The sequence below is a fragment of the Monocercomonoides exilis genome (assembly GCF_001643675.1).
Source record: "Monocercomonoides exilis strain PA203 chromosome Unknown scaffold23-1346700, whole genome shotgun sequence".
NCBI classification, from domain to species: Eukaryota; Preaxostyla; order Oxymonadida; family Polymastigidae; genus Monocercomonoides; species Monocercomonoides exilis.
In genome coordinates, this window is record NW_027150568.1 from 705824 (window position 1) to 845062 (window position 139239).

The window sequence follows — 139239 nt, forward strand, 5'->3', positions numbered from 1 at the left end:
ATACATTATTCTTTTGATGAATGAATCAAATTTCATTTTTTTGGTGTTATGAAACATAAACTCAGCAAGGCGATCGTCTATATATTTATCTCTCACTCCAGATTTTGGTAAAAAATTCCGAAATCTCGACCATAAGCTCTCTATACTGTTAGTGCAAACTTTTGTGATAGGATCTGCGAAGTGGTACTTATGACACACAGTTTGATGAATATAGTTATACTCCGGCAAACACTTGTAGACTGGCCATTCGTCCGAATAAATTGTTGTTTTCGGTTTGATATTTGATAGGATTAACGGTAATAATGTTCTTTTATTTCTTTTTTCAACTCTTATAATGAAAAATCTGCTCTCTCTTTCATTATCAGCCCTTTCAATTCCTCCAAATAACCAAATTTGAGGCTTCCTCCTTCCTTTATGATATTTCCTTCTTCTCAGCAGGGCTTCATCGATTTCAACAATTCTCCCCTCCCCTCCAATCGCCTCAAAATCTTCAAACAAGAATTTGGCAGAAGATGATCTGCAATGAGAATGCCAAAATGAAACTGTTCTTCTATCAAGATTTAGCAATAAACATGTTTGCGAGATATTTATTTTCAGACAGTAATACAGAAGAATATGCAATAATTTGTTAAGAGGAATTTTGATGTTGAAAAAGGAAGTGTTGTGAAATATGCTTACAGATTTGCCACAATTTGAGCATCGAAACTGTCTTCTTGTTTCAGATCTTTTGTAAACATACATTTTCGATCCGCAATTTGAACAGTTTTCTTCATTCGTGTTAAGGACGTTGTTGATGATCCAGTCGAATGAACATTCGTTGCATGAAAATATTATGTTCAATTCGTTTATCTCTTGTTTTGAACAGGATATGCTCTTCAACATCACTTCATAAATCGATTTCAAATGAGTTTTAATATTTGTATTTCTATAAATACTTATTGAATTAATGAATATTTGCACACAAATAATATTTATTATTAATGGGTTCATGAAATTTTCAGAATATTCAACATTCGCACTTTTTATATATAAACACAGAAATATGTTAGTATTTCATATCCATTTGACGCGCAATAATTGAAAAAAGAAAAAAATTAGTTGATTTCTACTGGTCGTATAATACTCATTTGCCAAAGGAACTTTTCAATGAAAATTTTTGACATTCAATAAAAGATCGCCTTCAATGATAAGAATATTGTTTTTTATTGAATAAAGTTTTCCAGTTTCATTATTGATTATTGGATAACATTCATTCTTTTCAAAAATCCATGAAAAATATCAACTCATCTTTTTCAAATTTTTCTTCTTTTTCGAAAGAACAATTTCTTTAATGAAAGACCATTTTTAAATGATGAATATCAATGTTCAATTCATTGTCTTTTTATTTCGAGTTTTAATCATATTCTTTCCTTCACCTTTTTTTCCTTTATTTCTGAAACCCTCTCTCACAAATCTCACACAAATCTGTCCTTTTCTTTCATTTTTAGAAATATTTTGTTTTCTTGCAAAACGCTGAATACGACATTTTTACATCTATTCCTTGTTTCATTTCATAGAAAAATTCTTTCTTCGTCTTTTAAATAATTCTTTTTTCAATCAATGAAAAGACACTTAAACTTTGTCTTTTGCTTTCTGTTTCGAAATAGAAAGTGTTATCAATCAAATATCGACATAACATTTTATTTGAGTCAGAACCACCTAATTCAAAAATTGTAATCGTAACAGAAATCAATGAAAGGTGAGAATCAAAAGATTATTTGAAATAACAGACAATAATCCAAATCCACCATCACATTCGTTTTTGCCATTGCGTTCTGCAAAAAAACAACTGTGAACAGTGTTTGTTTTTTGATAAAATAGTTTTTTGTATAAATATAATATGCAAAATAAAAAAATTTTTTAAATACATACCATTGTCGCAAAAAAAATGAAAAGAATCAACATTAACAAAAATATCAAATTTCAATAATTTTCAAATTCATTCTCAAACAAAACGATAATCATGAGATAATATTTCAGAAAAAAAATAAAAACAACATTTTTTTAGAGTTTCAACATTATCAACATAAAAAACAACAAAACCCAAATGAGAAATTTGTTGGTTGGAAAAAAAGCTCCTCCCAGTTTCATTGTTTGAAATGGGAAGCAACCAGTTTTCCTTTAAATCCATTTGGATTATGACTTCGTTTCTTTTCAATTCATTTTTCGAATCATTTAAAAACTTTCTCTGGACAGTTGCCATTTTCTTATGTTCATTTATCAACTGCATTTCTTCCTTTTCTTTCTCACACATTTCTTTCATATTTTTCTTTAATTCTTATTCTTTGTTTATTGATGAATCTCCTCTCCCACACGACTCACAAAAGTCCATTCTTTTCTTTAAGTTTTTGAAGTTTCTAATTTGTTTTTATGTTATAATTGTTAAAGCCTTAAATAAGTTTGATTGTAAAATGATTTTTTTCGGAAATGCTTTTTTTTCAAGAAAGACAATTCAATCTTATAATTTGACTTTTTTCTCATTTTCATATTTTTTTATTACTAATTAAAAACCCTCAAAACCGAACCAATTTTTGAACAATCACATTTGCATTTTACTATAATGTTCAGCAAAGATCTTTATCTCCGCAAATGCATAAAACAATAAACTTTTTCGATACTGTTTTGTTTGATAACAAAAGTTAAATTATTTTTGTTGGAATTTTGAATTGTGAAAATTCTGTTTTTATCAAAAAAAACATTTGAAAATGATTATTGTTCCATTTTTTCAATAAACCTGAAACACATTTGATTCAAAAATATATAAAACAAAATTTTTGTTTTATTTGAATTTTCTATCATTTTGATGATGCATTTCATATTATAATTTATTTTACAATTATTGAGCTCTTTTGTTTAAACGTTTCAACAAGAAAACTTTTTTCCATTGCTTATTTTATAACTTGCGTACCTCACCATCAATCTTTGATTTCAATTTCACTGAAAGATCGGGAATGTTTTTGAACATATCCATTCGAAACGATCTTCCAGTGAGAATTGTTTCATTTCTTCCATAATTTTACTAATGACTCCGTTTGAATGCAAGGCAGCTTTAAAGTTGATTCCTGATTTTTCCATTTTGTCAAATAATACAATGCATTTGAAGCACGCTGATCAATCCTGTTCCTTTGTATTTCTGTAATATCTTGAAATTCCTTCAATAAGTCCTGTGTTTTTGTCATTCCTCATTTGAAATTTAGAAAAATAGTTGTCACAAGTTTGAATCCACATTTTTGAAATCACCAATTCATCGTCTTCTTTCTTCTTTTCTGCATTCTCACAATTCTCATAAATAATCTTTTCTTCACATTTTGTGCTTTGAGAGAACCTAAAATAATCAAAATTCTCAATCTCACTCAATAAATGATGTCTCTCGATTCTTTCAAGAAACAAAAGCACAACACTTTTATTCAATTTCTTTTCTTCAATAAATTTCAAATCAAAATCAAAATATTCTTTTCCATAATTTGAAAAACTCCCTTTATTGTTGGATTCTTCGAAAAAATCATTATCTTTTTAAATTCTTTGATTATTTCATCTTAATTGCTTATTTCAATTTTTGCGAATTCTTCTGTTGAGGGAATAACTTCTAAAACCTTTCTAAAATAACAAAATGCACATCTGATTTTAATCCTTTCATTGACAAGGTTTGTATTCAATAATATATTCTTGTTTTGTTTTTTCAGTTTGATAAAATTTATTTGGTAAATATTTTTGTTGATGAGCGTTTTTCAAATTTGAACTATTCTTTTCATGATATTTTGTTTTGAAATTAACAAATTATTCATGTTTTCGTTTCTCAAATTTTCTTATTTTTTTAATTTCCTTTATTTTTTTAAAAAAACAAGCATTGTCACAAGATTGCTTCTTTAAATCTTCTTTTCGTTCTTCTTCAATGGTGTTTCCTGAAACTGATGTTAAAGGCTCTTCTTCATTGAAAATTATTCACAGTTATTTAATTATCACACTTGTTTTTTTCCTTCTTGAGTTTTCGCAGCTGCAAGAACTGAGGTTAAAAAGCCAGCTTTCTGCGGTTCAATACTTTTTTTCATCTAAAAAAATAAATAAATAAAATGTTACCAAATCAAATTATATTTTTTATTGATAAAACGATTACAAAAATAAAAAAACCACAAATTGAAAGAACATCTTTATGACTATTGGATAAAGCTGAAAGTGCTGGGGTTTTGTTTTTCTTTAACGAATAGTATAATTCACCAGGAAAAATGCCTCAGCCGTTTTGGTTCAATTCCTTCAGAGAAAAAGAAGAAAAGACACATCAAAAAATATTAACCTAAATGTATTTGGAACTTCTTTCAAGAAATTTTCCTTAATTCCATAATTAATTTCATTATTCAGAAAAAAATATTCAGCAATAAAAAATACAAAAAATCAAATAACCTGTGGTTATTTTTGAAATCATAACTTTTTTCGGGGAGCTTATTTTTCAAATTATGTTTGAATTTGGAAAAAGATTTTGTATTTGAATGCTGAATTAAACACAAATGTGTAATAGACAAATGTTATTGCTCAAATAAAGATGATGATGTCATTTGTTAGTGTTTTCATTTTTCAGTATTCTTTTTTTTTATGTTCAAGTTAAATTTTTGAACCGAAAATTTTTGAGAGAAAAAATATACTTTCAAAAAAAAATCACACATTTATTTTTCCAATGAAAAATTGTTCATTTCGAATTATCTCTTTATATTTTTTTTCATATTTGAAAGACAAAAAGAATTGCAATCTTTTTTCCACCGCTTTTTCTCGTCAGTCATTTTTATTAAGTTCGGAACATATCTTCTTCCAACATTTTAAAAATTACACATTTTTTCCCTAATCTTGTCTCTTGCAACTTCAAATGTCATTATTTTTAGATTGAAAAATCATCTTCAACAATTGTTCGTTTCATCCAGACAAGAAAGAATAACAGAATATGAAAATGTTGGTGTTGTTGTTGATTGCACTGTCATTCCATTTGATTACCCAGGAGGAAAATTGGAGAATGGAAAAATAATATTATCGTGGAAAACATCATGTGTATAGCGAAAATCGGAGGTGGGTGTCAATCCCAGATTGTTAACAGTCAGCACTGTAAGTTCTGTGTACACAGGTCCAACTCATGACTTAACCATATTTAAGGATCATTATCCAACTTTCCAATATAAACTTGGAGGAGCAAAAATTCTGGCAGATTCAGCATTCATCGGTGCAAAGCCCAACCTAGAAGCAATTATAGCAAAACCTCTTGTTACTCCAGAGTTGGCATCTCTTAGAGTAGTGGTTGAAAGATTTTTTGGAATGTTGAAAAATTTGTTCACAATTTTTCGTCGTCCTTTTGTTTTTGATGAATCAAAAGTTTCTGATCATTTTTTTGTCGCCTGTTGCCTCACAAATTTTCATATACTACATAATCCACTCACAATGAGAGATTCAGAAGCAAACACTCGAATTTCAAATGATATTTTGAGAGAAAATGCCGAAAGGAAAGAAGCAAAAAGAAGAGCGAATGAAAGATACATGACCAAATTGAAGAATTGACTCAATCCTGGAACTTCCATTGAATTCAGCATTTCTATTAATGTCAATGAAATAAGAGTCTCGCCTTTCGATAAATTTTTTTAATGAATAAAAATAATTATTTATGAAAATTTTGAAAACAATTTTCATAAAATCATTTATGTTTATTATGATTATCATGTTTCAGATTTGTTTGATTTACAGAGGCAGCTTGAGAAAGAAAGAAGAATAAATGAAGTTCAGAAAATCGCAAACAAAGGAAACAAAAGAAGAGCAGAAATTTTGGACAAAAGAGGACAAAACCAGATAAGGAAAAACAAATACCAGATTGTTTCCACTCTTAACATCTTCCGATGCAATGGGGCTCTGTAAATCTTTATTCAGATGCTTTTATAAATATTTTATCTTCGCAATCGATATCTTCATCTTCTCCATCATCATCATTATTATTATAATTATCATCATCATCGTCGTTGTCGTCGTTGTCGTCTCCACATTTTGAAACAATTCAATCTTCTGATTTTTCAACCTTGGCAGATTCGTCAATATCAGATTCTTTTCAATCAACATCAACATTATTAATTTCACATCAATTCGTTCACTGAATCCAACTTCTTCAAATCAATAAACCTTCAAATTTCAGATCGGCTCACAAAATGAAAGAAACTTTTTTTAATTTTCATATTCATTTGTTAATCAATCAAAAGAAGAAAGCAATTAGCTGTGTATTTATTCCATTAACTCCATTGAATCAGAATAGACAGTCGATTCAATTCATAGATTTTTTCACTTTTTAAATTATAATTGAAATTATAATTATTATTATTATTATTATTTTTATTATTATTTTTATTATTGTTACAAAGCATCTGCGTCACATGCTTTTTGACGTGAATATTTTTGGGTTGACGTGATGTGACCTGATATATTTTTTATTCAATAATTAAAAAAAATTTGTCTTTCATCAAAAAAGAAAATGCTGGTAATAATTAAATTTTATTCTCAATTTTTTAATTATGTCTTTGGTATTAATTACAATTATTTTTGAATTTTTCAATCGGTTATTTTCTATTAATTGATGAAAAATGGGTTGTATCGCGACCAATTTTTTTATGGAATAAATACCACTGCACTCACGTCACTGCATGTTACTGAAATGATTTAAGTTAATTGTCCATTTTTTCAAATATTTGTGTTTTTAACTTGTAAAAATGTTTTTAAATGGAATTTTCTTCTTGTCTTTCTTCTTGTATTTATTGTTTGTGAATTATTTTAGTTATTTCTATTTTCTTATTTTTTTCACTAAATAATTTATATCTTTGAAGCATGTTCTATTAATAGATGTGGAGCATACTAACGAAACACTTATATTTATTCAAACAATGGTTAAAGTTTAGAGGTTGAAGAAAACATTCGAATGAATGGGAGAGAAGGATCGCATGTGCGAGAATGTGCGTTGTGCTGTGTTGTGTGAGGCTACTGCCACAGGTGGAGTCAGGGGAAAATATACTGGGGCAGAACCTAGAGAAGCATGAAGCTGAGTTAGAGCTGGCAAGGAGATTCGGGAAAGAGGGGTCCAAGGTGGGGGTGCTGCTTAGTGGGCTTGTGCAGGACAAGGAGGTGGTATCAACAAAGCGAAAGAGCAAAGCTGAGAGTGAAGGTGTTGAAGGCATAGATGGAGAAGAAAGTGATGAGGGAGCAAAGGAGATTCACAATGGTAATGAAAGGAAAGAGGGAGGAGGAAGAGAAGGTGAGGAAAAAAAACAAAGCAATGAAAATGAAAGAAGTGATGGAGGATGAGAAGATGGAGAGGAAAAAGAGAAAGAGAGGGGAAGAGAGGAGAAAGTGGAATTTGAAATTAGAAGAAAAATGTAAATGGGAACGAGGATGAAGGAGGAGAATATGTTGGAGAAGGATTCAGGAGGAAGAAGAAGATCTTGCGCACATGTGATTAAGCACGTTTGGAACGGTGATTGTGGATGAAGGGCTAAAGCTAGTGTGGTTATTTCACTGAAACAATGAGTCGGGAAGAGGAGAAAACGAAAATGCAGATGGATGGTTGTGGGGAAATCTGTAGTAGAGGTGATATTTTTAACATAATCTTAAAAATTGAATTTTTATTCATACTCATTTTTGATAGTTCTCTTGTGTCAATGTTTTTCTATGCAACTTATCAAATTATTTTTTTTTCAAAAATCAACTATTATTCATTTAAATGAATTTATTCTGTTTTATTAAATTTTAAAAACAATTTTGTAATCCGAAGAATGAAATTTTTAAAAAAAAATACTAGTTGAACAAAAATAAACAATCAAGTTTTATCCTTGTTAAAAATGTGAAATAATAACTTTTTGAAACAAAAAATTATTCTTTAAAAACTTTAACAAACAAATGGAAGAAACTTGATGAATATTCGAGGTGTTTGCTGTGACTTTTCTTAAAGAGGAAAATAAAATAGAAATGAAGAAATATTTAATTGAGTTTTCTTGAAGTAAATTGATATTTTTTATTTATTTTGAGATATTCATTAATTCTGGAAAGTCATTAATTTTGATTGTGTTTTTTAAAAAATTATAAATTCCACAAAAAAAAAAAAAAAAATGTTACTCAAGAAAAAAAAAAAAAAAAGAAAATCATGTATCGACTGAATGTGAGTTTTAAAAGACAGAAAAGTGTAACTTAAATGAGGCAACAACACCTTAATTGAATTTTTGTATGCTCCTGTGTCCTTAAGCAAAAAATTGCCTTTTGTGTCAAACTTTCAAATGTTTGTATCCCAGAATCTCCAAAATGTCGAAAGCTCTCCGCTCATCAGACATAATTGTTGTGCAATTTTTTGTGAACTTCTATGTTAATGATATGAGTGTTTCTCTTTTTTCTATTTGGTATCACGACAATTAAGTTTCCTCTAGCTTCCCGATTTTCTTTCCTCTCCAAGCCTCAAAAAATCCAAATTTGTTTCTTCTTTCTTCCAAGATGAAATTTTCTTTTCCTCCATATTGCTTCATCAATTTTAACAATTTTTCCTTCTCCTCCAATAGACATCTATTTCTCATTCTTCATATCAGAATATATTTTCCTGATGATATTTCCACAATAGCCAACTGTGTCTTCATCAATTAACAGAAATATTGCAACAGTTTTGTTGGGTATTTTCAATCAATAATACAGGCAAACAAGCAGAGTGATATCCAATCCAATTTTTTTTTTTTTCTTTTTTCTTTTTTTTTTTTTTTTTTTAACCGATGATAATATATTTATGTGTGTGTTTGTATTTTAAATTTGTGACTGCTGAGAATTGTGATATGGACTTCAGTATTTGGATGAACAAATTCAATTAAGTTGTGGTTATTCAATAACAATCTGAATTATTGTTTAATTTTTCAGTTTCATCTTTTTATTTGTGGAGAAAAATCTATCGACAAAACTTTTTTTTTAAAAAGGGAGTGAGTTATTCATTATGGGTTCAGCCGGTTATTAAAGAGAAGTGAACAAATGGATGAAGTGTTTGAACAACAAAACAATAATATTGCTCTGCAAATAATGGAGTGCTGATGTGTTGTTGCACTCGGCAATAGCCTTTGGTTTGTGTTGGCATGCGGTTGTGACATCTGGAAAACGGCACTCGATTTCTGCATCGGCTATCTCACTCGGCCATCTGCATCGGTTCTTGGAATGTGATTACAGTATATGTTATTGGTATTACTCTGGTGCAGCTTCGTCCTTGGCTTGGTTTGTTGATTTCTTGAATTATATTTGTGCCATATTAGCTAAATTTTTCTCTTTATCATTTTGTTTCCTCTTCTATCTCTCGCGTTGTTCCTGGTTGTGTAATGTTATATAAATGTCTTGGTATGGTGTAAACAGGAATGATTTGACCACATCTGTTCAGTGAGGTTATATTTCTTGAGAACAAAAAATTCAAAGCGATGTGAGAATTGACGCTCTGTGCTGGAAAAAGGTGTTGTTGATAGATTTTTCTCCGTGAATTAAAGTTCAAAGTACCTTTATTCTAGAGAAAAACCGTTATCTACAACACCTCTTTATTAAGGGAGTGTTCATAGTTGGGCAAATCTTTCCATTTTCATATTTCAGTGCCTATATCAGTCCTTTCTGTCTCTGGTTCTCCTCTGGTAATTTCTGGTTCATTCCTCTTTACAGTATTATTGTCCTCTGGCTCTTCAACACTCGTTGGAAGTATTATCGCTTGATTAGGCTGTGTCGCTGGAAAAGTTTGCTGCGATGGAAGATTTGGGGAAGGCGCTTGTGTCGTAAAAGGTTCGGCTGTTGTATCCGCGTGATTAAGTGGTTGAAGCGGAGGAAGACCAAACATTATGGAAGTTGTTTGCTGAGTGGCACAGAAGAGAATGCCCTCTATCTGTTTTGAAATGCGGCTCTTCTTAACAACTGTGTTTTCATCTTGTTGGGAGCTGTCTTCCTCTGAGGCAAGGAGCGCGCGGGCCATCCAGCTTACCAGGTTCGCTATGAAGTTTGATCTGCATAGCGTGTGAGCAGTTGTTGATAGGCGTGCGTGCTTGGCGATGCACACCTCTGGGATCCCACTTGACAATAGTTTGGATATCGATGTGTGCTTTAATGAAAATGGTCGTTATTCCTCGGGAACACTTGATTTTAACATCCCCATTCTAACAAGTGTCCTTATTTCCTTTGTGGTAAGCGGTGTATGGTGATTTGTGTTGAGGAGGAATGTATCTCTTTTTTCATTAGATGCTTTTTCTCAATCTCAAAAGGCTCTTGTGGCTCTTGCAAGGCATATTCGCTGATGATTCTCCTCTTGGAATGGAACTGAGATATATTCCATGGATCTGGAAGTCTTATGTCTTGTGGACAGATAAATCGCATCATTTTCGAATATTGAGTTAGCCATTGATATCTGCTCAAGCTCATGGAATCGACATGACGTGAACAGCATAACCAGCAAAATGTTCTTTACCGTCAGGTCAAAAAAAGAAAGATACTCGTTCAGCCCGTGGTTCTCGTAATTTGACAGCACGATGTCTGAGCTCCTCATTTTTGTGTGCGGCTTTCCATGGGTCTGGGAAAATGAGAACGATAAGAATATTGTTCTAATAAAACTCACCTAACTCAAGTCCTTGCCATATACCGTCTTGGAAAAGAGTGAAATCGCTGACCTTGAAGCACATAGGCAGGAATATATTCCATCTTTGTCTCTCAAGAAGAAAAGGCAATAAGACGAATTCATTGTCTATTAATCGAAATATTTCTGGAATTGCCTCAGTTTCAACTCTTCTCATTCTCTGAAAACGTGAGCAAAACCAATGGAGTATGGTGTTCATGTGATCTTGGACATGCTCTCCTTCGTCACGAAAATGATCCTATCTGGGACTCCGCAGAGCCTGAGGCTTTCACACCACCGTTTTTCTCCAACTTCTCTTACCAATTGATTGATGCTACCATGTATCCCCCGGGAGGCAGCGCTGCACCTGTTCTCATCACACCTGCTCCCGGGATAAAAACCGTTTTCGAGTAACTCCAAACGTTATATTGAAACGTCATCTCTTCCAGCAAGTTGCTCCATATCTTGTTCTTCCATCTCTGAATAAGAATGATTGCTCTCGTTATCTCTGCTTTTGTTTTCTTGAGACTCGGAAGAATCAAGGGAATCGGGGGATGAATGAGCGTTGTGTTCATTGTCAAATCTGCCGTGAGACCGTATTGAGTAAACTGACTTCCTGCACCATGCCTAGTCTCCATCCTCTTGTTTCTTTCGTTTGCAAACGCGTATATCTCAGATGTCGCTCCGAGGGCTCTCTCTGCTTCTTTCAGACATTGACTCCTTTTCAAATTATATCTTGTGGCCTCTAACCTGAACGACGTTTCTGTGGTTCCATTTTTCTCCCCTGGAATTTTGATTGCTGTCATCATCAATTTTTTCGACTGACATATCGCCTTGATCTTCCTCAATAAAGGCAGGAGGTTGGTTCCCGCACACCACATGTAGATGTTGAACACCACACTGAAGTTGTCGGAGCGGAGAAGGATCTTGCTCACATGGTTGTGAGTGATTTGTGATGAAAAATTGTTGAGAGCCAATAAACCTGCAAGGAGCTCCTTGAAATTGGATGTTTGGAGCCTTGCGATGTTGCTGAACTGTTTGTAAAAATGAAATCTCTCTCCTCCAATTATCAAGGTTGCTTTGCAAGCCCGTTGGGAAACATCTGTCACGTAAATGGAATCGGGCTTCGAGAAGTCCATCAGCTCTCTGCTGTAATTCTCCTTGAGCCTTTGAATCCAGAAATCCAGCTGTCTTTTTATGGATCTGTTCAAGAACGCCGCTCCTTCACAACTATCTTTCTTTTCCTCCTTGTTCAGAAAATGGTCCATTTTATTCATGAATAAAGAGGGGTCTTTGAACACGAACAATGCAGTGCTGAGCTGTTCTATGAAAGAAGCGAAGTCTCATGTCTTTGCAAAAATGTTCTTCCTCACTATCTTCATCCATTTGAAACATTCCTGAATCAGTTTCATGCGTCTCTGTTGTTCCATTGAGACTGTCAATTTGCTCGTATTCTTCATCCATCTGAGATAGTTGAAGTTCTTCTTGGGGAACAACTCGCTCTTCTCCCTGTTGATGATTAAGCCCAACTGTTGAAACCACTCGACAATATCTTGTGTTGCAAACTTCAGCTTGACTTGATCTGGATCCAGCAATAGGACATCGTCCAAGAAGAAAATGCACCTCACCTTCCATCTTTTTCGTGTGTACTTTGTTGTTATTCTCATTTCCTTCGTGTAAATTCGCAGTGTGTCTTTGAATCCGAAGGGCATGCCTTTGAACCCGTGGTATCTTTCTTCGAACTTGAAGGCTAGGAATGCGGTGAAGTATTTGAGAATTGGAATCAGGAAATAAGTCTGAGAAAGATCTTGCAAAATTGCGAAATCTCCCTTCTGAATCAGCCTCTCTATTGTTCAATTGTCTTCCATTTTGAAATGAATATCTTTCATCGTAGAATTGAGTGGACAGCAATTGAGGATTTTGTGATGTTTCCCTGTTTTCTTTTTTATGAAAAATATGTTGTTCAAGCAACAGACATCTCCTTCTTGTAACTGTGCTAAAATATCTGTCCTGAGTCCTTCTTGAATCCATTCTGAACAAGCCTCTTTCTCTTCTCTGCCACCCAGGAAGCCTCTGCCTTTCTTTTTTTCTTGTTTCAACTTTTCCCTTGCGGATCTCCCCTACCAAATCGGTCTTATCCCCTCTTCTATCCAATTGGTTACTCCAATCTTCTTCCATTCCTCGGTACAGGCTTGGGTGCGGCCCCCTCCTTTCTTCGAAAAAAATTGCTTCTTGAGGAGGAACGAGTTGATCTTCCAGTTCCCGAGCTTGTTGATGTTGCCCTCCACGACCCAATTCTCCTTGTTTTTTGTGACAAGGATGAAGCAGCGCTCACTTGTTTCCGATCTGTTCTGGGCTGCAAAATCGTATTCATCCTCTCCAGCTGCTCTGTGGTCAATAACTTGTCATCCTTTTCTTCCTGAAGTGTTTTAGCAGCCTTGAAACCGAATTTGACTTTGACGCACAAGTGGCGTGCAGCTTTGAGAGCTGCGACTGTTAGCATCATTGCATCTCACTGGATTTTTTGTTCTTTTTCTGTTGAACCGAGTGTTGCCATCAACATCGCTTTCAAAGCAGGTGTCCATAAGGACACAGAGTTATACGTTCCTTCATCGAAAGCATCAGAAAACCAACTTTGAGATTTTGAATGTGAATGGGTTGTTGATGGAAGGAACGGGGGGATAGACAAGGATTCATTATCTCGCAAGGTCTAAAATAGATCTCCTTGATCAACATGAAAAGTGAATCCGAACTGTTCAAATTTTTCACGACGCGGGATTTGGCTGCTTCTAATTGTAGTTGCGTTGGTGAGTGAGATGGGATAGATGAACTTGCTGATGTTGAGGTTGCTTTGGTTGTTGAGGAGATCGCTAACATTGCTGGGAATTGGGATCCTGGGGCATCTGTAGTTGGAATGGAGATGGGAGGCACCATTCCCATACCGCCTGTAGGTCCGCTTTGCTGGAATATCCCTCTCAGTCCCAACGCAAAACCTTCCAACAAAGTTGTCATTTTTCGAATTTTGTGATCGGCTGAGCCCATTATGCAGAGCTCACTCCCTTAATAAAGAGGTGTTGGAGAAAACGGTTTTTCTCTAGAATTAAGGAACTCTGCACTTCAATTGGATTATTATTTTTTTTATTTGCACTTATATTATTATTAAAATTAAACCGACCAACAAATGATATTTATAAATAATTTTTTGGTATATATAGAGCCAACGAAAACTATCAAACCTTTCAATAATTGATTTCTCTTGATTAAAAAAGTTGTATGTTGTGTTTTTTCTTTATGTAAAAATGATATTGAATAAAAAACAAACATCATCATTATCAAAAATTACTCATTTTTCTTTAGTGAAGAAAATAAAATTAAAAATTGAACCATTATAGTTAAAAAATGTTCCAAAAAGTATGCAATCATAGAAAATAATTCTTAAAAACAAGACACAAAAAACGTTGAGCAGTAATTTAATATTTCGCGTAACTCCCTTTAGCTTCAATAACTGCAGACAATCTATCGTTCATTGAAACAATTGTGTTATAAATCATGAATTGAAAACTTATTTTCCAATTTGATGTGAGACTATCTTTAAATTCTGAAATAAATGTTTTTGGGACACTATCTTCAAAAACCCTATTATTTAACATTTTCCACACATTTTCGATGGAATTTTAATCCGGAGAGTATGGTAGCCACGGAACAGTGTGAATTCGATTGTCTTCACTGTATTTTTTCACCAGCTTTGTTTTTTGAAAAGGTACATTATCATGAACGAATCAACAGAAAAAGGGTCACTTGGAATCAGCTTGTGTTTTAAAGTGCACATAACAATTTTCGTATAATCAATTGAATCTATCGTATTTTCTAATGTGAATAAATCGCTTTTGAAATCCATTCCAACTGCGTACCATGCCGTAAGTTTTTGTCGAGGTTTCTGACTCTGATGATCGATGGAAATAGGATCATTCAGTGGAATGCATGTCATCCTTCTGCCATCTGGACCATCAAGGTTGAATTTTTTTTCGTCAGCAAAACAGGTGTGATTCCATTTGTTATCATCCCTTAAATGGCACTCTGCAAAGTCTTTTCTCTGTTGTTTTGTGTAATTAGTTTCAAATGGTTTCTTTTTTCGCAGTGTGTATTTGGATGGAACATTATGCAGCAGTAATCGTGCTGTGGTAAGACCACAAGGGATTCCTGTCACCTTTGGGATATCTCCTACCCTGTGTATCAAATTTTCTTTCAGTGCTTTCTTGGCGATGAATCTGTTTTTTCTTGTTAGAAATGTTGGAAGCCCTTGTTCACATTTGAATATACTTTGTGTCATAAGTTTTTTTGTGTTAATGTATTTTGATACGGATTCTCTCGATGTTTTTGTTATTCCTGCTATTGCATTTCCACTGATTCCTTTTGCATGAAGCCTTTTGATTTCCAGCTGCTTTTTCAGTGATCGTAAAGTTTCATGAAAAAAAATTAAAAATGAAAAAATCGAAGATAAAAAGGAACTAAATCCATATTATTTAACACACATTGAATTCAGAATGCCAAGATTACTAACATTGATTTCTTCCATTATTTTATTAATGTCTTTTTTTCGATGATCAATAAAGAAACCAGTTTGAGGTTTGTTTACTGTTTTGTTTATTGAACAATTAATGAAATGATAATTACAAAATGAAAAGCGAAATGCTTCTTTTGTCTGGTCAACTTAAAAGCAAAATAAGTTTTGAACATTATACGATGTAAGTGAATACAAGTGTCAGAAATTTTCAATTTTTAATTGAGAAAGAAATCCAATTTTTAATGAAAGGATATGTGGGGATTAAGTCCTTCTATTGAGCCTTCATGAGAAATTGGACTGAACAAATGTTTGTTAACCTTTCAAATTTTTATAAAAATTTAAATATTTATTTTAAATTCTACAATGAGAATAAAAAAAACAAAAAAAAAAAAAATCATTTCCATTATATGAATGAATAATATGGGTGATTCTTTTTGAAAAGTCACAAATGTTTAATTTTCAAATAAATCAAAAATTTCATATTTTGCTCAAATTTGTGTTTCAGCTCACAAATCTCCTCAAGAATGTTTGAAATAGCATTTTCAAGAAATAGATTCCATTATAGTTAAGTTTGATATTTGTTGGCAAAATGTTAAGCAAAATATGAAATCTTTAAATTTATTCTGAAATAAAACATTTGTGACTATTTTTGAAAGAATCACCCATATTTAAAGAAAAAAAAAAAGCTGAAGCGGTGCAGAAGCAGTTGAAGGAAGCTATGTTTTTATTGCATTTTACGAAATATTGTTCAAGATTGGAAAGGATTGCTTCTCTTGTGAAGGAGAATTGAGTCAGACTTGAGGAAGAGGTTTTATGTGAAAGTTCAGAAAGAAAACAAAGGAATACACTGTAAAGGCTAAAAAAGCAGGCAGACCTCTTGCAAAAGTTGGGAACCTACCAATTATTTGTGGCGAGAAAGAAAAACTATTCTCAGTTGAAGTTGCAATTGAATCTCGATCTGGGACAAGCCTCTCATTACGAAAAGCGGGCAATCTGGTTTGTGATAATTAATCCATTGGTTCATTTATCTGTGTTTTGATGTGAAATATTATCAATGATGAGGAAGATGATGGAGAAAAAGAAGTAACGAAGAAAAGAAGAAAAGAAGAAAAGAAGAAAAAGAAAAGGATATTGAAGAAGAATTGCCTTCAGAGAAAAAAATAGAAAATTACATCCAGAAAAATGAAAAAAGGAGATGACGAAACAAGTGATGAATTTGACACATTTGAATATTTCTCTGTGACCTGATAAATCACTCAAACCCTCGTCTGTCACTAGGAAAAAAAAAAAAAAAAAAAAAAAAAATTGATATATTTTATTTGAATTTAAAAATACAAATACTAAAACTTCTTAAGACTTTTCAAAGCACTTTGGAGAAGATTTATTGATTGCATCTATAATATTTTGTTGTTTTTTCACTTTTCTCAGTGACTGTCAATGACAAATTGTGACAAAAAAATACCTCAACCGATATTTCGTGTCAAATAAAATTAATATTGGAAACTTGATCACATAAATAAAAATTTTGATTTTTCAAAATAATAAGGATTATTTCATGAATATTATAAAATTAATTATTTGAGTAATTAAGAATTATGAAATCGTTATTAATAACCCTCTTTGACAAAGCATAAATATCTTGCCAGTCATTTTGTCATTTTTTCAATTTTCTTTTGCCACGTCACAGTGACATAATTTTGTTTTTTCTAAAATTCCCATTTATAGTCATGGACAAAACCTGGGGAAGGGACAAAATTCGGGAAAGTCTAACGAAAAACTCAAAAAAGATAAAAAATGTTGAAGTTGTTAATAATGAAAAAAGCAAACAGCTTCCTTTTGCTCTTCAATTGCACTACGTTTTCTTTTTATGAAATGATGAAAATTTTGAATTAATTTAATAAAATGAATGGATCACAAAGCCATAATGTTTGCTTTTTTTTCAATATGTCTTCTTTAACTTCGTTTTCAGAACTTTCAAAGGTTTTAGCCACCGCAGAATTTTGAAGATTTAATTCAAAAGTCGAAAAAATTAATTGTCTTCTTTCAAGAAAAGAGATTTCACACAAAAGAATTATTTCATCTGGCTTAGTTTCTTCTTCAGCTCTATATCGACATATTTCATCTTTGACACAGGGAAGAGATCCACAACATAATGGAAGACCGAATATATTTAATATCGAGGAACAAGAAGAAATAGAAGATTGTGCCAAATCTTTTTTCTTTCAACCGAATGAATAACATTCGAAGACATCATTCAAATTGTTTGATTTTTGTCAAAAATATTCTTTTAACTTTTTTGATGTTGTATTTTCAGGCTGAACACGTCAGGCAAAATAAAAACATAAACAAAGAAGACAACAGTGAATTGACAGAAATTGATGAAAAATGGGAAAGACGATTCATAATAAGGAGCAATGCTTTTCAAATGGGAAAACAAAAATCCATAGACATAAAAAGGTTGCTAGCATCATCAACGACAAACATTACAGTTTGGTTTTCATAACTGGGGGACATAATAAGAACAAAAAAAATTATGCACTGATCTGATATTATATATAGATGAAACAGGTTAAAGTTCATTATAATTGGATGACAGTCACATAATCAAACGATTCGATCTAGAAGACTTAATGCACCACTCACAACAACATCAGCTCCTGGCAACATTGGTCTTCAGAGTTTTTACAGATGGATCTTCTATTTATCCAGTGATGATTTGACCCTCCAAAATTGTTCCAATAGTTTTTGCAGAATAAAAATATCAACGAATTGAAATTGTGGCTAACGGAAGAGGATGGATTACAAAAAAGGATTGTGAAGAAATCATCCTGAAATACACTTAACCTTCTGTTATAAATAGAACTGAACTGCATGGATAGGAAGCATCTGCGCCAATTATAATGGATGTGTATTCATCGAAGCTTTGATGGAGTGTCATTACAAGATTTTATGAACATTATATTGATATTATTATTTTTCCTTCGCACACCACATACTTGACACAACCGCTTGTTCGCTATGTGTTTGCGCAATTCAAAAAAAGACTGTATTCATCTTTTCAGCCTCCAACCGAAAGCGGAATATCGTCATATCGACAAGCTCTTGTGCCAGCATTGGCAGATGCTGTGAGTACTGCGCTTGACCCAAGAACGATTAAACAATCGTTCTTTGCTTGTTGTATAGATCCATTTGATCCTTCCATTATTTAAGACCGACTGCTCAATCATTCTTTAATTGCAAAAATATCTTCAATTAATGCATCGGCCTGTGCTTCAAATGGTGTTTTAAACATGAAAGTTCTAACAAACAATGATTTTGTTCAGGACAACGAACCAAGTGAAGAAGGTTTAAAAAATTTCACTAAATTTGAATGAAATGAGTATATTGTTAATTTTATTTGATTATTCCGAGAAAAAAAAAGCGAATCCACAACCTTGAAAAACAATCTGCAACAGCAAATGTCAGAGAGGAAAGCAAACGACGAAAAATGTGATGGGAAAACAAAATTTAAGAGACCAGAACAAACTCGTGAAGAAGAAATAAATGAATCCTCTTTGTTTTCAGGAGAAAAACGAAAAATAAAACAAGTGTCTGTAACAAAATGGGGAAAACAATATTATTTCTGCTAATGGTGACTTTCCTTTTCTTTCAATTTTGTTTTGCAATGAATAGTCAGAATTTTTTTCAATTTATTCAGAAATATTCACATAGTCTCACATCAGCGAATGGTTTTTTTTCAATCGTGATATTGAATGCTTGTTTCATTCTGCAATCAAGAAAAACTTATATTGGGTCAGAAATTTATCTGTGCCCAAAAAATTAATCGGGATCAAAAATTTCTGGCTCTCCAGAGCACTTTTGGAAAAAATTAAATAATAGAAAATTATTAATATACCATCGGTGGAAAATGCGGTAACTGGTGGAAAATCCGGTTGACCAAGTTATCTGAAAACCAAAAAGAATAGAAAATAAGTTGACTATTTTAAAGATAATGAACAAAACGTCTTTCAAAAGCTCAACCCCTGCACAGCTTGAAAGATAGTCACTGCAATCATCGAAAAAACTACCAAGTTCCGAAGAAATAAAAAAAGACTTTTGTTGATTAAATAAAAGGAAAGAATTTTATTCTTATGTGAAAATTAAAGCAAATTACTATTCCTTCACATATATTAATTCTTGATTGTTAAAAATTGGCTTTCTTTCATTAAAATTCTTATTTATATGATTAATTAAATTTTTGATCAAATGAATAATAATGAAAATGACAAAAAAAATATCTTCCAAAGAACTTCACTGGATAATGGCATCATCAGATTACCGAAATCTTTCATCTCCTTCCCAAAAAGTCTTTGAAATCAAAAAGAAATATGCTGTCACGTGGAAAACAGCTGTGGGATCCAAAGCTATTTCAAATGGAGCATGGGAAAGAGGAATGGCTGATTTGAAAGCAAAACGGCAAGTTGGCAAAGAAGGCAGACCAGAAATTATTACAAAAAAACAATTGGAAACTGTTGAAAATCAGGTTATTGCACTTTTATCCGAAAAAAAAATAATCCGACTAAAGGATATTCAAGCAATGGTCTGAAGAATTAGATTATTTTGTTTAATATTTTAATATATTGTAGATACAAGACATTGTGAATTCAGATAGCGAAAGCGAAGAAATAAGAAATAAAGTCAATTCCAAATATGCGTATGATTTGATAAAAAGAAGTTCAATTTTGAGGACTTCAATTTCCAGGCCGATGGAAATTGCAAAAATTAACGCACAATCTCCAGAAGCAATACATTCGTGGTTCGAAAAGTTATCCTCCATCATCACAGCCAATAGAATTAATGAGACTGATATTTACAATTTTGAAGAATCTTCGGTTCGTGTAGGTGATGGAACAGAAAAACTGGTAGTCTGCCTGAAAAACCAATGCCCTCCTTCCCCATCTTCATTGCCAAAAATGGAAAATGCAACTATTTGTGTGTGCATTTGCGCAGACGGCTCACATCTTCCTCATATACAAATATACCCTCGAAAAAAAAATTCCACAGGAATTCTCTACTTTTTCTTCATTCAATGTATCCTATGAGGGGTCTTCATCTGGATGGATATCTGCTGAATTGTTTCAAAGGATAATGACAAAGAAATGGCTTCAATTAATTGCAAATAAGCAAAAACTCTCATCTTCGAAAAAAGCACTTCTTTTATTGGATAATCACCGAACTCACTTCGATTCAAAAGTGATTACGTTTGCTGAACAAAGAAATATCATCGTTGAATTTTTCCCTTCTAACATGACTCACCTTTTGCAACCTTGCGATATCTGTGTGTTTGCAAGGTTCAAACAAGTTCTTCAAAACTCTTTTGCAAGGCCAACTCAATTTTCAACCTCTTCATGTCGAAAAGCATTGGCAGATGCTTTGCCAGAAGCTTTAACAGCAGCAACAACTCCTTCAGTCATAAGATCTTCATTTTCGAATACAGGAGTTTATCCGGTGTCCGCTACTCCTGTGCTGTCAAGGATATGTGGTTCGCTTTCATCTTCTCGAAAGTTCTCATCAAAGTATACTTCGAATGATATGAAGAAGGATTTATTTGGAGTTTTTTCTCCAAAGGAAAAACGACAACAAAAAGAATAAAGCGATGATAAAAAGACAATTGAAAAGGAGCCGAAAGAAAAGAAGGAAGAAAATTTAGAAATTAGTAAAGAAAAGGAAAATAAACAAAGGATATTGAAGAAATTAGTTGACGTTAAGAAAAAGAGAATTAGATTGAGAAGAGAAAAAATAGATGATGATTATTTGTATGGAAAGGAAATTAGTTATATTTATGATAGGAAAGAGACAAAAAGCATTGAGAACACTTCACAGCTTTGTTCATGCAAAAGGAGAAAAAAAGATGACGAACTCTATTCAGAAAATCACAGCTGAAAAAAAAAGAAAGGATCATTTTTTGCTGCACATAAATCTTGTTGCCAGTTTTCGTTTTTTGAAACTCAGCGCCTAATTCTTCATTATCTCATTTCATTTCAAAGAAAAATAATGAAGTTGTGAATAAATAATGTTTTTTTTTTAATTTAATACAACCAAGTTTCACTCTTACGCTTAAAAAAAACAAAACCCAAATTGTTCAGTGCGAGAGCAAATGAATTTTAAATGTTTTAATGTTCAACAATTCGATTCTGCCAACTACCGGATTTTCCACCAGTTACCGCAATTTCCACCGATGGTATTATAATATACTATTTCTGAAAATATTTTTTCATATTTTTATTTTTGTGAAAAGATCTGGTGTTTTATGTTTTATTTTTTTCGATCAAAGACTTGCTCATATTTTCACGAGCTTTTTGTTCTGAGATTTTTAAGTGTTGTTATTGTTATTGAACATAACTGCTTTATAATTTTGGTTATTTTTTGTTATTAAACACATCGTTTTTTTATAATTTTTTTCCATTTCACAAAATTTCAATAAAATTTAAAAAAAATTGTGAAATAAGAGTTGCCATGTTTTTGTTCATTGAAAAATAGTTATCAAACTGACTGATATGTGTATCACCTAAATTTCGAAATGAAAAAATATGATTTGAAGTTTTAAACACAAATATACGCAAAAACATGTTTTTTTATTAATAATCTCGATCATAAAAAATTAAAGATTTTCTTTTTTTCTGATATCCTTCACTTGTTGATAATTTACACACTCACCCTTTTAAATTTATGAAAAAACTCGTTTGCATGAATAATTTCTTTATTTTTTCGAAATATTGCGAAATGGAAAAAAATTATAAAAAAACGATGTGTTTAATAACAAAAAATAACCAAAATTATAAAGCAGTTATGTTCAACAACAATAACAACACTTAAAAATCTCAGAACAAAAAGCTCGTGAAAATATGAGCAAGTCTTTGATCGAAAAAAATAAAACATAAAACACCAGATCTATTCACTAAAATTTCAAAACTTATAAATATTGGCATAAGCATAGAATAAGCATACCAAATATTTTTTATTCTTTCGATCATTTTTGTAATATATTGCTTTCTAGGTTTATAAATATTATGTTATAAGTCTGCGCTTTGCATCCACTTGATAAAATAAAAAATATAATTTTTTTACAGAATCACATTAAAAATGGGTTTGATCACAAAATTTTTGTCGATCAAATATTTTATGTCTTGGAAAAAACCATTCAAAAAGGAATGCCATACCCTGTATGAAACATTTTCATCTGAAGAATCATCTTGGAAATGGATACAACAATATTTTCCTAATGTTTTTGCATTTTGCCAACACTGCAAAAAAGTCAAATATATCTGTAAAGGAAGGGGACATTCAATATTCTTGAAGTGCCCAAAGTGCAAGAAAAGTGTTTCCTGCTTTAAAAATACAACTATGGAGTCTTCATAATTGCCTATTTCCACTGTGATGATGATTCTTTTGATATTTTGGCTTGAAATCAAAGATTGGCAAATTAGCATGATGCTAAATGTGTCTCAAATGACGATTGGGTACTGGACAAGTGTTGCAAGGTCTACAGCGTTAAATTACTTAAATTACAGAAATGAAAAAATTGGAGGGGCAGGCAAAATAGAAGAAATTGATGAAGCAGCATGGAGGAGACGGAAATACAAAAAAGGTTTTAACATCGAATATATATTTTGTTTTCATTAATATTTATTTATTTGTTGTGAAAATAACTTTTTTTTGAATTAGGAAAGCAGGGAAATTTGATGTGGATATTTGGAGCGGTCGAACGAAAAGGCGAAGAAGAATAAGGAAAAAAATTTGTGGTCATTGTGCCTTATCGAAAAAAAGAGACATTAATCCCTATTATTAAAAATAGAATCAAAGAAGGAACAACAATAATCAGCGACGAGTGGAAAGCATTCTCTTGCTTAGGAGGAATTAGTTACACACACCAAACTGTCAGCCGCAAATGTAACTACGTTGATACTGTTACGAAAGCCAATACGAATTCTACAGAAGGAATGTGGGCACATTTGCGATCATTTCACCCAAGATATGGGTGATTCTTTTTGAAAAGTCACAAATGTTAAATTTTCAAATAAATCAAAAATTTCATATTTTGCTTATATTTTTGTTAGCATGCACCAAACTTCTTTATTATAAAATCTATTTCTGGATAATACCATTTCAAACATTCTTGAGGAGATTCGTGAGTGAAAGCAGATATTTGAGCAAACTATGAAATTTTTGATTTATTTGAAAATTAAACATTTGTGACTTTTCAAAAAAAATCACCCATATGGAGTGAGAGAGCGATTTATTCCTGGAGTGCTTGCGACATTCATTGTTAAAAAATTAGTTTCACTTTCTGACGGAGAATTCATTGAAAAAGTTATCAATTTTCAATCTGAAGATGAATTTGAACTGGAAATCGATGATGACGAAGTTGATGAAAACGAAGAAATTCCTGATATAAATGACATTTCAGGAATTAGAGACGAAGAGGATACCGAAGAAGAACTTTTAAAATCAGAAAGCGAGGATTCAGATCCTTTTGGAGCTGGAACAGGAGAAGATTCCTCGGAATTTGAACCATAAATAATATTTTTTATAAATTTTTTGCGAAAATAATTTTTGATCTTTTTTCACCCACATCGCTTTTCGCAAGATGTTACGAAGTGAATATTAACAGAATCATAAAACGGAACTTCCGTTGTTATTATTTTGTGAATTTTTTTGGTTCGCGTTTTGTATGTTTATGACAAAATATTTTCTGGATTAGCTTATTATTAAATATTCAAAAATTTCTATTATTTTTTTTTTCTCAAAGTGCTCTGGAGAGCCAGAAAATTTAGGACCCAATAAAAAAATGGGGATATGATAAATTTCTGAACCTAAAAACATTGAATGAACGATTATTTCAAAAAAATATTTATTTTTGTCGATTTGTAATAAAAGAAATCAGAAAGTGGAACTAATTGATGGAAAACTCTTCAATTAATTGGACATTCCTAGGTTTTGTCCCTTTCCCGGGTTTTTTCCATGACTATGTTTGATGATATTCTCATTTTTGTTTTTCATCCGAAAGAAATGAAATTAAAGCTTTTAATGGCTGAGACATTTGCATTTTCTTTCTTCAAATTGTTATTTCAAAAATTACCCATAATTTAAACAAATATATGTGGAAAAATTATTTAAATTATGTAAAAAATCAAGTTTTGTTCCAAACTTATTCCACATTCATATAACAATGCACATAACATTATTATGCAAAAAAATATTTGAAACGAAATCCATAATTATTATTAATTTTTATTTTTGGATACAAGCTCGATATTTGAGGAAATAACCAAAGCAAATGAGTGAAAGGCTATAATTAGAATATTGTTTGCATAATAATATTATTTGAACAGGCGAAGAAGTTTCATTGAATTTTCGATGCTTCTTTTATTGATTTCATATTAACTGTTACAATTTGTGTTTATTATTGAAAAAGAATGTGGAAAATTTGTTCTATTAAACTGAAAATTGGATGAAGACACAGTTGCATGAAGATTTGTTGGATTCTCAAAAATTTCAAGTTAAAATTAAAAGAAGAAGAAAAATCACTGTCTGAATGGAAATAGCTTCCTTTCTTTCTTGGTCATTATCTTATTTATTTTCCTCTTCCTCTTTCTCCAATTCTTTTCACTCTTTTCAAACATATCCGTCTCTCTCCTCTAAATTCCGTGTTATTTGTTAACTTTTGTTTATTATCATCGAGTAGTCTGCATTTTCCGTCATCTTCTCCATCCTCGCATCAATCTCAATCATCGCTGCGCAGTCGGCTAGGTTCTGCACAAAAGATTTCTGCTTTTTGATGATTGTGTTGGAAGGAATTTGCGTTCTCTTTAATGGAGTGTGTGCTGTTGTGACAGCGAAGCACGATTGGCTCGACTGAGAAATGGCAAGTACTTCTTATTCACTTTTTGGCTGAGGGATAGGTGAAGTGCGCGAATGCATGGAATGAGAAAGGGCTGTTGAAGGATGAAATAAAAGACATCAAGAGTGGAAGAATAATGAAATTTAGGTTTAAACAAAAAGGTTTGTTATTTTTTGATTGAATTTGTTTTTTTTAACAATTATTTTTCTAAAAAGAAATAGTTTTTCGACTTCATTCAATGCTCATTCATTTTTTATGCATTGGCGTAGTCATTTCCATCTTCTAAACTTCTTTCTCTTCGTCATCTTTGACATTTTCTTCATCAAAGTTAGCACAACACATAATCCAATCCACAACATTCTCCCAATGCAACACTTCATCAAGCAGCATCATCTGCAACTTGGCTTTTGACTCTTCTTTTCAAGCACACTTCTGCTCCCCTGTCACTTCTCTCCTTTCTCCCTGTCTTCCCTCTCTCTGTGATATCTGCCTTTGCAGAATGCACTTGTTCTTCACATACCAGTCCAGCACCACTATTTGATGTGTTTGTGGAGCATGTCTCACTCCAATAAACAGATAAGAAGAACGACAAAATAATATAGCTGCTAATTCCACTTGCCCATACAACACAATGAAACATCCTTGTGCTGTTTGCAGCGGAAAAGATGGCGTTTCGGAAGAAGAAGGAGGAGAAGGAGAAGAAGAGGAGGAGGAGGAGGAGGAGGATGATGATGATGTTGTTGATGATGAAGCACTTGAGGAATGAGAGTGTTTCTGCTGTGCCACCGTTTGTTGACTAACAATTGCTGTCTCAGTTGTTTCTCTGGCTGCATCTGGAAAGCAGATGAATGCCTTCTCAGTGAGGATTACATCGGCATCACACACCTCCGCCAGCAGCCGAAAGACCGACGATAGCAGCACCTCGTCTCTCGTTGCATGGAACAGGAGCATCTTTGTGGTGTTGCATGCTCTCAGCAGTAGAGAGGCAGACTTCTCCTTCACCGTCACTGAACGCACCAGTGCAGACAGTGCTTGAGCAGCCGATGCGAGGACAATAGGAGACGAGTCGTGCATTACAGTGAAGAGGAGCGCTTCGAGCACGCCCCGCGCAACAAGTCCCAGACACTTAGAAGGCGTTGTGAAGGAGAACACTTTGTATCGTATCGATGACAGCTGTGCTGCTGCAATAGAAGAAAATGCCATTTCTTTCTCTCCTTTTTTGTTTAGCTGCAGTCTGCTGTCTTGTTGAGAAGAAGGATGATGCGAAAGAGAAGAAGAAGGAGAAGAAGAAGAGGAGGAAGGAGAGGAAGGAGAGGAAGGAGTGGGAAGATGGAAATGACATCAGTGAAAAGTGTGTCAACTGCTGGTAACACCACAAACACCACAATATAAAGCATGTCGGCTTCCGCTGTGTGCAGTGTGCATAAATCGACATCACTCCAAAAGATTGGCAATGCTGCATTTCCCTCTCGTCCTGATCCATTGCGCTATCTGGATGCACTTTCTGAGCCTGCGAAAGCTGTCAACACATCCACACATTCCCTTTCACATTTTCAGTCTTCTTCTATCTCTCCTGTGTAGCTTTCATCACCGGTGTCTCTAATGTCTCTAATGTCTCTAATGTCTCCAGTGTCGCCTGTGTCGTTGCGCTCTCCTCCGTTTTCTCCTTCGCCTTCATCACCGACATCATCCCTTCCATCCACAGCTCTTCTGGGTTCATAGCATTATTTATATTCCTCCTTTTTCCCCTCTCATTCGTCTCCTTTGTGTTCTTCATCTTCTTCTGCTGTTGCTGCAATTTCTCCATATCTCCTTCTTCAGGCTTGCCTTTTGAATCATCATCTTCTTTTCCCTCTTCTCTTGCCTTCTAGCACTTGTCCATCTTCCTCGACGTTTTCTCAGCCGCAGTGCAGCTGAAAATCTTTTATCTCTCTTTCGTGCTCTTCTCAGATTATCAGTCCCAATTTCTGTTGTTGTTTCGACCAATACTCGTTTCAATGCCCATCTCATCCTTCTCGCCAGTGAAGCTGCCTCCTTGTTTTGTGCTGTTGTGACGAATTACTCAGCAGACTCGCTCTCTTCTCACATCTATGCTAATGAAACTGATAATAGCAATAGAAATTGTGAAGATAATAGAAGCCCTTATGCAAGTGATAATGAAAGTGGATCAAGTGATTCTGCAAATAGCGGAAAAATCAACAATAGCAGTATTGAAAGCAGTGGGAGAGGAATAGGAGTGGGAATGGGGAATGGACAAGACATCTTCTGTTTTCAATCTTCTGGTGCTTCTTTGCAGGCTAGTGCAATTTTGTCTGGAGAACAGCAAGATTCTTGTGAGAATTTGACAATCGAGAAAATATACAAACATGAGAAATAATAATCTTTCATCGACACTCATTTTTAATGAATAGAACGCATTATTAAATTTTTGTTTTTAATTTTTTGATTGACATTTCAGAAAAACATCATTCATGAACATGCAAATCTCTTTATTTTGAACATTAAAAAAAGAGGACTAATGAATTATTCAAAGATGAATGAAGTGAAAAGGCAAAAAAAAAAATAATCAATAAACTATATTCTTATTCAAACACGAACAAACAATGCTCCAATTATTATTAACAAAAAATTTTCCACAAATTCCCCCTTGTTAATGTAACAGCGCAATCCGATGATGCAATCCTCGTATCCATCTTCTTCCATCTTTTCAAGCGCTTTCCTTTTCATCTCTTTTCTTTTCGCTTCTTCCATTTCATCTTTCTCCTTAACTTTAAATCTCCAATAAAACTTCTGAAAAAATGTGAAGCATTCATATGCTATCTTGTCATCCAATGTTGGCTGCCGAATCTCCTCCAAAACAGTATCAACAGCTCCTCCTTTCAACAAGTCTTCATCTTTCACAACTCTTCTTTCTGTTGCTTTTCTTAAAGATAGAGAATATTATACACTAATTTTTCTGTGATTATCATTGGATGCTCGAAGCACTTGAGTAATGCTGCTTCAAAGCCTTATAAATTCTTTGTTCCACATTGCACAAGAGAGAAAATAATGTTCCAAGGTTCGTAGCCATCTCAATATAATAAGCCTTTTTCTCACTTCTTTTCCTATTTTTTCCTATTTATTCTTTCTCTCTCTCTCTCTTCAAATCCACATTTCTTGTCAACTCTTCAAATTCTCTCTTAACTTCTCTCACATAATACATTTCATTCACTATCGCTTATTTACGTTCTTTTTCAAAAGATGGTGTGTGTATCAAAAATTGTCAAACAGACTGGGATCTAAGTCATGTTAAGTTGTGATGCTCCTGATGGTATTGGATGATAACTGTCGTCTTATTGAAAAACATCCTTTTTCTATTAACAATATGAAAATTCATAATAGATAAATTAATTTATTCATTAGTTAATAAAATAAATGGGTGATTATTTTTGAAATAATTATTTTTCAATGTTTTTTTTCGGATGCATGAGAATTACGAAACAACATTCTTAATCAATAAAAACCAAGATGTTAAAACAAAAATCTGTATTTTTACTTCATATTTGCAAAAATAAAAAGTGCTAGTAATTTTCAATTACAATTAATGATCGCAAAATAAATAATACATTTAATCCAATAAAATGATTTTTTATTGATGTTTTTTTCAGCAAGGAGATACTATTTTCAAAGGAGTCATCTCTATCAGAGCACATTGAATTTATATTTTTGAGGTAACTGTTTAGGAAACAGTCTAAGCAAATATTGTCTAACTTTTCGAAAAATTACATTTCAGAATGGTTTTCAAATGTTTTTGCTTCTTTTAAGCAATTTCAATATACAACGAACAAATATGAATTGAAAGATATCTCTTTCTATTTTTTTGTTGTTCAAAAATTGTTATTTATCGAAGTTTCGAGAAATAGTAACAAAAACACATGCATGAACACAAACAGCTTTTTTCATATAAATTGATTTGAAAATAATGAATAAAACTTAACGAGTTTTTCACTAAATTTAATAAAATTTGAGTTTAGAAAAAGTGAGTAATGATTTGAAAGTTATTATTTGAATTGACAAAAATGTAACTTCAAAAGCAATAGCTTTTGTTAAAGATTTATTGTGAATTCGTCGTATCAAAAATTATATAATTTTATGGAAAGATAAAAAGAGTGACGGAAATTTAAAGAAAGAAAAAGAATTTGTTTTATTTGTTCAAGATAAATATTTAACACACATATGTTGTCCTTTCACAAATTTCACACTCATCAACACCTATTTATAAATAAGCTTCCTCAGCGTAATCCTTCTTGTTGATTGCGCATTCTTTATCACTTGAAAGCATTATTTGCTTTCACAATTTTCTCCTCCACCTACCACATCCAAACACCTTCCCTCAGCAACAACCACAACCACCTCTGCCCCCTCATCCTCTCTGCCCGTGCCTTTCTCTCCCTCACCAACTTCACCCTCACAACACCTCAACCATGCATCTTCTCTTTCCCCCTTTTTTCCACCCCAGACAATCTCCTCCCAGATTCCCACTCCCCAGTCTCTGCATCCTTCTCCATCTCCCACTCCTCATTCTCCTCCTTCATCTCCCTCATCCAGCCATTCCTTTTTTCTCCTTCTTCCCTCTCTTCCCCTTCCCCTTCTCCATCTCCTTCCCTTTCTCCTTCTCCTTCATCTTTCTCATCCTCTTCCCCTTCTTCCTCTTCCACCAACACCAACTCCAATTCAATCCCCTCTTTCTCTCTTCACTCATACCTCTCCATCCACTCAACCACCTTCCTCCACCCATAACCCCATTGACGGATCCATCCTCCCAAACGTCAACAGCCCATCCACTTCTCTCACTGCCTTCAACGCCTCTTTTCTTCACCAAACACGCTCTTCTCCTAATGCTGCTGTTGTTCATGTTGGAACTGAATCTCAAAGAGCGAAACCTGGAAGGTTGTCTTCATTCGATGCAAGTAGCCATCGCTTCGAATGGTGTAAATGGAATGATTCAAGAAGCGGAGGTGGTAATGGAGATGCGCTTTATGTTTATTGGGCAAATGCAAACATCACAATCACTTCATGTTTGTTTTTCAATTGTTCAACAAGCGATCATGGAGGAGTTGAATTGTCACAGTTTGTCAAAAATTAATTTTGAAAAATCTAATTTCACAAGTTGTTCTGCTTTGCATGGAGGAGCTGCTTATTTATATTGCAATCAACCTTATTCTGTTTGAACATTCTCAGAAAACAGAGTGATAAATTTCTCAATAACATATTGGCGTGGAACTGGTTGGATTTTTGCTATCAGCATCTTATCTTCAAACGGTCAATTCTTGTTCACTAAATGCAAGCGCATCTCAAATACTGGATGAGATTCAACCGGCTAACTCACATTTCGCTGGCCTCCACAAAATAAACCAAATCAATTTTTGGTTAATGATTGTCAGTTTATCAATAAAAAACTGACTGGTTTTTCGACATATGGAGAAGCTGCAATTTGCTTTTATCCTCCTTATTCCTGGATGAATAGTATAAAATTCATCACATTCTGCTTTTTCGATGGCAACACTGCAACAAATGGTAGCGGGAATGATGTGTTCTTCAGTGGTAATGCTATTACCCAATCCCCATCCCAGCAATGTGGATCAACAACAGAATCAAAAAGAGTGTGGAATGCAGAAACTGTTGATGATGCGATGTTCAACAGTTGGCTTCCAATCATCTCCCAAAATAAAATAGTTGCAAATGGTGGAAGTGATGTCGATGCATGTGGTAAAACACAGCAAAGCCCATGTGCCACAGTGGAGTATGCTCTCGGACGCGTTGCTTCCTTCAGCGATGCCTCCCTCTCTTTTCTCGTCTCCATTTTCACTCCCACAAAAACTCTCACATTTAATGCGGTTGACACTGAAATCACTGGAAAAGATGAATTTTTTCTGATTCTCATATTAATTCTTTCATTTTCCAATTTTCACCATTTTCCATATCATTGAAAAATCTTTATGCTTTCATATCACTTTCAACAAAATCATTTATCAATTCTTTTCTTTCAAAATCCTTAACATCAGCTCAAATAAAAATATTTCTTCGATATTTCTTCGTCTATTTTAGTTTCTGCATCCAACGAAAACAAAGCTCGTTGCTTTATATCATCTATATCTTCTTTTCAAATAGTATTTCTTCAATCATATTCGAAGGTTTTCCACAAATTATAATTTCCTCAACTTACCTATTCAATTGTCAATCTCTTGTTCATCCCATTTATTTGACAGTATTTAACTTCGATTATTTGTTTTCTAACAAATTATGTTCTCCTCATTTTATCATCCTCTCGTTTCCTTGAAGGCATGTGAAGTTGTGAAATCTGAAGAAAGACATCACCAACTATTTTTTCAAAAATAGAATTGTTTAATATTATTATCTTTTCATCTGTGCCTCCTTCATTCACTGAAAAAGGAATGAAAAGCATCCTCCATTTCTTATTGCATGTTAGCTTTCCTTCTTTTCTTGGCTCATCATAACATCTCTTCCATTTTCATTTATTTCAGCTGCTATTCTGTGTTTGAATAATTATTCCTTTCGTCTATCTGAGTAGATACGAAATACAAGGCTTGGCACTGAGTTCGGTGGGGATTCGAATGAAATGAAAAAAACAGTATCATTTTTGTTTATCATTGAAGAAATCGAAGAAGAACGTTTGTATGAAAAGATGGATTTTTCTTTAATAATTTTTTTCTCAAGAATCATGATGAAATGAACATTTGTTCAGTGATTAATCAGCCGAGAAAAAAAGCGAATGAAACAATTTTCAGTTGAGTTTTGCGGAGATGCAGATTGCACAGCAAATACACATCAGAAGGTCGATGATCTGATCCTATGTCAAGTGAGTGAAAATGATATTGAAGGAGTTTAAGAAGAAGATAACAATGAAGTTGAAGATGGTACAGCTTGTGGAAAAGGAAATGACGAAGAAGAAATTAAAGAATCGGAAGTAGATAAAGGAAATGAAGAAGAAGATGAAGAAGAAGAAGATGGTGAAAAAGAAGAATTGGAATTGGTGTAATACAGTCCAAAGGCAGGGGAAGGCTGGATTGTTTAAGAGGATGAATTGGATGGGGACGCAGAAAGCAGTGAAGAAGAACAAGAAACAGAAGAAGAAGAAGAAAAAAAGAAGAAAAGAATGCATTAAAGATAATCTTGCTAGTTTTGATGTTGAGTTTGGTGATAAATCAGACGAGGAAGAAGGAAGAAGGAAGAAGATGAAGATTTCGGAGAAAAAGAACCCATCAAAGAAATACAATCAATATTTCCGTTTCTGCTTTTCCCTTTCCTCTTTCACAGTCCAATCATCAGTTATCAATCCAATTTTCTCCTTTTCCCTCCTCCTCTCTGAATATTCTTCTTCTTCTTTTCCTTCTTCACATTTGAATTGCTCTTCTGCTATTTCTCTGCTCATTTCTTTCTCATCTCCTTTTGATCCATTTTCTTTTTCATATCTCAACTCTCCCAAAAAATCAACATTGCTCATCAAACAGCAAACATTTGAGTATGGATGAGTCAAACGAAGATAATCATCCGAATGGAGACATGAAACAGACTGTGATTGAAGATGACGATGAGAAGGAAGATGATGTTGATGGAGGAGAAAGTGACGATATTCATGATGGTGATGAAAATGCTGAGGAAAATAAAAGCGAAGAAGATGAAGAGGAGGAAGAGGAAGAGGAGGAAGAGGCAGTGCATCTGAAGAGTGCGGAGGCGGAGAAGGCATCTGTACACATGAGCAATCAGAGCCTTCACAAGTGCTCCAAAAGGGAATCTTCGACAGCATCGGCGTGTGGTAGACACTCTCAAACTGTGTGTGTAATCAGATAGAAACAATTGCAATCACAATCACAACTACTCGAATTCAGATTGATATATGAAGAAGAAGAAGAAGAAGAAGAAGAAGAAGAAGAAGAAGAAGAAGAAGGATGCTCATTCATCATATTCCCTCTTTTCAAACAATTCCGAATGTCATTGTTCCAGCCAGAAGACGATTATTTGCCGCTCCTCTCTTTCCTTCCCCTCCTTCTTCCCTCTGTTCTCCCAATGGCTGCAGAAGAGGCAGCGTTTCTTCCCCACAAAATGACTCAAGCAACTTTTCAGTCTTACCAAATGTGTCACATAATTCATCCTCAGTCATTTTCTTTAACTGCTTTTGTATGTTCCTTTGGCTTTTGAGGATACCGAAATGCTTTGTTGTGTGTGCCTTTCCACAATCCCTTATAATCTGTTTCTTCTTCTACTTCTTCCTCCAAATCAATGGAACCACACTCTCTCCCTGACTCCTCATTCATCCCTAATTCATTCATTGACATTTCCACTTGTTCCTCATCTTTTCTCACTCCCTCTGCACTTCCATCTGAAGTGATGCCCAAAGACCCATCTGCTGCTTCTTCTGCTGCTCTCCTGCTCTACAGTTGAACGCCATCGGCTGATGAAGAACTGCACACTTCTGGTTCCACTGAATGCTGCTTGTCTGAATCCGCCTCAGACTCTGCCTTCACAAACCTCAGCCCACTCAGACCAAGCGCCTCCACAACCAGCGGCACCATCGCTTCTTCCAGCTTCCCCTGTTTCTCTTTGATTCTCTCCACAAAATCTCTATGAGCTGTCGGATAACCGCCTTTCTCCTCATTCCCATCACCTCCCTCTCTCCCTCTATCTTTGCCTCCATCTTCTTCTCCCATTTCTTCTCCCTCTTTGTCTCCCTCTTTGCACCCCCTTTCTCCTTCCTCTGCCTCTTCCCGCTCCTCCAGCACAGCCAGAGCAATCGCTGCTGGAGACAGAACCACATCCTCCACACTCAGCCAAACCGCTTCCATTCCCTTCTCCACAATCTCCCCTTCTTCTCACACACTTCAACCCCTCGCCTCATCACTTCATCACTTCCTCGTCCAGCTTCACCACCACACGCCTCGACTGTTGTGATCGCAATATCTGCAGCAACAGGTCAAACAGATCGTAGATCGACGGGAACGTATTCATTCAGCTGACACAAAGATCCACTTGCTCCCCGATATCGTGCCCACTGACGCTGCAAGCGACGGAAGCGGTGCCACCAGCGGAACCGAAAGCATTGCAAAAAGTGCAATAATCCAGGTGCAAGCAACATCTCCACACATCACACCCCAACGCGCAACAACATATCCCCGCAGCGTCTATTGCCACCTCAGAAACGACTGTCTGTGATTTTCATACATCCCAGCAGCCAATGGCACCACAATCCGCAGCCGCCTCTCGATGTCATCCATCACTCCTACAGACGTGTGTGATGCCGCCACCGCGGATGTTTTCAAACTGTCAACTGCAAGTGCTGAAATGTTGTTGATAAGAATTATGGCTTTTTACCTTTTCCCTTCTTCTTCTCTTTGCTTCCTCATATCTTTAATGGAGAACCAGGTTTGCATGCTTCTTCAGATTGCGTTGAATGTTGAAGAAGAAGGAATGGAAGGAACGGATGAAGGATGAATTGTGTACGTTGGAGTTAGAAATAGAAAGAAAAGGAGAAAGAAAGAAAGAAGAAGAGCAGGAGTGAATGAATGAGATGAAAAATCTTCATTTGGGGAAGGGAAATAAAAGATTTCAAAAAGCAGGATGTTATTATTATTATTATTATAATTATTATTATTGATTCTGATTAAAACAGATGTGTTGACACATTAGCTTTCTTATTCACACTTCAAGGAATTTTCCATTTTGTAATGAACAAACTTTGAAGATTACCTGAATAAATCAATGTCAAAACAAATATTGAGAATATTTCAATCTTCAAAAGAAGAACTTTTCTGTTTGAACACACTTCAAAAAAGGTTTTGAAAAAAGATTCATATATTGAGATTTTTCTTTGATATGGATTTTGAAAAAATCAATTATAACGATGAATTGAAATAAATTTCCGAAATCAAAGAACTTTCCTAAAAAAAATAGTGGAACGTAGTAAATTTTCTAAAAAAATCTGTAAAATTGCGAATTAATGAAAACTCAGAGAACACTCAAAATTTTGTTAGCACGATCGTTAAATATTTCCGTCATTCACATAAATGCACAGCATGTTGCATTGTTTGTTGTTTTTGTCAAGTGTTCATATCAATTCGATTCAAACCCACAGAGCAATTCACGAACAAAAATAGTTTCTGATGTTGATAATCTTCAACACAATCATCAACGAACTTCTTTGCATAGCACTCAAAGTTTTTAGTAGCTTTTGTTTTTCCAATATGACAATACAGCGTACACTTCGTCTTTGAAATTGCAACTTCAATTTATAGAAGAAGCAGAAAGTTGAATAAAAAAGCAATCAAAAAAAATTATCAAAAAGAAAAAGAAATGAAAACGGAAGGGATTATAATAATGGATTGAATTTGCTTGTTTAAAGGAAATTTTTCACATGAAAATTTCCATTGTGAAAAAAAAGTAGAAATATATTCAGATTATGGAATCGATAACCTTAATCGCTTCATTTTATCTTCGTGAACAAAAATAATTTTTTACCAATTTATCACATTGATAAATGCAGTTTTCTATTTTGTCTCCTTCAAGAAAAAGCGAGAAGTGTTCCGCTGTTTAGCAATACATGGAAAAAGTTTCATCCAACCAAGTGTCTGAGCTGCTGGAGTTCATGCTGCTGCACACAAACAAGGGGAAAGCTATTTCAGCAAGAATTCAGAAAATGTTTAACGGTTTGTTATAATTTATTATTATTTGACATAATCAATAATCAAACAATTCACATTATTTCATCAGATACAAACAATTTCATTTTAATGAGAATTGCAAGTATTTATAACGACGAACAAAACATCCACACAAAAGTGGCATTACTAAAGAGTGTTTGTCATGAACACTCTCTTTCGCATTTGCGTCAGTTTGGATTCAGCTGTTCAGCAGGCAACTACAACCACGCTAAACAGAACAGCAGCAATCTCTCCTTTGAAATTGGATCTCCACAAAAACCTCCTATTCCACCTTCAAAGAAAAGTTTCTTTTAATTTTTTTTTACAAAATAATTTTCATTTCTTTTTTTTTTTTTTTATAAATAAATGTTTAGAATTATCAAGTGAAGATGAAGCGGTTTTTCAGAAGTTTTTATTGGAAAATTCGACTGAATCGTCTGAAAATATCTGTCGAATTTCTCATTCGAAAAAAAGTCTGCTTTTTTATTTCTAATTTTTGGTACAATTTCTTAATTGATAAAATAAAACAACTTTCCTTTTATCTAAAAACAGAGAAAGATCATTTTGTTTCTTTTGATGACGATTTTACTATCATCAACAGTGATTCGAATATGGAGCAGGACGATGATCCTCTGAAAAACTATTTCATTCCTGAAGAAAATTTGAGTTATGAATTTTCAGAGAGCAATATTTTCCCCTTTACGAATGAAAATGACAATAGCATGGAAGTTGAAAACGAAGGGGCTCATTCATCATCGCGGAGTGAAGTTGGAGAACTTTTTGAACGAACATCAATTATTTGTTCACATGATGATGTCGAGCGTTGTCATGAACTCAATAGAGATATGTTAGATCTGAGAAATGAAGATATTCGAATGGATACTGACTATTGTCATTCTTCAAGCAACCAATTTGACAATCATTTCGATAATACTATTATTGAATCAGCTTCAAATTTTGATGACCATCATGTGAATCAAAATGATCACAATAATCAATTATCAGATGTTCTAAACAATTTATCACTGCACAATTATGGAAACACATGTTGCCTTGCCTCTATCATTCAAATATTTAGAGTTATTGTGACTCATTGTGGCAAGATTCAAAAAAGAAAAGGAAAACTGTCTTCATTTCATACAAAATTGTTCTCAATTGTGTATTACTCATCGAAAAGTGCATCACCAACGCATTCATTTGACAATTGTTCGTGGACGGAGCCTTTTGCAAGAAATTGGGAAAAAAGGCACAGGCTGGAGCAAAGGGCACAACAAGAATTTTATCTCACATTTACAAATATGTTCAGTGATTTAATCTGTGTGCTGCCAGAATTAAATAACTTGATGAACATGAACATAACATTCCCAAGAATTTGCTGTTGTTGTGGTTCCAAAACAATTGGAGCTTTGGAATCAACACCGATTATTAGGCTAAATGGAAGCAACATCGTTCAATCATTCAATGAATCATTCACTATTGGATTTTCTAATTCAAACAACAAGGAAGCATTTTGCTCAAATTGCAAACAAACAACAAATCATTTTTCAAATTTACAAATTCTTTCTTTTCCCAAATTTTTTGCAATTTCTCTGGAAAAAGAAAAAGGAACACATAGCGTGAATTTTTGCATTGACGAAAATATTAGCTTTGTGAAAGAAAATGGAGAAATCAACGCCTTAAAAAAGCATGTTGAAGGAGCTCACAATTATTCACTTATCGCATTGCTTTTTCACACTGAGAAAAATGAAAATGGGCATTTCTTTTGCTTATGCAAACATCACAAATTGTTCAGTAATTCATCTTCAAATCAAAGTTTTTGTTGGATTTATTGCAACGATTCATACGTGTCACACGTTCGCAACAACATTCAAACAATCATTGATGAACAAGCAAGTTGTGGAAACGTCCCAATTCTTTCTGTCTATGCTCAAGTGAACAATAAGGAACGGGACTCTATTGAAATTCCATTTTCCCCAACACTAACGAACAACACATTTATTTCTCGTCAACAGAATTCATATGAGAAAACTTTTTCAACAATCTCAAATGTTTTCACTTCACAAGTGCTCCCCACTTCTTCGTTTCAACAGAATAATCAACAAAGAACATCTGTTGAATTTATTTCCAACATTCCAAACACTTCTAACTTCACTTCACATTATTTCAATTCAAACACTTCATCAAATTCATTCATTGAATCAGAAAAAAACTCCATTTCACATCATTCAAGATCAATAGATGATACAACACAATCATTTTCCAACTCATTATCTGTATCCAAAAATGATAAGCAACACGCAGAATCTATCATTTCAAACTCCTTATGTAAATCACCAAATAAAATAACTCATAGAAATAAGCATCCAACTTCTCATTGTCATCAAGATAAAGAATTTTGTTTTTCTCATCCGTTGAAATCTTATGATCAAGCAAGTTCGAAGCGAGAGACAACTGTGCACAAGCAACCAACCAGACTTATTTCCATGCCAAAAACAAAGCTATACGAAAAATTTAAAGAGTTGAACATAAAAATGTCTATCAGTACATTCTACAAAAAAACGAATCACTTAAAGCGTGCCAAAAGGCGTTCTGATCTCTGTGATCTTTGTCAGAGATATGAATCGCTTCAAAAGAGGAAGGAGTATCTAATCACACAAGGTAAGCAACTTGATGCAAATGAAAATGTCATTATGTCATTAATTGAGAATCATAAGAAAATTGCATCCAATCAACAATCTTACTTTCGTCTTCTGAAAAATAACATATCGAAAGATGAAGCGTTGCTTTTGTTTGACTTTAAAGAAAACTGGAATGTGCCCATTAAGCAAAACAGTATCAGCAAGGACTTCTACAACAAACAGGAAGTGTCTCATCTGTGCATCATTGTTTATCTGAGAAATAAAGAAAATAAGATAGAAAAGCATGTTTTCAATTTTTTGTCAAACGTGATGTCACACGATTATCGTTTTGTAATCGACTGTCTCGATAATGTGTTGAGATTGAGTTTTCTTCAACAAAGAAAGACTTTTCATTTTATGTGTGACACTGGAACACACTTTCGAAATTCTTATCTTCTCCATTATCTCTTATCTGATTCTTCTCGTTTTGCACGTGGAAAGCATTGCACACTTTCATTCTTTTGCGAGAAACACGGAAAGTGTGAATGCGACGGAGAATTCGGTTATTTGACAAGGTGCATCAACGACAACATTGACGGTGAAACAGAGTTGAATAATATTGATGACTTGATTGAGTTTTTTCAGAAATATTCTCAAAATGGAATGTCTCCTGAAACCAATTTGAATGAATCATCTAATTCTATTAGAAGATACTTTTTAAAGTTTGTTTTCTTTTTTTGTATTTATATTGTGTCCCTTTTTTTTGATTGCAATTTCAGATACATTCCAAGCAATATCATACTATGGAAGAAAATGGAAGTTCAGTCATTGAAAACGTATTTGTTTTACGAAAAACGAGGGAAGGAAATTTTTCGCTCTGTCTTTTCACCGAAAAACTCTGAAGGCGAATCAAGAATAGCATATAAGGAGTCGCGATCAAGAGACGAAAGGAAAAGAAAAAACAATGAGTGTTTCAAGTCAAATCCTTCAAAGAACATAATAGGAAATCAAACACAAAATATGCTTAATTATAGAATGAATAATTGTTCAAATTTTTGTGAAAATAGTTTATCTTCAATCTCTGAACCTAATATTTGATTTTTCGCTTTTTTGATGAATCAAACTTTTGTTTTGAAAACAAAAAATTTTTATCCAACAGGAATGTTTATTGCTCAAGCTCTAATCATTATGTTTTTAACATAATTTTTAGGGTACTGCTTTTTTGCATTGATGCAAGGAAGTGGCTAGGCTGATTCCATCCTGGGATTGTGCTGTGACCGGTCCAGCACAATCCCTTGCAGGCTTTGGGGCCAGAATCAGCCTCCCAGGATAAACTTCCTGTTGGAATCATTTTTTGTTTCAAAACAAAAGTTTGATTTATTAGTCTTTTTTTAGTGAATGTCGACATTCACAAAATTTTGAGAGTTCTCATTCATTTGTATTTTTTTTTTCGTTTTTGATTTCAGCGAATATCAAACTTATTTCTTCTTATTGTCCTGTTTTTGAAAAATTCAAATCATGCACAATCAGGCTCTTGAACAAAGAACGAAAAAGAGGAAACAATAATCAACAGCAGAATGTGAAGCCTTCACTTCCATGGACAACAATTGGGCTTGGGCTGAAGCATCTTCCAAACGATTTCTTCAGTCAGATGTTTGTTTATGAGGAATCTGTGATTGATGAGGAAATTGGATTGGACACACTCACGCTGAGTGGGATGCATGAAGAACAGGGTCGAGTGGTTGTGAAAGAGAGGATGAGTTTCAGAAAAGAAATGATTGTGGAGGCAAGTGGCCAGGTGTATGTGAGATGGATTCAATATGTGTTTGAAGAAGTGGAATCAACATCAACTCCACTTCCAACAACGCATTCTTCATTCATGAAGATATTTTCTGGAAAGAAATCGATCAGCGCGTGTTCGTTTGAGGGAGCGTGCTCAGCTGAGAAGGAAATGGCGGAAGTGCCATTCTGTCTGATATCTGTGGAATGAGGGAGATGCTCAATGGGGAATGTGAGCGTTTCGTGGCTTTTATTTTTGAGTGAAGCAGCCATGATTATGCAGGAAGATACTGAAGTGAGTGGATTGACACTCAGAAATATTGATGGAAGAAAAGATTGTTTGAAGATCAATGGAGGTGGTAATGTAAAGATTTAAAAAGTGGAATCAGGAAATGTGAAGAAAAAAAGGGATGGTTCATAAATATTTGTGGAAGAGGACAAGGTTCAAATAACAGAGAAGAAAGTGAATTTTCATTTTCGATTTTGTCATCTTCATTTGAGAACATTTCATGCGTGGATGAGGGTGCAGATGTGATTGATGTTGAGGAGATGGAAGGAAATGTGGAGTTTTCGAACTGTTCATTTGGTGTGTGTTCATCAAAAAGAAAGAAAGTGAAGATGATGTATCTTTTGATGTACAAAAATATTTATATGAAGCAATGCTTGCTTGATGGGAAAACAAATGGAAAAAATTTGAATGAGGAATTTGATTCGTGCAAATGGAATGTGCAACTTGTTGATGTGAAAGAGAGCTCAGGGGAGATAAAGGATACGAGTTTTGTGAACTGCTCCGATGGAGGTTTTTCTGTTTGTGGAGGAAATGAAAATATTGAGAAAGTTGAATCTGAAGATAACAATCCATCAATTGAAGGATATCCATCATTGAGAAGAAACATCATCTGTTCAAATTCAGGAACATTGAATGCGGTAAGTTTGAGAGGTGGAGATGGGGTGAAGGATAATTCTTCTCTTTGGATTCTGAATGATGGATGCAGTATTGAAGGGATTGCTTCAGAGAGAGATTCATCGTTTTTCATTCCTGTTCTGGAGAGTGTGGAAGCAAAAGAAGAAGCAAACAGAATGAAGCTGACATTCAAAGGAATGCTTCTTGTTCCATGCAATCTGTCATTCTCAGTTGTGAAGAAGAAGGGAGAAGAGAAAGAGATTGAAAAACATGATTTTGATTCAAATGGATTCTTATCAGAAAGAGAAGCAGAAGGAAGTGTTGCAAAGGATCTCATCAGCAATTGTGGAAATGAAATCGAGGTGAGTGTTTCAATTTTATTTGGGAATTCAAATGCTCCTTCATCAACAAATTCATTCATTCTGAAAAACAGAAGTGAACCTGAACCAAAAGGAGATGAAAGGACTGTTGAAGGAAATAAAGAAGGAAAATCTTCATGGGCATTGGTTGTGATTTTGATATTTGCAGTGCTGTTTGTTATTGCTTTGATTGGATTTATAATATTTGTTGTTCGATGGAGAAAGCAAAAGAGAAGAACAAAAGAATTGGAGATAATTGTGGAAGACACAGTGAAAAAGGATCCGAAGCTGATTGAGATGATGACGATGGAGATGTCGCCAGAGGAGCAGTGGAGAAGGGCAGAGAGAGAGGCAGAGAAGAAGAATGAAGAGAGGATCCAGAAGAGGATGTGTGTGAAAAGTTTGGGACATTCAGAATCATCAGAACATTTGCTGAGTGAGAGTTGTTCAACGGAATATATTTTGGGTCATGATTCAGATAAGATTCCTTATTGGGAATTAGAGAAAGATGAGGAAGAGGAAACAAGGAAGAGAACTCCATCACCATCCATTTCATCCACTTCGACGACAGATTCGGATTCAACATTTGTTCGAGGTGAGGATTTTCGTCCAACAACTTCATCCAAGTTGAATCATGAAGACACCATAGCGTGGTTGTTTTCTCGTGAAGAGCTGATTACAGATTTGAGGGATTCGTTGTTCATGCCACTTTTCATCAATTAACCAGATAAGAGAGTAGGTGATTGACGCTCTTCAGAAGATATTGATGACAACTGTTCTAATCTTCCTTTTGAAAAATGATCCGATACTTCTCTTTTCGAAATGTTGACGTTCTTCAATATGTGTTGAAAAAAATAGTTGACTTTAGATTATTTTAATTTAGAAAACAATCTTATAAAACAGTGAATTTTCTGTATCACCAAATGATTCTTTTGCGCATATTTTTAAAAAATAATAATAATAAAGATAAATACTTTTTTGTATCTGCCTTCAATGAAAGATAATACCGACAAACAATCATTTTCTCTCTTTAAAATTAAATTAATAAAAAAGCAAAACTAATACATCATTCTAAACAAACTCAAACATTTTCATCCTTTTTGAAACTTCATTTTCATCAAAAACAAATCATGTGATTAATATTTCAATAGCTTTAACGTTTGCATTATATCTCTCAATTTCAGCTTTTTCTTTCAGCAGATTTCATAAAATTTTACAAAAATATTTTTGATAATCAAATGAATGAAAAGGAAAAGATATTGAGAAGAATAAAACTGTAATTTATCAGTAATCTCAATAAAACAATATTTCTGTAAATTGATGCTGTAAAATATGACAAAATATAAAACCGTTTTGGTATCAGGTGATAATAATAAAAAAAAAAGTGAATTGATGATATGGAAAATGAGGCAATACATATAATTTCTTGAAATCAGTCATTTTTTGAAATATGAAATGAGCTTCCGAATAGTTGAAATAAACATTTGAATGATGGAAAAAAGCAAACTTTTATACAACGTAAAATCTATTTATACGTTTTTGATGAAATTTAAAATCCTATTTGTGAAAAAAAAACCAATCAAAATTAATAATTTTAGATTTTTTGAAACAAAAAGAAATAAAGAATAGAAAGTTCACACGTGCAAAATTGGATATTTATACACGTATTGCATGAGAAATTTCAGCACATAATTCAAGAGATATCAAAAAAATATAAATTCTGTTTCCACCATTTCCCAAACTTTATTATGGTTAAAATGATCAATGCCAGAAAGAAATTTGGACGAACTTTTAATGAGTGATTTCAAAGAAAAGAAATAAATGTTTATATTACAAATAGATAATTTTTGTATGTTTGAGACAGTTTTATTGAAAATGTTTTCAAAAAAAAAATACCCCCGAAAAAATTTATGATTTCAAAAATAATCACCCAAATAACAACTCATACCATTCGCTCATAAATATTGTTCAAATTTTGTAAATTAATTTCCACTTCTTTTTGTGTTCCTTCGCTTTCCTTTTTGTTCAACCCAACTATCAGGATTCAAGGCACACTAACAAATATCAATTCTGTTTGAAAATAGATATTCAAAGAAATATAACATTCACAAAGTTCAATCAGCAGTTATTCCTTCCTTGCTTCGTTATTCTTTTTCACCTCATTTATCATCTGTTCAAATCTTTTATAAAACAAATAAGAAAAGATCTAAAACATCTGAACAATTATTCAAAAATATCCTGTGCATTCCCTGAAACATTTTCAGTTGGGTCTGTGCATTCCTCAAAATCAAACAGAAACAATAGGTTCATTGATTTTCCGAATGTTGGAAAAAAAATCCACGTTAAAGAATTTCAAGCACCTTTTGGGACATCTGAATAAGGACAATTCAAAACTAATCTTCTGAATCATACCTTGTCTTTCGTTTCCATAAGAATAAATGAATAAGGATGACCAGCTTTCTATTTTGTTTGCGAAGAACTTTGATTGATGATCTGCGACAGCCAGAGCATGTTTGAGATGCTTGTGTACACTGTTAAGTTGCACGCATGCAAGTTAAAGCACTGCTGAAGAGTAAGGTTTTTTCTTATTAACATTGGAACAAGCAGATATTTTCATTGATTTTCTGCAAAAAAAAAGATGATATTGAAAACTGCACGAAACTTCAATTTGGTAAAATATTACAAAACTTACGACGCTACATCGGCTGCGATATTTTGAATGAAAATATAATATTGCGATATGCAAAAAAAGTGAGCTCATGTGCAATTTAGAAATGGCCCAAAAAGAAAAAGCAGGAGAAGAAGAAGGTTGAAAAGTGAAATCAATGTTTGAAAAAACTTATAAAGGTAATAAAACCATTATCCAATTAATAGATGTAGGTGGGAAAAAAAGATTATTCTCTTCGTCCACGTTCCACAAGAAGCCGTCATTCTACAAAAATCTACGACTTATTGACAAATCTTGCTGAAGACGACCCCAAAGGGTGTTTGTTGAATTTCCTTTGCCACTCCAAAAAAGGAAAACCCTTTCGTGAAGATATTTATACGCTCTTTAACAGTTTGTATTCAATAACATTGCAACTTATTTCATTTTGTTTCATTGGCTTATTTAATCCCACTATATTTTGTAATTCCTTTGAATGAAAAGAAAAAACTTTAAACGTATTAAAGAATTTATCGCTGTTATACGATTCGTCAAAAGCCAACACAAAAGTCTGCATTTTGCACTCAGTTTCTTCTGATTTTTCCTTCCAGGAGCTGCTAAACTCCGGTTGGAAAATTACAAGAGCTGAATACTATAACTCGCGCGAAAGACCAAAACATAGAAATTCAGAAAAACGGTTTGAAATGTCAGAAAAAAGCTTAAAAAATGTTTGATTTTCTGATGTGAATTGTGAAATATATTCGATTTTATCTTTTTTTCTTTCTTTCTTTAAAAGCAAATGATTTCACATTGGCAGAAAGTTGGCTTTTAGCCCATAGTTCTTGTGGTTGTCAAAACGATAGAATTTCAAAAAAAAAAAGTGTGATCCTTTCTTCTTCAATTAAATTTCTTATTGATATAAATTTATTCTGTATTTTATATTGCAGAAAAAAATAAGGAAGATAAAAGCAATGAAGAAAAAAATAAAGAAGATAAAAACAATGAAGAAAAAAATATAGATGATAAAAAAAAATATGATGTTAATAATAAAGAAAAAAATAGAAAATGTCAAAAATTTAACAAAGAAAATATATTCTCCTTCTCAGAATAAAGTATAATAGAGAAAACAGAAAAAAGAATTATATTCTGAGATGTAAAAAGAAGTTGAAAAAAAAATGTCTCATTCTTCTTTCTGCAAAAAGACAAAAAACTTCAAAAAAGCAAAAAAACGTACTGATCTTTGTGAGTTGTGTGTGAGAGGAGATTTTTTAACAAATAAAGAAAAAGAATTGAAGAAAAATATGAAAGAGTTGAAAGAGGAAGAAAAAGAAGAAATAAGATTGATAAATGAACATAAGAAAATGGCACAAAGCCAGAGAGACTTTTTGAATTTTTAAAGAAATAATTTGAAAATGAACGAATGTGTCATATTAATGGATTTTAAAGAAAATTGGTCTCTCCCAATTTCTTTTCATGAAACTGGAAGAAGTTTTTTGATAAGAAACAAATTTCTCATTTATGTTTTGTTGTGTATTGTCTTGATAATTATGGAAAAATGAAAAAATGTTGTTTTAATTTTTTTTCTGAAATTTTATCTCATGATTACCGTTTTGTTTTGGAATGTTTAAATAAATTGTTACGATTTGATATTTTTATGAAGGTTAATAATTTTTGTTTTTTTGCGATAACGGTCCACATTTCCGTAATTCGCATATTTTATTTTCTTTGTTTTCTCCAAATTCATTTTTGTTTAAAAACAAACACTGTTCATTGTCGTTTTTTGCCGAACATCACGGAAAAAACGACTGTGACAGTGAGTTTGGATTGTTAACGAACATTTTAAATCATTATTTAAGAAACAAAGGAATTAACACTATTTATGATTTAATAGATTTTTATTGTTGTTATTTTCATACTTATTTATTTAATACAGATTCCGACAATTCAACTATTTTTTTGTCTGAAAGAAATATTTCTTCTTTTGAATCTACTTCTTCTTCATCAGCATCGGCTTCTTCTTCTTCTTCGCAATTTACAAAATCAATTGAAACAAAATGCAAAACGGAGCATTTCTTTTTAAAGTATTTAACTAAATTTTATATTTATTTATTTATTTATTTATTTATTTTTTTATTTTTTTATTTTTTTATTTATTTTTAAATTTATTTATTTATTTATTTATTTATTTATTTATTTATTTATTTATTTATTTATTTATTTATTTATTTATTTTTTTATTTATTTATTTATTTATTTATTTATTTATTTATTTATTTATTTATTTATTTATTTATTTATTTATTTATTTATTTATTTATTAAAATTTTCAGACACACAGAAATGGAAAATACTATTTGGGGAGAGCTAACTCTCAATGGAATGAAAAATTATTTGCATTTCTCAAATAATGATGGAAAACTTTGTTCGACTGCTCTTAGCACATTTGATGAAAAAGAGATGGATGAAATGATATGTAAAGAAAAAATGGTGGAAGATAAAAGAATTTGAAAGATATTTGAAAGAAAAGAAAATGATTAGAATGAAATTAATGTTGTGGGAAAAAAATCGGAAAAAATGTGAAAAATGTGATTGAAAACAGATAAAGATTAATTGAAAAGAAAAACAATGAAAAGATGAATAATATAAATGATAATTTTTTATCTAATTCTATGTTTATTGACAGATTCGACTGCGTGAAGAACAGCTCAGGTATGTCTCAGGTCTGATCTTTTTCAGAATCATCAATTAATTCAAATTCTTTTTCATATAATTATAATTCAGATTTGAATTCTTTTAATTCTTTATTTTGTAGTCAACCGCTTGAAGACTGTTTCGCAGATTCTGTTTCCGAAAAACGGTATGAAGGTGCTTGTTGTTCTGATTCAATTGAAATAGATGTAAGTGATAATGATGTGATTATTACTGAATTTTAATTCTTCCAATAACATAAATGGATTGTGAAATTATGCAAATAAACTCCAACTGAATCAAACTGATTTTCAAAAATATTTTATATTCGAGAAAAAATAGAAACTCACTTTTGCTTTTTCTATGATTCCTTAATTTTTTTCTAAAAATCAAGGTTGAGAGCTAGACTAATTCAATCCTGTTATTTTCAATTTTTTTAAAAAGAAAATAACTTACAGAGTTTGGGCTCAGAATTAGTTTCCCAGGAAAGTGAGTTATTATTTTTTTCTGATAAAAAACTTAAAAAATGAAAATAATTGGATTCGGAATTAAACCTTTGCGACATATAAAATCTGTGATTTTTGTGTCGGTCGACAATAGTATCTTATGTCGAAGGTTTTTTTTTTTTTTTTTTTTTTTTTTTTTTTTTTTTTTTTTTTTTTTTTTTTTTTTTTTTTTTTATGAATGAATGCTTGCGTTGCTCAATTCGATAAAATAAAAACGAAAAAAATAATAACAAAAAAATTTTTCATTATGAATTGTGATTGTTTTTTCAAAGATCTTGTTATCCATAATTATACAATAAATGTTTCATTGGTATGGGTGTGATCAAAATTGTTAATTGTTTATCAGTCGAATCATGATATATTAAATGCTGTAAACTTCGAATTTCATATATAGTTGTAACATTTATTTGAGGCGGATTGCATGTTTTTTTATTCTCGCAAGTTTCATTTAGGTCTCTGAAAAGATATTCTTTTTTTCAACAATTATTTAACTTTCGTGTTTTTTTAATGAATAATCATTTCTTCTTGTTTGATAATTTTTTTCATTCGCAAATATCACAAGCGGTGGCTGAATGAGCTTAACTTAATGCAAATCTGAAAAAAATAGTTTTTGAAAGTTTGTTCAATTTCTTAGTGTTTTTGAAATTTCATTGTATTGTTTTGGTACATAATTATGTTGATTTTATGAAATAAAGGCAATTTAAAGTTGATGATTGTACAATAATTCATATTTTCAAACAAAGATAAGGATTTCATGTGTTTGAAAGTTGCATAAGTTATTAATGTTTTAACAGCAAATTTTCTAATTTATTACAACTGTGTGATTAGAAAAAATATCTCAGAAGAAACGAAGAGCTGGAAGAAATAGAAAATGACACAGTAAAGAAAGATCCGAAAGCGTTTGAGATGGTGACAATGGACATGTCTCCTGAGGAGCAGTGGAGGAGAGCAGTGGAGGAGAGGAGAGAAGAAGAATGAGGAGAGGATGAAGAAGAGAATATATGATACAAATATTCAGCACTCTGAGTCATCTGAGCATTTATTGAGTGAGAGTGGATCAACAGAATGCATTCTTGGACAAGACTCTGATAAAAATGGAGAATGGGATTCGGAGAAGGTTGAAGATGACAAAGATACAAGGAATAGTTCATCACCATCAGTTTCATCAACAGATACAGAAACCACATTTGTTCGTGGGGAGGATCTATTCCCAACCACCTCATCGATGTCGAATCTGGTGGATGCAATGGCCTGTTCATCGCCTCACGAGAAATTGATTGTCGACTTGAGGGATTCATTGTTCATGCTGCTTCATGGAAGGAATGAGAAGAAGGAGATGGCAATTGGCTCCTTGAAGGAGAGAGAGCAAACAGCTGCCCAGATCCTGTTCTGGGTGGCTAATCTTGCTCTTCACTCCTTTGACGAAATGGAAAATGAGCTTTCCTCTTTGGCCAATCTCAGTCCTCACATTGTGCTGTTCTCAGAGCACATGGTGATCTGCATTGCCCTCCACTCCGACTGCTCCTCAGACTCTGACACTTCCTCCATCTCTTCAGCCTCCACCATTGTCACATCTTCCTCTGATTGCTCGAGAGCGAACAGGAACGGCAGAGGCTCACCTCCACCATCATCGGAGTTTGAAGACGATGACGACAACAGGAAGGATTGCATGCGATGGAAGGCACCAGAACTGTTGATGAACAAGAAGATGAGAGCGACAAATGAATATATCAGATTATCTATATAAATGCTGAAACAATATAGCTTAACGGTTCAAAAGCCGTTTCAAAATAAGAAGCATTAAATACCTAATGGAAGAAATCAAGCAAAAAGAATCCAAGACTGGGAGCGGTAGGAAAAGCACACTGCTCGATACTGTCAGGTTGTGACAAGAACACAACCCCAATACCAGATCCTCGCTCGTACAGGTAAAGCGTGTGCTCGTCCAGTAGTTAATGCTTGGCGCAGCAATGCTCACTTTATTCAATACGAATTTCTGCTGATCAGAAAGAAGATGCAACTCGAGAAAAGACTGCAGTGGAGGCTAATATGGCATAGCAAAGAGTCCAGATGAACAGAGCATTTTATACTTCTCACAAAAGGGATAAGGCTTCGCTATCTTGTACTGATAACATTTCAACTTACAATCCATTATCGTTTGAAGACCTATTCAACCAGCAACACGGACAATTATGAAGTTGAACTTATAAAATGTTCAAAAAGATATTCATCACATTTTTCTTTATATGTTATTTTTTCCTTGCTCTTCCTGAAGTTATTCACTTTGCCTATATTGTTTTTATTCCTCTCACGTGAACGACAAAAGCAAAAAGAAACAACAAAAATTTGTTATCTGTAACTATCAGTGAATGTGTTTAAAATTAGAAAAAAAAATAATAACCTAGAAAAAATGAAGTTGAAAAACAACATTATGAATATCAACGTTTCACAAAATTAACAACGCGTTCAATGTGTCCAGATTTAAAGAGTATCTTCTTTCTCCGATGATTCTTTTTAGGCGAGAAAAAAGACGTTCACAAGAGGATTCGCTAACAGGAGCTACGATTAGAGAGTAACAAATATTTGCATAAATATTTGGTTCTGTTCCGTATTTTCCAATTTCGAAGTAATAAACAAAGGGATTGTCCTGCACAATCGAAGGATGATAATCAATCAGAAAATATGTGAGCAAGGCTATGCACTCGGACAGAAGTTGATCTGTTTGATTAAACAAGACTTTCTTCACATATGTTTCAAATCCGCTTTTTATTCTTGCAAACCAATCCATATGAATTGCCTGCAATATTTGTGACAAGCATTTTTTTCTTTCTTCTGTTATCTGAATATTTGAATCAACAATTTTTCCACTTGAACCTATTTCTTCCACTTCCTCCTGCTCTATTTCTTCCGAACAGCATGATCCAATTTCTGTGTTTTCAATATCCATCCTGTTTGTATCATTTGTTTCGCTGAGATTTGAAGATGCATCAACCAATCGAGTGGGATAAAACGAAGGTGAAATGGATGCTAAACTGGAGGATAGCCTTGTTTCATCAAACTCATCATTTTCTGACTCTTGTTCAGCTTCAACAAGTCCGAAAATCTCTTCAAAATCCTCATTATAAATTTCTTCGCCATCTTTTTCTTCACATGATGAATTCAAGGAACAATTCTCTTCAAGACATTTTATGATGGTTGTAAGAATATTATCGTTTGATGTTTTTGGTCCAAGTGGTGAAATAATTTGTGTCGATAATAGAGGATTGGTGAATAAAGATGTAACTGTGTGAGGTATTGAATTTATTTGTTGTGTTTCCTTTTTGTATTTATTAATTGATAATCGTAATTCGTTAACGCTAAATGGTGACACATTTTGAATTTGATCCCTTTTAAACATTTGTGAAGATGTTAAAACCGTTGTTTCACTTTGAAAGAAAGTTGGCTGACATTGATGACTTGTTGTTTTGGAAGAAAAATTCGAGAATGATTCCAATGAATGATTCGTCGCAAGATAAATATTTTCAGATGAACATATAGATTTTTGTGAGTGTGGCAAATACATTAATGGATTGAAGTGCATCGTTTTTGCTGTGTTATGTTCAGATTGCGACGATGATGATGAAGAGCTTACAATTTTATCGGAGGATGTTTCATGGTGGGAAATGGTATTTTTTGATGAGTATAGATATTTCAAAAATTCCATTTTCTGTGAGAAAGATTTTATGAACATGCCTTGTCTGTATAAAGTCGAACCTTCTGGCGTTAATGAAAATGCAAGAGCAAGAAAATTTCCTCTTGCTCCTGCAAAAAAATAATTGTGTAACAAAACCATGCATTGTATAATGTTCTGATTCCACTTTTCATCTTGAAAAATTTCAAGTTCAGATAGCCATGTGTACTGAGCAAACGCATGAAAAATACATTGAAATACTGACCCAAGCTTTGTTTTATCATCCTCAAAAATGAGGTGCATCGTTTGAAGTGGGAACAGCAGAACTTCGCATTTAATCACATCTGTTATTGTTGATCTATCTAATATATTTAAATCGAGAATAAAATCAGAGTTTTTTCTAATAAAAAAACAAATATTATATAAACAAAGCCAACGTGTTGAGATAAAAACTGGGCACTTGGGTTTCGACATATCCTTTGTTGCACGTTTTCTGTAATTCTTTGAAAATTGGATAATTATTTCTTTCAAATCTTTCAGATATTTGTTTGAGTCAAATAAGTGAATAACAATCAGGTTTATCAAATGGTTGTTGCAGTAAATGAAGAACGGTATTATGTCGTAATCAACTGAATCTGCACTGAATGTTTTCAAAGATTCATGAATGTTTTCAATCGCAATTTTCTGAGATTTTAAGCCATCAGTGCAGAAACATCGAACTACTGATTTTATTTCTTTCATCTCTTTCATAATATTCATTGCAAGTCGCAGTATTGTTCTGAAGTTGCGCAATGTTTTCTAAGTCCCCAAAAAACAGGATGTGCATTTGATTGTAATGGAACAACAGAAATAACGATGTATTTTTTTCCTGCTACAAGTCCTCCATCAAACATCACTGAAACTGAAGTATTTGAAAGAATTTCATTTCTTTCTTCAATCTTTTTCCTTGTTTCTTTTTCGATCATGGATGTAAGTTTTCTTGCAGAAAGAATAGGAAATATTGATGTGTGAGGCAGAGTTGGATTGGCCTGAGATGTTTTTATAACTTCAGTAATAAACGCATTGAACTCATTAGAATATGCCGATAAAAATGCAATGTTGCAATGACTAACAAGATGCAAAAACATCTCAATTAATTTGTTGAACTGAAAATAAGATGTCGATTGGATATTTCGTGGATTGCATTCTTTTGGCAAGGCTTTTTTTTCTAAATATGGTACTATCGTTGTGGAATGCACAAGTGAACAATGATGATCATCAATTCGGTTTGTTCCTTTCCTTGCAGAAAACGTGCAGTTTATTCTACATTTGCAATTTGGGCATAAATAGGAATAATGACCGTCTTTTTTCAAAGAACCATCTGCAAGAACAATGACGTATGCTATCCACAGTTTTCCTTTGGTTTCTTCAAAATGAACTTTTCCAATCTCTTGTCCAGAATTGTTTGGGTGCTTATAATCTGAAAGCAAATAAAAAATATTGTCAAAATCAAGATGAGAAAAATCTAACAGTGAAATCAAACACTGGCAAAAAATGGTTGTTCTCCCTGGAACCAACGATACAAGAGTACATCCATTTTTATTCAACTCATCGATTTTCGCTTTGAATGCATCCATCTTTAAGTTGTATATAAGATTTTGAAATAATGATATTTATTAAGTGAAGTTGAGGTTACAAACAATTGAAGGAGAAGATAAACTGTTTTTCAGTTCAGCTGGTAACTGCCTATATACCGCATTGTATTTTTCATCCATAATAAACTTATTTACTTCCAACGACATGATGATCTTCGACAAAAAATATTCCCCTTGAACCTGATCTGTCGAAAACCATTACAGTTTAATATTTTTATTATAAATTTTTCAATCAAAAATATTTTTATAGAAAAATCAATTTATTTATTAACTTTTCATTCGCAAAAATTTTCAAAATAATCGTTATTTCATTTTTCTATGGGAAATAACAAATTTGAAAATTTAACTGGAATTATTAATTCTGGTGTCTGTCGAGATGTCGAAGATGTTAGATTTTGTCGGTTTGTCGCAAAGGTTTAATTCGGAACATATATAATTATTGTTTGATAATAAATTGATAATCATTCTGAAATAAACAATAAAGAATATGGAAAATATAATTTTCAAATAATGGGTGGAACGAAAGTCCTAAAGGAGAAAATTTTCCCCCATATCATTGGGGCGAAGTTTTTTCTTTCATGAAAAAAACTTTGTTTTGTTCCAAACTTTTTCCCTATCATATCATAAAAAGTCAAACATACCCATGCTTAAATATGAAGAAAATAAAAGAAAATTGATCAAAACATCAAAAATAATTTGGTGGAACAAAATTCATAATGCAAAAAATATCGTCCCATTGAAGAAGATGGCCCATATTGAAAACTGTGAAAAGAAATTTTCTTTACTTTTTGTAACGAATAAATAACAAATTATATCTTTATCATGTGCATTGCTTTTAAATGTTTTTTGCTTAGTTTTTTCGTTGCTGCGTTTGATATTGGAATGGTTCCAAATCCAAGAGATAATCCCGAATTGTGCCTGAATGAAAAACAAAAAGCTGCAATGCTGAAATATTCAAAAACGGAAGAAATACCTTTTATGTGGATATGCGATATGACACATGAAATTACTCCAAGAACGCTTCTTTCAATCACACAAAAAATTGATTTTATTGCTGTTACAAAGAGAATCCGATTTGCTATCGCCGTTGTCGAGGTAATCTGTTTAAAATACATTTGAATTTTTGAAAATGATGAATGTTAATATATTCTTTTTTCAAGAGTTGCGGAGGAAAGAATAATTTTAAGCAGTTTTCTGAAAATATCCATCAAAAATGGCTTCAAAGCACAACTATGGATGAAACTGTTGTGCTCGTAACTATTTCGTTTGCTTATTACAATCTTACAAATATTTTTGAATTTCTTTCTTTCTTCCATGTTTTTCTTCAATTTTAGAGTGAATGAGAAAAAGTGTGACGTAATCATGGGGCGAAAAGTGAGTTGTGTTTTCAAGAGTTTGGTGAAATATAAAGCTGTTAGAAAGGCTCAAAAAAATCTAGGGAAAAGTGATTTAGAAGATGTTTGGCTTTTTATTACGATAAAATAAAAAATAAAAATCTTATTCTCACATTAATTACTGATGAATAATTCTTCTTCTAGGTTGTTGAAGATATTGTTGATTATCTTTCGGTGAGAATGGAAAGGAAGCATAAAAAAACTCTTAACGATATCCTCAATGCAATTTATCTTTTTATATTTTTTGGCTTTGTTGGTGCAAGGTTGGTTGGGTGGTGCTGCCAAAAGTTGAACGCCAGACGAGAAAAGTTAAATGAAAACAGACAATATCTTGTGTGTGTCGTTGATACGTTGTGCAGTTTCAAATTTTTTTTTCCTTGATTTGTTGGTTTATATTAATTTATATGTATTATCCTGAGATGTTGATGCTTTTTTAGAAATTTTTCATTATTTTCAGAAGTGATTTTGGATTTTGCAGTCAAAATCATATTTTCTAATTTTTTATTTTCCATTCATTTTTCTTCAATTTCATTAATATGGATGTATGTATTGATTTATATTTGCTTCAGAACTTTCTTGTGTCAACAGGCGGAGTGAATCGTCCTCTCTTTCCTTCTTACTGTCTCTGCTGCGGAAAGGAGTATCCAACAAAGATGGCAAAGGTGTTGGAAGGATACGTATGCCTTTGTTGTTGTAAGTTAATTAATTTGATACTTTTTCATTTATTTCTGTATTAATTTTCTTTTCTTTTCTTTCCTTTCCTTTCTTTTCTTTTCTTTCCTTTCCTTTCCTTTCCTTTCTTTTCTTTTCTTTTCTTTTCTTTCCTTTCCTTTCCTTTCTTTTCTTTTCTTTTCTTTTCTTTTCTTTCCTTTCCTTTCTTTTCTTTTCTTTTCTTTTCTTTTCTTTTCTTTTCTTTTCCTATTTTTATTTTATTTTATTTTATTTCATTTCATTTTTTCCATCCATCCTCTTCCCTGTTTACACAGAAAATGATGTATTCTTCTCACTTCAACAACGGAGAAGTCCACGATGAAGAGCGATGTGCCCGTATCTCAGGCAAGCTGAGCAGCTACTCAGAAAACAATCCCCACTGCCGCATTCGCTGCTTCAACGAGGAATTCACCCAGATCAGCGTGAATAATCTGCTTGGGAAACAGCTTCTGTTTGACCTGCCTCCGTCTTTCTATTCCAAGTGCGATGTGACTGTATTTCCTGCCTGTGGGCATATGATGCACACCAAATGTTATAAAAAGTGGGAGGGGAATCATCACAAAGGATGTCCCTTTTGCTTGGGAGAGGAAGAACATAAAAATGATTCTAATGGAAGCTCTTCTGCTTCGAATGGAAGAGTGATCGGGAGTTCAATAAGAAGAGAGAATGAAGATGGGAAGGAAGAGGAGAAAGAGAAGGAAAATAATAAAAGCGCGATGTCTTCGATCAAGAAAGATGAGAAGGATGAGGAGGATGTCAGTGGAGTTAGCAGAAGAAAAAGCAGATATGAAAATTCTTCTGTTGGAAATGGAACATCAATGCAATCTTCTGCTTCCGCATCATCTTCATCTTCATCAGCCTTTTCAAATCATCCTCTTGTTGTGAATGGTATAACTGTTCCGCCTGAGTTTATTCGCAACGGTAGACCGAACTTTATAGAGGACAGATGTTTTGTTCCTCCTGCTCCAATTACTCTGGATGAATTGACTCATGCGCTTAACGAGTTTAAATGGTGATAAATTGAATGTGAAATGAGAATACAATTTCACGAGTTTATTTAAGTAAAATGCGTGATTAAAAAAGTTCGTTAAAAAAAATACATAACTCTTTTGTTATTTAATTGCATCACCTTTTTTTTAAAGTTTGTATTTAGTGAATGTTAAACCGAATTTATTTTTGTAATTTTTATTTTTTTTTTTTTTTGAAAAAATATTATTTCAAAAATTCAAGAGTTTTTCAAACAACGTAACTAAAATTTGTTGATCTGTTGTTAAACATATTTAAAAAATAAAACCGTAAATTCCAAATTAGTTGAAAACTAATTAAAAATGTAGATAAAAAGATCGATTAAATGATCAAAGATCATGTAATTCTTTTTGGAAATAAGATAGTTTCTGGGAAAACTAACATTACATCAACGCAAAATGAAAATAACGAGCCGTTCCGCTTTGGCACTGCGTTTTCAATTACATTACTGCAGTGAATATAAGGTCAAATGAAATATTTATCGAATGGAACTGAAAATGATAAATCAATTGCTTCTTTACAGAAATTGAGAAAAGCCGCAATCCTTTAAATCTCACCTCCTTCAAACTGAACCCGAGACCATGATACCCTGGTTAATAGGAGAATAACGAATAGAGAAATACTTATCCACGAAAAGAGAAGATACAGAACTCGTGTCGTCGCTGTCAGATAGAGCAGAGTCCGAATAAGAATCATCGTATTCTTCTTCCAATGATGATATCAGACTTTCATTTTCAGAGTAGTAGCTTTCCGATCCGAAAGAAGAGCCCAATTCATCAAGCAAGTCTTCTCCGTACATGTTTCTGCTGTCCAATGATCCGGTATCCGACAAGGATTCTAGATAATTCTCGTTTTGCTCTATTGTTTTACTAATTTCTTCATTTATTACTTCATTCTGCACGCATTCGGTTGGTTTTTCTTTGTTTTCTTCTTTCTCAAATTCGTTTTCATTATCCTTGAAATTGAAGGAATTTTCTTCTTTATTTCTTTTTGTTGCATTGCATTTATTTTCATAGTTATTTGTTGTGTGATTTATAACGTCGGAACAAACATGAAATGTTTCTATGTTCGCTTTTTCGCTTTCTCTGTTTCTGTTGTTGGCACACTCTTCAGTTTTCGTTGCTTGAAAAGAAAAAGGAAATTGTTGGCAATTTTTTGAATATTCATTTCTTGTCGCAACAATTGATGGTTCATTTGTTTGTTTGCTGCTTTCAAAATCGTCTTGGATTGTTATTTCATAATATTCATTCAATTGACAAGTGCCAATAGAAGAAGATGTTTTTGAAGAAGAAGGATGAAGCTGTTGTTGTTTTTTCTGTAGAAAACATAAAATTAGGTATATTTGGTATTGCACATTGTCAACTGTCGTTTGATTACGTAAAAATGAGACGCAAAATTGAAAAAGAATGGAAATTTCATTTTTCTGAGCAAACTTTGAAGAAGATAGCTTTCCAAACAAAATACAACAAAATCTCCGAAGTCGAGGATGATAAAAAGGAGCAGGAATTGATAATTGTTTTGGAATAAATGAAAACAACATGGAAAACGGTGATTGGAACTTTTCAATAAGTGCTTGATCAACCGAATTTAAGTACAAATGCGTCGAAATGGAAAAAGGGAGTGAGTGCACTCCTCCTTCCTCCTGACAAGCAAAGTTTGAAATGCTTTCCCTCACAGCATGGGCAAACGCATGATGATGAAATGTGCTCATCAAATAATTGTTCTGTTCATTCACAAACCTTTTGAGCTGTTTTAATTTGCATGAATGTTTGAAAAAGTGCCTTCTTTCACCCTGTGTACAACCACTCAAGTTTCTGTTTATTGTGTTGTTATTTAACTCCTCCATAACATATGAAACGTTCGCAGAACCTGAGCAATAGTTGCTTGTAACTTTATCAAAGCAATCTTCATCAACACTTTGAAATTGATCGAAATTATCTTTTTGTTCTTTATCGTTGTAACAACTGCATTTTGGTGAAATAACATTTGAACAAACTTGTGAAGAAGGCACAGAAGATGAGCTTTGAATGGCAAATGAACATGAAGTGGAAGCTGATGAACCGCAAGATCCCTTCACAATTACTCCTCCAAAAACAGTTGAAGCTGGAAATATGAGTGAGGAATTTGAAACTGTTGGTTCAAAATTGTTTGTTTTGCTCTTCATCTTTGAAAAAGAATGATTTTTTGCATTTGATTGTTCGAAACAATCGCGTTCAACATCAGGCGCTGAAAAAACACGTTTCTCCAAATCAATTATTGGCACAAATGGAAAGCAGTGAATTGGGCTCATGAACTTCCATAAAGGGGTTTTACTGATTATCGAGGGACTCCGTCTAAAAGCCTGAATTTCAGCATCTTCGTGCGATTTTTGAAAGTGCAAATTTCTGTTCAAGGAATTTGAAGATTCGCATTGATAAACGCAATCAGATTCAGTGGCATCCAACGCGATATTTGGACAAGTCAACTTTGAGTTTGATCCCAAAAGAGAAGGTTGATAATGTTCGTTAAAATCCTTAAAGTCAGAAGTCTTGATTTCACCTTCTTGATCATCAAAACAATTTTTGAAATCCAAATATCTCTTGTCCTCATTTCCTCCATGCATTTCAATATTCTTGCTCCATTTTTGAAATAATACTCGTGAATTATCATTGTTGTTTGTTAACAAAGTTTGATCACACATAAATAATTGCTGCTTGTCAAATAGTTCTTTTTCATTTTTCTGCTCAATCCTTTCAAAAGTACAGGAATGCACGTTCGATTGGTCTAATTTAGAGTTTGTGATGTCGTGTTTCCAAGTTTCTGTTGACTTCAAAGGGATTTGTTCTATTTCCAAGAAATAATTCTTTGATGCGATCTGGTTGGGACAGGCAAACTGTTTGGCTTTCTGATGGTCGTATGGATTTGAAATATTTCTTGAACTGTTCGTTTCTATCATTGTGCCCATCCTTCCTTTGGACCGCTCGGAAATGGATCTGAGGATCGTTGAAATTCGGATGTTCTTAAACGCAAATGGAAACAAATGATTTTCAAATGATAATATCGCAGCCTGCATAAATTAACAATAGAAAGTTAAGAGAGAGATAAACAGATGTTTGCATTTGAATCAAAGTGAGAATTATTTTCATTCAATTATCAAATTACAAGTTTTTATCAGTTACATAAAGCATAAATTGAATTCGCGAGAAAAACAATATCCATTAAGTTGAATGAGAAAATAGACAAATATTAATTTTGTCATGTTTTAAATATGCTCTCACAAACTCGAAAAAGGAACATATAATAATTCTTTACATTTTATCAAAGCAAACAGAAGAAGAACCTCAAATGAACTAAATTTCAACTCACCAAACCTTTTCGCCCAGAGGAGTCAATGGATATTCAACTGTTCCACAATACAGCTTTCCTTTATGAAAGGTTGGAATAAGAGTAACTTTTGGTGCGAATTGAATGTTTGCCTTACTATACGGATCTTTCAAAAGGATTGAATAGTGACTTTGAAGCAATTTTTCATTCTCTTCAGAAGCCATTTTTGTGATGCAATTTATATCGAAAGAAAGAAGCAAAGTTGATTGAAACAAGTTCGGATTAAGTGGTCTGTAGGTGATTGATTGGCCTGACTCAAATGGAAGATGAATTGAGCGGATATTACGAACGGATCGCAGTGACGTCTGAATGTATGCTGTCTGTGTTTCTGGATACACTTCTGCTCCAACTACAAACGGGATGGAACTGAAACATACAATCAAAAACAGAAATAAAAAATCAAAAAAGGATGAGAAAATTTGAAAATAATACAGGATCGACATTTATTCATAAGAAGAATAAAAAAAGTTTGCATAAAATGAAATTGCATTTATTTATTTTTAAGTATTTTTTGTTTTGATTTATTTGAATTTTCTAGTTGTTTGATGCAAATAGGAAAAGCATACGTTAAGTCTGTCTGTGTCGCAGATCTCTTAATTGGAGAGGCGATCCAAAATTCCTTCCTTCTTTCTTTGCTGAAGAAAACTATATCTGAATTAGTTGACAAAATGGTTGAATAACAAGATATTTCGATCGGCATTGAAGATCGATCGAATTGAGAAAGAAAAAGAGAAAAATTGAATATTTCAAAGATTGCAGACGATTACTCACTTGAAAAGGATACAAACCTTTTAGCAATGAAGACGATTCAAATGCCTATTTGATTTATCACAAATGAAAACAGAAAATATAAATTTGACATGAGAAAATTTGACATGCCATTGTTTTTCTGTGAAGAATGCGTTCTGCGTCAGCGATCGAGTACAGTTCGACAAATCCAGTTGTCTGTGCAGTTCTTTCGCTGGTTGTGTCGAGCAATTTCATCTTTCTGAATGAAAATTGCTCGTGAAATAGCGTCTTCAGTTCGTGTTCTGATCTGGCTGATAACACGATGAAATGGAGAATCGCTTGAAAACAGGTGAATTTATTTGTTGAGCTTGTGCTGTTCTAAAAATTGCATACGAGATTCTAAAACAGTTTCCTCAATCAAAGAGGTGATGCTCATTTCAGATAACTCCAATTATTCTTTCTTTCTATCAAAACTATCGAATTCACGAAACTAGTTTGCAAAAGCGATATCTGTATGACACTTTACTATTAAAATCATTTTAAAAAAAGCAGACGTTGATATATTTTTTGAGATGATCTGAATCAAAAAATGATCTTTTTCACTCATATTGGTTTTGATACTTTTCAAGCCTTAATTATGGTTAGTTTTTAAATGAATTTATTCGTTGACTTTTTGTTGGAAAGCTTTTGAAATTATTTTTTTCGCTAAAATTGAGTTTGTTGATAAATTTTGCTTAATTTTTTCTTTAAGGAAAAATTTTAGATTGAAGATTGAGACTTTTAACAATTATTCAAAGAATTTTTCCTTAATAAGCTCTCGCTAAACAAATAATTCAACTAGAAATTTTCTTTAATAAATGCAAATTGACGTTTTGAATGGAGATTATTTCGTTTTAGTTGCTATTTTTCACTTTTTAGGAAGGATAAGTGAAATTTTCTATTATCATGAAGCAGGAAATCAAAATAAGTCATTTACAAGTGCTTAAAAATAAGCACAACAAAAAGAAACATTGAAAGAATGTTGAATAACTTTATAATTAAAAATTCAGATTTTTGAAATTTGGTGAGAAAATTTGTTATTCAGGTAGTTTCTTTGATTTGAATTTCATCCTTGTTAAATAGAAAAACTTCATTTAAGATTGGCAATCTTTATTATCTGTCATTTATTTGTCCTTCGTCTGACAATTCATAAATTATTCCGTACAATTCTCCCTATCAACCTAACTTTAATAAAAAAAACAAACAAAAATGTCAGATATATTCCTTCTTAAACTTTATTCTCTTTCTCTCTCTCTTCCCTCTCTCTCTCCTCTTTACATATAAAACGGAAGTGAGCAATGAGGACACACAATCTTCTTCGAAGCTCTAAACCAGTTCTGCAAACACGCTCCATGGAAGCATTTCTCACACTCTCTGCATCTCGCCCTTGGCAAAGCATGAGTGACGGTGTCAACAACAGAGAAGCAGATTGGACAAGGCTCACAACCAGCAAAGAATCCCTGGACATTCGAGACAAGCACACACAGTGCATATGACAAGGAAGAGGCAGTGATTGTAGAGGAAGAAGCAGAAGAGGAGAAGAGAAGAGAAGAAGATAACATCTCCCACTTCCTTGCCAGCGCCACTGGGATGCCATCTCTTCGGATGAAGCTTGGGAGAGGAGGGCGAAGAGGGTGGGTGGGAGAGCAGCGGATGTTGACTTGCACTCGAATGGCGCTGTCTGCCTCTGACTCCACAATCAGCGTGAGTTCTCTCGTGCGTGGGCGGATGGTCAGTGTTGTGTTCTCGAAGGAGAGGACAGGGTTGTCTTTCTTTGAGGAGGAGGAAGAAGAAGAGGAGGAGGAGGATTTGGTGGGGCGAGAGAAAGTGGAAGACAAGAAAGAAGGAGGAACAAATGAGGAAGGAGAAGAAGAGTTGAAGATGGCAAGTGTTTCTGTGAAGTCTCGTTGCACAATTGAAGGTGTCACCAAAGTTTCGATTATCTTCTCAACCAGCTGAAGAGGAATTGTGGGTGAGAGACAAGGAACAGACTGCTTGGAATATGAAGAAGGAGAAGAAGAAGGAGAGGCAGAAGAAGAGGGAGAAGGTGAAGGAGAAGGAGAAGAATGGGCTTCTCTTTGATTTGCTCTGGATTCAGTTTTCTTTCCTTGTTTGCTGTTTTTACCTTCTCCTTTCTTCTCTCCTTTGTTTTGCGTTGAATCATTCTCATTTTTCTTTCCTTTTCCTTTTCCTTTTCCTTTTCCTTTTCCACTTCTTTTTGGTTCAATCATTTCAGTAAGCAATCTAATTTCTTCATCAATTTCATCTTCGTTCTCTTTATCTTCCTTTTCTTCTTCATCTTCTTGTTCTTCTATTTCTTCCTCTTCTCCTCTTCTTCCATATTTTCTATTGTGCTTCTTTCCTCTCCATTTCCCTGCCTTCTTCTCCCTTTCTCTCTCTCTTTCTCTCTCTCTTTCTCTCTCTCTTTCTTCCTCTTCGTCAATCTCCTTCAACTCATTCTCTTTCTCTTTCTCCTTCAACATCAACAGAACTTCATCTTCTTCATCATCTTCGCTCCATCTTCTCTCAAGAAAAGAACGAAATCCTTTTGTATTCAATCTCAAGCCAAGAATAAGCAGCACTAATATCAGCTCTAATGGAGGAGGGTTGCCAGATGAAGGCAATAGAGGTGAAGAAGAAGAAGAAGAGGAAGAAGAAGAAGAAGAAGAAGAAGAAAGAGGAGAAAACATAGCAAATGATAACAGTTTGCGTAGAGAAAGCTTCCAACCAGGAGAAATGAGGGTGTATCCATATTCATTGAATTTAGGCACAATAGATGAAGATGCTGCTAATGAAGAAAGGAAAGAAGAAGAGGAGGAAGAAGAAGAAGAGGAAGATGAAGAAGAAGAAGAAGAAGAAGAAATATATTTTGTTGGATAGCTTTTTGCCACAGAAGACACTTGAGAAGCGAGGCGTCGAACGTTCAGAGGAGAAAAGAGGATGGAAAGAAGATCGAAGAAAAGAGGGTATTTTCTGATGAAGAAGGGAGAGAAGAAGGGAGAAGAGGAAGAGGAAGAGGAAGAAAGAGCAGAAATCAACTGAGAAAGAGAAGAAGAACCAGAATCCAACAGAGCATTTTGTATCAAGTGCGAAATAGAGTGAGGGATATGCGCATCAGAATGGGAGAGCAAAAGCAGCCAGAGGAGAAGAAGAGAATAAGAAGGAAGAGAAGAAGAAGAGAGGAATGCAGAGAGAGAAGGATGGAGGCTAAGTCGAAGAGACTCGATTTCTTCGGAGGGAAGAGAGGAAGGATAAGGAGAGTGGGAGAGAGAGAACTGGAGAGAAAGAGAAGAAGAAGAGGAAGAAGAAGAAGTTGATGATTCGCTCTTCTTTTGATTGGATTGGATGGTTGGGGCGGAAGATAATTGGAAAAGACGCAAAAAGAATTCGTTTCCTTCTTTTTCTTTGGAATTTTCGTTGTTTGAAGAAGAAGGAGAAGAAGAGGAAGAGGAAGAAAGAGAAGAAGAAGAAGTATTTTCTTCATTTAATATCTTCCTTTCTTCCTCGCTCATCACACACAAATGCCAGAGGATGTAGCAGCCGATGATGCGAACATGAGGAAGAGTGGAAGAGAGGAGAGAGAGAGAAGACTCAAATATGACATCTACTTCTGTTGAGGGAGAAGAAAGAGAAGAGGAAGAAGAGGAAGAAGAGGAAGAAGGAGAAGAGAAAGAGGAAGAAGAAGAAGAAGAAGAAGAACATATTGAAAGAGAAGAAGGAGGCATAGGAAGAATAAGGGAAGAAAGCGAAGAAACAACAGATTGAATGGCTGCTCTTGTGTTGAACGCACAAAAAGTGGAAGAAGAAAAGAGAGAGAGAAGAAGAGAAAGAGAAGAGAGGAGTTTTGTTCTGAGCGAAAGGGCTACAGAAAGATATTGGTATTTCAGAGGAAGTTGTTCAATATCAATGAATGAAGAATGGTTGTTATTGGAGGAAGAAGAAGAAGAAGAAGAAGAAAGAGAAGAAGAAGAAGAAGAAGTTATTGTTGATGAATCTTCTGTTTTGTTGTTGCTTCGGAGGGAGGAAGGAAGAAGGTAATCAAATGCATTGTATTTCATTATTCTCTTGAAGAAAGAGGAAGAAGAGGAAGAGGAAGAGGAAGAAGAAGATGTTGATGTTGATGTTGATTTTTCAGCATTTTCTTCTGTATTTTGAAGATAATTTGCTATTTTCAATGAATCTTTTGTTTGTTTTTGACTTGCTTTTCCGCTTCCTTCGCTTAAACCTTCTTCTCCTCCTTCTTCTTCTTCTTTCTCCTCTTCTTTCTCCTCTTCTTCTTCTTCTTCCTTCTTTGCATTTTCAGCTTCTATGCTTTCCTTCAATCTCCTTTGAGAAGAAGAGAAGAAAGAGTCGAGAAGAAGAAGAGAACAACGAATGGACAAAGAAAGAAGAAGAGAAAGAGAATTCAGAATGTTCTGTTGAACTGAGATCTCATTGATGTTATTGGTGTTATTAACATTATTGTTATGTTTTGTTGATATAACTTTATCTTTTTCTTTTTCTTTTTCTTTTGTATTTGAAGATGAAGATGAAGAAGAAGAAGATAATGAAGAAGAAGAAGAAGAAGAAGAGCATAAAACATTCTCTTTGTTATTATTATTATTATTGCAATCTTCTTCTTCACAAGGCAAGCAATTTCTGATTGCATCTTCTCTGAAATATGCCAACGGAGTCAAAATAAAAGGTAGCTTTTTCCCTTCTTTTTGCTGTTTCAAAAGAGGGAAAATGAAAAATGATGAATTTTTGAGGGCAAAAATAGAAGAACATTCAACAATACGCCAAATTGACAGAGAAACAACGAAATTCGGGTTTAACAGCATGTTTTGAGTGAAAAGTGACTTTTCTTTGGTTTCTTCTTCTTTTCCTTCTTTTTCCTTTCGTTTTTCTTCCATTTCCTTTGAAATGTCAGCAAAGGAGTGATATTTTGACAGTATTTTGTGAGCAAATGAATGGAATAGCTTGACAAAATGAAGAGAAGACAGAAGAAAGCGAAGAAGAGAGACGAAGAAGGAGATTTGAGAAGAAAATGAAGGAGAAGAAGAAGAAGAAAGAGAAGAAGAAGAAAGAGGAAGAGGAGAGGAAGAAGAAGAAAGAGAAAGAGAAGAAGAAGAAGAAATATAATCAGCAAATGAAGCAATTCTTGCTTGCAGTAAATCGTGTTGAGAAGACAAGAATATTCCAATGGAATTACAAACAGTATTAAGTTGAGGATTAAGATGTTTGATTGAATATCTTGAACGATTTAAAGAAAAGAAAGAAGAGGAGGAAGAAGAGAAAGAGGATGAAGAAGAAGAAGAAGAAGAAGAAGAAGAAGAAAATGAAATTAATTGCTTTGTTAGCCAATTTAGTGTGTTTGTTAAGTCAGAAAACGAAGAATCGTTTGAGATTTCAATGATTTCATTCAATTTTGAAGCAAATATTGTGGAAACATCATCTTTTTGGATAGATTTTTGAATAATTTGTGATTTTTATTCTTCTTTCTTCTCTTCTTCTTTTTCTCTTTTCCCTCCTTCTTTCTTCTCTTCTTCTTCTTTCTTCTCTTCTCCTTCTCTTTCTCTTTCTCTTTCTTTCTCTTCTCTTTCTTCTTCTCTTTCCTTCTCCATTCCCACAGGATATTCAGCAAATGAAGCATTAGCAAGTTTCTGCATAAGATCTTCTTGTGACAGAGAACGAGAAGAATTCACACCCAAAAAGATGGAAGAAGCGTATGTCAATCGGAGAGAAGAGAAGAAGGAGAAGGAAGATGGAGAAGAGGAAGAAGAAGAAGAAGAAGAAGAGAATAATGAAGAAGTGAAAGAAGAAGAAAGAGAAAGAGAAGAAGAATTTGAAGAAGATGATGAAGATGAAGATGAAGGAGAAGAAGTAACTTGATTTGTTTTCTTTTCGTTTTCTTCATGTTCATTTTGAGAAGATATAAGAGAAGGCAAGACCAAAGCGAAGAAGAGGAGAAGAGAAGAAGAAGAAAGAAGAAATTCTCGTGAACGAATAGCTGGATGAAGAGGATGGCAAACAAAGAAGGAAGAGGAAGAAGAAGAAGAAAGAGAAGAAGAAGAAGAAGAAGAAGCTAATAACAATTCGTGAGGACTTATCATTTGACAAGTAGAGGCTAAGGAGAAGAGAAGAGAAGGAGATGATGAAGAAGATGATGATGATGATGATGAATTGTTTCTTTCTCTTCTCTTTCTTCTTCCTTCTCGTTCTCCTTCCTCCTTCTCCTCCTCCTCCTCTTCTTCTTCTTCTTCTTCTTCATTATTCTCCTCTTCTTTCTTTCCATTTATTTCAAAGTTTTGTCCCATCATAATCGTTTGAGTGGTATGCAGATCAGAAATAACAAGAGAAAGGCTTAAGAGAAGAAGAAGAGGAGGACGAAGAAGAAGAGAAAGAGGATGGAGAGAGGAAGAGGAGAAGAAGAAGGATAAAGAATCAAGAAGAGACAGTTTGGAGGAAGAGGAAGAGGAAGGAGAGGAAGAGGAAGAGGAAGAGGAAGAGGAAGAGGAAGAGGAAGAGGAAGAGGAAGAGGAAGAGGAAGAGGAAGAGGAAGAGGAAGAAAGAGAATGAGAAGAAGAAATGGAATTAATTTCTTCTTCTCTTTCTTCTTCTTCTTCTTCTTCTTGTTTCAAAGAAGAAACAAAAGAATAAATAGAGAGGAATATTTTGGAAAGAACAAAGGAATAAGAGAGAGAGAGGAAGAAAGAAGAAGAAGAGGAAGAAGAAGAAGAAGAAGAAGAAAGAGAAGAAGAAGAAGAATTAATCAAACAAGAAGCAGATGAAATTGAAGGAAGAAGAAAGTCTCTTTGAAGAATGTTAAATGGAGAGATGTCATCAATGTTAATGTTCTGAAGAGAATGTTTGGAGTCTTTTTTGGAAGAAGAAGAGGAAGGAGAGGGAGAAGGAGAAAGAGAAGGAGAAAGAGAAGGAGAAAGAGAAGGAGAAAGAGAAGGAGAAAGAGAAGGAGAAAGAGAAGAAGAAATTGAAGAGGAAGAAGAAGAAGAAGAAGAAATTAATGATTTAGAAGAAGAATTACCGCTATTATTATTATTATTCAGTCCAAAAGGATTGTAAAGCAAAAGAATAACAGAAAGGAAAGATGATCCATTGACATACGTGTTTTTGAAGAAAGAGAACAAGAAAGAGATTAAAGGGAGGGTTATGGGAAGAAGTCGGGGTGTGAGGGATAAGAGAGAAGAAGGAGAGAAAGGAGAAGAAGAAAGAGAAGAGGAGGAGGAGGAGGAAGAAGAAGAATTTAATGAAGAAGAAGAAGAGGAAGAAGAAGAATATTCATTTGATTCGTTTCCATTGTGAAGTTGAGTGAGGAATTCGAAGAGATGATGAAGAGAGGCAGGGGAAGAGGCAGAACTTGGGGTGGAATAAGAAGAAGAAGAAGAGGAGGAGGAGGAGGAAGAGGAGGAGGAAGAAGAATTTGATGAAGAATGAGAAGAAGAAGAAGAAGTATAACCAGAATTATTATTCAAAGAAGAAATAAAATGTTTTTCTGCTTTTTTTGAGGGTGTATTTGATATGCTTCTTGCATATGCAGCAAAATCGTTACCTAATTTGGAACATACGGAATCATACCAATGGACAGCCAGGGTGCCAAAACAGGCAGCTACGAACACCCTCCCAATTAGGAAGTGGAGAAGAGAAAGAGAAGAAGAAGAGGAAGAGGAAGGAGAAGAAGAAGAAAGAAGATGATAATGATTAGAAGGCAAAGATATTTGGAGAAGATGAATGATGGCATATTGAGAACGTTCAACTGATTTTAAGAAGGAAGAAGAGGAAGAAGAAGAAGAAGAATGAGAAGAAGAAGAAGAGGAATAAAGAGAAGGAGCAAAAAGAGAGGCAAAAAGATAGAGGAAAAGAGTTTCTTGAGGAGAAAGATAAGAAAATGGCTTTGTTTGTTTGTTCGAAGAAGAAGAAAGAGAAGAAGAAGAAGAAGAAGAAGAAGAATTTACAGAGCAAATGTTGGAGAGAAGGAGAGGAAGAGAAGAAGAAAGAACTTTTATGATGTTTGGAAGGCTAAGAGTTGACAGAGGAGAAGAAGAAGAAAGAGAAGAAGAAGAAGAAGAAGAATTTGATGTTAAAAGAGCAATTTTAACGATATCGACAACTTTGAGAAGAAGAGAAGAGAAAGAAGGAGACGTTAATAGAGAAGATAAATGTTTTTCTTTGACAATCGATTTATTAGAAGAAGAAGATGATGATGATGGTGATGATGGTGATGATGTTTCAGATGAAATACATGAAGAATCTTTCTCTTTCTCTTTCTCTTTCTCTTTCTCTTCTTCTCCTTTTTCCTTTTCTTTCTCCTTCTCTCCCTCTTCTTCTTTCTCCTCCTCTTCTTCCTCTTCTTCTTCCCTTTCCTCTTCCCCATCATCATATTCATCCACATCAATAACTGTCTCTCTCAACAAAAATGAGAGCAAATGAGAAGAAGAAGAAATAGCAGCTGTTTTCATCATAGAAACAGCTGGAATGTGACGAGGATGAAGAGAAGAAGAGAGAGAAGAAGAAGAAGAAAGAGAAAGAGAAGAGGAAGAAGAGGAAGAAGAATTATGATGATGAGGAGGAGGAAGAAGGAGAGGATTCGCTAAGTAAGAAGCAGAAGAAGAGAGAGAAAGAGAAACTGAACATAATGAATCTTGTTCTGGAAGAGAAGGAGAAGAAGAGGAAGAGGAAGAAGAAGAAGAAGAAGAAGAAGTTATGATATTGTTCTTATCAATATCCATTTTCTCTTTCTCTTTCTCCTTCTCCTCCTTCTCCTTCTCTTTCTTCTTCATCTTTCTCATCTTCTCCTTTTTGCTTTCTTCATCACTCAAAAACTCTTTTCTGATCGTTTCGTTGTATTTCCTCAAAAACAAAGCAAACGTTTTGATTGAAAATGGATTTTGTTTGTTTTCGTTGCTTTTTGTTTGTCGATTTCTTATTCTTCCTCCTCTTCCTTCGATTTCTTCTTCTTCTTCTTCTTCTTCTTCTTCTGTTTCTTCTTCGCTTTCTTCACTTTCTTCCTCCTCTTCTTCTTCAAATTCTTCCTCTTCCTCTTCGTTTTCTTCATTGTCCTCTTCTTCTTCTGATTCATTCTCTAATTTATCAGAATTTTCCGTTTCTTCTTCATTTTCTTTGCCTTTTTCATTTTCTTCATCGCTTTCTTTCTCTTTCCCTTCTTCATCATTTTCCTCCTCCTCTTCTTCTTCTTCTTTCTCTTCCTCTTCACTTTCTTTCTCCTTTTCTTCTTCCTCATCCTCTTCCTCTTCTTCCTTCTCCACTTTCTTCGGATCCAGCACAAAATCAAACGATTTCAGCGCAATTAGATCGATCAAAGGAGAAGAAATGAACGAAGGCAGAGGAGAAGAAGAGAGGGAGATGGAGATGGAGACAGAAGAAGGAGAGAAAGCGGAAGAAGAGAAAGGGTGTTTGATGTTGTGGAGGTTGTCTATGAGGGTGGTGGAGAGGTGGGAGAGAGAGAAAGAAGGGGGAGGAAGAGGAGAAGAAGAAAAAGGAGAAGAAGGAGAAAGAGAAGAAGGAGAAGGAGAAGAGGAAGAAGAAAGAGAGGAAGAAGAAGAATTAGAAGAAGAAGATAACATCATTTGTGCCATTTTTGATCTCGAAGCAGAGGTGGAGAGAGAAGAAGAAGCGATGTTTCTTTCTTTGATGAAAGAGAGAGAGACAAGAAGAGGATGAAGAGAAGGTAGAAGACGACGAAATGAGCGATGTTTGTGGGATTCAGCTAAATTCAGCCCTTTTGTGAGGAAATCATTCCAGAGCTGTTGGCAGAGGAAGAGGGAAGATTTTTTGATGGAGAGAGAGGGAGAAGGAGAAGAAGAAGAAGATAATAATGAAGAATCAATAGAAGTAGAAGATGATGATGATGATGATGAAGCAGAAGAAGAAGAAGAAGAAGAAGAATTTACATATTCATTTCCATTTCCATCTCCATTTATTTCTTTCTCTCTTGAATGCAGCATCATAATCCTCTTCACACACATCCCCACAATAGCAGCAGCAACAGCCAAAGGAGAGAGAGAAGAAGAAGACGAAGAGAAGAGAAAAGTTTTTGTTATGTTTGTCTCTTTGATGGAGGAAGAAAGGAAAGGAAACAAAAACCCATTGCAGAGAAGAAGAATTTCGTCTGTTTCTGTTTGGATTCGATGCGATTGGAGCTGCAACAGTATTTTGTTGAGTTCCATTTGAGAAGAGGTTAATTCATGATGATGATGATGATGAAATTCTTCTTCTTTGGATTTTTCTTCTTTTTCTTTCTCTTTTTCTTTCTCTTCTTTCTCTTCTTTCTCTTTCCTTTTCTTCTCTTTTTCTTCTTCCTCTTTCTCTTCCATCTTCTCTAATTGCTTTCCCCATATAGCTGAATCAATTCGTGGAATGGAGAGAAAAGGAAGAGAAAGAAGGAAATATGAAAAGGAATATAAAGTTGGGGATGAAAATGAAGAAGAAGAAGAAGAAGAAGAGGAAGAAGAAAGAGAAGGAGAAGGAGAAAAAGAAGAAAGAGAAGAAGAAAGAGAGGAAGAAAGAGAGGAAGAAAGAGAGGAAGAAGAAACAAATAATGATTTCTTTGCGCAATCAACCAGAACAAAAGGATTCAGGATCGAAAAAGCATCGAAGAGAAGAGAAAGAGTAGAGAAGAAGGTTTGAGGAGATGTGACGGAGAGAGAAGAAGAGGAAGAAGAGAGAAGAGAAGAAGACAGCATCGGCTGGAACAAAGAGGAGAACAAAGATTGCTGCATGATATCGAAGTGGAGGAGGAGGAGAGGGAGAGGGAGAGGAAGAGAAGAAGGAGAAGGAGAAGAGGAAGAAGAAGGAGAAGAAGAGGAAGAAGAAGAAGAATTTGAAATCAATTGAATTCTTGTTTGTTTTGTGGAATGGCACAAATTGTGACGAAGGTTGTTTATTCGATGGAAGAATGAATGGATGATGTTTGAGATAGCATTGGGGGAGAAGGAAGAAGAGCTTAATTTAGAAAGAGAAGAAGAAGAAGAAGAGGAGGAGGAAGAAGAAGAGGAGGAAGAAGAAGAAGAAGAAGAAGAAGAAAGAGAAGATAAATTAGAGTAAAAAACAGATAATGCTTGTCCAACACGATTCCATTCGATGCAGAAGGCAGAAAGAAGATGAGACGAATGTGTTTGAGGGATTTCTATTGGATTGTTGGAGGAAGAAGAAGAGGAAGAAGAAGAGGAAGAAGAAGAGGAGGAAGAAGAAGAAGAAGAATTTTTGATTCTTTCTCCTTTATCTTCATCTTCTTCTTCTTTCCTTCCATTCTTATTGTTATTATTATTATTATTATTCATTCCATTCACTGTTTGTTCCCTTCTGATGTGTTTGATGATGTTCTGGCAACATCCACACAAAGCAGAAGACATGATGGTTGTTATGACATGTTGAGGATATTGTTCAAGAGAAGAGGAAGAGGCAGGGGTGGAGAGAGAGAAGGAGGAGGAAGAGGAAGAAGAGGAAGAAGAAGAAAGAGAAGAAGAAGGAGAAGAGAAGGAAGAAGGCGAAAAAGCAGAGAAGAATGAAGAAGAAGATGCATTTTTAGCTGAAATCTTCGCAAGCAACTCCAGAAAATCTCCAATTGTGGAAACAGACATAACTTTTGCCTTGTTTAATAGCAATGAACAGAAAGACTCTTCTAACTTAGACATCTTCTTCTTATTCTTCTTGTTCTTATTCTTCTTCAAAATATTCATCATCCTTCTATCTCCATTTATTTCTTCTCTTTTAATGGATTTCTTTGGTTTATCACTTTCATTTGTTTCCTCTTCTTTTTCTTTTTCTTTTTCATCTTTTGTTTCATTCTTTGTCTTCATCATCATTTTCTTCTCTTTCTCCTTCTCTTTCTCCCTTTCTTTCTCCTTCTCTCTTTCTTTCTCTTCCTCTCCTTCCACCTTCACATCCACAGTTCTTGCCACCAATTCAAATACTTCTCCTATTCCATTGGCAATGCTCATCCAATCGTCTGTCGAATGCGAAGGAGAAGGCGCTCCTTCAATCAGCGCACGCAGCAAGAGACGCACATCACTCTCTATCAGAAGAGGAGAAAGAGTGCAGGTTGAAGAGGAAGAAGGGGAGGAGGAAGAAGGGGAGGAGGAAGAGGAAAAAGAAGAAGAGGAAGAAGATGTTGAAGATGCACCTCCTTCTTCTTCTTTATCATCATACAAACTGACAATCTTCACTTGTGCAGGAGACAGCAACAAATGGAACAGAGGAAGCAGACACGAATAGCACAAAGAAGGTGAAAGACGCGTCTTCGTCTTCAGAAACGCTGCCAGCGAAGGAACAAGCTCCTTCCTCAGTCCATCATTCCCCAGCGCTGTTCTGAATGAGTTGCCGACTGCTGCTATCTCTTCTTCTCTCTCATTGCTATCACAACTTCCCTCACATCTTCCTTCACATTCATCATCATCTTCTTCCTCCTCCTCATCATCATCATTGCTACTCTTCCTCTTCAGAATGACATATTTTGGATTCAGGAACGCCTTGAGTGTCGACAGCATCATGTCAAAAAGCGAGCGGAATGCTACAACCGACGTCTCGCTGTAGCAGCTGATGATGTGCTTGGCCAGCGCCGGCAGCATCCGCTCGAAGTAGTCAGGGACAGAACGCACCAGAATCGCCATCACAGAATACGCTGAAGATCGGATAGCAGGAGTCGGGTTGTGCAAGACAGAGACTAAAGAGATTGTGGACTGCTGGAAGAAGTACTGGGTGTTGTAGCCCTTCGGCTGGCTGTATCGCTCTTCATCGCTAAACAGCAGCTCTGCCACATCCTGCGGCGTCTGACCTTCGTTTCTGCCGGCAGCAGCTTTTGCTGTTGCATCGTGGGCAAATCTTTCTACGAGATCTCCAGCTCCTAATAATGCTGCAGATCCAATTCGCCCAAATCTCTCTTCAGAAACTTGAGCAAGTTCATCGTCTTCGGCTACTCCTTTAACACCATCAGCAAAAATTGTGGTGCAATGACGAATAATGTCATCTTGAAAACGTTTTAGAACTGCCAACTGCTTCTCAGGCGTTGAAAATGTCGTATTAAACGCAAGTCTTGCAGAATTTCTAACATCAGGATTAACATCATGCATTAAAATCCACCACCATCGTAAAGTAGATCCTAAATGAGGTGCAAATTGCTTCCCGCATCGGCTCATTATTTGTCCATGAAGAGAACATGTAGATTCTCTGATAATTGATCTATTACTTAATGCAAGGTTATTAAAATGAAATGCCCAATGTGGAAGCATGTTTGTAATTTGTTCGCTTGTGAATGTTGGAATTCTTTTGATAAGTTCTTGGAGAGCAGTGTTACAACTTATTGCATCTCGTTTTTTCAATGGACTGAACAAAGTTGCAATTTCTGGATCGAGTTTGCTCTCTGACAGAGTTGACAAAAAAGATGCAATTGAGCTGTCGCTGCTCCCGAATGATGTCTGAACATTCTGAACAATTTTAACTGCTTCCGTACTACTGGCTGAACGTTGTCCTTTTTTGTGAAACATCAACACTATAAATTATATAATATAATGCGTAAAAAAGAAGTAACATATTAAGAAACAAAATAAAATCGATACCGCTTAGAAATTAATAATTTTTTGAAATGCAATTCTTAATATTTTAGTATGGTCAATTTCCATATTTTTATTTTCATCCAACCCCTTATGAAAATAAAAGCATTTCTAAATTGTCAACTTTTTGCTTCAACTTTTTTTGCATTTCTTTATATCAATATGTTGTTTATTTTAGAAGATAATAACATGCAGTGTCTCATCCAAACGAGATAAAAATATTTTCAAAGACAACCTTAATTAATATTGAAAATTTGATTTTTGAAATATGAGCCATTCTGTTCCTCTTTCCTTGGCAAATTTCGAAATAGGAAGATTGCTCGGCCAGGGGCATTATGGTAATGTATATGTTGTTAGGGAAAGATCTTCTGGATTTATCTGCGCCATGAAGATATTAGATAAAATTCAAATGCTTCGAGATAGAAGCGAAGAGCAAATCATAGCTGAAATCAAAATTATGTTATCATTGAAGTATGAAGCATTAATTATGTTATCTTCATATTTTTATTTTTCATTTTTATCCAAAATCAGACATCCGAATATTGGAAGGTTGTATACTTACTTTTATGATGAACGTCGTGTATATCTTGTGACGGAGTATTGCCCAGACGGAGATTTTTATAAAATTATTACAAAATATAAAAGATTGCCGGAAAGTGTTGCTGCAAAAGTTTGGATTTGTGCATTTGATAATTTTTTGAATTAATTTTTTTCAGTTCACATATCAAATAGCAAGTGCGCTTGATTATATGCATAGTCAACATGTTTTTCACAGAGACTTAAAGCCAGGTTTGTTTTTGTATCCTTTCCTTTTACCTTTTTCAAAGAGTTTTTGAAACAACACTATTATCAGAAAACATTCTTGTTGGAAAGGGAGGCAATCTTAAAATATCTGACTTTGGCTGCTCTGTTCAATGGACAGATGATGGGCGTAGAAGTACTATTATTGGAACAGAAGAATATTTTCCGCCTGAAATATTGGAGAAAAAGCTTTATGATTACAGGATAGATATTTGGACTCTTGGAGTTATGATTTATGAAATGATAAATGGAATAACACCTTTTTATGATGATTCAAGGGCACAACTCGAAGAAAGTATTCGAAAGGGAGAATATGTGTTTACACAATATTTTGTTGATGAAGACGGAAAAGATTTGATTCGGAATCTGCTTCAAATTGATCCAGATAAAAGGCTGACATTGCAGCAAGTGCTCCATCATCCATTTATTGTGAAGCACATGAGAGACCCCCGCACTCCATTTGAAATATTGAGCACGGTTCCAATACCTCGGAAGCATTCATCTCATCCTGTTGAAGAGAAAAAAGAGGAACCTGTTCATGCGGCACCTCAACAAGTTGCTCAGCCTTTAATAAATCCTGCTCAAATGCAATCAGATTCTGAGCCTTCGCAAAAAGTTGAGCAGGAAGAGAAAAGCAAAGATGACCATCAAAAGCAGCTTTTCCTTCACCAGCAATTTCAAGTTGCTTCTCAAATTCAACGGCAACAGCTTAAGCATTTCACAATTCCATCTTCTTTCGGTTCTTCATCATTTTCTGTATCTTCAACACCTTTTACATCATATGCATCTCCATCCAATCCTTCGTCTTCGTCTTCGTCTTCTTCGAAGCTTCCACAATTTCATTCTGCTGTGCCAATGGCAATGCCTGTTTCTTCATCAAATCGAATGGACATTGAAAATGAAGGATACGTTGAGCCTAACACTTCAATTGGATTGAGGCAAAAGATGTAAATAACTTGAGGAATAAACATTTAAAAGATCACTTCTTTCATTTCGCTGAATTCAAGTTTATCTAAATCCCAGTTACTGAAATAATGAAATGGGATATTTGTAGCAATTGAATGGTATGATTTTGAATCAATCAATTATTGCTTTGATTTACTATAGAATCTTGATAAGTGTTTAAATTCTTTTTTCAAAATGTAATCTTTTTCGATATTGAACTTCTATATTATTTCTTGGGAGTAACATTACACTCTCGAGTAAAAATTGTTCTGATTCTGTGGTATTTCTGTGAAATTCACAGAAAATGTTCCTCTTTTTTTTCTCTGTTTTTCGTCTGTTTGTGTGTTTTCAAAACTTAAATTTTGCTTTCTTTTTTCAACTTTTTTTGTCGTGCCATATTTCGGAGACATTTCACTGAATGTTTGTATAAAAATTGAAAGAAATGAAACAAAATGGAAATGAGAGGGAAAGAGATACAAGATTTTTTGCTTTTTATAAACATTAGATTTTTAAAAAAAAAAATCGGAAAAAAGTGAAGATATGACAATGTTTGAAGATATTTATGAAGTGAATGAGAAAATTGGCAATACTTCAAAACGCAGAATACGATAAACAACAAACACAAAAAGAATGACAATGTTCAAAAGAGCAAGAAAGTGCGAATCAAAAACATAACAAATACAATCAGCCATCAATTTAGACATAAAAGATGATTGATCATATGAATTGAAAGAAAAAGAGGAAGAGCCTTTATGATTGATTTCTTTTCCTGAATTGTTTTTTTCCTGAGGAGATTTTTCGTTCGAGGCCTGCTGTTTTTTCTCGCTTGGGCAGCTGCTTTCTTTTCCCGATTGCTCTTGCTCTCTATTTTCTAACAGATAATAATATCTTCTCTTCATACAAACGTACATGTTGTTCAGCATCAGACAGTATTGGATCCCTCTAACAAAGCCAATAACATCTTCTGCATTTCTAATTGAACTGTTGTGCATGCGTTTGGAAAAGGCTTTTATTTCTTCAATGATTGGCATGCTAAAACCAAAGCCTGCAACACAGCTCGATAACCCAACAGTAAATCGGCAAAGACGAATCATATGCTCTTGTGAAGTTAAGTCATCCGCTCCTCTTTGTGAAATGTGCCTTAGAAGCCCAAATAAAGTTAAAAGCAGCAAGCAGATGTTCAAAATAGAGGTGGTGAAAATGGTGAAACGAACAGGAACATCTGGAAAGCTAATTGGAAATCCACTGCAGTTGCCAATTGAAGGAAGAAATGAAGAAAGAATTTGAGATTGATGCTCAAGAGATGAAGAGAGTAATCCTTTTACAGCAGATAAAAATACTGCAAAGAATGATGAAATTTCATTGATCTTAATTCATTTGAAATAATTTTTTAGTGATTGTTGATCGTAAATGGTTAAAAAAAAAAAAATCAATAAATAATGTTTTCATTGAAGTGAACGTAATGTTCAATAAAAATTCAATTTGTAAAAAGTATAAAAAATGCAAACTGTCATAATTATTCGCGTAGGATGGGTTGCTGACAATTCATTGAATGGAATTGAGAGGACAAAAACAATAGACATTCCAATAAAGGATGTAGAAAAAATAAGCAGCAAAGAAGAAAAAGGAGATTCTTCAGAACATTCTTTAAATAGCTTGCATAAAATGAAGTCAAGCATCGCAAATCCACAATAAGAAAGCAATATGTTCTTCAGCATCATAATCCATCCGGAGCAAATATTCATTTTTTGAAAAGCAAATGCCAATTCTCCATACTTTTTAGTTAAAAAGAAAAAATAAATAACCCCCAAAAACAAAGAAATATAAAGCAAATTCAAATAAAATGGTAAAAACTTTAAATTATCGTATTTGAATATTATTTCATCGAAAACAAGAATAAAGAAAACAAGTTCTATTAGCACTAACAGAACTAAACTATTTCTGAACTTTTTATGATTAAAAAATGACATTTTCATCTTTTCTCATCATTTCTCTTCTTTTTAATGGGTATCTTTATTTTCAGATTGTTTTTAACCTTGATTAAATGTTTTTATGTTTATCACTAATAAAAGAGTTTTCAATCAAAACACAAATTATTCCCATATTTATTTAGAATGTCAAAAAAAGATGAAAGAAAAGAATTACTCTGTTTGCTTGAATATTTCAATTATTTAACTGAAAACATTATTTTTTATATTTGTAGTAGGAACAGACAGAGCTGAAATTGAGCAGTCTTCTGAAGGAGTTAGGCAAATATTAAGAACTGTTCCTGAAAACTCTGAATTTGCCGACTTAAAGCTTCCTCTTTTTCCATTTAAAGAAAGACAAATATGCTCAAATTGTAAGCGTAGCTCACTTATGTTTTGCCCCAATTGTATGCTTCCTTTTAGTCAATATCCACCACCTCAGTTGAAGCTTCCTCTTGAACTAAATATCGTTCATCATCCAAAGGAAAAGAAAGCAAAAAGCACAGCAGTTCATGCAAAGATTGTTTGCCCAGCCCAAACAACAATTTGGGAATTTCCTGATTTTCCAACTTTTAATCCAAATGAAACATTGTGTGTATTTCCTTCCGATGAAGCAAAGAGTCTTACTGAACTTGATTTATCAAATTTTACAAAAGTCGTTTTCATTGACTCTACTTGGCATCAAACACATTCTATGTGTTTAGATCCTCGAATTGCATCATTAACAAAAGTTCGACTTAATAAACATAAAACTCTATTCTGGAGGTATCAAAAGGAAAGTGAAGATTTTCTTGCAACAATTGAAGCTATTTACTTTTTCTTTAAAGAATTTCACATGGCGCAGCACGATGGGAAGTATGATGGGGAGTTTGACAATCTGTTGTTTTATTACATATTTCAGTATGAGCACATTCAGACGTTGTATGAAAATGATGAACAAAAGCATCTGTCAAAGCATTTGGACCCGTCTTATTATAGATCTAGAGCAAAAGAGAAAATTTCAAAACTTACAGATGAAGAACTGAAAACAGTTGATACAAAGATTACAAAGAAGCTGGAAAAGAAAGAGGATGATGAATACTTCACTCCTACAGAAAATAAATTACTTATTAAAAATATGAATGCATCAAAGGAGCGCAAAATAGATCTGTCATCAACTTGATTTTTTTGCTTGAAAGAGTTTTCATTGATTGCAGATAGGAAATAAATGTATGATTTTAACAATTATGATGTTTTTTAACATTGATTATTGATCTGAGCAAAGCTTACATAAGAAAATATCATTTCAAAGGAGATTTTTATGCTAGCATTTTGAGGATGATTCTTTTTAATGAAATAAATAATGACCAATGTTTAATGGTGTTATTATGAATTTTTTTCTAAAAGAATTGATATTTGGGGCATAATTATTTCATTTATGAAAAAATCAACAATTTGTTCCAAACTTTTTCCACAACGTTATCATGAGAAATCTTTCATTCTCATGTCAAAAAAACATTAGAAATTTTTCGAAATTGAGAAATTAATTAAATGTGCAGAATGGAACAAAATTAATAAAGCAAAAAATATCGTCCCATTTCAATATTATAACATTTATTTCTTTTTCGAAATTATCACATAATTAGCATTGAATATTATAAATTGCATAATTCAGAAATAAAGATATATTCAAATGGTTTAAGTTATTGTGAAGAAAAAACTTTACAAAACAAGTTTTGTTTTTTTATTTTTTATTTTATTTTTTTTTTTTTTTGGAAAATCAGAATTATTTCGATTACAAATAGATTATGCACATTCTCGTTATTCAAATTGATCGATTCTCAAAGTATTTTTTTGAGTGTGTGTTTATTGTGATATGAAATAAATAAATAAATAAATAAATAAATAAATAAATAAATAAATAAATAAATAAATAAATAAATAAATAAATAAATAAATAAATAAATAAATAAATAAATAAATAAATAAATTAATTAATTAATTAATTAATTAATTAATAAATTAAAGAATTGAAAACTTTATTGTTCAATGAATTAATGAATTGATGTTTTGTGTTCATTTTTATCGAAATCGAAATGGATAATAATTCTCATCTAATAATGTATTGAAAAAAGTTTTATTTGAGTGATTTTTTTTTTAAATACTTTCTGTAACAAATTTTGGTTAGAATTTGTATTTTAAATGAATGAAAATGAACACTGAAAAGTGAAAAGGCTATTGAATTTCAAATCTTCTTATTTTTGCACATCAAACTTTGGCTTTTGTTATTATTCTGTAATATTGATCATTTGAAAGAAAATTGATTTGTTGTTGACGAAAACCATTTTTGAAAAAACATTTTCTCTGAAAATGTCATGATTTCATAAATAATAACCCATATCTTGTTATGAAGTTTTGAGATTTTGTTTATAAGGTGTGAAGTTATTGTAATATTTCATTTTTGTTATAATTTTTGAATAATTGTTTTCTCTTTCAAAAATTTTTGTTTTATTATTCACTTTGTGGATTGAAAAACAAACGCTTAATAATTGAAACTTTTTTATAAATATATAATTCGTGAATATCATTTCGAAAATCATTATTGAAAAAAATTACCATGATTTTTTCAATTGAATAATGAATACCTGGGTGATTATTTTTGAAATCATATTTTCTTATTCAAAATTTTCGGTTCAAAAATTTTCCTTGAATACCAGGAAACGAATACTGAAAAGTGAATAGGCTTATCCAAGAAATGTTTTTCATTACTTCAGCTCAAAATTTTTGTTTTTGAAACTGGAATAATGATTTTCTCATTTGAATTCAAAATCTTTTGTCAATGACAAACAATCTTCGAAAAACCAACAACCCGAAAAAAGATATGATTTCAAAAATAATCACACACATCTCATTTTTTCTTTTTCAGTAATTGTGACGATATATTTTGCTTTATGGATTCTGTTCCATTCTGCACATTTAATTAATTTTGAAAATTTTGAAAAATTTCCTATGTGTTTTTGATGTGAGAAAGAAAGATTTATCATGATAAGGTTGTGGAAAAAGTTTGGAACAAATTGTTGATTTTTTCATAAATGAAAGAATTTTGCCCCAATTTTAAATGTGTTCACAATTTGTTGAAGGCATCTATAAAAATCCAAATTTATTTGTTGCATTTTCAATAATTGAATTAATATTATCAGTTCTTTTTTCTCCAACAATTTCAAAAAATTAAAAAATAAAGAAAACAAAATAATCATCAAAGCAACTTTCTAAAAGATAAAACAATAATTGTAAACTTTCCTTAAGAAAAAAGTAATCATAACAATATGAGAAGTGAAATTTGAACATTGTTTTTAATACTTTGGTAAAGAAACAATTGAGCCAAAGATTTATTTATAATTAAAAGTATTTTCACAAAAAAAACGATAAAACATTAGAAAGATGATCAAAAAAGAAAGCATCTCTTCAAACATAATCAACACAATTCATAACAAAAATTAACATTCATTCTAAAAACTCCGAAGAATTGTCTTCAAAAAGTCCCAATAACGTTGCATTGTGTCTAAATGAAGGGATTCGTGTGTTGTGTGCGGAGACGTGATTGTTGGGCCAATTGATATGCATTGCAGCCAAGGAAAACGCTCCATAAAAACCCCACATTCATATCCAGCATGAACTGCAGTTATTTTTGGATCCTTTTTAAATACTTTTCTGAAAGAATGCTGAATAAAGTTGATATATAAAAAGAATTATAAAAACAGAGGTGATGAAAATTTTCTCACATTCCACAGAGAAATAAACATTTAAAAGAACAATTTGATAACTCAAAGAACATTTCATTAACTTTTCAAAAGCAAAATCTCAACAGCATTATATTATAATTAACAAACAAACAAACAAACAAATATAATTAACACTGTTCTCTTTCTTCCAAACCTCAGTCACTTTCCACAATTCTGTGTCTGTAGATGTCAGCCAGCTTCCATACGTCTCCTTCGACCCAGCCACTTCCCTCAGCCCGCCAAGCTCAGCAAAGCTCTCCACCACTTCATCCACATACTCTGTTTCCGACTTCAGAAGAGCCCTCGAAAAGAAAGAGAAGGCAATATCTGCTTCAATTCCTGCTGAATGTGACATTTGTGTCTCAATCTTAAAGAAGTTCGTGCTGATGCTGGTTGTCCCCGGAAACATAGGTGACATCCGCATCACCCCGTGTGGAGCAGTCAAAATCAGAGAGACAAGACGATGGCTCGCTTCTTCTGTGAGCGCAAACTTCGGAACAGAATCAGGCTGATTGGAAGAATTCAGTTCCAAGTTCGAATCGGAAGATGAAGCCAAACTCATTTTTGAATCAGTTTTATTTTCGGTTTGATTATTTGAAGAAGAAGAAGAAGAAGAAGAAGAAGAAAAAGAAGAAGAAGTTGATAATAAATGATATTCCTCATTTTCTTCCTCACAACTTCCACCAAGACTTTTGAAATGAACTTTTTCAAATACAATTTTCATTGTTGGTTCAACACGAGAATATTCTTCCATAATTTCGCGGATCTCCTCTTCGACGCCTTTTGTGAATGAATCGACTTCATCTGCATTCAATACAATTGAGGCAAACGAGTCTGTAGCTAACACATTCCTCACAGACCCACCAGACACAGTAACAATCCTCAAGCTGCTTGGCCTTCTTGAAAGTTGTCAAAGAAAACATGTCATTCATTGCGATTATAAATATCGTTTCAGTTTCGGAGTTAACACATTTAACAGAATTTTCAATTGCATTTGAACGCATGAGAAGAAATGAAAATTACATATTCATACATTCATACATACATACATATATATGTATGTTTTTTCAAAGAGAGGGAAAGAGAATAAAAATACTAATAAATAATTACTATCAACAAAATGCACACTTCATTTCTCTTTCAACGCTTTTTTCGCCCGACCTTAATATTCTTCCAATTAGGGAAATTGGATTTGCTCTTCCTGTGTGTATTTCAAAGCCTGAATGCCCGCTCTTACAACGCTTAACTGACAAAATAAAAGGTTGAAAGGCGCAAGTATTTTCAACTGGCACAATAGGAAGTGAAATGCAATAACTCACTTTTATTCCGCTTGCACAGGCTATTGTTACAGTTCCATCTTCCATGTTATCCAAATTTATCAAATACTTTGACTACAAAATCAAATATTTCACAAGATTGAGTTTTTTAAGAGAACATTTTCAAATAAAACAGTAAATGGCAAACCTTAACCATATCAGTTCCAATGTGTAAAGCACCAAGCATCCCTAATTCTTCATCAATTGTGAACAAACATTCAATTGGTCCATGAGATAATTCTTTGTCACAAAGCAGAGCAAGCAATGCACAAACTCCAACTCCGTTATCAGCGCCAAGTGTTGTTCCTTGTGCTTGTAATAAAGGTCCACATACAGAATCATCAGCAATTTTTGGCTTTAGCGGATCTTTTTCCAGGTTTATTTGTGAATCTTCATCCTTCACGCAAACCATGTCAAGATGAGCTTGAATACAAATCGAAGGATCATTTTCTTTCCCGTTTTGAGCAGGTTTTCGAATTACAATATTTCCAAATGCATCCCTTTGAGTTTCATAAGAAAATGAATGACCAAATTTTAATATTTTTTCCTGTATTTCTTGCGTATTTGAGGATCCTCGAGGAGTGCTCATCAAAATATTAAAGTGTGTCCACAACTCTTTCGGAAATTTTGGATGGATAGTTTCTGACTTAAGCATGTTAAATAAATTTTCAAACTCAAAAAATAAAATATCAAGAAACCAACCATTTTATAATTCCTTACACTTTTGAATTAACAAATTTAAATCAACACAGCTATTTAGCCTGTCAAAAATGTTGTAAACACCTGTTTAACAAATGACAAGATTTCACAATTTTTAAAAACGGGAATCACAAATTTTAATTTTGCATTTCACAAATTTTGTTAAACATTATAATTGAAAATACAATTACAAATATTTCGTGAAAAACAATTGATCAACATAAATATTATTTCAATTTATTACGGAGAAGAATAGTAATTCTTCACTGAGCTTTTTCACAATTGCTTTCACGCTATGACGACTCAAGTGGAGCCTGCAGATGAATTGCCTTGCGTTTCATTGCCTCCAGCACTTGTAGCAAAGCCAAAAATCCTTGTGAGGCCAAAAGATCTTGATAAAGGCATCAAAATAGTGAAGGAGTCAGCCATTGTTCCAAGTCCATCTCCTTCTCCATCTCCACAAGTGTCTAATTCTGAATCTCCAGGAACATCAATTGATGAGCGCCAAGAAAGATACAAACAAGCTCGCGCTCGGATTTTTGGAGACCAAGGAAAGCAATCATCTCAGGCTGGAATTTCAAAAGATTCTCCATCTTCAAATGAAGCAACAGCATCTGATTTACGTTGTGCATCGGTTTCGCAATCGATCACCCCACTTTCTTCTCCTTCAAATTCCAGTATTTCCACGTCACCAACTTCACCATCAATTGTTTCTGAAAGTCTTTCTTCATCATCACCAAACACATCAACAATTTTACCAATTCCAACATATAATCCATGCTATTCTCATCTCATTCCGGGAATCACGTCAACACCTCATGCTCCTCCACCTTTACCTCGTCCAATTCCTGCTCCTCTTTTGCTTCCTCAATCGCGTCCTGTACATCAACCTTCACCACGTCCAACACCTCAGCCAAAACCTCTTTATGGAATACAAGCGCAAGCGGGACCTTCTTACGTTCAGCCATTGCAAACCCCTTATCAGACACCATTTTTTTCTCCATATCCATCACCACAATTTTTCCCACGACAACTTCCATATCAGCATTCTTCAACTCAGCCTTTGTATAATCCACGTCAAACTTCCCTTTATCCCTCGCAAATGCAAAGCGGATATGCAATTGGCGGTAGAGGAATGGGATATGTTGGATCAATGAGTTTAGGCAGTTCAGCAGGAATGAGCGGAGCTAGTGGAATTTATGGATCTGCTGGAAGTTATGGAGGGGGATATGGCACAGGAGGATATGGACTACTGGATGGAGGATTGGATGAGATGAATGGATATACAGAATTTGGAAGCTGTGTTGGAGGAACACAAGGATATGGATCATACGGAGGATGGTCCATGATGCCAACTATTGGAAGCGAAAGCTTATCTGGAGGCGGCATGGGAGGGTTTGGTTCAAGTGGCAGTGGGGGAAGTATGGTGGTTGGGGAAGGGGGAAGCGAAATGGGTATAGGGGGAAGCCTTGGTGGAATATGAAGTTCCCACTTCAAATTTCATTTCGCATTCAAAGCATTCATTTCGAAAAAAAATTTTTTTATTCCTTAGATTTTTAAATCAAAGCATTTGTAAATTTGCAACTGTTATTTGTTCAAAACAAACTATAAAATAAAATTTTTTTAAAAAGATTCTAAAAATATGCATTTTTTGAGATTTCAAATGGAAAAAGCTATATTTTTTATTGAGAAATCATACACCAAAAATTATTCAAAATGAGAATTTTTGCAATCGAATTAATAATTTTGCAAACGAGTCAATAAATTTTTCATTCAATATAATAATTTTGCATTCAAATAAATAATTTTTGCGTTCAAAATGGAAAATATTCAAACGAAATAAAAATTTTAGCATTCGAAATGAAAATTTCTTTTGTTTTCACAGGAATATAAATTATTTGAAATTATTAAAAATTTCAGGAAAAAAAAAAAACATTTTTCAAAAAAATTTTTTAATGCACATGAAAATAAAAACAACATAAAATTATTTCCGATTCAAAAGTGAAAAAATGATTTTCACAAAATTTCGTGAGAGAGAGTACAAAATTTTGTTTCGTTTTGAAAAATTATTATTTCGAATTCAAAAATTATTATTTCGTTTGAAAAAATTATTAATTCGTTTGCAAATTTTCTATTTTGAACACAAAAGTTTTCATTTTGAATAATTTTTGGTGTAACCATTAAAAATACTATTATCATGTGAAAAAAGATTTTGTTAATGGGAACAAGATGTACAGTTAAAAGAAAAACACTGAGGAAAATAACTTTTGTTAGAAAAAAAATACTCAATGGATGTGAAGGGTTATTTGACAGAAATATTCATTTTTTTAAAACAAAATAATAACAAAGAAAAATTGTCTTTTTCATGTTAAAATAATTGTTCAAACTTTTTATATTCAATTTAACAGAATTTTCAAAAAGGTTTTTGGTGAACAGTTGACTTCCAAGCCCAACTTTCGAGAGGATTAGGGCTTCGTGTTATCAAAAAATGCAAACATAAATCACCGATAAGAGTTTCAAATTTCAAGAAAGACAAAAGTTTTTTTGTTACGGTTACACTAAAACTCTGACCTATATTTTAATACAGACCCTTTTTTTTTTGTGGAGCTGGCTACGGCTTTATATAAGCTGGTAGCGAACAAAAAATAACTTGAAACATTTATTTTAATATATTTCACTTATGCATAAAAAATTTTTTAATGAAAAAATTTTCACTTAAAGATTTCGGTATTTTTTAATTTTATTTTTTGATTATCAAATTGATGGTCTTTCCATGAATATAACATTCTGGAAGTTTTAAGTAATATCATCATTACACAGCACATCCTTTTTATTGTTTTTATAACTTTTCACATTTCTCAAGTTTCTTTTTCATCTGTTTTCTCATTTCATCGACTTTTCGAAAAAATGAAATTTTCTAAAGTATTTTTAGTTTTTGTGAAAATTTTTTAATTTTTAAATCTGTACCTCATTTAAAACTCTGAATATCGTTGGACACTCACATAATTTTTTGCTGAATAAATGTTACTGGCTTTAAAAATCAAAACTATCGAAAGTGATGTTTTTCTTTTTTCTATTTTAAATCGAATTTGCAAAACTTTTTTTGTATATCTTCATATAGACCTGTGCGACATGACAAGAAATTTTTTGATGCTGTCGGTCACCAAAAAAAAAAAAAAAAAAAAAAAAAAAAAAAAAAAAAAAAAAAAAAAAAATCCAATACAAACAGTTTTTTTCTCAAAAACAAAAATGTAATGTTATTCTATTACAGGAAATGCGAAATATTGTTGAAATATGAGACATTCTGTGAACAATTATCACAAACAAAGTTAATTAAATATTTGAGAAAAATATAAAATTTTTAATCGCATATGAGATATTTTGAATATGTTTATGGTTAAGATCAGAAAAAATTTTTTTGTCAATCACCTGTGTCACTTGGTGACAAAATTTGCCACTTGTCGCACAGGTCTAACCATTAGTGCCAAACCCGGAACTGGCAAATTTTTGTGAAATTTGAAAAAATTTATAACTCATTGTTCATTAAGTCCACAGAGCTCGCTTTCGGGTCATTACTATATTTATTTTTATTTGCTAATATTTTTCTAATAAATACACAAAAATGCACATATTTATTTAAAATGTTATATTTGTCATATTTTTGAAAATTACTATTTCTGAGATCGCTGCAGAAAAAGATAATCATCGAATCGAGCTTATTTTAATATCTATGAGTAAAAAATCAAACATATGGGAATTTTAATTCGTTATTCGTTTGATGAAACATTTTTCATTGATTAGATCAATAACCATAAAGATGTGAAAGCAATTGGCATACTTGACTGCAGCTTAGAGAAGAAGTTTGCTTTGAATATTTCAAGAAGATTTTAATAATATTGTGTCTTTTATTTTATTTACAACAATTTTTTTAGTGAATGCACTTGTCAGAACCATGCTTTGATTGGGGTGTGTTTTTTTGGGGAGCAGGCTTTCAAAAAGTTTGATTACAGTTTGCTGTTTCTCAATTGTTGTATATTTTACAATTTTTTGTTTTGCGCAATTATTTGATTCTTCAAAAGCTAGTTTTTGAATGTTTTGTTTGACGCACATATTTGCTTGATTTTATCATTGCAAAGAATGTTACTGCATTTATATCTTCAGATATCTGTGCTGTAAACATTAACTACTATTTAATGTCAATTTTTTGAAAAGCAGAAATATATCTTTATCGATATTTTTAATATTTATTATTTTTAATAATTCTGTTATTTTTTTGAAAGATATTCATTTTACATGTTAATTTTGATGGAATCTGTTACGCACTTATTTATAGAATTTACTACATTTTTTTCATAATATTTTTATTTGTATTTGATGAATAACACATCAGAATTATCTTATATGAATTTTGAGTGCTTTTTATATTTATTTAAAATGTGTGATTATTTTTGAAATCGTATTTCTTTTTTTAAAAATTTCGATGCAAAAATATTTCTGGAAAATCAATGAAAAAAACTGAAAAGAAAAAAGGCTAATTGAATGCATTTTAATCTTTGATTCGGAAAAATTATTTGTTTGAAAAAACAATTATCATGCTTTTTCTCTTTTGAATAAAATATTTCTATCAAAAAACAAACAATCTCTGAAAAATCAACACCCCAAAAAAAGATATGATTTCAAAAATAGTCACACAAATATTTTAATATATTAACATGTTTTGAATTATTTATTAACACATAAACCATTTTGCAAAGCAATAGCTGTATATGCAATTTAAAATATTCTGTAAGAAAAACATTTTCCAATTTGCTCATTTAGTTAATAAGAATTAAACGCTATCGATGAACTCGATTCACATAAAGATAAGTTTTCATTATTCACTTTCAGTCCGTATTTTAAAATCAAATTAAATTTTAAATTAATATTGTAAATTTTGAAATGATTTAAATAAATATAAAAAACACTCAAAATTCATATAAGATAATTCTGATGTGTTATTCATCAAATACAAATAAAAATATTATGAAAAAAATGTAGTAAATTCTATAAATAAGTGCGTAACAGATTCCATCAAAATTAACATGTAAAATGAATATCTTTCAAAAAAATAACAGAATTATTAAAAATAATAAATATTAAAAATATCGATAAAGATATATTTCTGCTTTTCAAAAAATTGACATTAAATAGTAGTTAATGTTTACAGCACAGATATCTGAAGATATAAATGCAGTAACATTCTTTGCAATGATAAAATCAAGCAAATATGTGCGTCAAACAAAACATTCAAAAACTAGCTTTTGAAGAATCAAATAATTGCGCAAAACAAAAAATTGTAAAATATACAACAATTGAGAAACAGCAAACTGTAATCAAACTTTTTGAAAGCCTGCTCCCCAAAAAAACACACCCCAATCAAAGCATGGTTCTGACAAGTGCATTCACTAAAAAAATTGTTGTAAATAAAATAAAAGACACAATATTATTAAAATCTTCTTGAAATATTCAAAGCAAACTTCTTCTCTAAGCTGCAGTCAAGTATGCCAATTGCTTTCACATCTTTATGGTTATTGATCTAATCAATGAAAAATGTTTCATCAAACGAATAACGAATTAAAATTCCCATATGTTTGATTTTTTACTCATAGATATTAAAATAAGCTCGATTCGATGATTATCTTTTTCTGCAGCGATCTCAGAAATAGTAATTTTCAAAAATATGACAAATATAACATTTTAAATAAATATGTGCATTTTTGTGTATTTATTAGAAAAATATTAGCAAATAAAAATAAATATAGTAATGACCCGAAAGCGAGCTCTGTGGACTTAATGAACAATGAGTTATAAATTTTTTCAAATTTCACAAAAATTTGCCAGTTCCGGGTTTGGCACCAGGTTCCGGGTTTGGCACAAATGGCAAATAAAAAAATAAAATAAAATAATAATATGTCAAAATTTTTTTGAAAAGCTCCTTATGTTTAATTTACAAATAGAATAAAAATTTCTTATTTCTCTCAAATTTCTGTTCCCATTCACCAGATTTCAGGAGAATGAATATAATATCATTATCAAGAATTTGTTTCCATAACAGTTAAATTTGATCTATGGGAACAGAAATTTGAGAGAAATATTAAATTTTTATTCAATTTGTGAATTGAACAAAAGGAACTTTTCAAAAAAATTTTGACATAATAATAATAATAATAATAATAATAATAATAATAATAATAATAATAATAATAATAATAATAATAATAATAATAATAATAATAATAATAATAATAATAATAATAATAATAATAATAATAATAATAATAATAATAATAATAATAATAATAATAATAATAATAATAATAATAATAATAATAATAATAATAATAATAATAATAATAATAATAATAATAATAATAATAATAATAATAATAATAATAATAATAATAATAATAATAATAATAATAATAATAATAATAATAATAATAATAATAATAATTATAATAATAATTGAATGTGGTGGAAATGTGCGTGTCATTCTTTTTGAAAAGTTCATTTTGTTTGTTTTTCAAGTGTTAAAATTACAGGAGTTTTTTTTTAATCAGTATTTATTTTTCCGTATGCAGATAATAAGAAATGTGTTTTGCTTCATTTTAACAAGATGATTTTTAACTGAATTGTGAATGCATCAAAATTGTTTCAAAAGTCAATGTCCGAGATTAGCTTATGAAAAATATTTTCTTGAAATAGACATTCCACTTTTCAGTGTTCATTTTTAATTTTTTGCAACATATTTTCAAATCGGTGATTTTGATTGAAAAGATATGATTTAAAAAATAGTCATTCAGTTGAATATCAATAATTGTGTTCAATATGAGTGGAACAAAAGTTTCAGAAATGTTTATTTTATTTCAAAGTTTTTTCATCATAACTTTTTTGAAAAAAGGAGAGAAGGTTATATTCAGTAGAAAAATTTTGATCTTATTCTTTAGAAACAATTTGAACATTAGATGAATTGAGAAATAAAAAAAAATTTCGAAATTATTGGGTTATTTCAAAATTACACAATAATTTTGAAATTATCAATGGAAATTTTGAAATTTTTGGGGAATTTAGCAATTACTCAAGTTGACAAATTTTTTCTGTGAAAATATATATTATGCATATATATGAAGTTTTTCAAAGCATTTTGTCGAAAAATGTATTGATGTCTTTTAAATTATAATTTGTTGAAAAGACTTATGAAAATTATTTTTTAGTGATTAATTAAGATTATTCAAATAAAACCTTTTAACACTGCTGATTTTTGATTAATTATTGGGAAAAAATCACAGGAAACTTCATTCATAACGATTTCAAATATTTTTGTTGCAGAACTTCTTTAGAAAAAGAGATTCAAAGAACGCAAATTGAAAAAAAGATCTCATTGATGTATTTCAACAGCACAGCATCTTTTCTTCAATATATCTAAGTTCTTGCTTTTACAAAACTGCTATTTCACCTCTGTTTGTCTTCAAACTTCATGTTCTGCATTTTTCCATCGTTTTTCTTTATTTTTTTCTCATTATTAATTCTTTGCAAAATATAAATTCCACACAATTCTTCTGACAGTGCATTATAATCATTGATTAAAAAATAATTTTCTTATGCCACACGTTTTCCACATTCAGAGGCTGTCTATTCCGTATTAATTCATATTCATCGTATTTCTATCCATCGCGCATGTTAAGTTCAAAATAACTACCATAAATATTTGTAACAAAATATATTCTGGTTCTAATATATTTGTAAGGAAACACAGTCTAAACCGGATATAATCACATCGGTTTTTGCACAACTTTTTGTGACTATATCCGATTGTGATTATACACGATGACGCTTTACACAGAAAAATAAAAAAATTAATTTTTGAAATAATAAATTTTGGGTCGATTTTTTTATTTTTGAAAATTCTTCATCAAAACGCATTTTTCACTTGCGAAATTAATATTTTGCACAAATGCATATAATTTTGACTTATTTGAGCACATTTTTGAAAAAGCAAAATATTGAGATTTTTGATCAAAAAATCGATTTTTCAATGAAAAATCCACCCTTAATGAAAAAAACTGTGATTATATATTTTCTGCCCTGTGATTATATGCGATGAAAAATGAATGAAAAACAAGCAAAATATGTCGATGCATGGAAAATTGTGACTATATACGAATGTGATTATATTCGACGTGATTATATCCGGTTTAGACTGCATTTGGCTCCCTTCCTAGCTGTTCTGCTCTGCAAAGAATAAATTGTTCATTTTAAATAAATTGTTTGAGTCACGACTTTGGGGAGGATACGGATGGAAACATCACAACAATCAATTGAATAATAAAAAAATACGAACGCCAAAAATTTCATATTCTCATCGAGAATATAGTTGCTCCGCAGCATTCCACAAATCAAAATGAACAACTTTTATTTTCAATAAATAAATATTGCTTTTGCAATGTCATCCTTCAAAGCGGCAATATTTCATTTAGTCAAACTGTCCTTGTTTATACCTCGGAATCTCATTCCGTTGATAGTTTCTGAGCATTTGACATTTATTGATCATTCCCATCACATATTTTCTGCAAAAATATAAAAGAAGGCTCAGCTCTGTATTATGACTGAATGGGCATAAGAAGAGTTAACAGGTGAATAAAAGGATGGATTTATTGTGCAGGGTGAAAAATTTTGGTAATTACGAACAAATAGGGTTTTATGGGGAATGAAACGATAAAATGTAATTTTTTGTGGAAAAGAGGTGTTTTGGGAGGTTTAAGAGACAAAATGGATATGTGGGAGACGGATTAAGATGGGGTTTTGAGGGGTTGTTGTTGAGATTTTTGTGAGATGGAAGGAGTGGGAGTTGTGTTTGTTATTTGAGAAATGGAATTTATTGTTGAGGAGGTGGGGCGAGGTGGGATATAGGTGTGGAAGATGTGTGGAGTTACCCTTGGTGGAAAACCCGGGAGGTCGTGGAAAACCCGGTAGTTAAAAACAATCTGTAACGTCAATTTCTTTCTTCATTCTGGAACAATAATCTTTTATAATTCCATTTGGATTAAGTTCTTCAAATTTTTGAGTTTATAAAAAGAGAAAACGAACAGATATAACATATTAATTATTGCAAGCTATTGATTGAAAATGCTTGAAATGTTTTGATTGATAAAAGAACAAATCTCAGAAAAAATTGAACTTTAAGGTCGGATGTTTAAAAATGAAAAAAACAGTTTTTATTTATCAGTTTTTTTCAGGTCCTCTGAATTTGAATCATCGTCTATAATTCTCCTTTTGAGCGAACTCCGCTTTGCTCTGGAATCCTTCGTTTCAATTTCTTCGCTATTGAACACACAACTTATTTCATTTCCGGACATAAAATCATCATCTATCTTTTTTCTTCTTTGCCTTTTTATCTTTTTCTTCACACAAAGTGGTTCATTAATCGCTTTCTGTTCTTCTTTTTCAACTTCTTTGAAAACAGAACAGTTTTCTTTAATTTCTTCTTGTATCCTCGTTTCAGTATCATGCTTTTCATTGAATTTCTCCTTCATTTGGCGATTTTCTTTTGGAGAAAATTCTTTGAATAAGCTTTTCTTCATGTTTTGAGAGCACAAAATTGATAACGTCGATTTTTTTTTGAAGATAATGGAGCACCGCGCATTCGATGCAACACAGGCACAGCAGCCACAGAATAAACACCTGTATTTAGGAAGGCTGTTTTCACAATAAAAGGAGATGTAGCTGCTGACAAAGCTTCCGGCAAAACGTCTGCCAAGGCTTTTCTGAACGATGAAGTTGAGAAATTAACAGGTCTCACGAAAGAGTTTTGAAGCACTTGTTTTAATCTGGCAAATACACAATTGTCACAGGGCTGGAGGAGGTGTGTCATATTTGGGGGAAAATATTCGATGATCACATTGTTCTGTTCTGCAAACTTTTTGACTTTTGAATTATGGTACGTTCGATGGTTGTCCAAAACAATGAGTGCTTTCTTTGATGTTGATGATTTTCGTTTTTCTGCTATCATAGGAATACACTCCTTTATCATTATTTGTTGAAATATTTCCGTTGAAATCCATCCGGATGTGGATCCTAAATAATTAACGTTGAACGAAGAAAGAAATGAAAATTCAGAAGGTTTCTTTTTTCGTGGATATATGGGGGAAAATACGGACTTTCAAGCTTTTTTTGCACAAAGCACAAAATAATTGCTTTGCTCATAACTTTGTTTCGCTTTCTCAGATTTCAAAATAAATTTGATATACATATCAGAAAATAGGCATCGTTGAAATCAAAACTTAAAGTTTTCCAACATTTCACGAACGCCAAAAAATTAGCCCATTTTTTTCCAATTTTTTGATCTCAAACAGTTTATGAAAAGTGCATAATTTTCAATGAAAATGCCTGAAGTCAAAAAATTTTTCCCATATTAAAAAGAATGGCAGATGTGACCCATCTGCACAAATGCAAACACAAATTGTTGCATTTTCAGTTTACGGCAAAGATGATGGAGCGGGAGGTGTTTGATTTTTTAAACAAATGACAAGTTTTGTGGTTCCATCACCAACTCTGATGGAAGGTTCGTAGAAATTGAAGATATCTGTTGAATTAATTTCATTTGCTGTGATTATGGCAGACAACTTTTCGAACCACACACGTATTGTTTCTGGGGATTGTGCACAAATCTTTGCTATTTCCATCGGCCTTGATATAGAAGCTTTCAAAATTGAGCTTCTTTTAATAAGATCATATGAATATTATGAATTGACTTTCTTTTTTTCTTCTTCATTCTCTACTTCAGAATCGATCACTTCTTGTATCTTAATAATCAAAATAATTAAAAAATAAAATAAAAAAGTCTGTAAACCATCGATTGAATATCCTTCAGTCGAAAAATTTATTGTTCTTTCAATAAAGCGATCGTTTGATTCTCCACCTTTTCAAGTTGATTTTTGGTTATAATCGTTGGCCGTCCAGCTTTTCTGACTTCACGCTTTGCTTTGAAAGCAGCTATCCCTCTTGCCCATGCTCCGTTGGATATTGCATGCGACACCATGGCAACCTTCCACGATAAAGAATATTTCTTCTTTATTTCGAAAACTTTCAGTGAAGGTGATGAAAACTGACGGTATTCGGAAGTTGCTAATAGTCGATGAAGAGAATTTGAAGATAATTTTTCTGATGATTCCATCATTATGTTTTTGATCAAAAATTGAATTGATTGTATTGCAAAGTCTGAAAGAAATAGAAAGCTAAATATTTAACAATTTTTTTGAATTAATCAATCTTTCAAATTAATATCAGGTTTTTTTTTTTTATTATTGTTATTCTTTTTCGTGGTTTTTGATTTTTCTTCGGACGAACTCTCAACTCGAAGCAAACATCTGTAACAAAAAATATTGAAACAGAATCTCTTGTATTACAGGAAAAAGGCATTGACGAATATAAAATTTCATTTTCAAGTCGAACAAACGGGCGTTTTCTTTTTTGAAACGGTTTTGAAAAACACAAACTACTGACTTTTCCACAAACTCCCGCTTTTTCCACCAAGGGTGATGAAATATATTTATTGGAGGGGAAGATGAGAGATGGAAAGGAAATGGATAAGAAATGGGGTGGATATATATATATCTATATATATGGGTAATTCTTTTTGAAAAGTCGCAAATGTTTAATTTTCAGATAAATCAAAATTATAATATTTTGCTCAAATTTCTGTTTCTTCTAACGAATCTTCTTAAGAATGTTTGAAATAGCATTATCAATATATTGATTCCATGCTTGAGAAGTTTGGTTGATGTTAACAAAATTTTGAGCAAAATATGAAAATTTTGATGTAAAAGAAAATTAAACATTTGCGACTTTTCAAAAAGAATAACCCATATATATTTTCAAACGCACAGATATAGAGAGGGGGGATTCATATGAGGCGGAGCAAGGAGGAAAAGTTTTTGTGGATGTTTATTTGATAAGAAAGAGAAGTGGGGTTGAAAGAAAAAAATGAGAGAGATTTTTTATTAATATTTAAAATTATTATTGAATGGACAATTTGGTCGCGCCTTGCATTTGCAGGGCAAGGGATAGATGAAGATACAGACTAAGACAGGAAGAAGGAACATCAGGTGCAACACTTTGCATTGGAAGTGTGGGGATGGATTCGTAACAGGGATGGAGCGAGGTGAAGGGCTGACCATGAGGGGGTGTTTTGCGCCAGAGACATACAAAGAAATGGAGATATTTATTTTTATTGGTTGGAAGAAGGGGAATGGGAGCTGGGGAGACAGGGATTGTGATATTTGGTGGGATGGTATTATTGTTGTTTTGGGGGGAAATGGAGAGAAGAAGAAGAAGATTTTGGCAAGAGATAGGAAGGGATTCTTTGGATGGAATCTTCTTCATTGCTTGTTTTTTTATGGAATGGAATTTGTGGAGGTTATTTGGGTGGAAACAGAACAGAGGATTGAGCTTTTGTTAATATTTTAAAAAGAAGAAGAAGAAGAAAGAAAAAGTCAGCAAAAGGTGGTTATTGTGAAAGATATAGGTTTGCATTTTTTTATTAATATTTTTTATCAAATGTTTTTATTTTTTATTATGAAATTAGGATTTTTGCAGGATTGCTCAATGGCAATGAATGAACAAGGAATATGTCAAGAGGGGATGTTGGATGCATTAAAGAAGTCAGAAAACAACAATTGAAGTGGCGCATGGAGGAGTGAGTGGGCGTGAAATATTAATGAAAGGAAAGGAAACGAAGATAATTATCTTGAAGGCTTTAGAAGGCATATCGGACGAATCTTGTTAAAAGCCGAAAATGAGATCAAGGAATTGATGATGCAGCAGAAGAAGAAATTTGGCAAATGATTGAGAAGTGGAAATGGAATTTTTGACGGCTTGAAAGAAGAGAGAAAAGAGGAACTGGTCTGTGGTGATTTCTTTTCTTGAGGCAAAGTTGACATAAGTTGAACTGACAACTGCCTCATTGAAAAGATACTAAGAAAATTTTGTTATCAAGATGATGTTCTTCTAATTTTCTCATCATTGAAAAAACACCTATGCCCATGAAAATGCTGTCTCTGGGAATGTTTGAGCGGATGAAAGAAGATAAATGTGCCGAAGAAGAAGAAGAAGAGAAAGAGGAAGAGAAAGAAGCAACGAGATTTGCATAAATCTTAGGATGATTTTGTCAATCCTATTAGCAAAACATAATGCTGATTTATTATCAAAATGAAACTTTATTTTTTCTTTCCTTTTTTGAACTTTTTTCTTACGTTCACATTTTTATTCTCCATGAAATATTCATTATTGCGCAAAACATCAATATTTGAAATGTTTTTGAGTTTTAATTTGCTCTCTTCTTTCATATTTGATGTATTCTGTAGATATTTGCAAATCAGTAATTTTTAACCGTTTTATTGAAATTTTGAAATGTTTTGAATAATGACAATCATTTATTGTTCATGGAAACATTTCAGTAATCGTGTAAAACGTAAAATAATATTTTTTTTCCTTTACGATTGTCACAAAAATATAAAAAATGATATATTTCGCATTATTTGTTGTTAAACGTTCTGAAATTTGTGCAAAACATATTTAATAATATTTGTGATAAATATACTGCTATTTTTGATTGATAAAATTTATTCGGGAAAAATTCAGATTTTCCAACAATTAATTTATAACTTGAAATTTGTTGGTGAAACTTAAAATAACTACCTTATTTTCAATTTATCTGAAAAATTTCAAAATTACTTGATTATTTCAAAATAACATATACTAATTTCAAAATTATTCAATAATTTCAAAATTACACAAAAATTGTGCAATTCATCTATTAAAAGGGAAAAAATTGAATAATTTTTATTAATATTCTTTTTTAAACCATAAAGATCTCACTGAAGAGTATCTTTAAAAATAGTTCATCTTTGAAGGCAAATATCACCTTCAGAAAAGAAATGAGCAAATAAAAAGACAAATTCTGAACTTCAAATTTTGATAGCCCTCTTGAAATCCGCAGCTGTCATAGAGCATGAAAGAAATATCAAAAGGTTCAACAGAAATGAAATCTGTTTTTGTGTCACTTCTTTATTTTCTTTTCTCAGCTCTGTCAAGTCTCCGTTTGATTTTTTGCTCCTAAAAAGAATCCTCATTTTTTTGAATTCAGTTGGCCGTTCTTTGTGAAAAACATTATGTTTGCATATTGAAGAAGAAGAAGAAGAAGAAGAAGTTGAAGAATTAGTAAAATGCTACAAATTAAAAAGAGAGAGTTGTCAAAGACTTCTAGCAAGTTGGATATTTGAGTATTTGTTGAAAACAAAGTTAACTTTGAAGATTGATCGAAATGATCAACGTTTCAGTGCAACAATCCTTCAATGTGTTTTTGAAAAAACTTCATTAAAACCGAAACTTTCAAACGTTCATTTCAACAATCTTTGAAAAGGAACGATGAGACGTCTTTCGACAGCGCTCTGCCAGTTGAAATCATTGTTGGATGAATCCTTGCGTTCTACTTTCAACAATGCAGCAAAAAATATGTAATAAATATCTCATCTTGTTTTTTTAACAGATTTAATTGACGCGTCCTCTCCATAAATAACATTTAATTCCAGTAAAATGCTTCTGGAAGAAAAGAATTGCTTTGAAAAAATAGATAGGTGCTTGCTCATTATCTTGTGGTTGCGTTTTAAGAGATGCTAACACTGATTTTCAACCTTTTGTGGCAATGCTTAAGTTACAAAATGAAATATTTGCTTCACATTCACGATATATTCGAAATAAAAAATAAAATACAAACAAACAAATGCATTCATCAATAATTTTTTGAAAAGAAAATACATCATTATACTCTGTCCAATTATTATCGAGCAAGTTAAAGAAAAAGCAGATATCATGAAATCTTCGCATTTTTTATTAACATTGATCACAATTAAAATCATAATGGTCTATTGTTTTCTTCGCAACAATAACTTTGAGGTGCTTTTGGAGCACTGATAAATATGACATTATTGCTAAAAAAAAGTGAAAGAAAAATATATCATAACCCATATTAATAAACAAAATGAGTTTGCTGCTTTTGTTTGTCTGGATAGCCTTGTTAATCAGCTTTGAGATTGTTGACAAACATGAAACCAATGGTTTGAAATTTAATGCCTATTCTCCAAATGAACATATTTTGGATCAAGGATTATCATGCGACCGCTCAGACGAAAATCATGGATTCTTTAATTTTCATAGCTTCAATGCAAATGATAATGTGAATAAAGACAAGATCACCGATAAAGATGCTGAAGCACCTATGTTGATGCAAAAACGAAGTGATCATTTTTCAAAAGAAAAAAGAAGAGAATTAAAGGATATGGACAAACATGAATTAAATGAGAGTTGGCAGTTAAAGACAATTGGTGATTCAAAAAGAGTTTTTCGCAATCAAAGATCCACTGTGATGGCGATGGTCAATTTTGGAAATTCGAGTTGTGAAATGAAATATTTGTCCTTTTTCAAAGAAGAGAGAAGATCTCTCATGTTCATCAACGACTTATCCACAGTTCTTGTTCATTGTTGTTCAATCCATCAAAATGGAGCATCAAGTGATTATTCATTCACACTGAATGAAGGACATTTGATTCTGAGCAACACTTCTTATTTGAGTGCTGGATGTGCAGAAATTATTGAACCATTTGTTGGATGCGATAAAATGAGTTCTAAGTTTATGAAAAAAGACTTGAAAATCATTGATTCTGATTTTTCTTCATTTTCCCTTGGGAAATCAACTTCTCTTTTGGCAAGTACAAACATTTGGAAAATATCAGTTTTCAACTGCCATTTTTCGAATATCTCACAAAGTGCAAGAATCCAAAACAATCACTATTCGATGGGCAACTCGAAAAATGATTATTCTTTCACTGGATGTATTGTTGAGAAAGTGGATTCTCCACTTGGTGGAGGATTGGTCGAAGGGATGCATTCAGGATATCAACATTTCTTGGCATCGAATTCGAGTTATTTTCAATGCATTCGGAGAGAAAATGCAGATCCAGTGATTGGAAACAAAACAATGAAAAGACAAGCAATCCCATCAGGTGATGCAACATTTGTGGATTGTGATTTCAATAACCTTTCAACCGAAAATTCATCAAGAGTTAATGGTGGTGCAATATTATTCACATCTTCAGGACTCTTAAATGTGTCACTGTGTGGATTTTATAAGTGCCATTCTTCTTGGTGTGGAGGAGCGATTTCTTCTCAAGGAGATGGAAAGAAATCTGAAATTACATCATCCAGTTTTGAATCTTGTTCAGTAGAAGCTTCTGGTGGTTGTTTATATTTTTATTTTATTTCCTCATTTTCTGTAAAAAACATTAATTGTTCGAATAGTTTAGTAAAACATATGGGTGGAGGAATATTTATTGAGCACAATGTTAATCAAGGGATTGTTGAAAATTGTCACATTTATAGCTGCAGAAAGAACACAACACAATACAACGGTGGTGGCTGTGTTGGATTATATAATCACGGAACTGCTGTGATTTCGGATTGCTCATTTTGTGGTGGATTCAGCGAGAACAATGGAGCAGGAATTAGTTGGGATAACATCCCAGGAGAAAATGATTCACCAACTTTGTTTTGCTTTTTTTCGAATAACACAGCTGTGAATCTGGGCCATGATGTTTATGTTGTTGAGGGATGGACAAGCATTAATGAAACTTCGTTTGTGCATTGCCGTTCAAGCACAAGTGCAAACAGCAATCGAGTGGTCAAAGGAGAAACAGAATACAATAATTGGATTCCAAAGATCTTCTTCAACCCAGTGTTTGTGAACTCAATGGAAGGACTGGATCACATGGCCTGTGGGTTTGTGAGGGCAGGAGATGAATACGGAAGGAGATGCAAAACAATTGAATATGGAATGAGTGTGCTGGATACTGATGGAAGCAGCAATGAAGTGATCATTGAAGTTGGGGATTATGAAGAAAACAGAATTGATGTTGGAAAAATGAAGATATCGTTTGATGGAAAAGATAAAACACAAGTGATTGTTCACAACAGATCACCAAATGGAGAATCGTTGGTGGTCATTGGAACAGGAATGGGAAGTTTCAGAAATATGACATTTGTTTGTGGAGAGAATCCATCGTCTCATCTGATGGAAGTGCTGGCAGAAGAAGGGAAGTTGAATATGCACGAGTGTGTGATCACTTCATTGACAAACGATGAAAACTGTGTATTATCAGCATCGCTAATGATCATCCAGATGGGATCTGTCATTTTTGACTCTGTTGAGATCAGTGGAATATCGTTTTCATCAGTTCCTGCATTCGAGATCAGAGGAGAGCACTCATTATCTTTCCAGATGAAGGGCTGCGAGGTTAATGGGATTTCTCGGATGAGTGGAGATGGGAGTGCGATTTGTGGGAATCTGGTGAATGGGATGAATGTGAATATTTCAGGGGGAATGATGAGGAACTGCGAGTGTGAGGATGGGTGTGGAGGAGGGATGTGGATTCAGCTCAATGAAGGCTCACGGATGGAGATTGGGAATGTCTCAAGTGAAAGTGGTGATGAGAATGTTGATAATGTGACATTCAGCAATTGCAGCTGTGTGGGGAAGGGAAATGGAGTTGGGGGGTTTGGTGGAGCAATTTATCTGGATGTGTGTGATTGGAATTGTGCCTTTTGCATTCATTATGCTTCATTTGAGAATTGCCAAGCAGAGAAAGGGAACAACATATTTGTGAATGCACAGTGCTTGAGAGATGTTGTGAGCAAGGCCACATTTGGCTTTGAGTGTGAGGGCATGACAGACAGCGACTTATTGGGATTTGAGGATGGGTGCCGGGAGGAGTATGCACCACTTCTTCCATTTTTGATGGAGGCTGGGGATGTTGGATTTGTGGGAGGAGAGAAAAGCTTGGACTTCAGCAGATGTGGAATGGAGCAGTATCCGTGCTCATCGATCAACAAAGTGGTTGAGGTGTGGAATGGGGATGAAACAAGAACAATCAGAATCAAAAATGGATTTGTGCTCCGTGAAGAGATTGTGATGGAAAGACATTTTTGGAATGTGACAGGCATTCTTGGAGACACTGCCGTTGATGTTGTTGTGCCTTCTCCTCTGTTTGACTCAGATTGTTTGATTTGTATTTCATCCGGAGCATTGCTGAAAGATATGTGCTTTTCTCTTCCATCATCCCTTTCTCTAGCCTCATCATTCGTCCTTTCCTCTTCAAATGTTTTGAGTGTCAGTGATTGCTCAGTTGAGCCTTCCGCTGGTAACCTGCTGAATGAAATTGAATACTGTATTTTTCATATTGATGGAGGAGAGCTGTTCATGGCAGGCTTTTCGAACAAAGGTCCAATAAATACCTTGTCAAATCCAATTATAAAATGCACTGGAGATGGCATTGCTGAACTTTTGAATTGTGTTCTAACTGGAATAACGAGGAGAACTGGAGGGGGAAGCTGTTTGGAAAGAATATGTGAGGAAAGTGAAAGTGAAAGTGAGAATGGAGATGCTTCTGTTGTTGTTGTTGTTGTTGTTGTTGTTGTTGTTTCTGATTGCACATTCAGTGAATGTTGTATTGAAGAGAAAGATGGATGTGGTGGAGGAATGAAGATTTCAATTGGAAAAGATGAAGAGGTTGTGATAAATGGGTCAACCACATTTGATGGTTGCAAAACAGAGAACGAAGCAGACTCAAATGGAAGAGGAGGAGGGATGATGATATCAGTTGGAAATGAAGGTGGAATAAAGATGAAGGAAGTAAAGTTTGATAGATGTGAAGTGTCATCAGGCAAGAGTGATGAGGTGGGGAGAGGATTGGGAGGAGGGATATTTGTTGAACTTCCAAATCAATTGGGAACATTCATTTTGGAAGGAATGACATTTGAGGGGTGCAATGCCTGGAAAGGGAAGAATGTGTTTGTTTCAGGATGGGATCTGAGTGAGATTGTGAACAAGGATCATTTCAAATGGGAGATGAGTTCAGAGGATTTGAGATCATTGGATGAGTTGTGTGGATGGGAGAGAAAGACAACAGGAGAGGGATATGTGATTCCACTGGTTGTGTATTTGTGGTCAAATTGGAGTGGGAATGGGTATGTTTCTGAGAGAAAGGGAGGAGACTTCAGTGGGTGTGGGTATTCAGAAGCACCATGCTTATCAATCAATCACTTGATATCGCTGAGATATGGAACACTTGGAGGAAGTGAATCACATGTGATAATTGTTGATTTTGTGATTCTTCAAAATTCATTGCGTTTGATTCAGACAGATTCAGACACACCAAAAATATCAATAGAAGGAGAAGAAAATGGAACAGTGCTGAGGGTTGAAGAAGAGAATGAAGGAGAAGTGGAAGAAGCAATGGTTGCCTCAGAAGTGATTCTCTCATTTGTGAATGCTTCATTTGTTCTGCCAAATGTGCTTGTTCATCATCTGGCATTTCTCAAATCGTCGTCAGGAGATGGGGCACTTTCTGTGAGAAGCTGCTCATTTGTGAGTGAGGATGCCTCAAAAGAAACGAATTTCTGTTTGGTGAGAGTGGATGGAGGGAGTGTGGCGATCGAAGACTGTTCTCTGAAAGAATTCCATTTGTTGCAAGGATTTATGGAATTGTCCTCAGATGTGAAAGTGGCAGATGTGATGAATCTGTCGACCAGTTACACGAGTGTTTCTGGAAGAAGTCTGATATCCATCAGTGAATCTGCTCTCTTATCAGAAAGATCATTGAAAGAAGCAACAATGTTGAAAAACAAAGTGAATGGAGATGAAGATGGAATGCTGTCGATGAGTGTTAACAGCTCATCTTTCACAAACATCACATGCAGTGAAAACAGAGCCACAATTGTGAGTGCTGGTTCATTTGAATGTAGAATGAAATGCTTGGTGGAAGGGTGTGTGATGACGAAGTGTCTGAGTGAGTGGAGCGAAGAGGGAGGAGGGATGAAAGTGAGTTTGAAGAGCAGAGGGAGTGAGCTGAGAGTGAGTGGTTGCATGTTTGGGATGTGCTCGTGCTCAGTAGTGAAGGGGAGAGGAGGAGGGTTGATGATAGATGCATCTGGTTTGGATGGAGCACAGACAGACACAGGAGATGCACCACCTTTAGGAATACTGATCGAGAGCACCAGATACACAATGAATGACGCGTATGTGGGGAAGGATGTGTTCATCCGATGCAACCGGATTGAAAAGGAGATCAATGAAAAATTGTTTTCATTGGACTTCAGCCAGGAGTCATTGAAGTCGAACAACTCGATTTGTGGAAGCGATGAAGAGAAAACAGATATTGATCTGATCCCGCTGATCACATTCTATTATGGACAGCAAGTGTTTGTGAATGCGAATGGGAGGGATATCAGACAGTGTGGAGAGCAGACGAATCCGTGCAAAAGCATCAGCTGCAGTGTGGATCACATTCAAAGAGGAGTGGGGAATGTCATTTGGATTGACGAAGAAGGAGATATTGGAGGAGAATGTGTGATTGGAGATTTAAATGTGAAGTCAATGAAGAAGATGAAGGCGACAGTCCATTTCAATGCAACAATTCAAGAGATAGGAAACGAAAGGAGTGTGATTGTGTTTGCGAATGAGTGTGTTGTGGAGCGGTGTGTGTTTGAGTTTGGGGAGTTGTATGAAGCAAATCACAGGTACATAATGAAAGTGAAGAATGGAACAACAATGATGAGAGAATGCGAATGCTTGTCATCCACAACTGAATTGATCATAAGCAGCACAATAATGGCAGTTGAAGGAGGAGAACTGCAGATGGACAAGTGTGCATTCACGAGAATGAAATTATCGGCACCTTTGATAGAATTTTTTGGGGAATCTGAAGCAGTCATATCAGAAACAAGAATAGATAATTTGGAATCAGAGGGAAATGTGATTGAAGTTGGGGACAGAGCAAGAGTGCAGATGAAAATGTTGGATATTCAGAATGTCACTCTCTCAAAAAGTGGAAGCGTGGTGAAAATGAGGAATGCGGTGAAGAGTGTTGCTTTGTCGAATTGTTCATTTGGAAAGTGTTTGAGCTCAAAGGAGAAAGGATCGATTGTGTCCGTGGATAATTGTGTTGATGTGGATTTTGATTCCTGTAGCTTTCTTGGAGGTTTTGAAGAGGAAACAAGAGAAGAATGGGGGGAAAATGGCAGAATGGAAGAGATGTGCAAATGGAATGGGTCAGTTGTGGATGTTCAATCCAGCAATGCTCTGATGAAAGACACAACAATCAGCAACTCGAAGAAAGGAGGGCTTTCATTGTCAGGTGGAAGTGTGGAGATATATGATGGGAGATTTGAGAACAACAACCCGTCGATGGTGAATTATGGATCGGCACGAAGAAACATTCTGTGTGGAGACTCAGGAAGATTGAGGGTTGTGAGCTTGAAGGGAGGGGATGGAGTGTTGCCGAATACATCGTTGTGGATATTGGATGAAGGATGCACACTGGAAGGGATTGCAGGAGAAAGAGAATCACCATTTTTCATCCCGAGGGTGGAGAGTGTGTCATCGGAAAAGTCAGGGGAGGTGGTGGATGTTGTGTTCAGAGGATCGGTTCTCCTTCCATGCAACCTCTCGTTCAAGACCGTTGCAGCAGTTGGGGATGAGGAGGTGGTTGAGAAATATTCGTTTGATGAAAGTGGTTTCATATCAGAAGAAGAGGTGCATGGGTCTGTTCCTGTCAAGACAGTTGAAGGGGTGGCAAGTGAAGCAGAAATGAGTGTGTGTATTCTGTTTGGGAGTGCTGATTCTCCATCAGCCACTGATTCTTTCATTCTGAAGAACAGGAGCGAATCCAAAACAAGTGGAGATGAAAGGATTGCTGAAGGAGGAAAGAAAGAAAGATCGATATGGCCAATAATTGTGATTGTGCTTGTTGTGATTTTGTTGATTGTTCTGATTGTTTCAATTATTGTTACAATAAGATGGAGAAAAGCTAAAAATGAGAACGAAGATCTGAGAGAGATTGTGAATGACAATATCAAAAAGGATCCAAAGCTGATTGAGATGATGACGATGGAGATGTCTCCTGAGGAACAGTGGCGAAGAGCTGAAAGAGAGGCAGAGAAGAAGAATGAAGAAAAGATTAAGAAGAGAATGTATGCGAAAAGCCTTGGACACTCGGAGTCATCTGAGCATCTTCTATCTGAGAGTGGATCAACAGAATATATTCTGGGGAGAGATTCAGACAAGATTCCTGAGTGGATGCTGGAGAAGGTGGATGAGAAGGAGGAGGAAGAAGAAACAAGAAAGAGATCGTCTTCACCTTCCATTTCATCCACTTGTTCAACTGATTCAGATTCCACTTTTGTTCGAGGGGAGGATCTATGTCCAACCACCTCATCGATGTCGAATCTTGTGGATGCCATGGCTTGTTCCTCACCACATGAAAAGCTGATTGTTGACTTGAGGGATTCGCTGTTCATGTTGTTGCATGGAAGGAATGAGAAGAAAGAAATGGCGATTGGGAGTCTTCGGCAAAGAGAGCAGACAGCTGCTCAAATCCTGTTCTGGGTGGCGAATGGAGCTCTCCACTCATTTGACGAGATGGAAAATCCTCTTTCTTCTCTTGCCAACCTCAGTCCTCACATTGTGTTGTTCTCAGAACACATGGTGATTGCGATTGCCACGCACTCCGACTGCTCCTCTGATGATTCTGATTCATCTTCGGTTTTTTCATCAACAGTGGTGACATCTGCCAGTGATGATGATGATGATGAAAGTGACTCTCTGCCCTCATCAGCCTTTGAGGATGAGGAAGACAACCGATATGAGTGTTTGCGGTGGAAGGCGCCCGAGTTGTTGATGAACAGGAAAATGGGGGCAACGAAGGAGTCAGTGGCATTCTCGATTGGAATGATGCTGTGGGAGTGCCTGACGCTGCAGATCCCGTTTGGGGAGTATGAGGCAGAAATGGCGGGGAAGAAGATCAAAGATGGGGAGAGGCCGAAGACGTTGGTGGGCTGTGAGTCGTCTCTTGGGGAGGTTGCGAGCAAAGGGATGGCGCAGAAGGCGGAGGAGAGGCCTGGGCTGGAAGATCTGAAAAGAGAGTTTTTCATGCGATTTCCAGAAGGGGCGATTGTGTTCACGATGTCAGATGCGGTTGATCTTGTGGGAGAATTGAGCAAGAAGTACAGCGCTGATGAGAAGAAAGGGGATGAGTGATGGGAAACAACACACCAGAGAGATTGTGTTTGAAGAAGATGAATGTGAAGAGGATTAAGAAAAGGGCGAGGGAAACATTGGGATAGCACAAGCTTTTCAATCTGACTTGTTGGCTCCTTTCAAATATTTTTCTGGAGCTTGGGCCATGATGAGATGATGATGGCAATGAATGCAAAAAGAACATTTTTTTTAAAAAAACAAACTTTTCATTTCTTTTTATTCTTTTTTATTCTTTTTTATCAGTTATGGAAAGGAAATTAGGGTTTGTTATTCATTTTTTGTGGGGTTGTTCGAATAACATTTGACTCATTGACTCGCTTGTGCTCGTTGTTCTGTTTTTCTTTTTTATTCTTTTCCATTCCTTTTATGTTTTCCTTTTGAAGTTTTATAATTCTTTTTTAAAAAAGATCATTGGCATTTTCTGTTGAAGCAACAATTCATAAATATGTGTGTTTTTTCAGCATTTCACAAATCCATTCCCAAAAAATAAATGAGAAAAATACGAGAGAGAAAGGATGCAGCTGTGATTGACAAACTCACTGCCTTTTCTGGCAAAGTTGCTGATTAATCCTCCCACATGGAAATATGGTTCATGAATGGTGGAAGCATGAAAAAAATGCAACAGGAGTGATGGAGCAACAGCACAAGGAAGATAAAAAAGAAAATGAAGGAAATCACAACTCCCTTGAGTAATCAATGCAAAACACATGGATGAGATATGTAACTGACTTTTTTTCCCTGACTTTCCACAAACACTCTCACTGGAAGCAAAGGACATCTTTGAAAGTCTTCAAACATACTTTAGGTTTTTTTCCAAAGCATTTATTTTCTTGTTTGTGCAGCAGGAAGAGGGATGTTATGTGAGCACCTTGGGATCCAATTTGAACAGATTTCCAATTGGATATAATTATCAATTTATTCCAACAAAATGTTTTGTTTATCTGTGAATTATCAAACAAATAAAATTGGATGTCAAGGTGCTCACATAACTTCTCTCTTTCTGCTGCACAAACCAGGAAATAAATGCTTTGATAAAAAATCAAAAGTCTGTTTGAAGGCTTTCAAAGATGTCCTTTGCTCCCAGCGAGAGTGTTTGTGGAAAGTCAGGGAAAAAAAGTCAGTTACATATCTCATCCATGTGTTTTGCATTGATTACTCAAGGGAGTTGTGATTTCCTTCATTTTCTTTTTTATCTTCCTTGTGCTGTTGCTCCATCACTCCTGTTGCATTTTTTTCATGCTTCCACCATTCATGAACCATATTTCCATGTGGGAGGATTAATCAGCAACTTTGCCAGAAAAGGCAGTGAGTTTGTCAATCACAGCTGCATCCTTTCTCTCTCGTATTTTTCTCATTTATTTTTTGGGAATGGATTTGTGAAATGCTGAAAAAACACACATATTTATGAATTGTTGCTTCAACAGAAAATGCCAATGATCTTTTTTAAAAAAGAATTATAAAACTTCAAAAGGAAAACATAAAAGGAATGGAAAAGAATAAAAAAGAAAAACAGAACAACGAGCACAAGCGAGTCAATGAGTCAAATGTTATTCGAACAACCCCACAAAAAATGAATAACAAACCCTAATTTCCTTTCCATAACTGATAAAAAAGAATAAAAAAGAATAAAAAGAAATGAAAAGTTTGTTTTTTTAAAAAAAATGTTCTTTTTGCATTCATTGCCATCATCATCTCATCATGGCCCAAGCTCCAGAAAAATATTTGAAAGGAGCCAACAAGTCAGATTGAAAAGCTTGTGCTATCCCAATGTTTCCCTCGCCCTTTTCTTAATCCTCTTCACATTCATCTTCTTCAAACACAATCTCTCTGGTGTGTTGTTTCCCATCACTCATCCCCTTTCTTCTCATCAGCGCTGTACTTCTTGCTCAATTCTCCCACAAGATCAACCGCATCTGACATCGTGAACACAATCGCCCCTTCTGGAAATCGCATGAAAAACTCTCTTTTCAGATCTTCCAGCCCAGGCCTCTCCTCCGCCTTCTGCGCCATCCCTTTGCTCGCAACCTCCCCAAGAGACGACTCACAGCCCACCAACGTCTTCGGCCTCTCCCCATCTTTGATCTTCTTCCCCGCCATTTCTGCCTCATACTCCCCAAACGGGATCTGCAGCGTCAGGCACTCCCACAGCATCATTCCAATCGAGAATGCCACTGACTCCTTCGTTGCCCCCATTTTCCTGTTCATCAACAACTCGGGCGCCTTCCACCGCAAACACTCATATCGGTTGTCTTCCTCATCCTCAAAGGCTGATGAGGGCAGAGAGTCACTTTCATCATCATCATCATCACTGGCAGATGTCACCACTGTTGATGAAAAAACCGAAGATGAATCAGAATCATCAGAGGAGCAGTCGGAGTGCGTGGCAATCGCAATCACCATGTGTTCTGAGAACAACACAATGTGAGGACTGAGGTTGGCAAGAGAAGAAAGAGGATTTTCCATCTCGTCAAATGAGTGGAGAGCTCCATTCGCCACCCAGAACAGGATTTGAGCAGCTGTCTGCTCTCTTTGCCGAAGACTCCCAATCGCCATTTCTTTCTTCTCATTCCTTCCATGCAACAACATGAACAGCGAATCCCTCAAGTCAACAATCAGCTTTTCATGTGGTGAGGAACAAGCCATGGCATCCACAAGATTCGACATCGATGAGGTGGTTGGACATAGATCCTCCCCTCGAACAAAAGTGGAATCTGAATCAGTTGAACAAGTGGATGAAATGGAAGGTGAAGACGATCTCTTTCTTGTTTCTTCTTCCTCCTCCTTCTCATCCACCTTCTCCAGCATCCACTCAGGAATCTTGTCTGAATCTCTCCCCAGAATATATTCTGTTGATCCACTCTCAGATAGAAGATGCTCAGATGACTCCGAGTGTCCAAGGCTTTTCGCATACATTCTCTTCTTAATCTTTTCTTCATTCTTCTTCTCTGCCTCTCTTTCAGCTCTTCGCCACTGTTCCTCAGGAGACATCTCCATCGTCATCATCTCAATCAGCTTTGGATCCTTTTTGATATTGTCATTCACAATCTCTCTCAGATCTTCGTTCTCATTTTTAGCTTTTCTCCATCTTATTGTAACAATAATTGAAACAATCAGAACAATCAACAAAATCACAACAAGCACAATCACAATTATTGGCCATATCGATCTTTCTTTCTTTCCTCCTTCAGCAATCCTTTCATCTCCACTTGTTTTGGATTCGCTCCTGTTCTTCAGAATGAAAGAATCAGTGGCTGATGGAGAATCAGCACTCCCAAACAGAATACACACACTCATTTCTGCTTCACTTGCCACCCCTTCAACTGTCTTGACAGGAACAGACCCATGCACCTCTTCTTCTGATATGAAACCACTTTCATCAAACGAATATTTCTCAACCACCTCCTCATCCCCAACTGCTGCAACGGTCTTGAACGAGAGGTTGCATGGAAGGAGAACCGATCCTCTGAACACAACATCCACCACCTCCCCTGACTTTTCCGATGACACACTCTCCACCCTCGGGATGAAAAATGGTGATTCTCTTTCTCCTGCAATCCCTTCCAGTGTGCATCCTTCATCCAATATCCACAACGATGTATTCGGCAACACTCCATCCCCTCCCTTCAAGCTCACAACCCTCAATCTTCCTGAGTCTCCACACAGAATGTTTCTTCGTGCCGATCCATAATTCACCATCGACGGGTTGTTGTTCTCAAATCTCCCATCATATATCTCCACACTTCCACCTGACAATGAAAGCCCTCCTTTCTTCGAGTTGCTGATTGTTGTGTCTTTCATCAGAGCATTGCTGGATTGAACATCCACAACTGACCCATTCCATCTGCACATCTCTTTGAATTCATTTCTGTTCTCGTTTTCATTTTCATCTTCAAATTCTCCATCAAACAGACACAGACTCATCGAAAAATCCTTTGAATCAAGCAATTTCATAACACTCCCTTTTTCAGATAATGAAACACAATTCGTGCAAGTGCAGTTTGAAAGAACAATTTGAGCAGAGGATGAAGAAACAGAGAGAATAGAAGCTCCTTCCGAATTCCTTGAACAGTTGTTGAATGAGGAGCTTCCAACAGAAACAGACCCTGAAGTCTTTTCGTTCATTGAAAAGACACAACCCTCAGATAGACTCACTCCATCTGCAGAAACTCCATTGAATACAACTTCTTTGCAGTCAGTAATATCAAACACATTTATCGTTGATTCCATATGTTCCAGTTTCACATTTGTCAATGATATCTCTTTGCCACTGAACAGAAATGAAGGCTTTTTGAACGAGAGGAATAACACTGAGCAGTTGTCAACATGAAGAATTCCATTTTCGATGTTCAGCAATGTTGAATTGAGAATAACAAATTGAATTCCTTTTGACTCCCCAGCCGAAGAGAAATCAATAGATGAAAGAGACAACTGGCCACTTGCTTCATGGATGATTGAACTTCCAGAATATGAAAATGACTGGCCAAAATCGAATTTCAATTTTTCAATCCGAACAGTCTCTGAGGTTGTGATCAGATTTCCCTCATTGATATTAATTGTTGAGTTCAGATGGACCAGAGCAGCTGAGGAAGATTGCAATGAGCGGATGATCAAATCCATTGCTTCGCATTCCCCAACAATAACTGTCTCCTTCGAGATCAACAGCTGCGAATACGATGAAGGAATGATGTGTTGCACTCCAACATCCAGTGATTGGCAAGGCATGCTGAACTCTCCACATTGCTTGCTATTTTTGTGATTTTCAGAAACAGAAGATACAAAGATCGTCTCGCTCAGATATTTCACGACTCTCAGCAGAAGATCTTCTTCTCCTTCAAACGAGTCTGTTGTGCAACCCCACACCGCAAGATCTTTCACAAACGGCGCTCTGAAATCCAGCAAGAATTGTTCATCAACTATTTGCTTTTCGATTGAGTGACATCTCACATACACATCTCTTCCCTTCGATGCAGTGTTGTCTTTGAAGGTGATATTTGAGAGAACAAACTTCAGAGGATGTTCAGTCACCGAGGCGCATTCAAGAAACAGCCACCCACCTCTTCCTGCAGTCGAGCAGAAACACCCAGAAATCGTGCAAAATGAGCAATCAAACTTTCCTTCCTCATTCAACACATTAAACATCGCCCCTCCCTTTCCACACCTCGTTCCGCCACACTTCTTCATCGCTGTGTTTCGAATCTCTATTTTCAATGGCTCAACATCATTCTCATTTCGAATGATGGGAATATTATCTGTTGTGTTCTGGGCAACTTCTTCAAACACGCTCCACCCAATAACAACATCATGCTCAATTTCATTATTTTCTCTTCTTGAACTCTTTGATATGCTCAATCCGCTTGATCCATCCAGCTCAATATTCTTCATCGTCAGATTTCTGATGTTCAATATCGTTGTTGACAACACAGAAATTACATCTTTTGAAAAGCTGAGTGATTGCATTGAAACAATGTCCAATTGAACTGTTCCTCCATCTGCCTTGATCAGCCCGTAATTCATTGTTTCTTCTCTGCTTTCTTCATTTTTGGTGAATGAGCAGTCTTTCAGAGTCAACAGTCCTTCACTTGATCCAACATGGATCAGAACATTCACTCCTCTTGAAAATGAAGATGGAATAACAAAGCGAATCAGTTCGAGATTTGTGATGCCTTGAGTCTTCATTGCTGCTTCCTCTGCTCCTTCAACTGAAGAGAGACATTCCAACGAGCACATGCTGCTCTCATCCGATTTCACTGATATTCCACTCACATCAACACTTTTTTGGAGAACTCCTTTTCCAATGATGTTAATATTCTTTTCATTTCTTCCTTGGATTTTGGACAGAGAATAATCGATTGATTGGCAAGGATAATCAGAAAGCCCACAGACACACACATCGCAACCTTCCCCTCCAATAAATATCTCTGAGCCAAATGTTCTCCAGAAATACACCAATGGAATAGCATTTGTCGTGTCATCTCCATCAAAGCCTCTCATTGAATTCAATGAAATATCTGCCAGATTCTCAGAAACAAATGGAAGAGAGGCATTTGTGATGCTCTTTGTCAAGTTGAATGATTCAACAAAAAGATCATTTCCATATATCGCAATATTTGGCTTATCAAAATCAAAAACAGGAGATGAGATCACTAATGTAGAATAGTCATCAATCAGCTTCAGAGCCATTCCTCCCCCAAACCCAATCTTCCCTTCTCCAGCTGGTGCTGTGCATCCTGTGAATGTGCATGAAATAATATTCAATTGAATGTTTCCTTTCAACTGAGCATTGACTGCGCCTCCTCTGCTTCCTTCAGCCAGCACAGAGCATTCATCAAATTCACATTCTTCAATATTTATTTGTGTATTTGTATCTTCATCATGGCTGTTGTCAATGCTCACGCAGCCTCCACTTCCATCAGTTCTTTCAATTTCTGTGAAACGGCAGTTCGTCATGTTAAGCCATTTGGTGCTCATTAACTCAGCCTTTGTTCCACTTCCAGACAACGAGATCAATGGGCTTGTGCTCAAATCAATCGATAAAGCAGAGAATTTGTCGATTGTCAAAATTCCTGATTCAACAATCAAGAATACAAATGTCAATTCTAATGATGGATTTTGAAGGGAAAGAGAACAATGAGACAAAGTCAGATGTGAAGAAGAAGAAACAAAAGTGGAGTGTGAAGAGAGAGAAGAAGGAAGAGAGAAGATGAGTTTTGACAAGACTGTTTCAACACTTGCTGTTATCATAGATGAATTGGATGTTGAATTTGCATCAGAGACTATCCAACCACTCTCATCATCATTTCCTCGGATTTCATGTTTCTGTCCCGCAAAGGCCAATTCATCACTCATCGCAATCATTCCATTCACGGTGACTTTCTTTGTTCCTGTCAACCGTGTGAGGGAGTGCTTCATTGTCAGGCAAGGGAATTGGACTATTCCACAATGTGAGTGATCGGATGCCTCCGAATCACTCACATATATTTCTTCTGGGGTGGGAAGAAGATAGATGCACAGAGGGATGACAACGCTCGTGTTTCCATTGTCATATCCTTGCACTTTGTCAAAAGAATCCAAAGAGACAGTGACGCATGTGATTTTTTGTGACTTTGAAGTCACTTCCAGATTTGGTGAAATGGCAAAAATATCATTCCCCCACTTGGCTGTGTTTGTGCCAAAGGAGGAAGAAATCAGGAAATCTGGATTGTCGTTCATCAATCGAAGAAGAATTCCTCCCCCAAGACCATTGGATGTTGAGCAATAGCATCCATCAAAAGATCCGCCTTTCACTTTCACTTCATTTCCATTCCCAACACATAGCATCATTGATCCTCCATTTTCTGATGTTCTGCTTCCACACCCCAAAAATGAGCAAGAGTCCAGATCGATGTTTGCCTTGTCATTCGAAAACGACATCACAGCTGCTCCACTGTTTGTTCTCTCAATCCCATCAAAGGTGCATTCAGAAAGAGTCAATGAAATCTCATTTGTTGAAGAAAGCGAAATCAACGAAGTTGAAGAGATAGTCTGTGCCCAGTTCACATTATTCATCTGAAAGATACCATTCTGAACATTTATCAGTTCTGTGGTGAATACTGTTTGTGCGGAGTGTCCGCTTCCAGCAGATATGTTTAGCGCACTTATCCTCAGCTCTCCTGCTCCAGTAATCTCAAACAGCCTTGACCCACGATTATTTGAATGATCCGAGTCATGCACAAAAATAAGGTCACTGACAATCAAGGTTCCTGTCGAGACAGAAAAAAGAGATAAATCTGATTCTTCAAATTCTGTCTGGATTGCTGTGCTCATATCACTTTGGCCATATATTGTGTAAGTGTTGGAACTGCAGTCCACACTCTTGGACTCTTTGATTGTTCCTGTGAGTATCTCGATGTCAGTCACATGGTTAGGAATAAGTTGAGACAAACAATGGCTGATGGTGTTGCATGGATAGCTTTTATCCAATCCACAAGTATATGTGTCTTTGGCATTAGGTTCTGTATGCACCGAGGAGACAAATCTGATTCTTCCCGCATCATTTCGAAGCCATTCGCTTTTGTCCACAATTTTTGAATAATCCAAGCTAACTCTGTTTTCAGTTTCCCTGGTCGAGAAGCAGGTGGAATCAATATTATTTGTTGCAGATCCTTGAAGAACAATGTCATGTCCTCCTTTCTCACATGTGTTATTGTGGAAAAAGCAATAGAAAAATAATATTCCATCATTGTTTGTATTTATATGTTGGCTTATGGCGCCTCCTCCGCTCAAAGAATAACAATTGCAGAAATGACAATTTGAAATAACAACTTTATCCGTTGGATTGAAATGCATAATTGCTCCTCCCTCGCCATCGCCTGTTCCATTTGATTGGCAGTGATCAAAAAATGAATTAATTACACATTTTTTCTGTCTTTGAGTTTTTGTTTCACGAATATCAACTGCACCACCATCGTCACCAGAAGAGCAGTTGTTGAACAAGCAATCATCGACAATTGGTTGGACGCAAATGCTTTCAATCAGTATCCCTCCACCTTCATAATCTGAATTTTTTGCTGCACATGTACATTGAACAAACGTTGTATGGGTCACAATGCACTCTGCAATTTTCAATGCATATATTCCTCCCCCTTTTGTCGAGGAAGCATTGCATCTCGTGAAAGAACAATTCTCAACAGCCAGAATTGCAGTTGAATTATCATGAACATAAAGAGCTCCTCCTTGGGGTGCTGTGCAGTCAACCCATTCGCACAACGAAAACGATTGGCCTTCTGTTGTGTCCATTCGTTGTTTTCTTTCAAGATCATTCATTTCTCTCTTCCCAAAGTTTGTTGTTGTGTTTTTGCAGATAAACTCTTGTGAAGAATAGGATCCACTCGAGATCCCTCCTTCAAAGGCATTCACACACGAATAAATGAGGCAGTTCTCCATTAAACTCAGAAAACATGAATGCTCCGCAAAATGACCGCTATTCGTGTTATATTTCACAGACATGTTCCTGAAGGCACAATTAATAATCTGTTCACTTTGGCTCTTTCCAGACAATAGAAAATAGTCTGATGATGAGACAACCAGATCAGCAATGATGAAATTTCTCAAAATGATAGAATTCTTGTGATCAGATGAAAATATGAGACTTCCAGAATAAATATTCATTTGAGGAATCACACTCATGTTTACCATGTTGATTGATCCGCTTTGAAGATGAAAAGGAGAATCTGACTTTTGGTGGGAAATACAGGAGTCCATCATCAGAGTTGAGTATTCTGTTATAAGCACACATGGCGAGGAAGAATGTTCAAGTGCCACATTTTTCAGTCCAACTGAAGAATTGTAGAATCCAAAAAATGCATTTATCACTATTGAAATTCCTGACTGCTGTCTTTCTGCTCCAGATAATACACTTCGTTCACACAAATTATAATCATTGTTATTTGTGGGATAATGCTCATCTTGTTCAATGATTCGATCCGGATCAATGATGAAATTGTGATTATCACGATTTCTGCCAAAATCTTCATATCTTGATGAAGGAACTCCAATGAACCTTTGACATTTGAACACGGCCACAAGAAGCAAGTGTGCAAATAAAAACATGTGCAAGCTCATCCCCAGAAATTTATTCAGGTTTCGCTGAAAAAGAAAAAAATATGTGTTTCATATTTGATCAAAGTGCAAAATTAAAACATCAAATTCAGACCATGAAGAAAGAAAGAATGAGAAATACCTGTCGTTTGAATTGAAACGTTTGCCTTTTCACAAAATTAATTCAATTCAATGTTCTATCTATTTTCCATCGCATCCATCTTTATCTTCGAATCCAATGCTGTTTCTTTTTTCATTTATTATTCCTTGTGTTCTGTCTAAATCAAGCTTCTTTTCAGTTGATGGCGGTCATTTCATCTGTATGGCTGTCTTTTCGTCAAAACTTCTGAACAGAAAAGAACAGAACAAAAGAAGATTTTGACGAATCCATCGGTTGAGTGGCATTCACAAAATATTCCCTTCAAAAAAAGAATGAAGATTCTTCAACGCTGCTCAGAAGAAAGAATCGATTTCAGCAGATCACTTTCGTTGTTGTCAAATATTCCGTTCAAATGGGAGATGACATTTCCTGTTTTTTTCCACACAAAGCTGAATGTGAAGCAGAAAGGAAGAACGCGGAAATGGAGAGCGGAGATAGACAGCGAAGGTCTGATGCAATGATGCGCTCACCCCCAGATTGTTGAGGATATTCTCTCCATTTTCACTTTTTCTGAAAACAGACAATTTGAGATCAATCAAAGAACAAAGGAGAAAGGACAAAAAAGACATTCTGCCATTCAACATGAAAAAACACACCATTCATTTGAAACGAGTCATCATCATCACTTTGGCCAGTTTTCTCAAGTTCTCTGAATCTATTTGCCTGTTCTGAAATTCTTGTTGAGAAAAAACAGAAATTTCAATGACTTATTATCTTGAAAAAGAAATGGAACAGAAAGACTGAACATAGGATTTTCAAACTCGAAGGTTCATTTCAAAAGAATTGATTTCATTGAGACATATTGAGCAGCAGAGATACAAGTTTGGAACAAGAAAATCGCAAATGCAAGCCTTTGAAATTGGCTGATGTGTTCTTGTTGATTGTTCGTGTATTGCGCGATAAATATACAGTTTGTGAAGTCACTGGGCTTTTGAAGATAATTGAACAATCGAAAGAAGCTTCTGATTTGCAGTTTCTTCGCTTTGAAAAATTTATTCAAATGAATTTTTTTGTTGGGGAAGAAGAAAAATACGAAGATGCAAATTCCGGCAAATGTTCAGTGTCTTTCCCCTGCTTCAAATAGCCAATTCGCAATAGAGCGAATATCCGAACGCAAGGAGCAGGTTTGCTCCTCAATAATGAGTATTGGTCACGATTTATGGGCGGTTTAAGATCTAACTTCGCCAATACTCAAATTCAAAGTAGACCCAAATTGTCCGCAACAAAAAGAAGCAACAGCCTGTGACAAAAAATACAGAGACGGCGATGGAAAGGAATTAGATCTATTTTTGAAACAAAAAAGAATGAAAAATTATCATCGAAGAATTTGCATGGATCAAAGTGCGAAATACATCATTCGAAACAAAGACTGCGTACAGCTGATAAAACAGAAAGGAAAGCCGTGCATTATAATTATTGTAAATATTTCCGCGTTATACTGCGAGTCAATTTCAGAAATTAAAACCACGAAAAATAGTGAAACATTTTGATAGAATAAAGATATGATAATTTTTCGACTTCAAAATAGAATAAAACTACACATTATTTTGCTTATTTATTAGGAGTAAGAACTGCCTATTGAAGCGAGATATAGTTAAATAATGAAATCGCAAGATGTTGCAAGAATTTAAAAAGATAGATCCACAAATTGCAGAGAGATTATTTTGGAGGAAGAACTTTCTATCAATGTGGAGATAATTAATTGAAATAATTAATACAAAATAGAAGAGATATATTCAAACAATGCTGTGATATACAAATGAAAACAAAACCAACGACAAACTGCAGAATATTGTGTGAATTAATTAGGAAGAAGATTCGCTCATATCCACGAAATAATATATAATAACAGAAGCCACGATATTTCATCAGATACTTAAACAAAACGAAGATATGAATGATAATTGACTTTTAAAAGAATGAAACAACAAATATCGTAAGAATTTATTAGGAACAAGATCCGCGAAGTGTATCAAGATACAGTTAAATTTTAAATATAAATAAAAATAATAAATCGCTTGATGTTACTAGAATTAATGAGAATAAATGCACACATTGCAGCGAGATTACCATTGAGGAAAGATTAAATTACAATAAAGAGATAATTACATATAATACTGCTGCGAATTTGCTTAAGATAGTTACATAACAATAATTATTCGATAATTCGCGATATTGAGAAAGCCATATACGTATTTGTTTTATTGCTAGATGATATCACAAGAATAGTGATAAAAGACGCGCAATGATAAGATATATATATATATATATATAATATATATATATATATATATATATAATATATATATATATATATATAAGAAAGCCGCGCTATGCCGCGAGACAGAGAGAGAAGAGAGAGCCGCGCTTTGCCGCGAGACAGAGAGAGAAGAGAGAGCCGCGCTATGCCGCGAGACAGAGAGAGAAGAGAGAGCCGCGCTTTGCCGCGAGACAGAGAGAGAAGAGAGAGCCGCGCTTCGCCGCGAGACAGAGAGAGAAGAGAGAGCCGCGTTTTGCCGCGAGATCATGATTTGTTTTATAGATTGAAAAGCCGCGCCTTGTCGCAAGATCATGATTTTATTAAATGAAAGAAGAATTGAGAAGTGAAGCGAGAGAGGGATAAATAGAGAATTTACGAAATATCAAAAGAAGATTATTCAGGAAACGAGATACACAATTACGCGAGATACTGATAAATACAGTGACGAAATATTTATATTTATATAATATAAGAATATTTGTAATAATCGATACATATATTACAGCGATATTTTAATTAATGGATAATTTCATTACAGTTACAAGATAATTATTTGAAATGAAGCTGTGCCTATTCGAGAGAGAGTTACAAAGAATCAAACCGAGTTCGATCTCAAGATCATGAGATAAGAGAGAGAATAGGAAGACGTGCTTTACCACGAGACTAAGAGACGAGAGAGTAACCGCGTTCAATACCGAGACTTTGAGAAGAGATAGAGCAGTGAACGGCGTTTCGCAGCAAAATGACGATAGAGATAGAAAGCTCAGTAAACCGATTGACTTTTGCTAAGGAAATATAGACAAGTTGTGTTACGACACAATATTAAACTGAAAGAGAGAAATATCATAAATTAAGAATTGGAAATGTTACGTTTCATTATAAGAGAAATTATCACATAAGGGAAACCGCTAAATATTACTGGACTGAGAGAAAAGAGAAATTTGTGGATTGTCGCGAGATAATAGTGGAGCAACAAAAAACTGATGATCGAAAAAGTTAATATGAAGAGAGAACCGAGTTTGCTGTGAGAAAAGGAGAGAAAGAAATTGAGAGAAATGGCGATTTGATAATACTATAAGAAACAGTACATAATTACGAGATATGTGCAGACACTGTAACCGCGAAACTTTTTGAGAAGACTGAAGAAGTGAAATCCGCAGAGAATCGCGAGGAGAATATTGAGCATGAGATCGCGGTAGACCGCGAGAGGAGGATACATAAGGAAGCCGCATAGTGCAGCGTAATGAAAATTGAAGAAGATTCTGCATTTCTCAGCTAAAAATGCTGATAGACGCACTCAGCCGGACTTAGATAAAACTGGACTATGCACCGAAAGCGTAAAAAGTGGCAGAGATATTTCAAACAATCGCACCGAGAAGACTATATGTTGATAATCGCACACCAGATTGATCAGGTGCCCTGCCAAACTATTTGTAAACTACACTCTCTGAGAAGGAAGAGAAAGAGAGAATAGTCTAGAAATGAGATCGTACCAGTCCGTTATTGAGAAACATTGGATTGACCTCTAAAGAGATGAGAAAAGAAGGCTAGAAGATACCTTCATGAGAGGTCAGAAGTATTAGACTGGAGAGGAGAATATCTTAGGAAGGACATCTTTCAAACATGGGGAGAATAAGTTGGAGTGAAGGATATATCAGCAGCAGGGGATTCGTAGAGAGCGCTGCAATAATTAAAACTATTATTTGATAGAGAAAGAATCGATAAAACAGACCCCCTCATAGAAAAGATGCTAAGTGAATTATGGCAGAGTTCACTGAAACACTTTCGAATACTAACCTATCAAGTGGAGTGATTCATCAGACAGAACAGAAAGTTCTGGATTCTATTAACCTCTTCAGAAAGACTAAGGTTGACGTGAAAGACATAGAGATATTTCTTAAAACCTATGTGGGGGAGAAACCAAGAAGAGGCAATCGATACAAATCGATGTGGGACTTGACAATCATCACGAAATGGGCAGAAGCCACTCACGATATGAAAGACCCACAGACCCTCCAAAGGAGAGCTCTCATCCTGACTATGATCTTTGGAGCTGTAAGGCCAGCAGAGCTGGAAGGATGAGAAGAGAGACTACGATATTCAAAGAGGATTTAGTCCAGACACAAGTGCGAACGAAAACATCAGGGGGAGAGACTGTAAAGGTTATTATTAATAAGCATCCAAATCCACGCATCGATGCGGTGGTAGCGCTCCAACGTTGGATGGGTTATACGAAGACAACCTTTAGAGACGAACATGTGTGGTTCGATATAGAAGAGGGCTGGATTGTTAATTTGCAGAAAATCAAAGAGGAATTAGTCACTATCCTGAAAGAGAATGGAATATCCGACACATTCACCGTGTACACGATAAGATAATCTGTGATTACACACTTTGCAAGACAACAAGATGCAGATTGGAAAGCAATCAATGCATATGCGAGATGCACGCCAGGTTCAAGAGTGGCCCAGGAATATTACACAGTTTTTCAAGTTCAAGATATGGAATTAATCCTGGAAACAATCGGTAACCAGGACCCCTAACGGGAGAAGAAGGAAGGTCGGAGAAGGACAGAAAAAGGAAGGAAATGAAAATCGAGAAAGGAAAATTAGAGATGAAAGATTTCACCAAAAATATACTAGAAGCTGGGAGAAAAGAAGATATGAATGAAGGAAAGAAGTTAAAGAAAGGAGACTCGTTGCTTAGAGAAGAGAGAAAGCTAAGAGAAATAACTTGGTTACAGAACGCCTCATCCCGACCACCCTAACGTTGGAGAACACCCCTCATAGTTCCCAGCAGCGTTTGCGAGCTGACTGGATGCAAATACACTGCCTCACAGAGAAAGAAGAGCACAGACCGGATGAAGAGTGGTGTGAAAAGTCTTGGTTCGATGTTAAAGAATTCAAGTGAAACGAATACCCGATCGAGAACACCCCGAAAGCATTCCAAGAAAGGGAGGGAGAAGAGACAAGGGTAGCACCTTCATCCGCAGTCCCTCTGTTCATCCGCCGCACGACAAGGTGCTAGGCCGGAGGGTTTAAGATCAGAGGAGAGAAGAGAACGAGGGATTTCAAAACTCATTATTGAGGAGCAAACCTGCTCCTTGCGTTCGGATATTCGCTCTATTGCGAATTGATAGAACGCAGTGAGCAGGATTTGCTCCGAAATAATACTGACGCGGATGGAGAGACTCAGAGCGGCTGGGTGCGTAAGAGAGAAACATATTTGGAGGAATATGACGAGAAAAAGGGCGAGATATTAAAGGATAGAGGAAAAGATCAACCGCCCGAAGATATTAATGTGCACCTAGGATCTTTTTTGAGAAACATGGAAACAAATAAAAAGTTCAAGCATGATCCTACTCCTTTACAAGATTATTATTGTTTTTACAGAGAAGAATTGAATATTTAATATGCAGTGTGTGATGATTGGGGTTGCTCTGCTGATGCAGCAGAAGAGTGGGAGGCAGAGCATAATACACGCAGTTTTCTTTTCCACGCCTTGCGAAAGCGAGAGTGGTTTTTCTTTCTGCTCCGTTTTTAATTTTCGCCTCACCGGATCCCTGCACAGCCTGCAGGAGGGAGCTCCGAGGGGTATGCCCCCTGCCCTCTGGTCTTCGAGACCATGGCAAAAGGCGAAGTCGGCGGTGAAGTGATGCGGACAATTCAAAATACACTTATTTTTGTCTAAATGTTTTTGTCTATATTTTCATCTCGCCCTTTTTCCCACGTCATTTTGGGAGGGCGAAGTTTTCACTTAAACCGCCCATAAATCGTGAACAATACTCATTATTTCGGAGCAAATCCTGCTCACTGCGTTCTATCAAAAAAAAATTTTTTTTTTAAAAGATAATTAGAAGATATCATCAAATAAAGCATTGAAACTTCTTCAAAAGCCAATAAAGGAGGTGACACTGAAACCGCGGAAGAGGATCGAAAATTCAAATCTTCCAAAGTCGGATGTGAAGTTCAAACAATAGAGACAGCCAAGAAAGCTTTTTGAATGTCTTTTTGTAGCAAGTGTCTTTACGGAGCAAGATGGAATATATTTGGTGCAATTCTCGTTTTGTTGTTTTCGAAACATGGGCTGAAACAGAAGCTGTAGATCTTCATCTTTCTAGCTTCTGAAGCTCCACCACGAAAGGTTGGGCTTCGCTTTCAAAAAAGTCCACAAAAAGCAGGTAAATCCTTTCGAAAAGTTGAGGCAGTTATCTCACTTCCATTGAGGAAGATAACTTCTTGTTTCATTGTTTGGCGTTGCTTTCTTTCCTTTTCATCTCGATAAATACCTCTTCTTCGGCACAGTTGCAATTTTATTTGTCAAAAATACACCGGAAACTGTTCTCATGACTTATGTTCCAAAGAAATGCTCCATTTGGTCTGATGTTCGATTCCAGTCGAATTCCATCTTATTTTTCTTCTTTTTTTATAAATCTATAAGTCGAATTTGTTTTCATCTCTTGTTCCGATTAAAAATCATAAAAATCATGTATATTGCGCAACTTCATTTATTTCCTAATTGCTATTCAATAATCAGCTCCATTCACATCGTGTTGCTATCCAAAGATGGGATTGGTCATTTTGACAATGATTCTGATTCTTGGGCTTTGGAAAGGATACAGATGGAAATATCTTCACAACAAGCAGAACAATAAAAATTACATACACTACGTCTTTTTCGCTATTAACAAAATTGTTGTATTCCTTCTGGCCATCCAATTGTCAAAAATAATCTGACAATTCGCAATAGAGCGAATATCCGAACGCAAGGAGCAGGTTTGCTCCTCAATAATGAGTATTGGTCACGAATTATGGGCGGTTTAAGATCTAACTTCGCCAATACTCAAATTCAAAGTTGATCCAAATTGTCCGCAATGAAAATGAAGCAACAACCTGTTACAATAGAACACAGAGACGGCGATGGAAGTGAATTAGATCAAAATTTAACACTGGTCAAAGTGGAATATTTTAGTGTAAAATTTTCCAGGATTTAAGAATGAAATTTAGCATCCGGAATAGAAGAAAGTGCACAGCCGAAGATGTCGAACGGCAAGCTGCACATTGCGAAGAGATTGTATCAAGAACAGAAGCTACAAAATTCTGTGAGATAATTATTGGAATTAGAGCCACATTGTGCAGCGAGACAATTGTCCAAACAGAAACTATAAAAAATCGAGAGATGTTTAAACAGAATGAAGATATAATATTCTATAGGTTTTAAAAAAGAATACAACTACACATTATTTTGTTTATTTATTAGGAATAAGAACAACGTATTGAAGCAAGATATCGATATATTAAGAAAGTACTTGATATCGCAAGAATTTTAAGAGATAGATCCACAAATTGCAGAGAGATTATTTTGGAGGAAGAATTTCCTATCTAATGAAATTTCGAAACAATATAATTAATATTCACAATATAGAAGAGATATATTCAAATAATGCTGTGGAATTCAAATTTATACAAAACCAACGAGAAACAAGAGAATATTGATAGAATTTGTAAGGAAGAAGATCCGCGCATAGCCGCGAGATGTGAATTAATTCAGAAGTGATTATATAGCAATAATAATTTGATTTCAATTCGAATATATATAATTAAAATGAGACAAAGCATTGTATCGAAATGCTTACAATGAACATAATCGTGTTTAATCGTTAGACTAAGATTGAAGAGAGAGAAGAGAGAGCCGCGCTATGCCGCGAGACAGAGAGAGAAGAGAGAGCCGCGCTTCGCCGCGAGACAGAGAGAGAAGAGAGAGCCGCGCTTCGCCGCGAGACAGAGAGAGAAGAGAGAGCCGCGCTTCGCCGCGAGACAGAGAGAGAAGAGAGAGCCGCGCTTTGCCGCGAGATTAAGAGAGGAGAGAGAGACCGCGTTCAATGCCAAGACCATGAGAGGAGAGATAGCAGAGAACCGCGCTTCGCAGCGAGATGATAATAGAGATAGAAATCTCTGAAAATCGATTGGCTTTGCAAAGGAAATATTGACAAGCTATGTCACGACACAATATTAAACTGAAAGAGAGAAATATCATAAATTAAGAATTGGAAATGTTACGTTTCATTATAAGAGAAATTATCACATAAGGGAAACCGCTAAATATTACTGGACTGAGAGAAAAGAGAAATTTGTGGATTGTCGCGAGATAATAGTGGAGCAACAAAAAACTGATGATCGAAAAAGTTAATATGAAGAGAGAACCGAGTTTGCTGTGAGAAAAGGAGAGAAAGAAATTGAGAGAAATGGCGATTTGATAATACTATAAGAAACAGTACATAATTACGAGATATGTGCAGACATTGTAACCGCGAAACTTTTTGAGAAGACTGAAGAAGTGAAATCCGCAAAGAATCGCGAGGAGAATATTGAGCATGAGATCACGGTAGGCCGCGAGAGGAGGATACATAAGGAAGCCGCATAGTGCAGCGTAATGAAAATTGAAGAAGATTCTGCATTTCTCAGCCAAAATGCTGATAGACGCACTCAGCCGGACTTAGAAAAAACCGGACTATGCACTGAGAGTGATAAGGTCGCAGAGATATTTCAGACAATCGCACCGAGAATACTAGATACAATTTTAGAACAGATTGTGCCGGTGCCCTGCGGAAGTACTTGGAGACTATCCTCCGTGAGAAGGAAGAAAGAGAGAGGAACACCAGAAGACGACATAGTGCTAGTCCACCCGTTCCTGAGAAACATTGGACGGACCCTGAAAGAGAAGATGAAGGAAGCCCAGAGGGAACTAACGATTCTGATTCTGCCAGCCTGGCGGGGGCAGACCTGGACCGCGCTACTGCAGCCTGGGCATTCGATAAAGACCCTGGGGACCTTTCAGGAGTGCATGATACCGGGAGCGAAGATGAGAAGAGAAGGCCGGAAATTACCCCCAGGAGAGGTTATAAGCGTTGTACTGGAGAAGAGAATGTTCAAGGAAGAGACCTCTTCTTAACAGGGGGAGAACACGTTGGAGCAAAAGAGATAGCAGCAGCAATACTTAGAAATCAAAAGAGCGAAAGAGATACGTGGAGAGCGCTGCGAAGATTCAAGCAGTTCCTAGATAGAGAGAGCATGGATGACACTGACCCCCTCACAAACAAAGATGCAAAGTGGATTATGGCAGAATTTATTGAAACTTTATATAATACAAATGTTTCAAGGGGAGAGATTGATGGAGCTGAACGAAAAGAATGATAGTCTATTAATTTTTTCAAAGAGACGAAGGTTGAAGTGAAAGACATAGAAATATTTCTAAAAACCTATGTGTGGGAGAAACAAAGAAGAGGCAAACGATACAAATCGACGTGGGACTTGACAATCATCACGAAATGGGTTGAAGCCACTCACGATATGAAAGACCCACAGACCCTCCAAAGGAGGGCTATCATCCTGACCATGATATTTGGTGCGTTAAGGCCAGCAGAGCTGGAGAGGATGAGAAGAGAGACAACGATACTTAAAGAGGATTTAGTCCAGATACAAGTACGAACGAAAACATCAGGGGGAGAGACTGCAAAGGTTATTATAAATAAGCATCCAAACCCACGTATCGATGCGGTTGTAGCGCTCCAACGCTGGATGGATTATACGAAGACAACCTTTAGAGACGAACATGTGTGGTTCGATCTCAGGGGGAGGCAACCTGCAAACTTGCAGAGGATTAAAGAAGAATTAGTGGCTGTCCTGAGAGAGAACGGAATACCCGACACATTTACCGCGTACTCGATAAGACACGCTGTGATAACACATTTGGCAAGACAACAAGCTGCAGATTGGAAAGCAATCAATGCGTACGCGAGATGGGCGCCAGGCTCTAGAGAAGCCCAGGAGTATTACACCGTGTTACCAGTTCAGGACACGAGATGGATCCTGGAGACAATCGACGGCCCAGTACCCCTGGCAGAGAAGGGAGGAAAGTCGGAGAAGGACAGCAAAAGAAAAGAAATTTCAAATAAGAATACAGAATCTGAAACAAAGGAGTATCCTGAAGAAACATCACAATCTGGGGGAGAAGCGGAGACGAGCAAGAGAAAGAATTCGAAGAGACGAGGGTCGACTCGAGAGAAGAGTTCGCATCATGAGGACGATATAACACAACCCACCAGGGGTGATGAGACACCTTCCATAATTCCCCGCAGCATCATGGAGCTGGCGGAGGGCAGACAACCTGCCTTGCAGAAGAAACTCGAGACCGATCGGAGGAAACGCGGAGAGAGAAGCATAGGACAAATTGTCATGTCCGCTCAGGTACAGAAGACCCGATCGAGAACCCCCCGAAGACAGCGCAAGAAGGGGAGGGAGTAGGGATAGAGGCCGCACCTTCATCCGCAGTCCCTCTGTTCATCCGCCGCACGACAAGGTGCTAGGCAGGAGGGTTTAAGATCAGAGGAGAGAAGAGAACGAGGGATTTCAAAACTCATTATTGAGGAGCAAACCTGCTCCTTGCGTTCGGATATTCGCTCTATTGCGAATTGATAGAACGCAGTGAGACAGGATTTGCTCCGAAATAATACTAACGCTGATGGAGAGACTCAGAGCGGCTGGGTGCGAGATGAGAGAGAAACATATGGTGAAGAATAGGACGAGGAAAAAGTGGCGAGATAGCAGAGGAGATAGGAAAAGAGAATCCGTCCAGGGATATTAAGCACACCCAGAACCTGTATTTACAAACAGGAAGGCTAGTGAGACCGTTAAGAAGAACCTTACTCCTTTAATTCATTACAAGAAAGTGCAAAGAAAAGAGTCAGACTGGTCCATACAGCGTGCGGCGAGCGGATTTGCTCTGCTGGATCAGTTGAAGAGCGGGAGGCAGAGCAGAGTGCACGCAGTTTTCTTTTCCACGCCTCGTGAAAGCGAGAGTGGTTTTTCTTTCTGCTCCGTTTTTAATTTTCGCCTCACCGGATCCCTGCACAGCCTGCAGGAGAAAGCTCCGAGGGGCAATGTCCCCTGCCCTCTGGTCTTCGTGACCAAGGCAAAAAGGCGAAGTCGGTGGTGAAGTGAAGCGGACAATTCAAAATACACTTATTTTTGTCTAAATGTTTTTGTCTATATTTTCATCTCGCCCTTTTTCCCACGTCATTTTGGGAGGGCGAAGTTTTCACTAAAACCGCCCATAATTCGTGACAAATACTCATTATTTCGGAGCAAATCCTGTCTCACTGCGTTCTATCAAAATTTCGTCGTCGGGAATGTCTTTCCCAGCATCCACATCAAAACAGAAAATAATATTTCAAGTCATGCCGTTAATGTCGATTCACCGACTTCTCATTTCGTGAAGAAATATTTGAAAAATACAAATAATACTCACAAAATAGCCATTATTATTTTTTGTTGATTCATTCCTTTCCGAAAATGTCAAAGCGAATGAGGAAGGGGTGAACGCACGTATTTTCATTGCAATTCTTATTTTTATTTTTGACAATTTTCTCCTCTCCAAACATGTTCTCGTTCAACGTGAACGTCCAAATGGTGCAGTTTTCAGAATACAAAGCTCGTCAGAAAATGCAGGCGAAAGATGGCACTCAAAAATTAATGAGTTTGCATTCATTGCTGCATTCGAATTCTTGCTGATTGCATTTCTGTTTTTATGATTTTTATGATTATTTTTGTTCAGGGTTGTTTTCTGAAGTTGAACGGAGCAATGAGGAAGAGCAAAAAGCGAAAATTGAAGAAATGAATGGGGTGATGGAAGAGATGAGCAACGAGGAATTCTATTCCGTCTTCTCAGAAGGCATGTTTCAACAACATCAACAAAGTGATGAAAAGAAAGAGAATAAACGTTGAGAATGCGTGTTTGCAGCTGCTGAAGCACATTGGGCATTTCAAAGTGCTGAAATGTGTGTTGATCCATGACTTTGCAGAATGCACTTTGAATGGAAGACTTGAAACGATGATATCTGAAGAAGAAGAGAAGAAAGAAGAAAAAGACGAAAGGCTTCTTGTTGATGCTTGCGAAAGCTATCTTTTGCTGAACGACAGATTCAATACGTATTTGGTGTTGATTTGTGTGCCATGTCTTCTGAAGGCTGCATCGAACAAGGAGGAGAGCGAGGAGGCGCAAAAAGAGGTGGAAATGGCATTGTTGGCTTTGAGCAATATTCACGAAAGATTTGTTTGAGAACCGCCATTTTTATTTATTTATTTATTTTTATTTATTTTTATATTTTTCAAAGGAAATTCCAGAAGAATTGTTCTTCGACGAGATCAAAGAAATTGTGGAATACCATCATGAGCACCACAACCTCACTCATCTTGCGTATGTTTCAGCTTGGAAATTTGAGATGCGCAGATTGCGTTTCAATGAAAATTTGTACGACGCTGTTGCGAATGAACGGCATTTTGCGAAAGCGACAGGGAGAGAGCTGGAAGAGCTGGCAAAATGTGTGGATTGGCAGGCAAAAAGGAGAAAAAGGAAAGAGAAGAAGACTTTCTTTTGATGAGATGGCTTGAAGCGTTTGGGGATTTCTTTGGGAAATGCAAATTGTGGAATGAAGAGTATTGTGGGGTATTGGGGGGCATTGCTGAGATATTCCGAGTTGGAAGGGAGAAATACCGAGAAATTGGGGGACAATGCATTTGTGTATTTGGATGTGCAGCGAGGAACAGAAAATTTGAAGTTGATATGTTGATGAAAGGCGGAGCTTTTGATATCATTTTGGAGGAGATTCAGGGGCTGACGTTGGATGACTATTTTTTGGAGAGCTGTATGAAATGCCTTTTGGACATTTCGAGGCGGTTGAAATTGAAGGATGATGATGAAGCATTGGAAGTGAAAAGAAAGGCAACGAAAAGGAAGGTTTTTGAAAAGCTGGAAGAAGAAGGATACGAAGATATCATCGCATGCTTTCATAAAAGGTTGGATTATCTGAACAGAAAGTATTTCAAAGAATTATCGTTGAATGTTTAAGATTATTTTGTGAATTTTTGAGGAAACACCTTGAATTTTGTGACTCATATTAATTCTTTTTCTTTTTCTTTTTCTTTTTTCGCATTTCACAAAATTGAAAACAATCCATCGTTTGATTTTTAATGAAATCTGATTAATATCAAACGAATCACTTTGAAAAATTAAATGTAAACAATATTACATACTCAAAAAGAGAAAAAAGTTGAAGCGTGTAAGATACAAAAGTTAAAACATTATAACAACTAAACACTCAGCTAGAAGGAATGTTCATTTTCTGTTCGCATAAAATTAGTGATATTTGGAGCATTGAAACAATGGATAAAAAGTGATCATTTTTTTTACAAGAAAATATATAGAATTGGTAAAAAAAAAGGTAAATAACACTTTCAATTCCAACGAACAAAACATACAAAAAATCTTTAGAAATTTTGCATCGAGGTTAAAAAGATTCAAAATCGGATTTATGGAGATTTGAAGAATTTTCGTTGATCTTTGATCAAACATCCAAAATCTCATCCTCTTTCCCTCCATACGCCTGCCGATTTTGTTTTATAAGAGGAGCCCTCTCTTCATTACTTGCGACTTCACTCTCAATGTCTTCCAACGATTTTTGCTTTGTTTCAGGCACAGCCGCAACCACAAATGCCACCATGCCCAGACAGAAAACACACAGCACAGTAAACACCCACCTCGAGCCAATAGCCTCCACAAGTGGCAAATAGCTGAACACAATAGCCACATTCGCCAGCCAGTTAAACACAGAAATGACAGACATCGCAGTGCCTCTGTACTGCTGCGGGTACAACTCGGATGTCAGAACATAAAAAACAGGCCCAGGGCCTATTTCAAATCCAAGAACAAACAAGGCAATTCCACAGGTGGCGATAGTGTATGGTGCAAATGAAGGTATAAATCCGTTTATCACGTAGGAAAGAACAATCACAAAAAGACCCACAGCCATAGAGCCAAATCCAGCTATCAGAAGAGGGACTCTGCCAAGAAAATCAACCTTTTAATACAAAGTCATAATCGAAGGCATTAATTAGAAAAAACATCACATTATTCTTTATTAAAACACAAACCAATAAAACAGAAATTAAAGTTGACAAAAAGTTCCATAATCCAACAAGAATTGTTGCTCCAAGCTTTTGTTGAGTTGATTCGAGGCCACTGTGCCCCAGCATGCTTGGAGAAAACATCATCACGCAATTTATACCAGTCAGTTGAGTGAAAGAAGCCAACACAAGTCCAACAATTACCGCTCTCTTCGAAGAAAATAGAGCTCTGCACACATGCGATATGTGGATCCCTTTCTTCAAATGTGGCGCTTCTGCTTTGTAAGCAGCTTGCTTTTCTTTCCATCTCCCGGATTCTGGCAAAATAAAAATTATTATAACGAGTGCAAGAGGGAAAAATCCTGTTGATCCAAATTCATATCTTTTTGAACATAAAAAAAAAAAAAAATAAATAAATAAATAAAAAATAAAAAAAATAAAATAAAAAAATAAAAAATGCATATATTTTTTGTCTTTATAAATATATTTGAATACCTCCATCCAAAATTCACGTTGTTGCAAAAATAATTTATACCATAAGCAATTATTGTTGAAAAAATCAGTGACACCTGATATAATGAAACAATTCTTCCTCGTCGCTTTGCTGGAGATTGCTCTGAAATATAAACTGGAGCTACAACACTTATCACTCCAATTCCAAGTCCTGATATTGCTCTGAATGTCAACAATGATGCGACATGAGATTGAACAGCTAGAATGATTGCACAAATAATAATAAGAATAGCTGAAGCTGCAATCATCTTTTTGGGTCCAAGCTTATCTGATAAGAATCCTCCGAGCATGCACCTGAAGTTAAAGTTAAAATCAATAAAACACTAAATTTATGAAAGATAAAACCCAAATGTCGCTCCAATGTTAATTGATGCTGAAATAAAACCTTGCAATGCACTACTCATTGATTTGTAAGGCTCTTCTGAAATGATTAAAATAAGCATGCATTTTAAACTGAAAAATATATTTTTTTGTATAAGTTGGAAAATACCTTCAATAATTCCAGATGTTATTGTTTGCGCAAATCCATGAGTTGCCCCTCCAAAAATTGCAACAAGTATTGCAGCTATCTGATTTTCTGGCATTACTCACAATAATTATTAACAAAATAAAATGTTTACAATTTAAAAAAATTAAATATAGATAATTGATCAATTCATTTGAATTGAAGAAAACAGAATTGCAGACTCAATGTCTTATTCGAAACACCTCATCCTTTTGACCCAAAAATGAATGAAGTCTGTTTTTGATTTATTCTTTAAAACAAATAAGATATCTTTTTGATATTCTTCATCGAAAAATAAAAAAACCAAAAAATAACTTTCTCCAAAATAACTTTTAACATTATTTTCGAAAAATAAATTATGTTGTTTTGAATAGTTTTTTGACTTTCAACATAATGTTTTCAAATTTTATTATGGACAAATGTTTCATGAATATTATTCAAAATATAACTTTAATCAACGGATATTTTTAAAAATTTTTCGATACATTAATAAGATTTATTATTTTACATATCATAGCTTTATATGACTGTTTGCATGCAATTATTAAAAGCCTCATTTGTTCTTTTTATAAAAGGATAATTTTCAGTCACAGTCAAAAGAAAAGGGGAAATCTCCATTTTCAGTCGATTTACCATTTGAAATATACAATGTATAAAATATTGACATTTTTATTAAATTTTTATTAAAAATACCTTTTTCTAAATTATAAATTAGGCACTAAAAATCCCCCAATCATTGGATATATTGCCAAAAGACGAATTGAAAAAGTTAACTGAAAAGCAAGTTTTTGAACTTCAGGAAAATATCATCCAAAAATGTTTGAATATCAAACGAAATTTGGAAAAACGCTTTGCGGTTAGAAAGAGATTTCTTTCGTTCAATGAACTTTACAAACTTTGTTCTCAGGAACAAGAAGCAAAATTAAATGCCCGAGGGATTTTCGATTCAGCCACTAATCAGGCTCGAGCCAGAAGCCTTTTTTACGTGAAACTTAAGAGAGCGTATGCTGTATTCAAAAAAAGTTGAATGCTAAAAGTTCTTTTTCATAGTCTTAATTTTGATCACATTATCAACAGTGTGATTAAAGAAATGTCGCATGATGATAAAGTTGGAACAGTTCAGAAGACTGTTGCCGAAGAAGAAATGAAGAAAGCAATGAGTAAAATTGGAAAAATGAAGAGTGATCCTGTCAGTGATACGATTGCTTCAAGAGCAAGGTCTCTTGAACACTATAGAAGTGTGCTTGACAATAAGTAGCTTATTTTTTTTTTAATTTTCATTCATTCAATTTCGACACAACTAATGCAATAAATAACACTGAAATCATTTCCTTCACTATCACCAGAGGTTATCTCCTCAAAGGGAATTGAAGAGTCTCTGAAATACACTGACTTCGGAAAGGGTTCTGCTGCTGTGCGCGCAAAGACGGAAAGCATCATTCAAACCAGACCGCGTGGCTGGCTTGGCTCACTGGGAGACAAAGTGCTGGAGGAAGTGGAAGAGGAAGAGGCAGAAAGGAAGAAAGCAGAAGAAGACAAGAAAAGGAAAGCGGAGGAGATGATTCTTCTCGGACTGTCACCGTCAAAGCAGGCGATTGGATTGTCTTCTTCTCTTCCACCTTCTTCTCCTCCTTCTCCTTCAATCTCCATACCGCTTTCACCAGGGCTCGAGCTTTCCTCCTCTGCATACCCTCCGCTTCTCTACTCTGACCCGCCTTCCTTTGCCCAGCGCGGAGGAACGAATCTCCGCTCGCAGAAGTCCTTCAAAGCACTCAGCAAGTCAACAGAGCCGATCAAAAGGAGCGCCCTGCCACTTCTGGACACAGACAACCCATCGCACAAAGTCGGTTTCCATTCAGTTTTGCTCAACATCGACGCCACACGCCACTCTGACCCGTGGCGCATGTCGCTGGACGAGGTGAAGATGCTCTACGGAGCGAGAAGGAGGAGCACACATGGATTCGGAGGAGGAGGAGGAGGTGGTGGTGGTGGTGGAGGAGGAGAAGGAGGAATAGGAGGAAGCAACTACAGCAGCAATAGCTTGGGCTATTCAGGCAATGGCGACGAAGACGACGAGCAGTCCGAGAAGAAACGGATCCAGCGCGTGATGACTGCTGCCATCCTCTCAAAGACCATTGCACCTGTTTATGCCTCGACCCAGGCAGCTCAGTCAGTCATGCTGCAGAACTTGAACAAAGTGCCACGATACAGGCGCTCTGACTCCATTTCCAGCGTCGCGTCGCCGAAGGGCCTGCCGAACTGCGCCTCATCGATGTCTCTTCTGCAGCCCTCCTCGTCCACTTTCACATTCGCCTCGAACTACTCCTTTGCTGCTGGCAACGACCCGCACCGCCTCTCCACGCTTTCCTTTGACCACAGAAACAGCTCTGCCACGCAGCTGAGGTCGATCAGCGAAAGCGAGAGAGACTCATTCTCAGTTGCGAGAAGCGAAGATGAGTACTCACAGACCTCGTCGATCTACCAGAGCCACATACGGTTTGGTGAGGAAAAGCCCAGGCACAGTTTTTACCTGCCGACATTCACCAGAGAGCGGTCTGTTTCGGCGATGAGCACGTTTGGCCGTTCGAGCACAAGAAGAACGAATGGAGAGAATAAAATGAGCTCAAATTCCTTTGCGCCTTATTCTGCTCGAATGAGGCAGAACAGCAATTCGCAGGCACATTCGGAGGGTGAAGGAGGAGAACTGACTGGGCAGTCGTCTGTGTTTGCGAACAGAAGGGAGATGATGGAAAGAGCGAGGCACTACATGGAGGAGAGGGCGAAGGAGTCTGGATACGGTGATATGGAAGTGGTGGATGACGAAAAGGAGGAGGAAGATTATGACGAAGAAGGAGAAGGAGAAGGAGAAGGAGATGGTGAAGGAGAAGGTGAAAATGGAGGAGAAGGAGAAGGGAAAGAAACAGTAGAGGAGGAGGTTGTGGAAGCAGGTGAAGACTTCCGACTTCTCAAAGACGATTCGACTGCAAAACTATTTGACGGACTCAATATCAACTCTGATGCTCATAATGCAGCAAATAATTCTTCATCTCATCCTTCTTCTTCTTCTGCAGCTGCTTCTGCTTCTGTTACTCCTTTCGCTGATGCTAACGTACCACCCAAAGTGAAAGTGCTGAAGCGATTTTCGTCCGCGATGAATCTCGTGAGCAGCTTGGACACCGACCGCAGCTCCGTCACGCACTTCTCGAACGGCACGCCGCACCGCAACAGCTTCTCTTCGATTGCGCTGATGTCGCCTAGTCTGTCACAGAGCATGTCACACAGCCCGTCTTCTCCTGTATGGCACGGGATGAGCATCGGCGGAGCAACAGCAGCAGCGATGCCGCCTACGCCGCAGACTCCCCACACACCTGCTGCCTCTTCGCTGAGGAGGTTGTCGTCGCAGAGGACGAATGCGTCTCACACGCCGACTCCGAAGAGGAAAGCGAAGACGAAGTTTGAGAGGAACTTGCAAAGAGCGCTGAGGAAGTCAATGGAGTCGGAGATGGAGGCGGTGTGGCTGAGGGTGATTGCGGGGAAAGAGAGGGAGGGAGATATTAAAAGACTGCAGGAGTTGGAGAAGAAGACGGGAAAAGTGTTTGATGGGATGGAGCTTGTGTCGGCTGTTGTGGAAGGCGGAAGGAAAAGCACGCTTTCATCACACAGTTCGACTTCCAGTGCTTCTTTGGCGTCTTCTGGAAACCGAAAATCTTCTCTTTATTCCAAGCTCAATGAATCATCGCAGCTTATCAATACACAAAATGCATTTTCCACTTCAAGTTCCACTTCAACAATTGCTTCTATTGCTATTCCTGTTCCTTCTGCCTCTGCATCTTCTTCATCTTTAGCCACACTTTCATCAACATCCACAACAACATCCGCTTCTGCCTCTTCTTCTTCTTCTTCTTCTTCTCCTCAACCTCAAACAATTCACACTTCAATGTCCACTTCAATGAGCATTTCATCACCTCATCAGCCCAATCCGTTTTCTCCCTTGCGCGGATTGTCTACACACACATCACACAGAAGCCCCAATGTGAAACATGTACCACCTATTGATTCCCGCACTTTTGCTCATCCTCCTCCTTTTCCTTACATTGCAGGAAGCCACGAGCTTGTTAACAAGGCAAGAAATGATGAGGATAGCGATGCTTCTTTTCAGCCATCGAAGAATGGCTTATCTTCGAAAGCATCATTTTCACAGCCTTCTTCTTTGTCTTCTTCTCTTTCTTCGTCTTCTGATTTGCGAATATCAAATTCTGCCCAACAGAAGCAGCTGGCACAAGAACGCACTACCGAGCACAAGCTGATGAGTTCCTTCACAAAAGAAAGGAAAGCACAGCTGGATTTGCTGAAGAAGCGCGAAAGGGCAAAAGAAAGCCAGCGGCGCGAGCTGCTTGCTAAGAGGAGGAAAGCGTTTGAGAAGTCGCTGAACAGAACACGAAAGATATTCAATGACACAGCAGAGAGCGAGAAGAAGAAGGAAGAGGATTTGGATGAGAAGGAGAAGATGGGCGCAGATGAGAAGATGCGGAAGAAAGGGAAAGACAAAGAGAAGCTGCTGGATGTGGATTCTGCGCGTGCAGACGATGAAGAGAAAGAATCGGAGACAGAAAAGGAAGAGAACGGAGAGAATGAGAATGATGACATGACAGAAGAGCAGATTATGCAGCTGCTGGGGAATGAATGGAAAGATCTGGATGAAGAAGCGTTGGGAAGCATGGAGAACGTCCCTGGAAGCAGAGCACAGACAAGAGACGGAAGGAGAAACACAGTGGAAGGAGCGGATGATCTGAAGGAGGAAACGGAAGAAGACAGGATGAAAAGGATGATAGCGGAGGAAGACGCGTGGGTGATGGAGGAGAAAGAGGAGGAGATTCTGGCGAGGTTCCCTCGGAGGCAGGAGATGGAGCAGCTGTTCAAGCACATTGACGAGAAGGAGAAAGAGTACAGACGCGGTACGAACGTGGGGGGAATCATGGGAGCTGCAGGAAGGTCAAGACAAGGAGGACTAGCACCTCCCACTCCGTCTTCGATAGCTTCTCCTCTTTCGACGCCGTTTGGAGAATCGACAGCTCGCAGCGCCGCAAGCAGCTTTGGAAAGGGAGCAAGCGGAGCGAGTGGAGATGGTGGGGCGATGCCGCCGTCGCCCTTGGGTGTGCCAGAGTCAGCAGGCGAGGCAGAGACGAAAGGGAAGTCGAAAGGGCTGCTGCGGGCGTATGAGAAGGCGTCGAAAGAGTCGCTGCACAAGCAGCTGGAGGAGATCTGGACGCTGTTGGAGGTTCCTGTTGCACAAAAGATCGACATGCTGATCAAATATACACGCCCGCGGATGACGGTGCTGCTGTCGGAGGCGCTGACGGTGTGGAATGTGATGGCCGAGGCGATGATTGCGAGGGAGGAGCAGTTTTTCCAATGGGCGATGATTGAAAGCAACGTGAAAAGAATGAATGTCGGAAAGCTTTCTTCGAAGATGATGAGAAGAATTAGACTCAGGAGAAGAAGAACAGGAAGAAGAGTTACTGTTTTGTCAGATTATTGTAGATTGTATGATTGCCAGATTCTTTCTTGGATCTTTCTTTATTATCAAAGATAAATTATTTTTTTGATTTTTCATTTTTTTTTCAACATTCAATAATATTTTAATTTTCTGCTTTTCTATTTCTTTCATATCCTTTTTGTAGTGTTATTACTCGGCATATGCGTGCATTCGATGATGTTGTAACGTATGAAGGTGTTGTGTATCTCGACAAGATGAGCAAAGAACAGGTTGAAGTCGATCGTCGAATGGAAGAAGCAAAAACATGGGGAATGGCAATGAGATTCTCAGCATTCATGAAATAGGTGGAAGAATGCTTGAGGGAGTTGTACAGAGTTGAATTTGTGTTTTGAATAAATTTTTGTAATAGTTTTTATAATTTCAAAAAGCAATTTGGAAGCAAATGAAAATGGTAATTTTTTATAAATGCAGTTATTATTAATCAGTTTATTTGTTGGTTGGGGTTAGTTTGCACAATTATGATTTGAATCTTTTTAATTCCTTTCAGAAATTGGTATTATGGCATTATTTCGAAGTACTCAAAACTTTTATTTTTTTATTGCGACATATTAAAATAGTGTATTCTTCCATTCTTTATGTTATTTAAAATGTTAGTAAATAACGATTATATTTACCAAATTTGTGATAATTTTTGAAATCACATATTTTTTCGGGTTTGTGTAATTTTCTAATTCACAGTTATTTGCAAAAGAATTATCAAAAAAGCGTTTCATGCTTTCAAATTATTGCCTTAAAAACACTTGTTGTCACAGAAAGACTAAGAAGTTCATTTTTGATTTTATTGAAAACATTCGATTGATTTCTGAGTATTTGCAACAGATTGTTATGTAATTTCTTATAAATAAAATTTGAAATCAAAAAGAATCACCCAATATAAAAAAATTATTTGGGAGAAACGAATATTTCATTTGTTTGATAAAATCAAATATCATCGAAAATTTTTATACTCGGATATGAAAAGGATCAAAACTTCGAAATTTTGACAACATTCACTGATGAAGAAAAGGTATAGCAGTGGTGTTATCGATTTGTTTTTCAAGACAGTTATTTTGAGTGCACAATTCACCATCAGAATTTTGCTTTATAATCTGAAAAAGGAACTTATAGATTTTGGATGAGGTTCAAATGTGATAAAAAAAACGTGAGGTTTTCAAAAATACTGAATTTGAAAACAAAAAAATTGGTCTGGGCAAATTCTTATTGATCATTTTATTAATATGGCAAGGGCTTATGCAAACTCAGATTTGCCTTTTCATAGAAGTTCATCCCAAAATTGGAGGATATTCAAGAAGTGCTTTTCTGTGGAGAGCATGAATATCATTGATCGTGACCATGTCATGATTGGTGGTGTCGGAAAAATAGTAAAAATTGAAGAATGCATATGGAGAAGAAGAAAATATTAAAGATGCAGAAAAAATGGTGGATATTCGGAAAAATTGAAGGAAACGAAGAAATGAAAATAACTCAAAGAAGATTTGTTTTCAATGTCCTTGATTGAATAACAGAAACACTTGTTTCTCTTTAAAAAATCTCTATTGACTGAAACGACAATTATGTGCGATGAATTGAGTGTGGATGTAGTTGTTTGAATGATCATGGCTACACTCATCAAACAGTGAATCATTTTTGAAATTTTGTGAATACAATTTCGCAGGTGTGCACAAATACAGTGGAAGGAATGTGTTCACATCAAGAATGTCTTTTTCCAAGGCATGACATGAGGGAGAAATATATTGGAGATGGGGGAAAATACGGACTTTCAAGCTTTTTTTACACAAAGCACAAAAAAATTGCTTCACTTATAACTATTTTTCACTTTCTCAGATTTCAAAATAAATTTGATTTTTATGTTCGAAAACAGGCATCATCGATGATATTACATTTAGAATTGAGACATTTCACGAATGTCGAAAAATGGACCCATTATTATTGAGTTTTTTGATCTTTATAAGTCAATGAAAAGTGTATAATTTTTCAATGAAAATGCCTAAAGAAAAATATTTTCCCCCAGATTATCTTTAATTTTTGTTGGTGAAAAAACAGTGAATGCTCCTTTTTGTTCATTGCGGGAAATATCGTTCAAGCGAGAGAAGATGAAGATTAAATGTTTGAAAAAAAAGTAGAAAACGAAAATAAAATTCCAAACCATGATGATAAAAATGAAATTTCAGTATCGGAAGAAGATAAAACTTCAAGTGATGAGATTTCTGATGATGCTTATGCATCAACTTGGAGTGAAGAAAAACTGATTTTTTATTCATTTCAATCATGAACCTAAAACGGATTATTTCAATGAATTTGAATTTTTCTGTCTTTTTTTAATCATAAGTTTCCTCTTTGTTAAATATGAAAAAAAAAACTGACTGGTGCTATCACTTTGTAAAATCGCACAAAAAACGAAAAATTGCTTTTCGATAAAATGTCATCTTTACCAGATACAGATATCGCATAAAAAACCGTACAAGATCGATTACACAATAACCACAAGTGGAAAAATTCTGATTATTATCCACAAAATATATCTCATCAATACAAACTCACGTGATAAACAAGACTTTCATAACTTCCTCGTTTATGCTCTGAAAAAATATGTATGGGTATTTTTTTTTTGAAAAGTCA

General features: G+C 35.0%; 31 protein-coding genes across 31 annotated transcripts; 17 read left to right on the forward strand and 14 right to left on the reverse strand.

The window, feature by feature from the left end:
• Positions 1 to 7002: 7002 nt before the first annotated feature.
• Positions 7003 to 7353, forward strand: MONOS_8440 (uncharacterized protein; the record flags this gene model as incomplete). The annotated part of the gene is made up of 1 exon (XM_067878852.1): positions 7003 to 7353. One exon carries the CDS (start codon positions 7003 to 7005, stop codon positions 7351 to 7353), a length of 351 nt encoding a protein of 116 aa, XP_067727210.1.
• Positions 7354 to 9637: 2284 nt separating this feature from the next.
• Positions 9638 to 10018, reverse strand: MONOS_8441 (uncharacterized protein; the record flags this gene model as incomplete). Its single annotated transcript, XM_067878853.1, has 1 exon — positions 9638 to 10018. One exon carries the CDS (start codon positions 10016 to 10018, stop codon positions 9638 to 9640), a length of 381 nt encoding a protein of 126 aa, XP_067727211.1.
• A 950-nt stretch (positions 10019 to 10968) lies between these two features.
• MONOS_8442 (uncharacterized protein) lies at positions 10969 to 12286 on the reverse strand (the record flags this gene model as incomplete). Its single annotated transcript, XM_067878854.1, has 2 exons — positions 10969 to 11898; positions 11957 to 12286. 2 exons carry the CDS (start codon positions 12284 to 12286, stop codon positions 10969 to 10971), a joined length of 1260 nt encoding a protein of 419 aa, XP_067727212.1.
• A 523-nt stretch (positions 12287 to 12809) lies between these two features.
• Positions 12810 to 13663, reverse strand: MONOS_8443 (uncharacterized protein; the record flags this gene model as incomplete). The annotated part of the gene is made up of 2 exons (XM_067878855.1): positions 12810 to 13144; positions 13405 to 13663. The coding sequence occupies 2 exons, from the start codon at positions 13661 to 13663 to the stop codon at positions 12810 to 12812; spliced, it is 594 nt and encodes a 197-aa protein (XP_067727213.1).
• An 11852-nt stretch (positions 13664 to 25515) lies between these two features.
• On the reverse strand, positions 25516 to 26298 carry MONOS_8444 (uncharacterized protein; the record flags this gene model as incomplete). The annotated part of the gene is made up of 1 exon (XM_067878856.1): positions 25516 to 26298. The coding sequence occupies one exon, from the start codon at positions 26296 to 26298 to the stop codon at positions 25516 to 25518; it is 783 nt and encodes a 260-aa protein (XP_067727214.1).
• A 361-nt stretch (positions 26299 to 26659) lies between these two features.
• Positions 26660 to 26902, reverse strand: MONOS_8445 (uncharacterized protein; the record flags this gene model as incomplete). The annotated part of the gene is made up of 1 exon (XM_067878857.1): positions 26660 to 26902. The coding sequence occupies one exon, from the start codon at positions 26900 to 26902 to the stop codon at positions 26660 to 26662; it is 243 nt and encodes an 80-aa protein (XP_067727215.1).
• A 3681-nt stretch (positions 26903 to 30583) lies between these two features.
• MONOS_8446 (uncharacterized protein) lies at positions 30584 to 31018 on the reverse strand (the record flags this gene model as incomplete). Its single annotated transcript, XM_067878858.1, has 1 exon — positions 30584 to 31018. The coding sequence occupies one exon, from the start codon at positions 31016 to 31018 to the stop codon at positions 30584 to 30586; it is 435 nt and encodes a 144-aa protein (XP_067727216.1).
• A 1601-nt stretch (positions 31019 to 32619) lies between these two features.
• On the forward strand, positions 32620 to 32946 carry MONOS_8447 (uncharacterized protein; the record flags this gene model as incomplete). Its single annotated transcript, XM_067878859.1, has 1 exon — positions 32620 to 32946. The coding sequence occupies one exon, from the start codon at positions 32620 to 32622 to the stop codon at positions 32944 to 32946; it is 327 nt and encodes a 108-aa protein (XP_067727217.1).
• Positions 32947 to 33527: 581 nt separating this feature from the next.
• MONOS_8448 (uncharacterized protein) lies at positions 33528 to 33938 on the reverse strand (the record flags this gene model as incomplete). Its single annotated transcript, XM_067878860.1, has 1 exon — positions 33528 to 33938. The coding sequence occupies one exon, from the start codon at positions 33936 to 33938 to the stop codon at positions 33528 to 33530; it is 411 nt and encodes a 136-aa protein (XP_067727218.1).
• Positions 33939 to 40058: 6120 nt separating this feature from the next.
• On the forward strand, positions 40059 to 40397 carry MONOS_8449 (uncharacterized protein; the record flags this gene model as incomplete). Its single annotated transcript, XM_067878861.1, has 1 exon — positions 40059 to 40397. One exon carries the CDS (start codon positions 40059 to 40061, stop codon positions 40395 to 40397), a length of 339 nt encoding a protein of 112 aa, XP_067727219.1.
• A 440-nt stretch (positions 40398 to 40837) lies between these two features.
• On the forward strand, positions 40838 to 42172 carry MONOS_8450 (uncharacterized protein; the record flags this gene model as incomplete). The annotated part of the gene is made up of 1 exon (XM_067878863.1): positions 40838 to 42172. The coding sequence occupies one exon, from the start codon at positions 40838 to 40840 to the stop codon at positions 42170 to 42172; it is 1335 nt and encodes a 444-aa protein (XP_067727220.1).
• A 6100-nt stretch (positions 42173 to 48272) lies between these two features.
• On the forward strand, positions 48273 to 49034 carry MONOS_11932 (uncharacterized protein; the record flags this gene model as incomplete). Its single annotated transcript, XM_067864509.1, has 1 exon — positions 48273 to 49034. One exon carries the CDS (start codon positions 48273 to 48275, stop codon positions 49032 to 49034), a length of 762 nt encoding a protein of 253 aa, XP_067727221.1.
• A 4311-nt stretch (positions 49035 to 53345) lies between these two features.
• On the forward strand, positions 53346 to 55937 carry MONOS_11931 (uncharacterized protein). Its single transcript, XM_067864508.1, has 6 exons — positions 53346 to 53686; positions 53752 to 53855; positions 53926 to 54049; positions 54130 to 54318; positions 54555 to 54662; positions 54972 to 55937. The coding sequence occupies exons 1-6, from the start codon at positions 53414 to 53416 to the stop codon at positions 55710 to 55712; spliced, it is 1539 nt and encodes a 512-aa protein (XP_067727222.1). The 5' UTR covers positions 53346 to 53413; the 3' UTR covers positions 55713 to 55937.
• A 132-nt stretch (positions 55938 to 56069) lies between these two features.
• MONOS_11930 (uncharacterized protein) lies at positions 56070 to 60069 on the reverse strand (the record flags this gene model as incomplete). Its single annotated transcript, XM_067864507.1, has 5 exons — positions 56070 to 58768; positions 59073 to 59451; positions 59652 to 59736; positions 59874 to 59901; positions 59965 to 60069. 5 exons carry the CDS (start codon positions 60067 to 60069, stop codon positions 56285 to 56287), a joined length of 3081 nt encoding a protein of 1026 aa, XP_067727223.1. The 3' UTR covers positions 56070 to 56284.
• A 523-nt stretch (positions 60070 to 60592) lies between these two features.
• MONOS_11928fu11929 (putative E3 ubiquitin-protein ligase listerin) lies at positions 60593 to 64745 on the reverse strand (the record flags this gene model as incomplete). Its single annotated transcript, XM_067864505.1, has 1 exon — positions 60593 to 64745. The coding sequence occupies one exon, from the start codon at positions 64743 to 64745 to the stop codon at positions 61128 to 61130; it is 3618 nt and encodes a 1205-aa protein (XP_067727224.1). The 3' UTR covers positions 60593 to 61127.
• A 576-nt stretch (positions 64746 to 65321) lies between these two features.
• MONOS_11927 (putative E3 ubiquitin-protein ligase listerin) lies at positions 65322 to 73522 on the reverse strand (the record flags this gene model as incomplete). Its single annotated transcript, XM_067864504.1, has 2 exons — positions 73425 to 73522; positions 65322 to 73357 (listed from the first exon to the last, which is right to left on the reverse strand). The coding sequence occupies exon 2, from the start codon at positions 73350 to 73352 to the stop codon at positions 65322 to 65324; it is 8031 nt and encodes a 2676-aa protein (XP_067727225.1). The 5' UTR covers positions 73353 to 73357; positions 73425 to 73522.
• A 141-nt stretch (positions 73523 to 73663) lies between these two features.
• On the forward strand, positions 73664 to 75621 carry MONOS_11926 (putative aur protein kinase). The gene is made up of 4 exons (XM_067864503.1): positions 73664 to 73889; positions 73950 to 74088; positions 74135 to 74207; positions 74272 to 75621. The coding sequence occupies exons 1-4, from the start codon at positions 73687 to 73689 to the stop codon at positions 75168 to 75170; spliced, it is 1314 nt and encodes a 437-aa protein (XP_067727226.1). The 5' UTR covers positions 73664 to 73686; the 3' UTR covers positions 75171 to 75621.
• A 72-nt stretch (positions 75622 to 75693) lies between these two features.
• On the reverse strand, positions 75694 to 77169 carry MONOS_11925 (uncharacterized protein). The gene is made up of 2 exons (XM_067864502.1): positions 76673 to 77169; positions 75694 to 76531 (listed from the first exon to the last, which is right to left on the reverse strand). The coding sequence occupies exons 1-2, from the start codon at positions 77138 to 77140 to the stop codon at positions 75725 to 75727; spliced, it is 1275 nt and encodes a 424-aa protein (XP_067727227.1). The 5' UTR covers positions 77141 to 77169; the 3' UTR covers positions 75694 to 75724.
• Positions 77170 to 77265: 96 nt separating this feature from the next.
• Positions 77266 to 78495, forward strand: MONOS_17599 (putative fibroblast growth factor 7). Its single transcript, XM_067870533.1, has 2 exons — positions 77266 to 77312; positions 77368 to 78495. The coding sequence occupies exons 1-2, from the start codon at positions 77279 to 77281 to the stop codon at positions 78291 to 78293; spliced, it is 960 nt and encodes a 319-aa protein (XP_067727228.1). The 5' UTR covers positions 77266 to 77278; the 3' UTR covers positions 78294 to 78495.
• A 1789-nt stretch (positions 78496 to 80284) lies between these two features.
• On the reverse strand, positions 80285 to 83022 carry MONOS_11924 (putative cytosol nonspecific dipeptidase). The gene is made up of 5 exons (XM_067864501.1): positions 82911 to 83022; positions 82357 to 82854; positions 82021 to 82283; positions 81047 to 81791; positions 80285 to 80832 (listed from the first exon to the last, which is right to left on the reverse strand). Exons 1-5 carry the CDS (start codon positions 82911 to 82913, stop codon positions 80620 to 80622), a joined length of 1722 nt encoding a protein of 573 aa, XP_067727229.1. The 5' UTR covers positions 82914 to 83022; the 3' UTR covers positions 80285 to 80619.
• Positions 83023 to 83147: 125 nt separating this feature from the next.
• On the forward strand, positions 83148 to 84753 carry MONOS_11923 (uncharacterized protein). The gene has a single exon (XM_067864500.1). It carries the CDS (start codon positions 83203 to 83205, stop codon positions 84388 to 84390), a length of 1188 nt encoding a protein of 395 aa, XP_067727230.1. The 5' UTR covers positions 83148 to 83202; the 3' UTR covers positions 84391 to 84753.
• A 10343-nt stretch (positions 84754 to 95096) lies between these two features.
• MONOS_15347 (uncharacterized protein) lies at positions 95097 to 95624 on the forward strand (the record flags this gene model as incomplete). The annotated part of the gene is made up of 3 exons (XM_067868216.1): positions 95097 to 95235; positions 95416 to 95469; positions 95530 to 95624. 3 exons carry the CDS (start codon positions 95097 to 95099, stop codon positions 95622 to 95624), a joined length of 288 nt encoding a protein of 95 aa, XP_067727231.1.
• A 3688-nt stretch (positions 95625 to 99312) lies between these two features.
• MONOS_4682fu16655 (uncharacterized protein) lies at positions 99313 to 106580 on the forward strand (the record flags this gene model as incomplete). The annotated part of the gene is made up of 1 exon (XM_067874775.1): positions 99313 to 106580. The coding sequence occupies one exon, from the start codon at positions 99313 to 99315 to the stop codon at positions 106087 to 106089; it is 6777 nt and encodes a 2258-aa protein (XP_067727232.1). The 3' UTR covers positions 106090 to 106580.
• A 3446-nt stretch (positions 106581 to 110026) lies between these two features.
• MONOS_10772 (uncharacterized protein) lies at positions 110027 to 115074 on the reverse strand (the record flags this gene model as incomplete). The annotated part of the gene is made up of 2 exons (XM_067863250.1): positions 110027 to 110048; positions 110192 to 115074. 2 exons carry the CDS (start codon positions 115072 to 115074, stop codon positions 110027 to 110029), a joined length of 4905 nt encoding a protein of 1634 aa, XP_067727233.1.
• Positions 115075 to 120058: 4984 nt separating this feature from the next.
• Positions 120059 to 120463, forward strand: MONOS_10773 (uncharacterized protein; the record flags this gene model as incomplete). Its single annotated transcript, XM_067863251.1, has 1 exon — positions 120059 to 120463. One exon carries the CDS (start codon positions 120059 to 120061, stop codon positions 120461 to 120463), a length of 405 nt encoding a protein of 134 aa, XP_067727234.1.
• Positions 120464 to 123689: 3226 nt separating this feature from the next.
• Positions 123690 to 124021, forward strand: MONOS_10774 (uncharacterized protein; the record flags this gene model as incomplete). The annotated part of the gene is made up of 2 exons (XM_067863252.1): positions 123690 to 123704; positions 123749 to 124021. 2 exons carry the CDS (start codon positions 123690 to 123692, stop codon positions 124019 to 124021), a joined length of 288 nt encoding a protein of 95 aa, XP_067727235.1.
• A 437-nt stretch (positions 124022 to 124458) lies between these two features.
• Positions 124459 to 125278, forward strand: MONOS_10775 (uncharacterized protein; the record flags this gene model as incomplete). The annotated part of the gene is made up of 2 exons (XM_067863253.1): positions 124459 to 124469; positions 124669 to 125278. The coding sequence occupies 2 exons, from the start codon at positions 124459 to 124461 to the stop codon at positions 125276 to 125278; spliced, it is 621 nt and encodes a 206-aa protein (XP_067727236.1).
• Positions 125279 to 125434: 156 nt separating this feature from the next.
• On the forward strand, positions 125435 to 126388 carry MONOS_10776 (uncharacterized protein; the record flags this gene model as incomplete). Its single annotated transcript, XM_067863254.1, has 1 exon — positions 125435 to 126388. One exon carries the CDS (start codon positions 125435 to 125437, stop codon positions 126386 to 126388), a length of 954 nt encoding a protein of 317 aa, XP_067727237.1.
• Positions 126389 to 127841: 1453 nt separating this feature from the next.
• Positions 127842 to 129113, forward strand: MONOS_10777 (uncharacterized protein; the record flags this gene model as incomplete). Its single annotated transcript, XM_067863255.1, has 2 exons — positions 127842 to 128195; positions 128257 to 129113. 2 exons carry the CDS (start codon positions 127842 to 127844, stop codon positions 128518 to 128520), a joined length of 618 nt encoding a protein of 205 aa, XP_067727238.1. The 3' UTR covers positions 128521 to 129113.
• MONOS_10778 (putative MFS transporter, SP family, xylose:H+ symportor) lies at positions 129047 to 131198 on the reverse strand. The gene is made up of 5 exons (XM_067863256.1): positions 131049 to 131198; positions 130904 to 130979; positions 130541 to 130852; positions 130073 to 130427; positions 129047 to 129999 (listed from the first exon to the last, which is right to left on the reverse strand). Exons 1-5 carry the CDS (start codon positions 131140 to 131142, stop codon positions 129487 to 129489), a joined length of 1350 nt encoding a protein of 449 aa, XP_067727239.1. The 5' UTR covers positions 131143 to 131198; the 3' UTR covers positions 129047 to 129486.
• A 388-nt stretch (positions 131199 to 131586) lies between these two features.
• Positions 131587 to 137375, forward strand: MONOS_10781 (uncharacterized protein; the record flags this gene model as incomplete). Its single annotated transcript, XM_067863258.1, has 7 exons — positions 131587 to 131592; positions 131651 to 131713; positions 131779 to 131919; positions 131971 to 132065; positions 132141 to 132301; positions 132410 to 136607; positions 136745 to 137375. 7 exons carry the CDS (start codon positions 131587 to 131589, stop codon positions 136902 to 136904), a joined length of 4824 nt encoding a protein of 1607 aa, XP_067727240.1. The 3' UTR covers positions 136905 to 137375.
• Positions 137376 to 139239: the final 1864 nt, after the last annotated feature.

Bases quoted from the DNA above. Each gene is read 5' to 3' on its own strand.
- MONOS_11931 (XM_067864508.1), top strand. From the start codon at position 53,414: ATGTGCATTGCTTTTAAATGTTTTTTGCTTAGTTTTTTCGTTGCTGCG. The intron at 53,687-53,751 runs GTAATCTGTTTA...TCTTTTTTCAAG, and splicing joins TTGCTATCGCCGTTGTCGAG to AGTTGCGGAGGAAAGAATAA. The intron at 54,663-54,971 runs GTATGCCTTTGT...CTGTTTACACAG, and splicing joins CAAAGGTGTTGGAAGGATAC to AAAATGATGTATTCTTCTCA.
- MONOS_11926 (XM_067864503.1), top strand. From the start codon at position 73,687: ATGAGCCATTCTGTTCCTCTTTCCTTGGCAAATTTCGAAATAGGAAGA. The intron at 73,890-73,949 runs GTATGAAGCATT...ATCCAAAATCAG, and splicing joins AAAATTATGTTATCATTGAA to ACATCCGAATATTGGAAGGT. The intron at 74,208-74,271 runs GTTTGTTTTTGT...CACTATTATCAG, and splicing joins TCACAGAGACTTAAAGCCAG to AAAACATTCTTGTTGGAAAG.
- MONOS_11925 (XM_067864502.1), bottom strand. From the start codon at position 77,140: ATGAAAATGTCATTTTTTAATCATAAAAAGTTCAGAAATAGTTTAGTT. The intron at 76,532-76,672 runs GTTTGCATTTTT...AAATGAATTAAG, and splicing joins CTACGCGAATAATTATGACA to ATCAATGAAATTTCATCATT.
- MONOS_17599 (XM_067870533.1), top strand. From the start codon at position 77,279: ATGTCAAAAAAAGATGAAAGAAAAGAATTACTCT. The intron at 77,313-77,367 runs GTTTGCTTGAAT...TTATATTTGTAG, and splicing joins TGAAAGAAAAGAATTACTCT to TAGGAACAGACAGAGCTGAA.
- MONOS_11924 (XM_067864501.1), bottom strand. The intron at 81,792-82,020 runs GTGTGCATTTTG...ACAACTTTCAAG, and splicing joins AGCGTTGAAAGAGAAATGAA to AAGGCCAAGCAGCTTGAGGA. The intron at 80,833-81,046 runs GTTTGGAAGAAA...AACTTTATTCAG, and splicing joins AATTGTGGAAAGTGACTGAG to CATTCTTTCAGAAAAGTATT.
- MONOS_11923 (XM_067864500.1), top strand. From the start codon at position 83,203: ATGACGACTCAAGTGGAGCCTGCAGATGAATTGCCTTGCGTTTCATTG.
- MONOS_10778 (XM_067863256.1), bottom strand. From the start codon at position 131,142: ATGCCAGAAAATCAGATAGCTGCAATACTTGTTGCAATTTTTGGAGGG. The intron at 130,853-130,903 runs GTTTTATCTTTC...CTTTAACTTCAG, and splicing joins AACATTGGAGCGACATTTGG to GTGCATGCTCGGAGGATTCT. The intron at 130,000-130,072 runs GTTTGTGTTTTA...TTGTATTAAAAG, and splicing joins CTTTAATTTCTGTTTTATTG to GTTGATTTTCTTGGCAGAGT.